The sequence below is a fragment of the Ahaetulla prasina genome, chromosome 9, assembly GCF_028640845.1.
Source record: "Ahaetulla prasina isolate Xishuangbanna chromosome 9, ASM2864084v1, whole genome shotgun sequence".
In the NCBI taxonomy this organism is placed as follows: Eukaryota; Metazoa; Chordata; class Lepidosauria; order Squamata; family Colubridae; genus Ahaetulla; species Ahaetulla prasina.
In genome coordinates, this window is record NC_080547.1 from 19639102 (window position 1) to 19783280 (window position 144179).

At 43.2% G+C, this 144179-nt stretch overlaps 1 protein-coding gene across 1 annotated transcript; it reads right to left on the reverse strand.

The window, feature by feature from the left end:
* Positions 1-8026: 8026 nt before the first annotated feature.
* On the reverse strand, positions 8027-71927 carry BARX2 (BARX homeobox 2). The gene is made up of 4 exons (XM_058194910.1): positions 71482-71927; positions 22211-22508; positions 12582-12666; positions 8027-11184 (listed from the first exon to the last, which is right to left on the reverse strand). Exons 1-4 carry the CDS (start codon positions 71669-71671, stop codon positions 10936-10938), a joined length of 822 nt encoding a protein of 273 aa, XP_058050893.1. The 5' UTR covers positions 71672-71927; the 3' UTR covers positions 8027-10935.
* Positions 71928-144179: the final 72252 nt, after the last annotated feature.

Sequence of the window (144179 nt, forward strand, 5' to 3'; positions counted from 1 at the left end):
GGTGCTTAAAGACAAGCCAACAGCTGAATTATATACTGTATGGAATTTATTTAAGAACAGAATGAAGATGAGCATTAGTTAACGTGCCTGAACTGTGGAGCACAGAATTTATTTATTTATTTATTTATTTTATTTGACTCAGGGCGGCTTACACTATGTTAAGCAATAGTCTTCATCCATTTGTATATTATATACAAAGTCAACTTTTATTGTCCCCAACAATCTGGGTCCTCATTTTACCTACCTTATAAAGGATGGAAGGCTGAGTCAACCTTGGGCCTGGTGGGACTTGAACTTGCAGTAATTGCAAGCAGCTGTGTTAATAACAGACAGACTTAGTCTGCTGAGCCACCAGAGGCCCTATTTGACTATCCAATCGATGGGTGTTGGTTTTAAGAAATGTAAAATAGATGCCTTATGATTTAAAGGATAAAGATCAGAAAATATTACTTCGTGTCTAAAACAATGGTTGCTTTAAAAAGGTTGGATGTCAAATTTGTGTACGTGTGTTGGCATTTAAAGACGTTTTAGAGCTCTTTATATGATTTAGAGGGATGCAGTGGCTCAGTGGCTAAGATGCTGAGCTTGTGGATGGAAAGGTCGGCAGTTCAGCGGTTCGAATCCCTAGTGCTGTGTAACGGGGTGAGCTCCAGTTACTTGTCCCAGCTTTTACCAACCTAGCAGTTCGAAAACACACAAAAAATGCAAGTAGAAAAATAGGGACCACCTTTGGTGGGAAGGTAACAGCGTTCCATGCGCCTTTGGCCTTCAGTCATGCCGGCCACATGACCACGGAGATGTCTTCGGACAGCGCTGGCTCTTCAGCTTTGAAATGGAGATGAGCACCGCCCCCTAGAGTTGGGAACGATTAGCACATATGTGTGAGAGGAACCTTTACGTTTACCTTATATGATTTAGTCTTGTCCTGTCATAGCTATGGATGGATGGAAGGATAGATGGATGGATCGACCATCCTACATATCATTCTCAAATTTATTCTACTTCAGCCTTCTCAATCCTGGTGTTTTTCAAATATAGGGAATTAATTCCCCATAGTAACCAGTTAAAGAATGAGATACTGAACAGCAGTGCCCATAGCATGCCACAAGAACACGTTCTTGTGTTAGCACATGTGCAATATTTTGATGTTAATCTTAATCCTATATACCATTTGAAATGTCAAGTGGTCTAGGATTTATTGCGTTTCTTATAATAATGCAATTTCAAAATGATGTGTTCGTGTGTCATGATTTTTAACTCTTACAGCCATTCTCATTTTGAAGGTTTAACACGATGAATAGTTGTTAGAATTATTGTTGAAGTTCCTGTCTGATTTAGATTAATTTTTATTAAATTGTTGCTGCTGTAAACTACCTGGAGCGATGCATAATAAGAGCAATTAATAAATTATGGTTTATAAATCCTAAAGCAGCGGTTCTCAACCTGTGGGTTGGGACCCCATTGGGGGTCGAATGACGATTTGCCAGGGGTCGCCTAAGACCATCAGAAATATGGGAAGTATACTTGCGAGTCGAAGAATCGCACTCCAATGGTTGACTCCACAAGCCAGCTGCAGGCTCTTCAAATCGCTAGCCGAATTCCGCTTCAGGTGCGATGAATCAAAAAAGAGAGAAATCTTTGCTCTGATGTCTCCCTCTCAAGCCAGCTGCAATCACTCCCAATTGCTAGCCTAATCTGGCGTCAGGCGCGATAAACTTAATAGGAGAGGAGTCTCCGCTTTAATGCCTCCGTCCTCAAGGCAATCGCAAGCAGTTCAGATCGCTAGCCAATACAGCTTCAGGTGCGATAAATTCAAAATGAAAATAATTTTACGGTTGGGGTCGCCACATCGTGGGGAATTGTATTAAAGGGGTCACAGCACTATAAAGGTTGAGAACCACTGTCCTAAAGGTTGAGTTCACACAAGATTGTCCTAAAGCAGAGCGAATAATTGTGTCTCCAGAGCCACGGGTAGCACCCACATTTTCTTTCTTGGAGTCTTTAGCTTCAACTTGATAGTCACAACTACGGTAATTGAGATGAAGTATCTTTGCACATGGATAGATGGAAGGAACAAACAGACAATGGTGAAAAAGCCAAACCCAGTTTAATAATATAAGTGTTAGCGCTCCACCTACTTTTGCCTTGTAGCTGTTGAAGCCATCAGCATACCCCTCGCCCCCTACATAATGAAGGCACCATAAAGTTGTTCACCTGTGTACTAAGGCAATAAGGTAAAGGTAAAAGTTCCCTCGCACATATGTGCTAGTCATTCCCGACTCTAGGAGGCAGTGCTCATCTCCATTTCAAAGCCTAAGAGCCAGCTGTGTCCGAAGACGTCTCCATGGTCATGTAGCCGGCATAACTAAAAGCCAAAGGTGCATAAAACGTTGTTACCTTCCCACCAAAGGTGGTCCCTATTTTTCTACTTGCATTTCTTAACATGCTTTCGAACTGCTAGGTTGGCAGAAGCTGGGACAAGTAACGGGAGCTCACACCGCTACGCGGCGCTAGGGATTCTAACCGCTGAACTGCCGACCTTTTTGATTGACAAGCTCAGCATCTTAGCCACTGAGCCACCACGTCCCTTTTGCTAAGGCAATAAGTAGACCCCAAAATACATTCAGATCCCTTCTTCTATTTTGTCTGCTAGGGGTTGTTTTCTTTGGAATTATGCAAATACATGCATACATGCTACCGGCTTGCCCTTGAAAAGAACACCTTCCCTATGAGGGAATGTCTTTTCCTAATGGGTTGTTTTTGTTTTTTTTAACTAAATCTGGCAAAGAAGGTGAGACTACCGTAATGCCCCCTTGAGCCTGGGAGGAACCTACAAATGCCTACCGAGGAACGTTGGGTAGGAACGCCTCCTCTCCAAGACCGTTCTTGGAAACAATAGCTTCAGTGTTTCCACCAGATAATGGACATGTTAGAACAGATGGAAGGGGTTAGCTCACCTTGTTTGTCTGCCAGCTTCTGGAGCGCACACCTTTCTCTTTTGGCATCATTGACAGATTTCATGAGCCAAGGCAAGCCTGAATTCACCCCGAGTGCTATGGAACAAAAATGTAATTACTTTTGTCATTCAGTTAAGTGGTGAATAGTTGGCGTAGTGGGTTGTGACTGAGAGTTAATTCAAATCCATCATACTCACAGGCTCAACTTCTTCTGCCTCAGATGGGATGATTTTTTTTTAAAAAAAAGGAGGTTTGGAGCCAAATACACACACACACACACACACACACACACACACACATATACACCCGTTCACCCACACCCACGCATAGGCACATGATGTACACATTTTTCCCATCGTGTTTGTCTGAACAGTCAACGAGAATGTGGATTATCAATTACTAGATGATGGTGATGATAGAGCAGGGGTGAAATCTAAAAATTTTCCCTACCGGTTCTGTGGGTGTGGCTTAATTGGGGGTATAGCTTGGTGGGCATGGCTTGGTGGTCAGATGGCTGGGTGGGCGTGACCAATAACAATAAATAATAAAAATAATAAACAAAGTATAAAAAAACAATAAGAGGTACCAAAAACCAACTTTCACACTTTACACACACACAACACAACACAACACAACTGACTCACACACAGTGTAAAAGCAGCTGCACTTCACACTTCACACAGCCACAAAAAACTCAAAAACCAACTTTCACACTTTACACACACACAACACAACACAAATGACACACACACACACACAAAATACCACACACAGCTTTCTGAGGTTTTGTGTGTTTGTGTAGTTAGAGTGAAACACTACAGAAACACACCAAATCTCAGAAAGCTGCACAAATATTTTATTTTATTATTAAGGTTTGTGGACTTCAGTTCCCAGAGTTCCTCAGCCAGCAAAGCCAGCCAGCATTAATCACTCAGTGATGAAATAGATTAGCTAAATTAGATTAGTTCTGTTTGGTGCTGAAAATGAAACTGGTGCTTTCCGGCTGGGAAAAAAAGCCATGAGGTCAATCAGTAATCAGGTAAGTGTCTTAGACTCTCTTAAAAGGAGGTTTTCTACATGTTTTCTACAGCAAACATGTTTTTTAAGGTTCTGCTGATGAGGAACTCAGGTGAGATCCCCAGAGTAGCCTTTAATTATTTTTTTTAAGTTTGAAGGCTCTGCCGATCTCAGCTGAGGGGCAGGATCCTCAAAGGCTTTTTTTTTTACTTTTAAAGGCATGCTGAAGCAAAACCTTCTTTTAAAAGTAAAAAAAACAACCCTCTGCTGATGGTGGGGCTCAGCAGAGGCAGGGGGCGGGGCCAGGGATTTTTGCTACTGGTCCTCCGAACCAGCAGCCGCCATCGCTACCGGATCGCATGAGCCGGTCCGATCCGGGAGCATTTCACCCCTGTGATAGAGATGTTCCTTTTTTTTTTCCAGGAAGTACCAGTAAATAAGAATTATGAGGCCACACCTGCCAAACTCTTTCAATTTTGAGATGATTTGGAGAGAAGTGGGATCGGAACCAATGTCTATAGAGATTCTCTTGTCCCAAAGGTACTTTTTCAACAGGCAACTGGATTTCAACTCGGAGCTGAAGAAGCTTCTTGGATGAAAAGCGAAATGTTTTCAAAGAAAAACCAGAAAGTCCAGTTGAAAAAGCACCTTTGGGACGACCTGAACCAATGATTAATATCAGAGTTAAAGGAGAAGAACTAAGCTTCCTTTAGTAACATACGGTATTTGAGAAAAGAACCATCATTAACAATTTAACAAAAAAAGTTGTTTCATAAAGAACCCAACTCATAGGCAGGAATTTTAGCACCAAGACGACCAGATTAGAAATGACAAGATGACAGCAAATGTATATGTCCTATGTCCTACTTAAAGGTAGCCCCCATTGAATTCAATGGGGATTACTTCTAGGTTGATTAAGATTGTAGTCTTAATGTCTGTATGATCCATGATTATAACCTTCCATGCAGATGTGTCTTCTAGTATAAAACACGGTCTAAGATTCTTCTCCATGTCGACGTATACTTTGTGCAACTCTATGCTAGCCAAGGCTTTATGTGATACCATCATCATCGTCTGGAGTTATCTAGCAAGCTGTAGTATGCTTTTCAGGTACATGGGAATTGCAGGATATTAGTTATCTTCTGTCTCACTATAACTATAAGTCATAGAATTATAAGACTGGAAAGGACATAAAGTAAATACATAAGAACAAACTACTCAAAACTCATGTGCTGAATGAGACCTCTGCCCCATCTAGTCTACCAGTTTGTTCTCATAGTGTTGTGGTCCTCCAGCAGCCAGCGGAGCTAGCAGTAGAGTTGGACATTGAGGAGGCTAGGAAGGACCATGGGCCAGTCCTGGACTCTGGGGAAGGCCCAGACGAGGGCTCTACATCGGAGGCAGAGATGGGAGTGATGCACAGACTCCAGAGCCTCCAGAGGCGGCCAGCAGAGAGGCAGAGGAACAGGAGGCACCTGTTCCTAGCACATGCATGCAAAGAGCTGCCAGAAGGCAAGAGCAGCTAAAGCAAAAAGGACGACTCAGGAGTTAGGCCAGGAGATTATTCGCCCCTCCCATAAGGCTTAAAAGAGCAGCAACAGCTTTTGGGCTCTTTGTAGGAAAGCAACAATTATTTCTAGTCGGCCTCTCTTGTTTCTGAACTTTGTGGGACTTTGCCAAGAAAAGCCTTTGGCAGGGTGCCAAGGAAGACAAAGGTTTGTGATAAGGCCAAAGGACTTTTTCTGAAGGACTTTGTTTTGGACTTAATTTGGACTAAACTGAGAATGAAGTAATTCTCAGCTGTTCTAATGTGTTTGTTTAAGACTGATTGTGTCTGGTAATAACTACTTGGGCCTAGGTCATCACACATAGTGCCAACCAACTGTACAAGGAAGCTGACAACAGATGACCTTCGAAGGCAGTCCACTGCCATCAAAGCCAATAGTTATTGATCCCTAGGACCTTCAGGATATGGTCCAACCTGTTTTTAAAGCTAGTTAAGTTGATAGCCATCACCACATATCTAAGTAATATACAAAGGGACTTCTGCTCCCTGGAAGCTTTGGATGTTAAGGAAGAAAGGGGGAGAAGAGAGGAGAGAGAAAGAGAAGATTCCATTGACTCCTTTATTTACACATTTTATTTTTTAATTAAAAAATAAAGGTTATCTTGATACAGTTCTTTGCAGCATCTGGGCAAAAAAAAAAAAAAAAAAAAGAAATGCATCCTTTAACAAGATTGTAGGAAACAAGACAGTTATCTAAACTTTGGCACACAGGGCTGGAAAATAAAATGCAATGCCTCTCCTGCAAATTTTTCTCCACAGGTTCGTGACTTGTTTTCCTTGCAGATACCAAGGATGGATGGTTAAATTTCAGTGGTGAAATGTAAAATTTGTTACTACCGGTTCTGTGGGCGTGGCTTGGTGGGGGCGGTAATGTGAATGGGTGGCGTGGCCAACTTTTTTTTTAACTTTTAAAAGCATTTTTTTATAATCTCTTCAGCTGAAGAGGTTGTAAAAAATGCTTTTAAAAGGCTCTGGCAATCAGGCAACTCAGCTGGGATCGCCAGAGCCTTTTAAAAGCATTTTTACAACCCCTTTGGCCGAAGAGGTTGTAGAAAAAATGCTTTTAAAAGGCTCTGGGGATCCCAGCTGAGCCGCGCGATCATCAGAGGCTTTTTTTTAAACTTTTAAAAGCATTTCTTCGGCTGAAGAAAAAATGCTTTTAAAAGTAAAAAAAAACACCCTCTGATGATCGCGCAGCTCAGCTGGGCATGGGCGGGGGGCAGAGATTTTTGCTACCGGTTCTCTGAATCATTCGCTGCTATCGCTACCGGATCAGGCGATCCGGTTCAAACCGGAAGCATTTCACCCCGGTTCAGTGCTCCTCACCTGCATTGCTAAACAGGAGAAACTTGCCTTACACAATGTAAGCCGCCCTGAGTCTTCGGAGAAGGGCGGGATATAAATTCAAATAAAAAAAAAATAAAAAACAGCTCCAAGGTGGGAAGTGGCAACAACAAATGGAACCTTCCAAAGTTGATGGAAAGAGATGGGCACAAAAAGACTCTTCCTGAACTGATCTGGAGTAGAAGATTCTGGGAGTTGAAGTTCCATAGGTCTTAATGTTGCTGAAATTGGACACCCCTGATCTATATTGTTATAATTGCTTTGAATGTGGCTCCAGGGCCATCCACCGAAGGGGTGAAGGACATCAGTCCCAATGACTGCATCAAAGCCCTTTCCTTTTGTGTATCAGACGTGCAACCTGATAAAATAAGGCCATCACTGAGAGCATAGGCACCAAGACAAATTCCTTGTGTGTCCAGTCACACTTGGCCAATAAAAAATTCTATTCTATTCTATTCTATTCTATTCTATTCTATTCTATTCTATTCTATTCTATTCTATTCTATTCTATTCTATTCTATTCTATTCTACCAGTCAGACAGTTGTGGGAGCCCTCTTGATTCTTCTGACAGTCCCAAGAATCCGTTTGCAGGTATTTTGTCTTTAAAAACTAGATTGCATTACAATATGGTAACTATTTGCTGGAACTCATTACACAGAAGAATATAGTTAATTGAATAAGGCATGACGTTTTCCAACATGCGAGCAAGCCTGATTCTTATGCAAAGAGAGGCATTGTGTGACTGAGCTTTTTCCAGTAACCACTACACCAGAGGTCTTCAAACTTCAAGCTATGCTGGCTGGAGAATTCTGGGAGTTGAAGTCCACAAGTCTTAAAGCTGCCAAGTTTGAATTCTGGGAGTTGAATTCCACAAATCTTAAAGCTGCCAAGATTGAAGACCTCTGCACTACACCAACAAATTTCAGATCCAGTGAACTGACCTGATCTTTGTTCCATCCCTTTTGCAAATAGATACATTAAAAAAAAACAATAACCAGTAACTCTGGAGCTCCTGCCCTCACCAAAATTTTAATATAATTCTTGGCACAAAGGCATCAAAAATAGTTGCAAACCCTTACCTTGAGGAAAAACAATCATTTAAAAATACAAACGGAGTGTAGGAACAAATAACATTTAAAAAAAACCACAAGCTTTCCAATGCCATTTTGATGCACGCTTTGGATGCGTTGTGTGTAGGAGCAAATAACATTCTTTTTTTAAAAAAACAAGCTTTCCAATGCCATTTTGATATATGCTTTGGATGCATTGTTGAAAACAATGGTTTCGTGTGTGTTTTTTTTTACAAGTGGAAGAAATGTACAAAGGAGATAGCAACGGAGGCTAGAGGAAACTCCTAGATGCTGCTCCTTAATATAAACTGGCCAGAGGCGAACACACAAAGGTAAACTGGCTTTTTGATTATGGCAGCTTAAATTCCTAACAATTCATTGCACAGATACCCTTGGGGGAAATACTGTATGCTAGTGTGTTTTGCTTGCTCTCCTATTAACTTCCACTTCATTTCCAGGGTAACACTATTCCTGATTGGAGGAAAGACTTGCTTTAAGTGTCCAATAATATTCTCTGTATTGAAAGAAGCCATTAAATGGCCTGCAGTGGCATTCTGCTGTATACATGGACTCTTCACCAGAAGAAATGTGTCAGCCTGAAAATGATCCAGGTGTGGAAGACTCTTGTGCAAGATCTTTTCAGGGCACACTTATGACCAAGTGGTTCCCTTTTCAGCCTCTAGCACCCCCACACAAGCCTTCTTCTGCTAAGTTAAACCCGGATCACAGTCTAGACTAGGGGTCTCCAACCTTGGCAACTTTAAGCCTGGCGGACTTCAACTCCCAGAATTCTGGCAGTTGAAGTCCGCCAGGTTTAAAGTTGCCAAGGTTGGAGACCCCTGGTCTAGATCTGGGGTGTCTAACTCAAGGCCTGCGGGCCAGGTCTGGCCCGTGATATGATCGGATCTGTTTCACAGGGCCATCCCGGTTTACCCAGTGCAAAGAGGAAAGGTCGGGCCAGCATAGCATCGTCCTGGTCTACCCAATGCAAAAAGGAAACATGCCAGCAGTTTGGGGAGTGGTGTCAAGATGGCCAAGGCAGTGGTGGGTTTCAATTTTTTTTTACTACCAGTTCTGTGGGCGTGGCTTGGTGGGCATGGCATGGCTTAATGGGCATGGCAGGAGAAGGATACTGTAAAATCTCCATTCCTCCCGATCAGCTGGGACTTGGGAGGCAGAGAATAGATGGGGGCGGGGCCAGTCAGAATTTTTACTACCGGTTCTCCGAACTACTCAAAATTTCCACTACTGGTTCCCCAGAACTGCTCAGAACCTGCTGAAACTCGCCGCTGGGCCACACCCAGTGGTGGGATTCAAGTAATTTAACAACCGGTTCTCTGCCCTAATGATTTCTTCCAACAATCAGTTTGCCAAACTGCTCAGAAAGTTAAAACAGCCGGTTTTCCCGAAATGGTGAAAGCTGGCTGAATCCCACCATTGGCCATACCCATCCAGTTGGCCATGCCCACACAGCTCCCCCCCCCCCGGCGAGGTCAACCACAGCCCTGATGCGGCCCTCAATGAAATTGAGTTGGACACCCCTGGTCTAGATAGAGAGTACAAAGGGACTGGAGATTGCTAGTATGTCACCCTCCACACACACTTCCAAAAAGCAAGTTGAGTAAATAGCAGAGTTGGGCTGGCAGCATCCATTCAGATTTGCCACTGATCATCCCCAGAGAACTTAGGGCAGAGATGGCAAACCTTTGATGTGCCCGCGTTGCCAGCCTGCGTGCCAGAAGTGGCACGCAAAACCATCCTGCAAGGTATGCATGGCCCTGCTGGCCTTCGGGAGCGCCAATACCCAGAAGAGTGGTGGTCCATCGTGCATGCGCGAGCCAGCACCTGAACACCCGATACCGGCAAACAGCTGGCGCCCGACAAACAGCTGGCCATCGCACATGCGCGCAACGTCAACCCAGAAGGTCGGGTGCCGGCTTACGCATGTGTGACAGGATGCTGCTCTTCCGGGTTCCGCATTTCCGCGTGCACGACGGCCAGCTGACCCGCATGCATGTGATCACAGGAATGCGGAATAGGAGCCAGCAAGGCCGCACATTCTTTGTGGGATGGTTTTGCATGCTGCTTCTGGCACGCGTGCCATAGGTTCACCAACACTGACTTAGGGCCTTGATGTGCTCCTCAACATTCCAACCTCTGATGTTGATTCTGGTATGTTACAATATAGTTTGCTTACAATTCAATGGGGACAAACAGTAGCCGGTATGGAGCTAGGCGTATCAGCCATTGTTCTGGATTGCAACGTCAGCCTACTGAGTGACTACAACCAGCCCCTGGTCACTGTTGGCCAAACCATATATTTGCTGTCAAGGCAGCTCTTTCTAGGACATGTGCGTCTTCTTCATTTCCTGGTGGCTTAAATGGTCTTTTGGGAAATTAGCTCACCAGAGGCTCACAATTCAAGAATATCATTAATATTTCTCTTGACTGCCACCAAAATCACTCTCTGGCCAGCATAATGGGAGACCACCGACATCCCCTTAGTTTGAATGACCCATGAAAAATGCTTTGCATGGGCACTTTTACAAAATGCAACAGTAGGAATCCTATTCCCCCTGTCTTTGGTAGTTGCCGCTTAGAATCCATTTTAAAGCATTCTGAATAATAATTATAACAACAACAACAACAACAACAGTTATGGCAAAATAAAGAACCAGTATCTTCAGCATGCTGAAGTCCCTAAAACGCTTCTTCTCGTGGAAACATGAGGAGTTGAGTCGCTTGTGCTGTTTTGGAAGCGCCAATCTCTTTAGCATGCGGTTTTTGGGAGAATTACTCAGATTCCAGGATATGTGTAGGGAAAGTGTGTACTTGACACTGGGAGTCAAGAAACCATCCTGGTTAACATTGGATCTCCTCATTCAGCCGTCACCCATCACACCAATCGATTTCTTAAGGCACAAAGTGCAGGGAGATCCAGTTTATGCATTGTCCCCTGGGAAAGCTTTGAGGTGGCTCTTAACTTGAGGTTGTCAGCCCTGGAGATGCCTCTGCTATGTGTTTAAGAGATCCATCGGTATCTGAAGAGGAGCTCAACGGCTCCTTGGTCGACCCACAGTCATCTTCTGCTTGGCTTTCCTTCGAGACCTCTGGCTGAGCTTGGTTGTTCAACTTTTCTTCTGCTTCGATTTCCTCTGAGGTGGGAATGGAATTTTTCTTTGGGCGGCCCTTGGGTTTCGTGGGGGCCTCCTGTCCCCCTTTCAGGACCTAGAATAAAAATAAACGAAGCTGTTATGGCTATATTGAATAAACAGAGTAACAGAGGAGTTGGAAGGGACCTTGGAGGTCATCTAGTCCAGGGGTCTCCAACCTTGGACCCTTTAAGACTTGTGGACTTCAATTCCCAGAGTTCCTCAGCCAGCTTTGCTGGCTGAGGGACTTCGGGAGTTGAAGTCCACAAGTCTTAAAGGGACCAAGGTTGGAGACCCCTGATCTAGTCCAACCCCTTGCTCACACAGGAGACCTATACTAGGGATTTGAACTGCCAAACTGCCGACCTTTCTGATCGACAAGCTCAGCATCTTAGCCACTGAGCCACCTAGCCAGATCCTCCACCGAAGCTGCGCGGAATCAAAGCCGGCGAAGGAGCGCCGGTCACAGCACGAACTGATTTTTGCTTCTTTGTCGACATCTTAAGTTTATTTTGCTCTATGCCCTACATTGGTTGGCATTAAGAACCACCTACCCACACCCCATTGTTAGCATTTTGTGCATTTTTGCCTAATTTACACATTTGCCAAGCAATTTCCCCTAATTTATTACATGCTCGCCTGTTATTTTCACGGATTCCTAAATTTTTATGCATAATAATAAATCTTTTATTGCAACTCGTGGCAAAATTTGGAGAAGGGTTTTAATATATGCAGTGTTTGAGAGATGAGTCAGATATGCAATTAAAAGCAAGTAGAAAACATTCTTCCCATATCATGAACACTAGTCATTATTGCTCCAGGCAAACATGTTGCTATTTTCCATTTATTGATTTATTCATCCATCACATTTCTATACTTCCCATCTCCATCCCATCATGCCATCCCATCAAAATTTTATCATTGTGCAAATTTTGGAGGCAACAAACAAAAACTAGAGTAAAAATCATTAGCTATTTAAAAACTAGAGAAAAAAAATCAAATCAGCGCACAAGACAAAACTTCATATGTACCTGGCATAAATTGAGTGGTATTGTTTTATGTTGTGAACAAAATAAAGATTTTTTTGGTCAAATATTAAACATCCTTAGGCCACAATGATTAAACACTGTAAAAATAGTCCTTGCCAAAACCAAAAACTGATGAACAAATATTTGCAATACTCAGGTTATGGTTATAAAATTGTCACTCAGAAACTCAATCCATTTTTATGTGTGTTTTACCAACAGAACTTTGATTGCGCCATTTTAAAGTTGTAGCCATTGTTTGACCATACCTTGTAAAGAATCCTGGATGTACTTATTTTTTGTGGGGTGGATAGGCTTAATTATGGTTTTAGAGTCACCCTGAAATCAACTGATATGTTCCTCAGGGTCAGATTCATTCCTGCTGAAGTCACTCAACTGACACTTAATTTAACCGTTAGTGCTTTCTCCGAATTCATTAAATGCTTACCATTTTTTTCCATTTCATCCTGCGATTTTGGTACCAGGTTTTCACTTGGAGTTGAGTGAGGCCCAGCGACTGAGCAAGATCCAGCCTAGGAGAGAAACTATCCAGATTAATGAACAAGAAGAATGTGACATATTATTCATGAGACCTGATTACACTGCCTCTGACTGAAAGTCAGCAAATGGTTCATGCACTATTGTGTGGATCAAGAGACCAGCTGCTTAATCGGACATGACTAATGATTAGAGAAGACCGATGACTAGTGATCAAACAAGAGCAATGACCACAGTATTGGGCATTGTAGGGTTTCTAAACGAGTCACACCAAACGCAATAGGAAGTCGGTCTAAGAAAGCAAACAAAGGCCTGTGCTCTATATTTGCTTTTTAAAAGCAAACATTTTAGTTTGCTTAGGACTGTATGAACTAAACCAGGGGTCAGCAACCCGCGGCTCTGGAGCTGCATGTGGCTCTTTCATCCTTCTGCTGCAGTTCCCTGTTGCTAGTTAGCTCCACAATTGATAGGGCTTTCGGTTAGGACAGGAAAAAGAATGCCGCGCTAGGAGACTCTATGGTGGGGAAACCGATCCCCAGTCGGCAAAGGAAAAAGGACGCCGTGCTAGGAGGAGACTCTATGGTGGGGGAACCGGAGTTCCGGTTGGCTCCAGAATTGAATGGGGGCTTCCGGTTAGGACCTTTGTGGCTCTTTGAGTATTTAAGGTTGCCGACCCCTGAACTAAACAATTCTTAGCACTGGGTTTACTTCTCAGCAGGGATACCTTGCACCTTTTCTACAAGTTCTCCTTTCAGATTACACAACGTGAATTGTGTCGTGCTGGTTCAGAATTATTTTTTTAAAAAATGGTTACATTTAGAATGTAAAAAATGGAATAATTCCTCTGGTTCAGAAGCTGCACTGGGTGTTATGCTGAGAATCGCACTGCAGAACTGGATGAAGCCAGAATCCACCCTGAAGTGGACATCAGGAGTTTGAAATGGTATTTGAAGCAACTGAAAGATATTCGCCACCTATTTTTCCCCTTAGTTCTTCTCAAACTTCAAAATTGTCAAAGACGGTGTCAGCATTCCAGAAAACCCCAGCTCCAATTAAAAATTCCAAGACAGGCATTTTCTCAAAGTTCCCATTTATTAGAGTAGGTATACTGGCACATCTGGGAAAACCCGAATCTGAGAGTTCCGGGTTTTCCCTGAGTAAATCAAACCCCCAAATCCAGCCCCTGCATCACTTGGTCCAATCACCATCCGTCCCATCGTGAGACACCACTCCAACCACTCCTTCTCCAGATGCATGACCTTGACCAAAAAGAAGAATGCTATTTTGTCTAACTACATTCCCTCTACTAAATCCCCCCCCCTCCTAATTTCCCACGCACAAGAAGGTGGCAGCGTGGAAGCTTCCGGTGTTAATATGGCTTCCAAAGCTGACACATGGTCCTACTTTTCAGTTCCAGCTGTTCTACTGGCTTCTCGGGAAAGGGCATTGACTTCTGAATTTTGTTTTGTTTTGTTGTTGTTGTTGTTGTTGTTATTTGCTCCAAGAAGCCATAAAATCTGGTAGGTGAGCTTGCCGTCTTAAACATGTTTATCTCAATTATAAAAGCCTTAAGGTAAAAATAACGAAAAAATGTTTTCCTGCTGGACAAACTGCAGTATTACATGATATTATGAGCCGTGGTGGCACAGCGGTGGTTAGAGTGCAGTACTGCAGGCTACTTCTGCTGACTGCTGGCTGTCTGCAATGTGGCAGATTGAATCTCATCAGGCTCAAGGTTGACTCAGCCTTCCAAGGTGGGTAAAAATGAAGACCCAGATTGGGGGCAAGAGGCTGACTCTGTAAACCACTTAGAGAAGGCTGTAAAGCACTATAAAGCGGTATATAAGTCTAAGTGCTATTGCTATCCATGACAGAAGAAAAAAAAGCTGGACAGTACCGACCAAATTAAACGTAAAATTGGTAGACAAAGTAAAGTTCTCCATTGCACATTCACAACTTAGATGAGTTGCCTAAACAGGGACAATGTTCGTCACAGTTGTGAGAAACTGGGGATTAAAACATTTGATCCTCTTTATTAAGAAAATTTTATTTGAATATTTTGAATTGTTTATGATAAGAAAATGTAAATACTCTGTTCATGAATTGTGGTTGTGTGGAAGGGGGGGAAATTAAAAAACAATAAAAACTTGTTCAAAAAAAGCCCCCCATTTGATCTACTGTCTCTCGGAGATCTGGCTAAGGGCAACCAAATGAGACTTCCTGTTTAGAGATAAGAAACTAGTGTGGCTGAGAAATGTTAAAGCGAGAATAGTTATGGCAGAAGATTTTTTTATTTCACTTTGCCAAAGTAAAACTATTGGAGTTGGACATCCTGGTCCATTGATGGTTGTAAAGAACAAGACGATCTTGTTCTACTTTCTGCCTTTCCTTGCTTTTGATTGATTTTAAGCCCGACATGGTCTTCTCTAACACAGCAGGTAGCAGCGGGTATTCCCCTAATATCAGAACTGTGTTTACCTAATCAATCTTCAGAGCCAGAATGTCAGAGTCAAGCTCATGAAACTCACTGAACAAAGGCACTTGAATGAAACTTGCTGGTGCTGCTCATGAGTTATGCCTTTTCCATGATTAATATTAGTGAACCGGAACACAAATGGTGCGGAGGCAACATCAACAAACATGATGCACCTTGTCTTCTTTCACGCACCAGCAGTTGCGTAACGAATGGTTGTGATTTAGTCTTAAAATTTCCCAACCAGTTTTCTCTCGAGATGCCCTTCCCAGCGTAAACAATACGTTCTCTTCCTTGGTTTGCAGTTGTGGAAGAGTGGCGACGGCATTTGTACTTTGTTTGGAAACAAAGTGACGACGTAGATAGGCTGAGTTCATACGATTTAGCATACCGGGTTAACAAAACACAGTGTAGGGTTCCCCACTTAACAGGCTACATCCAAACAAAGGCATCGTATTATAGCTTAGCATGTTCATACAACATGCTAAGACAATGGTGGGCTCCAGCGGTAAGCTGCTGCAGGTTTGAAAGGGTTCGGGAGAACTTGTAGCTATGCAGTTTGGAGAACCCCCAAATCCCACTTCTGGCTGGCCCCACCCACCCCGCCCCTCCTAGGAGTCCCCACACAGCCTGTTTTGGATGCAGGTAAGGGCAGGACATGCACAGAGGCTCAAGGTGGGCGAAAAACGGGCCTACCGGAAGTTCGGGAAGGCCGGAAATGGGTCCATTTCTGGCCTCCAGAGGGCCTCTGGAGCCTGGGGTGGCCATTTTCACTCTCCCGGAGGCTCAAGGAAAGCCTCCAGAGCCCAGGGAGGGCAAAAACATCCCCCTCCGCCATGATGCAGGAGGCTGACTAGGCCACGCCCACCATGGCCACACCCATCCAGCAACCAGGCAGAAGCCCTGACTCCAAACCATAAACACTGCCCAGAAAATATTCTGAGTAATTGGATAGCACAATGTATTCGCCCTTTTACTGTGGAAGGGAGAGACCTGCTGAGAAAGCGCATGTGTCCCTCCCTTCCTTATCAAATAAATAAATCAATTGATTCCCAAAGTATCACATATTAAGGGCGAATTGTCCCATTCCATTGGGCAAAGGGAAATGTGTCAGCTCAATCTTCTTGGGCCAGAATAACGCATGCCTATCATGGCTAAATTACCTGTAATCCCTTTCGGATTGGTTGCTTACTCGTGGAAGACTACTGATGGTTGCCTAGGAAACGGAAGCACAAACACCAGGTTTGAGGCCAAAATTGCCCTTCCTCATCTGGCTTAAATCATGAAGAATGCTGAGCAATATTAACAGCGCCCAATTCAGAGAGCAGCAATGGCCTGAGAATATGATCAAGGGGACCATGGCTGATAGGCTCTTGGGAATTATAGGCTCTTGAGAATTATAGGGAACTTGGGAATTACAGTTCAGCAAGATCTGAAAAGAGTGGGCTTCTTCACCTATAACAAGGGTGTCAAACTCTCGCCACATCATCATCACATGACGTATTTGAGGCTAAAAGATATGAAGAACGGTTGCAGGAACTGGGTATGTCGAGTTTGATGAAAAGATGGATTAGGGGAGACATGATAGCAGTGTTCCAATATCTCAGGGGCTGCCCCAAAGAAGAGGGAGTCAAGCTATTCTCCAAAACACCTGAGGGTAGAGCAAGAAGCAATGGGTGGAAACTAATCAAGGAGAGAAGCAACTTAGAACTAAGGAGAAATTTCCTGACAATTAGAACAATTAATCAGTGGAACGACTTGCCTGCAGAAGTTGTGAATGCTCCAACACTGGTAATTTTTAAGAAGATGTTGGATAACCATCTGTCTGAGATGGTGTAGGGTTTCCTGCCTGGGCAGGGGGTTGGACTAGAAGGCCTCCAATGTCCCTTCCAACTCTGATATTATTGTTGTTGTTGCTGCTGTTGTTGTTGTTGTTGTTATTATTATTATTATTATTATTATTATTATTATTATTATTATTATTATTTTCCCCCTTCGCTAAACTGGGGGTGGGGATGGCCACCGTATGACGCATCTGGTCCACAGGCTCAAGTTTGACATCCCTGACCTATAATGTTTAAGGCAGTGGTGAAATGTAAAATTTGTTACTACTGGTTCTGTGGACATGACTTGGTGGTGGTGGGGTAATGTGACTGGGTGGGCGTGGCCAAACTTTTAAAAAAAAATCTTTTAAAAGCATTTTTTCTACAACCTGTTTTTTCGACAACCTCTTCAATCGGCTGAAGAGGTTGTAGAAAAAAATGCTTTTAAAAAGCTCCTCTGATGATCAGGCAACTCAGCTGGGATCGCCAGAGACTTTTAAAAGAATTTTTTTCTACAACCTCTACGGCCAAAGACGTTTTCAAAGCCTCTGACGATCCCAGCTGAGCTGCGCGATCATCAGAGGCTTTTTTTAACTTTTAAAGCATTTTTTCAGCTTTTAAAAGTAAAAAAAACCAACCAAAAACCTCTGATGATAGCGCAGCTCAGCTGGGCATATGGGGTGGGCAGGGATTTTTGCTACTGGTTTTCTGAACCACCTGCCACCATCGCTACTGGATCGGGTGATCCAATCCAAACCGGGAGCATTTCACCCCCGATTTAAGGCCAGACAAAGATAGAATAGAATAGAATAGAATAGAATTTTATTGGCCAAGTGTGATTGGACACACAAGGAATTTGTCTTGGTGCATATGCTCTCAGTGTACATAAAAGAAAAGATACGTTCATCAAGGTACAACATTTACAACACAATTGATGATCAATATATCAATATAAATCATAAGGATTGCCAGCAACAAGTTATAGTCATACAGTCATAAGTGGAAAGAGATTGGTGATGGGAACTATGAAACGATTGATAGTAGTGCAGATTCAGTAAATAGTCTGACAGTGTTGAGGGAATTATTTGTTTAGCAGAGTGATGGCCTTCGGGGAAAAACTGTTCTTGTGTCTAGTTGTTCTGATGTCAGAGATAGTTAAGATATTGTCAAGTGCCTGCAACCACACCCACAATGGAAAGACTCCAATTGACTATTTTATTGTAGTCTACCTATAGTACAAGAATCTCCCAAGACTGCTTGTCTTTCCTTGGGAACGAACAGATCAGGTTCCTGGCACTTCAGCGGACGATCAGGCTCTTGTGACTGTGCAAGGTTAGTTTCCAGTTAATAGCAATAGCATTTAAACTTATACACTGCCCCGTTGCACTTTTACAGTGCTCTGTGGGTGGTTTACAATGTCAGCATATTGCCCCCAACAATCTGTGTGCTCGTGTTACCGACCTTAGAAGGACGAAAGCCTGAGAAAACCTTGAGCCCCTTCAGGACTGAACTCCTGGCTGTGGAGTGAGTTAGCCTGCAGAGTTGCAGTTTAACCACTGAGACACCAGGCTAGTGGTGGGTTGCTACCGGTTTGCCCCGAATCAGCAGCAGCGGTGGGAGGCTCCACCCATCCACGCCGGACACTTCTGCGCATGCGCAGAAGCATTGCGTATGTGCAGAAGTGGCATGCGTGCCTACAAGTGCGGAAGTGCCCTCGAGCGAACCGGTACCGATGAATTTTGAAACCCACCCCTGCACTAGGCCTCTTGTTCCCTCCATCTTGCTGGCTGGGAGTTTCCCAACGGATATAAGGTCAAACTATGGCATAACTATTGTCTGTACAAACTGGATGAATGTGCCTTCCTTCTTTGATACAGTTGATTCTTCTTTAAAACGAATTAAAATTATGCTCTGTTCAGAGCAGGGGTCTCCAACCTTAGGAAATTTAAGCCTGGAGGACTTCAACTCCCAGAATTCCCCACCCAGCTGGCTGGGGATTTCTGGGAGTTGAAGTCCTCCAGGCTTAAAGTTGCTAAGGTTGGAGACCCCTGGTTCAGAGGCCTCTCCTTCACCACGGGCAATGGGTTAAACCCTTCCGATTCTGAATTTCAGCACCCAGAACCCAATCTAGAACAAAACTCCCACACTTTTAATTCCATTGTTGAGTCCATTCATTCGGTCATTCATTTCCCGAAGGCCATCACTCTGCTAAACAAATAATTCCCTCAACACTGTCAGACTATTTACTGAATCTGCACTACTATTAATCTTCTCATAGTTCCCATCACCAATCTCTTTCCACTTATGACTGTATGACTGTAACTTGTTGCTGGCAATCCTTATGATTTATATTGATATATTGATCATCAATTGTGTTGTAAATGTTGTACCTTGATGAACGTATCTTTTCTTTTATGTACACTGAGAGCATATGCACCAAGACAAATTCCTTGTGTGTCCAATCACACTTGGCCAATAAAAATTCTATTCTATTCTATTCTATTCCCGTGGTTCTTATTATGTGATGAATATTAAAACAATTGCCAGGCAGAGTTGGTTTCCTTCTCAAGCAACTCCGATTTGCTCTTAGCACTGACTTCATATTTGCTCTCAGCTAGTGGAGATAATCTGATTCTCCATTTCATAGGAAGCAAGCTTCTAAGTATCACTGCCCATAAATCCATCCTGGCAAGTATGCGGGTATCTAGCACGCTCACAGCCTGGTATGTATTTTCCACTGATATGATCTATTCATGTAGCCTTTGATTCTAAGGGAAGGGTGCTTTGAAATCTGATCCGGTTATGTGTCCAAGCCTTTAGACAAGAGCAGCAGACTCATCTTCACATGCTTAGAAGGCATCATGGTCCACTCAGCACCTGAACAGCTGAGAGCAGCAGGGCTAAGGGACCCCCACTCTGTTGTGGCTGGAAAGATCTTCAATGCTTATTGGAGAAACAGACTTAAACCCTGCAGAGGATTTCCTTTCTGAAGTGGTGATACGATGAGGCTCAAAGGTTACCGGCTCTTAGAAAATTAAAACTAGGTCTTTTGTATTTTAAAGCATCTGCCTGGTTAGTCTTTTCTCCTCTCTATAGCATGTAGGTAAAAGGAAAAGGTTCCCCTTACACATATGTGCTAGTCGTTCCCGACTCTAGGGGGCGGTGCTCATCTCCATTTCAAAGCTGAAGAGCCAGCGCTGTCTGAAGATGTCTCCATGGTCATGTGGCCGGCATGACTCAACGCCAAAGGCACATGGAACGCTGCTACTTTCCCACCAAAGGTGATCCCTATTTTTCTACTTGCATTTTTTAACCTGCTTTCAAACTGCTAGGTTGGCAGAAGCTGGGACAAGTCACGGGAGCTCACCCCGTTACACGGCACTAGGGATTCGAACCGCTAAACTGCCGACCTTTCGATTGACAAGCTCAGCGTTTAAGCCACTGAGCCACCACGTCCCTCCTTTATGTATTTATGTATTTATGCTTTATGTAGCCGATAAAGCAGCCCAACTCTGTCTTTTAAGGCTGCTAAATGTTGTTGTTGTTAGGAGATAATTTTGTGTGGCTCGTTTTTATTTGGTCATTTTTACTGGTTTTATTTATTGGTCAATTTTATTGATTGCATTCTTATTGGTCGAGGAGTGGAATTAAGTTCTGTCTCTCTGTCCTTCAAGCGCATATCAGTATTCCTGCCAGTATATATTGCTCCACTTAAATTAATCTAAATCTAGAACTTCTGAATGTCTTCTTTTCAAATGGTAAATGTAGAAGATATTTTGTCCCCCCTCCTTTAAACCTGTTAAAAATATAACTGACTTCTATGTTAGTTGTTCACTAATTGTTCACACACATGTCATGTAGCTGGCTCTACCCATTAGGCATTTGGGGCAATCATCAATGATAACAGAAATTAAAGGTTTCAGGGTCAGCTGCTTATCCAATCTCCTGCCTTTGAGATCACAGCTATATATGCAACTGGAATAAGAAAGATAGGATCCTAATCTGTTCATAGGAATTTTTAGGACATCAACGGCCATTGTTTTGAACAGCCCCATAATTTGCAGATTACATGAGTATACAAGAAAGTTAAACATAATTCTTATTTTGCAAACTCTGGCTCATCTTGGCTATATGAGACTTTGAGGCGTAACTTACTCAATATCTTCAGTCAAGTACTGCTAATACTCCTACTCCCAGAGAGCTACTTCTAGAGACAAAAGGGGTAAATCCCTAGGAATATTTGTTTCTAAGTGATTCTCCACTTCCTTTTCCTCCAATTGTCTTAGATTTTGTAGAGGGATTAAGGGATCTTTCATTTCTACAATCGCACCCAGCCATTATGTTGAATGATGTATCATAGAGCAGTAGTCAAAGCTCCATATTATAATAACAACTTGGCTCATGCAGGATTTCTGCTGCCTTCTTAAAGGCCACTAAGTCTCATTTCATAAAGAGAAAACTGATATGGCCTCTTCTAATATTGGTATCCAATGTAACCATACCTGCTAGTCCTCAGGGTATTACTCAGCCTTGAGTTCAATCCACTTTCAAAGATTTTCCAAAGCTGGAGTATTCACAGGACAATTTTACCATGCTAAGATTGCATAAGTGATTAGTGGTGAATTCCTAACGTGGAATCTGATGCAGACATATCATTCTCAATAGCAACTTGCTCTTAGAACCATGCGTAATGCAGAAATCAACCCCTAAATGACCTCCAAATGCTTTAGATGTTAAGTCCCATGCTCCCTTGCCATTGGTGAAATTCAAATTTTTTTACTACCGGTTCTTTGGGCATGGCTTGTTGGGCGTGGCTGGGAAGGATACTGCAAAATCTTCATTCCCACCCCACTCCAGGGGAAGGATACTGCAAAATACCCATTCCTTCCTCACTCCTAGGGGAAGGATATTGCAAAATCTCCATTCCCACCCCACTCTGGGGCCAGCCAGAGATGGTATTTGCCCATTCTCTGAACTGCTCAAAATTTCCGCTACCTGTTCTCTGAACTGCTCAAAATTTCCGCTACTTATTCTCTGAACTGCTCAAAATTTCCGCTACCAGTTCTTCAGAACCTATCAGAACCTGCTGGATTTCACCCCTGTTCCTTGCCACTACCCATGCTGGCTGAGGCTGATGGGAGTTAGAAATCCAAGATACCTTAAAAGCACCAGGTTGCCCATCAAAGCATCAGTGTCTTCTCTAACCAGTTGGTTTGTTCTTTCACCCACCCACCCAACTCAACCCAACCCAACCCAACCCAACCCAATCTCTCCTCAACCAACCTGTCTGGGGTGGACAGATATTTCTGCTTTTGGAATTTCTTCTCTAGTCCCATCAGCTGCAACTCTGTGAAGATGGTCCGGCTGCGACGAGGCTTTTTCAAGGGGAGGGTGGGGTGCTCTGTCTCGGATTCACTGCTTCCATGAGTTTCGTTGGCTTGGCTCTCTGAACAGGTGCTTCCCGAAGGTGGGAGCGGGGAGAGAACGCGAGAGGTGCTCACTGCAGGAATGAAGCGAGAGACCGCTGAAGGCTGTCGGGTGATGACAGAGATAAGTGGATAAGCCCGGAGAGAAGAGGATCCTGGGAAATAAGCATCAGAGAAGGAAAGGCATTACCAAGAGAGGTTGGCTAGACAGATTGCTTCATCTTTAAGGTCTGAGCTCTACTTCGATCAAGATTTGATTAACACAGAGTACATAGTGGATAAGATACTGTAAGGTCTGTACATCAGTTGGGGCCACCAAAAGCAGGGTAGAGGCAATCAGTGGTGAAATTCAAATTTTTTTACTACCGGTTCTGTGGGTGTGGCTTGGTGGGCGTGGTGTGGCTTGGTGGATGTGGCTTGGTGGGCATGGCAGGGGAAGGATATTGCAAAATCTCCATATCCACCGCACTCCAGGGGAAAGACACTGCAAAATCCCCATTCCCTCCCCACTCCAGGGAAAGGATACTGCAAAATCCCCAATCCCTCCCCACTCCAGGGAAAGGATACTGCAAAATCCCTATTCCCTCCCCACTCCTGGGGAAAGGACATTGCAAAATCTCTATTCCCACTTCACTCTGGGAGCAGCCAGAGGTGGTATCTGCCGGTTCTCCGAACTACTCAAAATTTCCGCTACCGGTTCTCCAGAACCTGTCAGAACCTGCTGGATTTCACCCTTGGAGGCAACCTTTCTTTTTAGTGCCTTAATTTTCCTTCTTTCATTTAAAAAAAAAAAACATGTTCCAAACAACAGCAGCAAGCTTTAAGTAATTACCTACAGGCACTGATCGATTGTGGGGTAGGTGTTGGAAAAGAGAGGATTTTATTAGTACAAGAAAGGTGACTTCTCCTCCCTCTCCAAGGCCCTCAGTCTTGAATGGACCCACCATGTGTTTGCAATTAAATATACAAAATCATAAAACTGAGGCGGAAAACATGTAGATTGCATGTGATCTAGTTAAGGCCTAGGCAGCTGATTTAGCCTCCGACATGTCATATGTGCTCTGATTTTCATCCTTCAACTCCTTAGGAATTAGCACTGGAAGGTCCAACCAGCAGAAGATCAAGGCATGGCTGGCCGCCACCTTCTTACAAGCTGGGAAGAAGCATTTATGGACTTTAGGATATAACCCTGAAGGTTACAGGAGTTTCATTGGAGAGATTATAAAACCCATTTCATTTTCTTCCTTTTTAAAAAGAAACTTAACAGTTTATTGGCAAACATAGTCAGCTTCACAGATCAACGTTCTAGAGGCTATTATGAAATAAATATAATATACCTTACAGTAGTAGAAAAAAAAGCTGCAATTGTTTATAGAAGTGCTTGCCTCCACTGGTCATTGGACAGATCAATTTATTGGTCATTGGACAGATCAATTTACTGGTCATTGGACAGATCAATTTATTGGTCATTGGACAGATCAATTTATTTTATGTCTGGACTTGTTTGGCATGTGTTTGCTGAAAAATTCAGCCTTTCTAAAGCATGATAACTAAAGGGCATTATTGTTGTTTGCACTTCTCACATTTTATACATTTGATACCCGAAATAATTTTGAAATTTGGAGTGCTCTTTATTCTAGATTGAATATCTACCTTTAATGACCTTGGTATGTTTTTTTGAATAAGAGGAGAATAAAAACCCATGACAGAAGGGTTTTTGGCCGAGGTACTTAAAGCCACGAGTGTGAACCAAGTCAATGTGTTTAAAAACACAAGCCGAATAAATTCACAAGTGTGTGTTTGTTGTGCATATGTATGGTGGTACACTTTCCACTTTTCCTGAGCACAGATGCCGGTAAATGAGTAAAACATTTCCGTTGAAGGAGAAAACGTGGTAGCAAAATCATTTTTCTGCAAACAACATAGCAGAAAAACAGCATAGCTTACTTAAAAATGGTTTTGCTATCATGATTCTTCCATAGTTTTCTGCTGAGGCACCAAGGAAACCACAAAACCCATTAAAAAGTAATAAATCAATGACACTCAAAAACTATATGCAAATACACACACACACACACACACACACACACAAAACTTGGAAGATTAAAATCATTACAGGGAAGCATTTCTTTTTTAGCAAGGTCTTTCTTCTTAGTACATTAAAGTTGTTGGGTTAATGGTGCTTTCCTTATTTGGGTAGAGTTCAAGGACAAGAATGCCATGGGTGACTGAAGTTTGGGAAAGTCAACACAACTTTAAGGGAAGGTGGTGGAAACATCATCATCAGCTCAACAGGGAAATGAAAAAATATGAAATAACATTTAGCCGACACAGGTAAAAAGTTATGCCGGATCAAAAAAAAAATAATAAATCTGGTTTTTCCTAACCTTCGTCTTTCAATTTCATGAAAAAGGAAGTGCTTCTACTTTTTTTTGCGGGGGGTGGGGGGGGGAGAGGGGCTTTCAAGGAGAAGAACCATTTTGCTGAAGTTGTCACATGTGGGGTGCTCAATTCAACTGGCTGCCAGTTACCATGAAATCTGAACACTCCTCCTCCTTGCTTCCGATCTCTCCCAAACATCGTGGTTTTTAATCAAGCAGTTTCAGGTAGGCCATCACTCTGCTAAACAAATAATTCCCTCAACACTGTCAAACTACTTACTAAATCTGCACTACTATTAATCTTCTCATCGTTCCCATCACCCACCTTCTTCCACTTATGACTGTATGACTGTAACTTTGTTGCTGGCAATCCTTATGATTTATATTGATATATTGATCATCATTTGCATTGTAAATGTTGTACCTTGATGAAGGTATCTTTTCTTTTATGTACACTGACAGCATATGCACCAAGACAAATTTCTTGTGTGTCCAATCACACTTGGCCAATAAAAAATCCTATCCTATCCTATCCTATCCTATCCTATCCTATCCTATCCTATCCTATCCTATCCTATCCTATCCTATCCTATCCTATCCTATCCTATTCTATTCTATTCTATTCTATATTGTCTCCATGACTTTGAAGATTATGGTTTCCACAACTGCATTCTTCTGCTTTGGTTGTAAATCTGGAGAGCTCAGCTGATAGTAAGGAGGAATTCGTTTGCGTCTCATCCTTTAGGGTGGGGAGTGTAACTGAAACCGCAGGAGGGCTGGGGAGGGTGGAGAAGAAACTTCTGAAGATGTTTGCAGTGCTATGGCAACAAGGAAAAGATGGTGCGCTGTCAGTGGCATGACGAGTGACGAAGTGATTGGCAGAGCGGTACGTAGGGCATATCCTTGTCCTATCATTGCCTTGGTAGCCATGAATGAGAAGACTCTTCTTCAGCTACATTTCTCTTTAGAACATAATCATGAAGCTAGAAGGGACCTTTGAGGTCTTCTATCTAGTCCAGGGGTCTGCAACCTTAAATACTCAAAGAGCCATTTGGACCCGTTTCCTACAGAAAAGAAAACACCAGAAGCCACAAAACCTGGGTGGGCGAGGCCAACTCGATTTCACTCATTTCCACCAGTCAAATGAAACCCTTCTAGCCACGCCTACCCAGCTGGTCATTAGGGCAGAACCAGTTGTTAAAAAACACCAGGAACCACAAAATCCTTTTGACATCTCTCTCTCTCCCCTCCCTCCTCCATCTCTCTCCCTCTCTCTCCACCCTCTCTCTCTGTATCTGCCCTGGCACTTCTCCATCCCCTGCCGTTGCCCTTACCTTCTCAGGCCAGGCAAGGAGTGACTGGGAGGGAAAGTTGAGGGGCGGGGCCAGCCAGTGGGGAAATAACCCAACAGGGAGCCACAGCAGAGGGCCCAAAGAGCTGCATGCGGCTCTGGAGCCACAGGTTGCTGACCCCTGATCTACTCCAATTCCCTGTCAAGGCAGGAAATCTTATAACTATCCCGGTCAAATGTTTGTTTGGCTTATTTTCAAAAACCTCCAGTGATGAACACCCAAATTCTGGGAGGCAAGCTATTTCATTGATTAATTGTTTTGACTGTCACAAAATTTCTCCTTACTTCTAAGTTGGATCGCTCTTTAACAAGTTTCCACCCATTGCTTCTTATCCTGCCCTCAGGTGCTTTGGAGAATATTTATTTATTTTATTTATTTTATTTTTTCGCATTTTTATACCGCCCTATCTCCCTAGGGACTCAGGGCGGTTTACAGCCAGATAAAACATACATATAAATACCGAATAAAACCACAGTTAAAAAATTTATTAAATAAGGCCGAATATTTAAAATAAAAATGCAAATAATAAAACCCCATTAAAAACCAAATTCAAAATTTAAAAATTCTAGTCCAGTCCTGCGCAAATAAATAGATGTGTCTTAAGCTCGCGGCGGAAGGTTCGAAGGTCAGGAAGTTGGTGAAGTCCTGGGGGAAGTTCGTTCCAGAGGATGGGAGCCCCCACAGAAAAGGCCCTTCCCCTGGGTGTCGCCAGTCGGCACTGCCTGGCCGACGGCACCCTGAGGAGTCTCTCCCTGTGAGAGCGCACGGGTCGGTGGGAGGCAATTGGTGGCAGCAGACGGTCCCGTAAGTAACCCGGCCCTATGCCATGGAGCGCTTTGAAGATAATTACCAAAACCTTGAACTTTTGAATAAATCTTTTGAATAAATCAAAACCCTCTTCCTTATGATATCCCCTCAAATACTGGAAGACAGCTATGATGTCCCCCACCCCAAATCCTTCTGTATGATTAGCTAAACATACCAAGTTCTCTTAACTGTTCACGGTACACTCTAGCCTCCATACCTCTTTCCTTTGTTGCTCTTTTCTGCACACTTCCTTATTTTTTCATTTTTATTATTTCCTTCTTTAGGAGGAGGTCACATTCTCAGAACCACTTCTGATCAGATGGCATTTGTTCCAGGGGTGGGCTTCAAAAATTTTAGCAAGGGGTTCTTTGCCCAGTTGCTGGGTGGGCATGGCTATGGTGGGCGTGGCCTAGTCTGCCTCCTGCACCACAATGGGGGGGGGGGCATTTTTGCCCTCCCTGGGCTCTGGAGGATTTTGTCGAGCCTCCGGGAAGGTGAAAACAGCCTCCCCAGGCTCTGGAGGCCTTCTGGAGGCCAGAAATGGGCCTGTTTCCGGCCTTCCCGAACTTCTGATAGGCCCATTTTTCACCCTCCCTGAGCCTCCGTGCGTGCCCTGCATTTACCCGCATCCAAAATAGGTCGTGTGGTGACTCCTGGGAGGGGTGGGATGGGGTGAGTGGGCCAGCCAGAAGCGGGATTTGGGGGTTCTTCGAACTGCAGAGAATCTTAGCTAGAGGTTCTCCCGAACCCCCAGCAGCCCACCACTGATTTGTTCATAAGTTTCCTCCTCACTGAATCGGTTCTAGACTGAAAGTCAGCATATTTAGCGGACAACCATCTGTAGAATGGATGTTCTTCATTCAGCGCTTCCCAGAATCTCCAAAGAACCCCCAGATTGAAAATCCAGCTAGCTGTTTACCAAACCTGAGTTAGACGGACTCATGTTTCTAAGCGATGTAAAGTCATTTAACTTTTTCTGTGTTTTTAAACTGAAAAACAAACAAAAAAAAGTGGAAAAACCTTAGGGCTGCCTTTCACGTTAAAAGGAAAACAGGATGATGGTTGTTTTTTTTTTAAAAAAAAGCTAAACAATTAACCAAGCTCGGCAGATAAGATGTTGGCCATAAACTCAGATGACCCAAGCTCTATTCTGAGTTCTGACTCATGGCGTGACCTTTAACAAGTCACTTTCCTTCTCCATCTCCATTTCATTTTCATTGGCATCCCACTCCTCAAAATGCTGTCTTGCAATTAAATCCCATTAATTGGAAAAATCGTCGTTGTCATCAAATGTCCATCACTGTACAGATAGTCCTCAATTTATTACCATATTTGAGAACAGAATTGCTGGTGCTGAGCAAGGCCGTTATTAAGTGAGCCCCACCCAATTTTATGGCCTCTTTGGCCACGGTTGTGAATGAATCACACGGTTGTTAAATGAATCTGGTTCCCTGGTTGACTTTGCCTTTCAGAATCCAGTTGGGAAGGTCACAAATGGTGATCTCATGACTCCGGGACCCTGCAATGGTCATAAATACTTGTTGTTTCTCAAGCACCCAGATTTTGACCATTGCAAGGATACTGTGAGGGTCCTAAGTGCAAGAATTGGTGGTAACCCACTTTTTCAGTGCCATTGTGACTTTGAACGATCGCTACATGAATGGTTGTAAGTTAAAGATTACCTGTAGACCAGGGGTGAAATCCAGCAGGTTCTGAACCGGTAGCGGAAATTTTGAGCAGTTCGGAGAACCGGCAAATACCACATCTGGCTTGCCCCAGAGTGGGGTGGGAATGGGGATTTTGCAGTATCCTTCCTCCAGGAGTGGGGAAGGAATGGAGATTTTGCAGGATCCTTCCCCCAGGAGTGGGGAAGGAATGGGGATTTTGCAGTATCCTTCCCCTGGAGTGGGGTGGGTATGGAGATTTTGCAATATCCTTCTTCCAGGAGTGGGGAAGGAATGGAGATTTTGCAGGATCCTTCCCCCAGGAGTGGGGAAGGAATGGGGATTTTGCAGTATCCTTCCCCTGGAGTGGGGTGGGAATGGAGATTTTGCAATATCCTTCCTCCAGGAGTGGGGAAGGAATGGAGATTTTGCAGGATCCTTCCCCCAGGATTGGGGAGGGAAAGGAGAGTCTTTAATATCCTTCCTCCAGGAGTGGAGAGGGAATGGGAATTTTTCAGTATCCTTCCCCTACTACGCCCACCAAGCCCCACCCACCAAGCCCCGCCCCACCCACAGAACTGGTAGTAAAAAAAAACGCTGCCATCCTATCAGGGGGAATTTTAATTCTCTCTTTCAACATGAGGACTTTTGGTAGGAAGAACTTTTTTCATATGATGAAAGAAACAGCTAAATGTTTTCTTTAAGGAATGGGGGGACAGTGCCTTGCAGCTTTCCCCTTCCAGATTCAGATCTCTCTGTGCAGTTATAGGGGGAGCCTTGTAGGAAAACGCCATCGTATTTCTTGAACTGGGTGAAGAATGATTTATAGGAGCAGAAGCTCTGCATAACCAAAGGAAGCTCATGTGAGTCATAATGTTTTTCACTGAACCGAAGGTAATCAGATCTGTTCCATCAACAGGACAAGACTGGAGGGGGAAAGGACAAGATTTACAAGGATCTCCAATTCCTTCCATCAGTAGCTTTCTTGAATGTCTCCAAGGAGAATAAATGAATTGATTGGCCAAAGCCCACTTAAGTGAGTTAAGATGAGATGTGAAAGATAAACTTCCTGGTAGAAGAGTCCACCATTAACACTACCTGGGCGTAACACAGGGGGTGAAATCCAGCAGGTTCTGACAGGCTCTGGAGAACCGGTAGTGGAAAATTTGGATAACCGGCAAATACCACCTCTGGCTGGACCCAGAGTGGGGTGGGAATGGGGATTTTGCAGTATCCTTCCCCTGGAGTGGGGTGGAGTGGGAATGGGGATTTTGCAATATCCTTCTCCCAGAAGTGGGGAAGGAATGGGGAATTTGCAGTATTCTTCCCCTGGAGTGGGGAAGGAATGGAAATTTTGCAGTATCTTTCCCCTGGAGTGGGGTGGGAATGGAAATTTTGCAGTATCCTTCCCCTGGAGTGGGGTGGAGTGGGAATGGAGATTTTGCAATATCCTTCTCCCAGAAGTGGGGAGGGAATGGGGAATTTGCAGTATCCTTCCCCTGGAGTGGGGTGGAGTAGGAATGGGAATTTTGCAGTATCCTTCCCCTGGAGAGGAGAGGGAATGGAGATTTTGCAGTATTCTTCCCCTGCCACGCCCAACAAGTCACGCCCACAGAACCTATAGTAAAAACATTTGGATTTTACCACTGGCGTAACACAATGTGCTAAAGATTAATATGAGTAGGTAGGATCATACAGATGGCCAGTATGAGTGCCAATGAGAAACTGTTTTGTTGAGAACAGTCGAAATAATTTTCAGAAACTGGAAAAGTAATAATATTAACAATTGGATTCAAGAGACACGTGACTCATCTGTGGTTGAAAAAGCAATGCTATCTGAGAATCCAAAATGACCCAACATGTTTTCCTGTAGCAGAGATTTTATAATGTTAGAGAGTCATTAATTCCCCCCCCCAAGATAAATTTAGAAATCTGTTTGACATTTGATATGTTTGGTGGGGGGGTGAAGAGTTGTTTATTCTTCTGCTGTAACTTTATTTTTAGATGATAGATACTGTGTTTCCCCGAAAATAAGACCCTGTCTTATATTTTTGAACCCCAAAATAAGAGCTTGGCCTTATTTTCGGGGAGGTCTTATTATTTTGGGGCAGGTAGAGCAAGATTACCCCCACCCTGTCAAAGACCTTGGAGTTTTCATATCTAATGATCTAAGTGCCAAAGCCCACTGCAACTACATAGCAAAAACCTAAACTTACGTAGCTTCTTTTCCAAAAACATCACACTACTGACCAGAGCATATAAAACTTTTGCTAGGCCAATTCTTGATTACAGCTCGCCTGTCTGGAACCCATACCACATTTCTGACATCAATACAGTTGAGCGTGTCCAGAGGTATTTTACGCGAAGAGTTCTCCACTCCTCCATAACCAACAAAATACCTTATCCCACCAGACTTGAAATCCTGGGTTTAGAAAACTTGGAACTCCGTCGCCTTCGACAGGACCTGGGTTTAGCTCATAGAATCATCTATTGTAATGTCATTCCTGTTAAAGACTACTTCAGTTTCAACTGCAATAATACAAGAGCTACCAATAGATTTAAACTTAATGTCAACCGCTCCAGTTTGGGTTGCAGAAAATATGATTTCTGTAACAGAATTATCTGTGCTTGGAATGCATTACCTGACTCTGTGGTCTCTTCTCATAACCCCAGAAGCTTTAACCAAAATCTATCCACTGTTGACCTCACCCCATTCCTAAGAGGACTTTAAGGGGCATGCATAAGAGCACAAACGTGCCTATCGTTCCTGTCCTATTGTATCTTTTCCTATATATATATATATATGCTTATACTCAGTGCTGGGATTCAGCCAGTTCGCACCACTTCGGGAAAACCGGTTGTTAACTTTCTGAGCAGTTTGGCAAATGGGTTGTTGGAAGAAATCATTAGGGCAGAGAACCGGTTGTTAAATTACTTGAATCCCACCACTGCTTATACTTCCTTGTTTCTCCCCATATATATGTTTATACATTATATAATCTTTTTGTGTGATGCTTGTGTATATTGTTATGACAAAATAAAATAAAATAAATAAATAAATAAATAAAGATGGGGCTCCTCTTGCCATCTTACCTGATTTCCAGCTCTGTGGTTAAATATTTTTAGGGAGGGCTTATTTTTGGGAGGGAGGCTTATTTTAGCATATGCGCTCAAAAGCCCCATTGGTCTTACCATCAGGGGATTCTTATTTTTGGGGAAACAGGATAGATAGATAGATAGATAGATAGATAGATAGATAGATAGGCAGGCAGGCAGGCAGGCAGGCAGGCAGGCAGGCAGGCAGGCAGGCAGGCAGGCAGGCAGGCAGGCAGGCAGGCAGGCAGGCAGGCAGGCAGGCAGACAGACAGACAGACAGACAGACAGACAGACAGACAGATAGATAGATAGATAGATAGGCAGGCAGGCAGGCAGGCAGGCAGGCAGGCAGGCAGGCAGGCAGGCAGGCAGGCAGGCAGGCAGGCAGGCAGACAGACAGACAGACAGACAGACAGATAGATAGATAGATAGATAGATAGATAGATAGATAGATAATATCAAGATAGACAGATACAATTAGCCATGTCAGGCCAAGTTTTTGTTCCAGGCAAAACTTGGCTAAATCTTTTTTTGGAACAAAAGTAAAAGGGAAGGAAAGATTTATGGATTGGAGGCTTGCTGGCACGTCAGCTTCGCTGGGAGGCAGAAATGAGATCTTGGCTGAGTGAACCCTGTCTAAGATGATGGAGGAAGAAAAATAAAAAATAAATGAACTGGCAATGGAAGAGCTCTTCTCCGCTGGCTGGAGACAGTCAAAACAAAACAAAAAGAAACAACTTTTTTCTCTCCATTTCTGGCTGCAGGTATGCAGAGATTCCTAATTCCTGATTGCCACCGCCTCTGCCCACCTCCCCTTCGTTCTAGAAAATGGATCCTTCACTCAATCCAGAACTAATGGACAAATTGTATGTGCATTTGCTTTTTTTAATGCTATAGAGCACTGCACACCAGAACAACTGGACACAAGAACAGTTTTTTCCCAAACGCCATCACTCAGCTAAAGAAATAATTCCCTCAACACTGTCAAACTATTCACTAAGGCTGCATTACTGTTACTATTAATCTTCTCATCGTTCCTATCACCCATCTCCTCCCACTTATGACTGCATGACTGTAACCTTACTGCTTGTATCCTTATGATTTATATTGATTGTTTCCTAGTATGATTCGATTGCTTATTTGTACCCTGTGACTATCATTAAGTGTTGTACCTTATGATTCTTGACGGATGTATCTTATCTTTTTATGTACACTGAGAGCTTATGCACTGAAGACAAATTCCTTGTGTGTCCAATCACACTTGGCCAATAAAAAATTCTATTCTATTCTGTTCTGTTCTGTTCTGTTCATGCTATGCTATGCTATGCTATGCTATGCTATGCTATGCTATGCTATGCTATGCTATGCTATGCTATGCTATGCTATTCTATGCTATCCTATCCTATCCTGTTCCGTTCCCTTCCCTTCCCTTCCCTTCTCTTCTCTTCTCTTCTCTTCTCTTCTCTTCTCTTCTCTTCTCTTCTCTTCTCTTCTCTTCTCTTCTCTTCTCTTCTATTGAAATAGTCGTTCTTTTAAAAAATTAATCTGCTGTTCAAAATGCATTATGAATTCTGCTCAACACTGAAAATTAGATTTAGGTAATTTATGGCAACTGCACAGGGATGGTCTTATTAAACTCCCTATTCTCTGTTTAAAAAAGGGGTTGTAATGAAAGGGACATCGTGTCTCGCATTCAATCTATGGATCATATGATTTGGTGTGGTATCCAAGCCGGACTGAGAGTGCATTGTACCACAAACACCTGTTCATTGCATTATCCGAGTGCAATTTGGAAACTTGTGCTGCGAGATGATAGCTTACCGTTCACTCTTATGTTACAAGTCAATGGAGAGAGTAAATCTGGCTTGGATTTCTGAGTCAACAACTCCACCATAACCCAAAGTCAGTGCATTTAAATCAGCGGTGGGTTCTAACCAGTGTTACCACCGGTTTACGTTGCGCAAGCGTGTTGAATTGCTGAACAACTGAGGCGTGGCAATCCACTCTGCTGTGCCTTTCAGCTGAGCTAAAAACTAAGGAATAAAGGTAGATATAGCACAGGAGCAGATGGGAGGGCCCAGCTGATAGTCAGAGCGAACCAGTTCATTCTCACATCAACATTTCCTCTACTGACTCTCCCGAACCGGGGAGAACCGGTAGCAACTTGCCACTGATTTAAATGTAGGCATGCAGGAGAGAAATGAATAAGTGACAATCTCCAATCCATGGAGAAAATAATGTAAACACTCTACATATTTTACCTTTCTACCACTGATGCTACTCCAGAGTAAGAGCAACTACTCATAGTGTCCTTTCTTTTCCTATTCTTTTCCAGAAGAGCTCATATTCTGGCCTAGTTCATGCATGTTAAGACATTGGTTGAGTGGTTCCAAAAACACACTGAACCTAATTGACCCTAACAATTATTAGTTAGTCTAATTGTTCAGAACAATCTAATTGTTCCGGTAGTTAGAACAATTAATCAGTGGAACGACTTGCCTCCAGAAGTTGTGGGTGCTCCATCATGGGAGGTTTTTAAGAAGAGACTGGACAGCCATTTGTCTGGAATGGTGTAGGGTTTCTTGCTTGAGCAGAGGGTTGGACTAGTAGACCTCTAGGGTCCTTTCCAACTCTGTTATTTGGTTAAAGTCATGCTGTCTATAGGGAAGGTATTTTATGCCACTGCTTTGAACCTTCAGTCTTCCAAGAAAAACTTCAGTTGCAATGAAGAATGCAATTACATTCAAATCTGACAAATTAATTAACTAATTAGCCAAACTTCTGCTAAAAAGGGAACATCAAGGATTTCTTCGTTGTGTTTTTAAAAACGTCTAAGATCAGTACACAAGCTACGTTCTGTTCCTCCTTCTTTAACTCTCAGATTCCCATTCATTTCAAACCTTCCCGTTTGATTTACGGTACTTCTACCGCAAAAGTGGTATTTGCAGAGCCCGTTCTTACTTTTTCAAAGCAACTTTTCAACTCCGCTTTGCTGTTTAATTGGGCATAATAATGGTAATGAATGAATCTGACTGCAGTCTGCACTTAAAGCTTTCGTGCCTTAAGGTGTTTGGAGGTTAGAGGGAAAGAAAGAAAAAAACACAACAAAAAAACAAACAAAAAATCCAGTTTCTAATCAGGGAAGATAATTAACACTCTAAGATGACAGTTTAAAAATACTACTATATACATCTTCAAGGCAAATGCTCTGACAGTAACTAATTAGCTCTAAAATATTTGACAATCTGCAACTTTTGGAAAAGCCAGAAGAAGTTAATGAAGGCAGTCCTGAAAAGTAATGTTTAAACCTAATTTAACATGTATTATAACAACTCCACCCATAGGTTGTCAGATTCATTTATCAGCCATAATCATATACTTGTCTGACAGCTAGACTGAAGGGAATTTGTAGGGCAGAGACCTGGAGCTAAATCATGGTTTGTTTAGTCCTGGTTGGCTGAATCAGCTATCGTTGGCTGGATTTGTACAAGATGCTACATTGATTACAGTTCTCTGCAATCTTGCACGCAGCCAAAATATGGCTTATCTGCCTTCAGATTTATTTCTCTTCCAGTTCTTCAGTGAAGCAATTTTATAACTGCGCCAAGATATTTAAATACCCACTGAATTTATGCTTTTCACACAGGCTGCAGATTGAAGGATGTGTAATGCAGATTCTTTATCTGTCTCCTTCCTTCTGCAGTAAATACAGGGCTAGCCTGTTAGAGTAGCAATTCAAAACTTGGCTGGCACATGCACACACCCTCTTTGGCTTTTCGATTGTCTCTTCTTGAATGTAAACAGAGTGCAAACCCCACTCCCTTCTACCATGGATGATGTTATTCAGTTGGGTAACGAAACACCTGCAAGAAAACGACCAAGCTCAGAGAGCACCATTCAACCTGCGCTACGAATATTCTAGTTCAAAAGCTGTTCTTTCTTTATTTGAGCTAGTGTTTTTAATCTATTTTTGATCAGCATTTTATGTATAAGACTGATGCAAATTGGGGGGAGGTTTGCTCATCAAGGCACAAAGAATCAAGCTATTCATCGTAACCTGCTAGTTTTAGAAAGTAAAATGACTTGTTGTGTTCTCTTCAGTTGTTGGCATGTTTTCTACCACACAAGCGAGGAGATGGCTCAGGTCTCCTTCGTTAGTCTTGACTGCTTCCCACTCACACGGACTTTCTCCAGGTGACATTAAAAATTGATTCATCAAGTAGAGTGGATCCCATTTTTGACAGGTTAAATACAAAGGGCCCAGGCGGTGGCTGCAAACATAAACATGCTTAGCCCCATTGAACTAAAACATGTACGAGATCCGGTTGCAGATCCACCTCTGTATTCAAAAGGCACATTATTAACTTAGCATATCGGCATTTGAATGAAGGCATGCCTAAATATAAATCAATTGGCTGCTGGCTTCCTCCTTTATTAATTAATGCAATATCCATAAGCGAGCATGAATTATGGCTGCTGACTCACGCAGGTCACAAAGGATGCCTCGGGTTTCACAAGCCCATCCTTCTTCTGGCTGCCAAGAAAGCAGTGGCTATAAATGCCACCGTCTTTTCCTGCTTCCAACATGCAAAACAATTTGATGAATGACAGAGGAGGGGAAAGAGGGAACTTAATTATTTGCAAAATAAGACCTGCTTTAATTCAGGGTTGTGCCAACTTTTGGGAAATACATTTCTCACCAAGTAATATTTCTTAGGTGAATGACATGTCAGGCACAGAGAAGAGGTAGAATAGAACAGAATAACAGAGTTGGAAGGGACCTTGGAGATCTTCTAGTCCAACCCCCTGCTTAGGCAGGAAACCAGGGGTGAAATTCAAATTTTTTTCCCTACCAGTTCTGTGGATGTGGCTTGGTGGGCATGGCAGAGGAAGGATATTGCAAAACCTCCATACCCACCACACTCTGGGGCCAGCCAGAGGCGGTATTTGCCGGTACTCCGAACTACTCAAAATTTCCCCTACCAGTTCTCTAGAACCTGTCAGAACCGGCTGGATTTCACCCCTGCAGGAAACCCTTCAGACAAATGGTTATCCAATCTCTTCTTAAAAACCTCCAGTGTTTATATGGGTTGTGTGAAGACAAATGCATTTTATTCTGGAGAGATTATCCCGCAAGCTGGGATAGCTCAGGCAATAGAGAAGCCTGTTATTAAAAACACAGAGCCTGCAATTACTGCAGGTTCGAGCCCGGCCCAAGGTTGACTCAGCCTTCCACCCTTTATAAGGTAGGTAAAATGAGGACCCAGATTGTTGGGGGGGCAATAAGTTGACTTTGTAAAAAAATATACAAATAGAATGAGACTATTGCCTTATACATTGTAAGCCGCCCTGAGTCTTCGGAGAAGGGCGGGGTATAAATGTAAACAAACAAAAAAAAAAGCCCTAATCCTTACTTGAATTGCCAAAAATCCAGAAATCTAAAACTCAGTAGGGTTCTGTGTATAGCCATGGATGTTTGAAATCACATTCTGGGTTTCTTTCTAGTATTTCCCCCTCTGGTTGGTTGCTTGTTTTGGATAGGTGGGTTCTGAATTTGGGAGCTTCTCTGGGTGGCTGGAGACTGGTCAATCCAGTATGAGCTGCAGCAACATTGTGGGATGGAGCAGGCTAAGATGCAAATCTCGTAATCCTCTTGTCTAATATCATGTTCTTTTTGAAAGATCTAAGGAAAGCTGGGCAGAGCTGTGCTAACGATCTGCATTGCTTTGATTGATTGATTATATGTCATCATGTCCTTGTTGACTCTTAGCAGTCAAAAAGATAGATCTTCTCCAAGTCAATCTGTCTTCAATAGGACGTTTTAGCTTTCCCAGTAATATAGTCATCATCGCTGTAATTGAATCCATCCAACTTACTGCTGGTCTCCCTCTTCTTCTCTTTCCTTCCACTTTCCCCAGCATTACAGCCTTTTCCAGAGAACTAGACCTTGGCATAAGGTGTCTCAAGTAGGATAATTTGTGACTGGTCATTTGTGCCTCTGAATTCATTTGAGCTCCATTTTGATGATCCATGGGATTCTCAGGAGTTTTCTTCCAAATCAAATTTCAAAAGTCCAACTGTTGTTTTCTTAAATGCAGGGGTCTTCAACCTTAAACACTCAAAGAGTCATTTGGACCCGTTTCCCACAGAAAAGAAAACACCGGGAGCCACAAAACCCGTTCAGTGCCTGACTATTTCTTGAGCAGCCACAAAACTAGGATATGTAGTTGAATTAAATTTTCTGTTTTCTTCTGAAGCTTTTCTTTTCTTGGATTTATCCATGGTTGGCCTACTAGGGGTTGAAAAGCTCAATAAATCATGTGCCAGCGGGTGTCACAAATTGGCGGTTGTGACACATATTTTGAGTGACAGGGAGCCGCAGCAGAGGGGTGAAAGAGCCACATGCGGCGTTGCCTGCATGGTTGCCTGCATGGTTCAGATCTTGGTAGGCGTTGATAGCTTTTGAAATCTGAATATCTTCCCACAAGGCTTCCATTGCTACCCAACCAAGTGCTAGTCTGTAGGATATTTCTTGATGATGTTTCCTGTACTGTTGATAGTCAATCCTGAAAATCAGAAGCTACCCACTAGTATTTTTCTTGTCATTTCTAAGGCTGGTTGCTGCACCTGCTGTCATTAGTTTGGTCTATTTGGTATTTAATCTTAACCACAATCTCTCAATTTGATCCATATCCTTCATTATGGAGGTTGTCTTCATTTACGACATTTATAAAAAAAGAAACATTATAATTGCCTTTTTCTTTCTTTTTGTTCTGACCAAGGCTTCCTGCAAAGGCTCATGTCCCTTTGCTTCACCTTTATGTCTTATGGGAAGGGGCCAATCATCTCCAAGCTTTACTCCCAAGTCGCCCCTTTTGTCTTAACTGTTTTTACCTTCTGGCAGCTCTGCACACGCGCGCACTGGGAACAGGCTCCCCCTGTTCCTCTGCCTTGCTAATGTCAAACTCTGGATAGTCCGTGTCAGCACATAACTCCCAGATGGCCCTGGCCCCATCTTTGTCTCCGACACAGAGCCCTCGTCCGAGCCTTCCCCAGACTCCAGGACTGGCCCATGTTCCTCCCCAGCCTCCTCACTGTCCGACTCTGCTGCCAGCCCCGCAGGCCACCGGCGGACCACACTTTCTTTCAATAATGCAACTGTACTATTCCTCCGGCACATGTACTAACCATGGACTGACATTTCAGTTGTGTTCTCCTATTATTCAAATTGTCCCAAATCTTTCCCTACCTCTGGACTTTTGTCGCAAGAAGACTTCTGCAGGAAGCTTCCTTAGATCTCCTGAGCTCTGTTATTTTCATTCTTTGGTATCATTCATGTCACAATCGAAAGAACACCCTTGCCTTGCCCCCCCGCCCCCCCTCCTCAATGGGCCAAAAATAAACCATGGAGCCAGCTCTAAAGAACAGCTGCACAAACAATGCCATTTAGAAGAATGCATCACGACACATGATCGAGTTTTCTGTCTGCCTGCGGAACCTTTGTTTTTCATCAATTAGCCCTCCTGGGTGGGTAACAGGCAGAGAAGCGGCCCAGACAAATTAAGAATGTTAGACACTCTTTTTTCCAAGAAATTCTGGAAAAAGAAACATTGAAAAGACTCAGATATACAACGGCACAGCAAGAAATGGAGGAAGATGTCCCTTTGGCTGCAAAGGTGCTTGGTTTTTTTTTTTAAAAAAAATTATTTATCCCGTCGTCTCATTTCCAACAGAGATTATGATAGGACCAAGTAGTGTTATTTGATTAATGATCAGCTTTTAATAGACACAGGGAGATAACTTATTACTGTAAAATATATTAGCATCTTTGAAACCCAAACACTTTATATAGCATTAGCAGATAGCGTTGGGCTAAGATGCAGGGTTTTATTTCCACCCAACCGTATAGTTTTTGCGGCTAGTCGTTACCTCTCAACCTAACCTTACCTTCCAGGATTGAAGCAAAATGAAAACGTCAGAATCACAAGATGCAAACTGGACAATAAATGTAGCAAACAACCAAATAAAATACAAGCCTGTGCAATGTCGATGGAGATTCTCAGTCATCCAGGTCATGGTTGTAGCAAAGGTGCTTTTTTCAAGTGGCAACTAGACCAGAGGTCATCAATCTTTCGGACCTTGGGGACCACTAAATTCATAATTTTAAATCCCACGAACCACTAATATGGTCTGCCTAATGACCGCCTGGGTGGGGGTGGCTAGGTGGTCATGTGACTGGGTGGGCATGGCTAACTAGTTGTCACTCATGTCAAGAGGTGCCCTTACCAGTCTCTACTCGCCCCTCCCCTCCCAGCTACTCCTCGCCTCCCCAGGCTCCTTAGGGCCCTAACAGGAAGCAGTTGTTGGAGCCAAGCAGCCACCACGTGAAAGAGTTAGCAAAACAGCTTAGTTCAAATTGGATCTGACCGAAAAGGAGGCTCAGTAGAAGCATCTCACTGAGGACTATGAGCATAGGCTTTCCAAGAAGAGGGAAGACCTGCAGAAGTGCAAGGCACCTGGAGCCTCAGTGGGCTGACATGGCCAGCCAGTTCCAGGCCATGATACAAGATCCTCCGGCTCTTTGCTTCCCTCCAGCCTTCACCCAAAGCCCTGCACCAGGAGGCCGAAGCAGACCCCAAGTCAGAATTTCTGTCCCCCTCCGACCCGCACAAAAAGACCCCGAAGGGGGAGACTCTCTGCAGTAACACAAACATTCATTGCATATATCTGTCCCAGGGGTCGTAGTTTGAGGACCCCTGATTTAGTGCAATATAAAAACTTCAAATAATTTTTCTGCGGACCACCAAAATTTTCTCACAAACTACCGGTAGTCCACGGGTAACCGCTGAAATAGACTTTCTGTTTTCAGCTTCTGAGCTGAGCTGAGCTGAAGAAGCTTTTGGATGAGAAGCAAAACGTTTTCAAAGAAAAACCAAAAAGCCCAACTGTCTCTTGAACAAAAAGCACCTTTGGTACAAGCCAAGGGCCTCTGGTGGCTCAGACTGCTAAGACAGTCTGTTATTAACACAGCTGCTTGCAATTACTGCAGGTTCAAGTCCCACCAGGCCCAGGGTTGACTCAGCCTTCCATCCTTTATAAAGTAGGTAAAATGAGGACTCAGATTGTTGGGGGCAATAAAAGTTGACTTTGTATATAATATACAAATAGGATGAAGACTATTGCTGACATAGTGTAAGCCGCCCTGAGTCTTCGGAGAAGGGCGGGATATAAATGCAAATAAAAAAATTAAAAAAAGCCAATGCAATATTCATTTAACAAACAAAAATTACACGTAGAGGTTGAGCGATGTCTTAATACCAACATCTGAGGACTTAAAGAGCAATGGAGAGGTTGAAGTTGGGGTGAACTGCGATGGACCCACTAAAAGCTACATTGTGCCAGACATTGGTGCCTGGCTCTCTTTCTAAGGAAGGAGGGATCTTTTTCGATGTGTCCTTTATCCTGGCCATTATGGAAGTATGTTGGAAGGAAATGTTTTCCGCAAATAAATAAGTACACCATATGTCAGTGTTGGCACCGAGTGCCGAAACAGGAGTGCACTGGGGAGCGCTAGAAGCCGGAAGAGCAGCTTGTGCTGGTGCGCATGCGTGGGAGCACTGAAAACCAGAAGAGCCATTCCCCGGCGTGCATGTGCACACCGGGAAGCTGAGCTTCTGGTTTCCGGCGTGCGCAAGCGTGCCGGTCACCTGGTCTTCTGGTTTCTGGCACGCATGCGCACACAAAGACCAGCTGGACCGCTCAGCTTCCCGATGAATACATGTGTGATGGGGAGCTGCTGTACCAGTTTCCAGCACGACCGCGTGCGTGAAGACCAGTTGGCCAGCATACATGGAACCCAGAAGAGTAACGGGTGATGGCTGGCGTGCCCAGAGAGATGGCTCTGTGTGCCACTTCCGGCATGTGTGCCAGAGGTGGGTTTCAGCAGGTTCTGACCAGTTCTGGAGAACCAGTAGTGGAAATTTTGAGTAGTTCGGAGAACCGGTAGTAAAAATTCTGACTGGCTCCGCCCCCATCTGTTCTCTGCCTCCCAAGTCCCAGCTGATCGGGAGGAAATGGGGATTTTGCAATATCCTTCCCCTGGATTGGGGAGGGAATGGAGATTTTACAGTATCCTTCCCATGCCACGCCCACCAAACCATGCCATGCCCACCAAGCCAGAACCGGTAGTAAAAAAAGTTAAAACCCAGCACTGATGCGTGCCATAAGGAGTTCAGAATAGGCCTTGTGGGAAGGGTGAGAAAGAGAGACAGAAGGTGGATCAAAGATAGAATGGAATATCCAACAGAAGAGCACGGCTGAATGAGTTGAACGATGAACAAAAAAAACCCCCTCCCCATTGCAACATTTTGTTCTGGGCCCTTTTTAGAAAAGAATCATTCAAATATCTGTCGAGGGGGGGGAAAAAGAATAAAAATAAAACAAGCGAGAGAAATGATCGTATGATAACGAATCAGGATGCTGGCAGAGGTCAGTTTACAGGTGCACCGCTCCATCTGCCTAACCAGTTAAGGCGAAGCATATCTTAAAGGCAAGCCTGGGGAATTAATTGTAACTAAATTTGTTCCAGCGCAAACAACGGAGCTTAACTGATTTGTGGATCAGGATGATTTACATTCTTTGCTTAGTGAACTGCCTCCAAATTTGTTTCTCCTAGCATAGGAGCTAAAGACAGTAGGTATAACTTCCCTGGCAAGTGAAAAGCAACAGAATAGAATAGAATAGAATAGAATAGAATAGAATAGAATAGAATAGAATAGAATAGAATAGAATAGAATAGAATAGAATAGAATAGAATAGAATTTTATTGGCCAAGTGTGATCGGACACACAAGGAATTTGTCTTTGGTGCATATGCTCTCAGAGTACATAAAACAAAAGATACGTTCATCAAGGTACAACACTTACAACACAATTGATGGTCAATATATCAATATAAATCATAAGGATTGCCAGCAACAAGTTATAGTCATACAGTCATAAGTGGAAAGAGATTGGTGATGGGAACTATGAGAAGATTAATAGTAGTGCAGATTCAGTAAATAGTTTGACAGTGTTGAGGGAATTATTTGTTTAGCAGAGTGATGGCCTTCGGGGAAAAAACTGTTCTTGTGTCTAGTTGTTCTGGTGTGCAGTGCTCTATAGCGTCGTTTTGAGGGTAGGAGTTGAAACAGTTTATGTCCAGGATGTGAGGGATCTGTAAATATTTTCACGGCCCTCTTCTTGATTCGTGCAGTATACAGGTCCTCAATGGAAGGCAGGTTGGTAGCAATTATTTTTTCTGCAGTTCTAATTATCCTCTGAAGTCTGTGTCTTTCTTGTTGGGTTGCAGAACCAAACCAGACAGTTTTAGAGGTGCAAATGACAGACTCAATAATTCCTCTGTAGAACTGAATCAGCAGCTCCTTGGGCAGTTTGAGCTTACTGAGTTTGCACAGAAAGAACATTCTTTGTTGTCCTTTTTTGATGATGTTTTTGATGTTAGCTGTCCATTTTAGGTCTTGCGATATGATAGAACCTAGAAATTTAAAGGTTTCTACTGTTGATACTGTGTTGTCTAGTATTGTGAGAGGTGGAAGTATGGAAGCTTTCTCCTAAAGTCTACCACCATTTCTACAGTTTTGAGTGTGTTCAGTTCCAGATTGTTTTGGTTGCACCACAAGGCTAGTCGAATGACATGGCACAAATACCTCCTATTTGTGAGAAAGTTCTCTGTTGTTTTTGGATTTGAGTTGCGAATTATATTAATGAAGCAACATGGAATATGTAATTGCCGCCCAGCTGCTTAGAAACCAAACAATGGCAATACTGCAATACTACACAGGCAATTTGCAACTAAGACACAGCTATAATGAAACGTCTTCCTTCACCGCTGAGATAGAGATGAACAAAAGGAAGGACTTACTTAATCTATAGCTAAACTGCAGGAGTTGCTGCTGTCGGTTGTAGAGATTTTATCAATATAGGCACTTTTAAAACAAAATTGGGCCAGCTCCTAAAGACTAAGCTATTCATGGCCACGAGTCTCCATGTCTGCTATTTTGGTTTATTTTATTTATTTTTCATATAACCACCTATTTTCCTCAAAGAGAGACCCCTAAATTCCTAAACTCTTATGGGGAGCCCTTAACACACTTGGAGTTCCAGGCCTGGACACAGAACCAGATCTTCAAGGCCTTAGAAAAGGCCAACAGAATTGGGACTAAAGTTTTCCCCTTTTTTATGTGAGTCACAGTTGCAGCTCAGGAACGTTTACCCTTTCTGATACAATTAGTTAGTTGGAAAAGGTGCCACTAATCTCCTGGTTTTTGCTTATCGTAGACTTAACACTGGTTTCGTCCTTCAATGAATTTATCTCTCTTTAAAAAAGAGATTCCCTCTTGGAATTCAGACAGACAAACTGAGATCACAACTATTTTATCTGATGAGATGTCTTACAGTAGTGGTCAAAATTGTGGAAACCTTTTGGGAAAAGTGTATTTTCTAAAAACTAGCTAATAACACCACTTCTTTTTTTGGAAGGAAGTGGTACCATAAAATTATGTATCAATGGAAAGATAATTTAATCAAGAATGTAATGCAATAACTTTTATGAAGGATTTGCTATAACTGCTGTCTGGTTCGGTTCTGCAGCCCAACAAGAAAGACACAGACTTCAGAGGATAATTAGAACTGCAGAAAAAATAATTGCTACCAACCTGCCTTCCATTGAGGACCTGTATACTGCACGAATCAAGAAGAGGGCTGTGAAAATATTTACAGATCCCTCACATCCTGGACATAAAATGTTTCAACTCCTACCATCAAAACGACGCTATAGAGCACTGCACACCAGAACAACTAGACACAAGAACAGTTTTTCCCCCGAAGGCCATCACTCTGCTAAACAAATAATTCCCTCAACACTGTCAGACTATTTACTAAATCTGCACTACTATTAATCTTCTCATCATTCCCATCACCAATCTCTTTCCACTTATGACTGTATGACTGTAACTTAGTTGCTGGCAATCCTTATGATTTATATTGATATATTGACCATCATTTGTGTTGTAAATGTTGTACCTTGATGAAGGTATCTTTTCTGAGAGCATATGCACCAAGACAAATTCCTTGTGTGTCCAATCACACTTGGCCAATAAAAAATTCTATTCTATTCTATTCTATTCTATTCTATTCTATTCTATTCTATTCTATTCTATTCTATTCTATTCTATTCTATTCTATTCTATTCTATTCTATTCTATTAGAATAGCAGTTACAGTTTAAAGAAGAAAAATGAAAATAATGCAAGATACACGGGAAAGAGGAGGATTAAAATGCCTAATTTAAAACTGTATTATGAAGCAGTTGTTCTTTCGGTAATAAGTGATTGGTTTAATTTGACGGAGGAAAGGATTTTGAATATAGAAGGTTATGATTTATTATATGGTTGGCATGCATATTTATTGTATGATAAGAAAGTAGATAAAGCTTTTAAGAATCATGTGTTGAGAATTTCTCTTCTGCGTGTCTGGAAAAAATATTATTATAAGTTAAATTAGAAAATTCCTATATGGGTATGTCCTCGCACGCAGTAGAGAATATAAATATAGAACAGGAACAAGAAATGATTACTTATAAAGATCTTTTATACAATGAGAGAGGAAATTTACAACTAAAATCTTTGGATACATTAAAAGAAGAAGGGAGGAATTATACTTGGTTTCAATATGGACAGTTAAAGGCTAGATGGAAAGAAGATCAGAAAATTGGTATCATTCAAAATGAAGAAAATCTGGTTAAACAAATTAGAAATCAAACTCAGGGGCATATAAAGAGATTGTATACTGTGTTGATAGAAATAGATTCTGAAAGAGATTTAATAAAGGATTGTATGATAAAATGGGCACAGAATATTCAAGAACCAATAATGTTGGAAACATGGGAAAAAATTTGGTTAGAAATGTTAAATTTGCAAGCGCAGAATTTAAGGGAAAATTTTTATACCGCCCTTCTCCCGAAGGACTCAGGGTGGTGTACAGCCAAGATAAAACACGAAATATATACAAGTTAAAACATTTAAAACCTAGCAAATTACAAAAAGGCTGAATATTAAAATTTAGTTTTAAAATCTTAAAAATATTAATAAAACCCCAAATTAAAATTTGACACTATTATGCCAGTCCCGCTTGAATAAATAGGTGTGTTTTGAGCTCACGACGGAAGGTCCAAAGATCAGGCACTTGAAGTAAGCCAGGGGGAAGTTCGTTCCAGAGCGTCGATGCCCCCACAGAGAAGGCCCTGCTCCTGGGGGCCGCCAGCCGACACTGTTTGGCGGACGGCACCCTGAGGAGACCCTCTCTGTGAGAGCGTACGGGTCGGTGGGAGGCATAAGGTAACAGCAGGCGGTCTCGTAAATACCCGGGTCCTAAGCCATGGAGCGCTTTAAAGGTGGTAACCAAAATCTTGAAGCGCACCCGGAAAACCACAGGAAGCCAGTGCAGGCTACGGAGTAGTGGTGTTACGTGGGAGCCACGAGCGGCTCCCGTTACCACTCGCGCAGCCGCATTCTGGACTAACTGTAGCCTCCGGGTGCACCTCAAGGGCAGCCCCATGTAGAGAGCATTGCAGTAATCCAACCTAGATGTAACCAGAGCGTGAGTGACTGTGCATAAGGCATCCCGGTCAAGGAAGGGACGCAACTGGCGGACCAAGCGAACTTGGTAAAAAGCCCTCCTGGAGACGGCCGCCAGATGTTCATCAAAGGACAGCCGACCATCCAGGAGGACACCCAAGTTGCGAACCACCTCCAATTGGGTTAAGGTCTGGGCTATTCCCAGGCCATTCCAGCAGTGGAATATGATTATCTTGAAACTCCCCCCCAAAATTGGTGTTATTAGCCATAAAACCTCAAAAATTCACTTTTCCCAAAAGGTTTCCATAATTTTGGCCACTACTGTATATGCAGGGATGTCGCATTTCCACAAACCCTTCTTTCAAATGAATTTGTTAGAAATGTAAGAAATCATATGGGACATATTCAGGGGTGGAATCTACTTACCTTCCTTCCTGGTTCGGAAATGTGCGCACACACTCCTCTGTGCATACACAAAAGCTTTCTGTGCATGCGCAGAGGGTACAAAACACATTACTTCCTGGTTAAAACCAGGAAGTAACAATGGTCGTGTGGCAGGCATGACTCAATGCCAAAAGCGCACGGAACGCTGTTACCTTCCCACCAAAGGTGGTCCCTATTTTTTCTACTTGCATTTTTTACGTGCTTTCGAACTGCTAGGTTGGCAGAAGCTGGGACAAGGAACGGGAGCTCATCCCGTTATGCAGCACTAGGGATTCGAACCACTGAACGGCCGACCTTTCGATTGACAAGCTCAGCGTCTTAGCCCCTGAGCCACCACGTCCCTCATATAAGGAATAAGGGAATCACAAAAATAAATATGTGAATATGTAGGGGGGGGGGGAAACATAAACTGTGGATATACACCGATACTGGGGGTGAGGGAGGGGAGAGAAAAGAAAAGGCCAACAGAGCTGGGACTAAAGTTTTCCCCTTTTTTATGTGGGTCACAGTTGCAGCTCAGGAAAGTTTACCCTTTTTAATACAATTAGTTGGAAAAACTGCCATCTAACCTCCTGGTTTTTGCTATCGTAGACTTACACTGCTTTCTTCCTACAATGGATTTATCTCTCTTTAAAAAACAGACTCTCTACTCTCTTGGAATTCAGACAGACTAACTGAGATCACATCTATTTTATCTGATGAACTGTCTTACAGTAGTGGCCAAAATTGTGGAAACCTTTTGGAAAAAGTGTATTTTCTAAAAACTAGCTAATAACATCACTTTTTTTTTTGGAGGGAGTAGTACCATAAAATTATAAATCAATGGAAAGATAATTTAATCAAGAATGTAATGCAGTAACTTTTATGAAGGATTTGCTATTAGAATAGCAGTTACAGTTTAAAGAAGAAAAGTGAAACACGTAGAAAAAACAAAACATACAAAAATGATTACCATAGAAAAAACGAAATATCACAAAAATGATCACCATGTCAGTTAACACTTAGTTTGGTAACCTTTAGCATGAATTACCCTAACGTCTTCCCATGGAGTGAACCAAGTCTTTTAATCCTGTTATCATGTGAAACCAAGATTGAATGATGGCTTCTATTATTTTATTTATTTTATTTATTTATTTGATTTTTATACCGCCCTTCTCCCGAAGGACTCAGGGCGGTGTACAGGCAAGATAAAACAATACAATATACAAATTAAAATACCATTTAAAAAACTTATTTAAATTAGCCTAACATTAAAAAATTTCCATACTAAAAACCCCGTTTAAAAATTGATAAAAGATAAAATTCAAGACAGCCCCGCGCAAATAAAAAGATGCGTCTTCAGTTCGCGACGGAATGTCCGAAGGTCAGGTATTTGGCGTAAACCCGGGGGAAGTTCGTTCCAGAGTGTGGGAGCCCCCACAGAGAAGGACCTTCCCCTGGGGGCCGCCAGCCGACATTGCTTGGCGGACGGCACCCTGAGAAGTCCCTCTCTGTGAGAGCGTACGGGTCGGTGGGAGGCATGTGGTAACAGCAGGCGGTCCCGTAAGTACCCAGGCCCTAAGCCATGGAGCGCTTTAAAGGTCGTAACCAACACCTTAAAGTGCACTCGAAAGGCCACAGGCAGCCAGTGCAGTCTGCACAGGAGCGGTGTTATATGGGAGCTACGCGGAGCTCCCTCTATCACCCGCGCAGCTGCATTCTGGACTAACTGAAGCCTCCGAGTGCACTTCAAGGGGAGCCCCATGTAGAGAGCATTACAATAATCCAGGCGAGAGGTAACGAGCGCATGAGTGACCGTGCACAAGGCATCCCGATCAAGGAAGGGGCGCAACTGCCGAACCAGGCGGACCTGGTGGAAGGCCCCCCTGGAGACGGCCGTCAAATGATCTTCAAACGACAGCCGTTCATCCAGGAGGACACCTAAGTTGCGCACCCTATCCTTTGGGGCCAATAACTCGCCTCCAACAGTCAGCCGCGGCTGCAGCTGACTGAATCGGGGTGCCGGCATCCACAGCCACTCCGTCTTGGAGGGATTAAGCTTGAGCCTGTTTCTCCCATCCAGACCCCTACGGCATCCACGCACGGGACAGCACTTCAACAGCTTCATTGGGGTGGCCTGGGGTGGAAAAGTACAGCTGGGTGTCATCAGCGACAGCTGGTATCTCACCCCAAAGCCACTGATGATCTCACCCAACGGCTTCATATAGATGTTGAACAGAAGGCGAGAGATCGACCCCGCGGCACCCCACAAGTGAGGTCCCTCGCGGTCGACCTCTGCCCCCCTGTCAACACCGTCTGCGACCGGTCAGAGAGATAGGAGGAGAACCACCGATATACGGTGCCTCCCACTCCCAATCCCCCCAACCGCGCAGCAGGATACCATGGTCGATGGTATCAAAAGCCGCTGAGAGGTCTAATAGGACCAGGGCAGAGGAATAACCCCTGTCCCTGGCCCTCCAGAGATCATCCACCAATGCGACCAAAGCTGTCTCCGTGCTGTACCGGGTCGGAAGCCGGACTGGAACGGGTCTAGATAGACGGCTTCATCCAGGTATTGGGGTAGCTGTCGCGCCACAGCACTCTCTACAACCTTCGCAACAAAGCGAAGGTTGGAGACTGGACGATAATTACCCAAAATAGCTGGGTCCAGGGAGGGCTTCTTGAGGAGGGGTCTCACCACCGCCTCTTTCAAGGCGGCAGGGAAAACCCCTTCCAACAAAGAAGCGTTGATAATCTCCTGGAGCCAGCCTCGTGTCACCTCCTGAGTGGCCAGTACCAGCCAGGAAGGACACGGGTCCAGTAAACATGTAGTGGCGTGAAGCCTCCCCAACAACCTGTCCACGTCCTCGGGAGCCACAGGGTCAAACTCATCCCAAATGGACTCAACAAGACGTGTCTCCTCTCCCTCGCCTGGATCATCCCAATTTCGGTCCAGACCATCCCGGAGCTGAGCGATTTTATCGTATAGATAACCACTAAACTCCTCAGCACGTCCCTGCAACGGGTCATCCCGCACCTCCTGATGAAGGAGGGAGCGGGTCACCCGAAACAGGGCGGCCAGGCGGTTATCTGCCGACGCAATGAGGGTGGAGGTATAGCGCCTCGCCCCCCTCATTGCCACTAGGTAGGTCCTAGAATAGGACCTAACTAGTGTCCGATCAGCTTCGGAACGGCTGGACCTCCAGGTGCTCTCTAGACGTCTTCTCCGGCGTTTCATCTCCCTCAGCCCCTCGGAGAACCAAGGGGCCAAACGAGATCTGCGCCGGGTCAGAGGTCGCAAAGGCACGACACGGTCCAAGGCCCCAGCTGCGCCCGTTCCCAGGCCGCAACTAGTTCCTCAGTCGTGCGTGGGCCAGATCCTCAGGAATGGCCCAAGCTCCGCCAGGAACCTCTCGGGTCCATCAGGCGCCTGGGACGGAACCACCATATAGGTTCCGTCTCCCTGGCGGTGGATGGCGGTTCGAAGTCTAGTCGAAGGAGGAAATGATCGGACCATGACATTGGTTCTGTTACTAAATCATCTAATTCCAGATCATTTAACCACTGTCCAGAGATATAAATCAGGTCCAGTATGCCTCCCCCATGTGCGAGGGCCATCATTTACCGAATCAGGTCCAAGGCCGTCATGGAAGCCTGGAACTCCCGAGCTGCAGTCGATAACAAGCCAGCCAATGGCAGTTGAAATCCCCATGACTATAAGTCTGGGGTCTCAACCGCCACAGGCAAGCACCTCCAACAGCTCGGGCAGGGCTGTGGTCACGCAGCAAGGAGCCAGGTACGCGATCAACAAGCCCAACTGATTCCTATGGCCCCACCTCACATAGAGGATTCACAACCGCAATCTGAGGAACAGTGGCCTCCTCGGCTCTAGATCTTCCTTAATGACAACCGCCACCCCACCCCTACCTTGGGCCTCGGCTGATGAAATGCTCGAAACCTGGAGGGCACAGCTCAACGAGGGGAACCCTCCGGACCCAACCAGGTCTCCGTAATGCCCATAAGGTCCGGACTCCCCTGAATAAGATCACAAATCAGGGGCTTTATTAGCCACGGACCGGCATTACATAACATCAACCAAGATCCAGGCTCTGAGGATCATGGCGCCTGAGGAACGGGTAGGGACTGAGGGCCGGAGCACGTGATCGCCAAACATCGAGCACGTGCCCCAACACTCGATACGCACCCCCCCTCCGCCATATCTGCCTCTCCCACTTACCGTACAGATTGAACAACCCTTTAGTCCTGGAACAGAACCCTCCCCCCCTGCCTTCGGACCAGATGTAATAGTGTCGCGAACTAGCACAGGGGCTGGATCCCTCCCCGACGTCGAATCCCTCCCCCCCCTCCCAACCCTTAAAATCCCCATTAAAACTCCCCTTAAAAAATCTCTTAAAACAGCTAATTAAAAACCCCCTAAGCCTCCTATTTTTAACTGGGTTTTATTGCTGGGTCGCTTCTGACTAACAAGTTTCTTTAGTCAGCTCCATAGATTTATTTATTTTTAATTTGCATTTATATCCCGCCCTTCTCCGAAGACTCAGGGTGGCTTACACTATGTTAGCAATAGTCTTCATCCTATTTGTATATTTATATACTAAGTCAGCTTATTGCCCCCAACAATCTGGGTCCTCAATTTAACCCAATTTTTCAATTGGGTTAAGGTCTGGGCTATTCCCAGGCCATCCCAGAAGTGGAATGTGATTATCTTGAAACTCCCCCCCCCAAAATTGGTGTTATTAGCCATAAAACCTCCAAAATTCACTTTTTCCAAAAGGTTTCCATAATTTTGGCCAGGGATGTCACATTTCCACAAACCCTTCTTTCAAATGAATTTCTGAGGATGATGGCAATCAATATAAAATTGTTTTCTGAGGTTTTCGTGTGTTGAGCAACAAATGAGACTTTGTCGAAACGTCGCCAAGGCACTTCCAATTTTACGCGGGAGAAAACCCGAATAACCAAAGACCAATATAAAATTATATCTACAAAGAGTCTTCCCAACTCTTTCTTCACTCCTAACCGAAATCCATTCTACTTCTACATTACATAGAATGATGCAAACAGTTTAAACTTCATGCATGCTTTTGGATGCACTCATAGGAAATACAATCCTATTTGTAATGAATTTTTAAAAACTGAAAGGAATTTAATAGGTGAAAGTCCATTTGACACCTATAGGTTCACTGGAGACATAAATCTAATCTGTGGTAAATTGAGCATAATTATCAACAGTGATGCATACACAGGTTACAAATGAACTTTGATAACAGAGAATGCGCCAATTGTCTCCCAATGTGACAGACGATGTTACAAAGAAAAGGAAATAAAATAAAATAATGAGTCTTCCCTAAAAGTATTTGAACCAACATAGCTAAAATAGATTCCAGTATAATAGATTCCATCTCCTGGGCACTTGCTCTGGAAGTAGAAGATGCTGTCTCAAGGATTCTGGGCATGGATTACAAAATCTTCATTTTTCATGTGGACATCACGCTCCAGAAGAACAGGGCCTCCATCTTGCTTTTAGCTATTGAAAGTTGACTTTTATATCCATTTTCATGGGCTATGGATCCCCTCAGCCCAGGGAGTCAAATTGTAAGATTTGCCGTTCAAACTGGATCATGCACATAGAGTATCCCCACCCACCCCCAACCCCGTTTTTTTTAAGGGAGATGGCAGATATTGCAGAGGGGATGCAGTGGATCAGTGGCTAAGAGATTGTCGATCAAAAGGTCGGCGGTTCAGTGGTTCGAATCCCTAGTGCCGCGTAACGGGGTGAGCTCCCGTTCCTTGTCCCAGCTTCTGCCAACCTAGCAGTTCGAAAGCACGTAAAAAATGCAAGTAGAAAAATAGAGACCACTTTTGGCGGGAAGGTAACAGTGTTCCGTGCGCCTTTGGTGTTGAGTCATGCCGGTCATATGACCACAGAGACATCTTTGGACAGCGCTGGCTCTTTGGCTATAAAACAGAGATGAGCACCGCCCCCTAGAGTCAGGAATGACTAGGACATATGTGCGAGGGGAGCCTTTACCTTTACCTTAGATATTGCAACCTTCTGTGTTTCTTTAAGTGTATAAATCGTGGAACAGAACCAACCCAACAATATTATTTCAACGCAGAAAAGAGTCAGAAGAAACCCCCCCTGCCTGAAGTAGTCCTGAAGTTTGCAGCATGGCCAAAGGTGACTCTGGGGTTGCAAAAGAACAATTGAGATGAAGTTGGCCTCAGAGATCTAGGTTACACATCTCTGGATGAGACAAACGATTAGTCTTGCCTGTATAAGGTTTCCTATTAAAAACATGCCATTCCCCAAATGGATGTAAGATATGTCTGACTTGAAAAAATGCAGGCGGCTTAAATGACAAACACTGAACCAAAGCAAGACAAAGGCCATCTTCACGACTATAATCACTCGGAATTTGTGTGCCATTTTTCATAGAGTTGCAATACTCGAATTGAAGGTGGAAGGCATGCTGGACCTAGGTCAGTATGTTACTGTTTGGCCAATTCTACTCCAGGCACATAAGCCGATGGCCAGCATGTTTCTATTTTAATACTATCTGGTACAATATTTAGACCCCAGGTGCTCCGATACCAACTGTCAACTATAGATTTCCAACTCCTGCTTGCTGTGCAATGATGCCTGTTCTCTTTGGCTATGGGTTGTTTTCTTTCAGTTGAATTCCATTCCCGTTGACTTCCCTGGATGTATTTATTGAAACACCTATGGAGATTCTCAATCATCCAGGTCATGGTTGTCCCAAAGGTGCTTTTTCAAGAGGCAACTGGACTTTCTGATTTTGATTTGAAGACGTTTCACTTCTCGTCCAAGAACCTTCTTCAGCTCTAGAAGTGTTGTGGTCCTCCAGCAGCCTGCGGAGCTGGCAACGGAGTCAGACAGCGATGAGGCTGTGGTGAGGCCAGGGTCATCGGGAAGTGAGGAGCGGACTCCAGAGCCTCCAGAGACTGATAGTAGTGAGGCAGAGGAACAGGAGGAGCCTGTTCCTAATGCACACATGAGAAGAGCTGCCAGAAGGCAAGAGCAGCTCAAGCAAAAAGGACAACTCAGGAGTAGGGCCAAGAGATGATTGTCCCCTCCCATAAGGCTTAAAACAGACCAGCAACGATGTTTTGGTTTTGCCGGAAAACAACATTGGTAGCTGCGTCTTCTGCTTCATCTACGTCTTGCATTTATTTTTGTGACTTCTGAACATTTGCCAAGAAAGGCCTTTGGCAGTTTGCCTAATTGGACCAAGGTTTGCGATAGGACTGAGGAATTTGTGTTGGGAGGAATTTGTTTTCATTTGAGTTGAACGACACTGGGAATGAAGTAATTCTCAGCTGTTCGGATAAAGTTTGTTTGTTTTTTCACAGACTGAGTTTCCTACTATCTACTTGGGCCTGGGTCACAACAAGAAGCTTCTTGGATGAGAAGCAAAATGTCTTAAAAAAAAAACAAAACACCCCACACCAGAAAGTCCAGTTGCCTCTTGAAAAACACCTTTGGGTGCTTTATTGAAATGTGTTTATTAAAATAAATGGATAAGACTGCCCCAATTTATAAGACAGCATATAATGGAATTAATATCTGAATGCAAGACACCAAAGACTCCTGAACAAGAAGCTATTCTAAATAATAGAAAAGACAGAACTTGACAAATAATTAAAAAAACAGAGCTTGCTTGCCTTAACTCAAGTTTTTAAGGTTCAGGGTACAGACAGATAAACCCAGAAGAGATGACATCCCAGAAAGTAGGTAGTCTGACAGAGAAGGCACGCTCATCTTTCTGGATATCAAAAGATTTAAGATGTTAGTCACAATCACACAACAAAAGTCCCACCTCTTTATCAGTGTACGTTTGACATAAAGTGGTAAGTGTGTCAACTCTGCCCAGTTGAAAGGCTGGGAAAAACTACGGAAGACACATAATCACTTAAATAACTAGCGCTACGCCACGTTGTGTTCTTCACAGCTCTGCTGTACTAGATTGTTTTCTTGTACTCTGTACATTCCAATCTCCCATCCAAAGATTAACCAGATCTAAACCTGTTTAGCTTGTCAAGAACACCATGATCAGCCAAGAATTACAACTGCCGTGATTAACAGAACTACTTAGCACAACTCTTAAAAAAAAATGCAGAAATGCTACAACCTAAAAAAAAAAATCCCACAAGAAACCTTATGGATTTACTGTTGGTACGAGGAAATGCCCTGATTTGTCTAGAGCAGGGGTCTGCAAACTTGGCTCTTTTAAGACTTGTGGACTTCAACTCCCAGAGTTCCTCAGCCAGCTGGCTGAGGAACTCTGAGAGTTGAAGTCCACAAGTCTTAAAAGAGCCAAATTTGCAGACCCCTGCTCTAGACAAATCAAGAACGTAGCCTTGGACTTTTTCCCCTGGCAGGAAGTTTGAGGTCCAGACGAAGCCTCCATTACATCACATAAGACTTGGGAATCCTTCACTAGGACTGCTGAAAATATTTATTTTTATATATTTTATTTTATTAGATTTTTATACAATGGTTTGGAACCAGTGGTGGGATTCAGCCAGTTTGCACCACTTCGGGAGAACTGGTTGTTACCTTTCTGAGCACTTTGGTGAACTGGTTGTTGGAAGAAATCATTAGGGCAGAGAACCGGTTGTTAAATTATTTGAATCCCACCACTGTTTGGAACATAATATTTAGGTAGATTTGGCAAAGCAAAATATTGAGCTAGAAGAATGCTAATATCTGCACTGTGCAATCTGTAACACTATCTGCATCGTTTAGGTTCATACATTGTGCTGTGTTGCGTATTTTATTCCTCTGTTGTTTATCAAAGCTTGGTCTCGTGGTTAAGGCATTAGGCTAGAAACCAGGAGACGGGGAGTTCTAGTCCCGCCTTAGGCATGAAAGCCAGCTGGCTGATCTTAGTCTAGTCACTCTCTCTCTCAGCCCCACCCACTTCACAGAGTTGTGGTTGTGGGGAAAATAGGAGGAGGAAAGAGGATTAGGTATGTTTTGCTGCCTTGGGATATGGATACAAATAATAAAAGTGAGATAAAAGTAAATAAATTCAATCCCATCAAACTAGCATTTAATGGGTCTGCCATGGTTTAAAAACCTCTTCCCGAATGCCATCACTCTGCTAAACAAATAATTCCCTCAACACTGTCAAACTATTTACTAAATCTGCATTACTATTAATCTTCTCATCGTTCCCATCATCCATCTCCTTCCTCTTATGACTGTATGACTGTAACGTTGTTGCTTGTATCCCTACGATTTATAGTGATATTGATTGTTTCCTGATTGCTTATTTGTACCCGATGACTATCATTAAGTGTTGTACCTTATGATTCTTATAATATATAACAACAGAGTTGGAAGGGACCTTGGAGGCCTTCTAGTCCAACCCCCTGCCCAGGCAGGAAACCCTACACCATCTCAGTCAGATGGTTATCCAACATTTTCTTAAAAATTTCCAGTGTTGGAGCATTCACAACTTCTGCAGGCAAGTCGTTCCACTGATTAATTGTTCTAACTGTCAGGAAATTTCTCCTTAGTTCTAAGTTGCTTCTTTCCTTGATTAGTTTCCACCCATTGCTTCTTGTTCTACCCTCAGGTTGTTTGGAGAAGAGCCCAACTCCCTCTTCTTTGTGGCAGCCCCTGAGATATTGGAACACTGCTATCATGTCTCCCCTAGTCCTTCTTTTTATTAAACTAGACATAGCGAGTTCCTGCAACCATGATGCAGGATGAAGGTATCTTTTCTTATCCTTTTTTTTTTCTTATCCTTTTTTATCCTTGATGAAGGTATCTTTTCTTTGATGTACACCGAGAGCGTACGCACCAAGACAAATTCCTTGTGTGTCCAATCACACTTGGCCAATAAAGAATTCTATTCTATTCAATTCTATGCTCAGCAGAACCCAAGAAAATGATGGTTTACAGCAGCATGTGAGCCCAACTGCTGTCAGGAATCTGAGCAATCATGAGTGTTATTTTAAGAAACTTAGTATTCCACCCCCTCTGAGACAACTAACCAGAGACATGTACCCTATATAGCGTGTGTGTGTGTGTGTGTGTGTGTGTGTGTGTGTGTGTGTGTGTTTGTGTGTGTGTATGTCAAATGCATTGACATTTCCTTGTTGTATTCATTCTCTTTTCAGATGCTGGCTGTAAATGGACTTAGGATCTAAAGACTGTTTTAATACATGCCATGCTAGGTGAACTTAGCAGCAGCCCAAACCTCTCAGCACCTTTTGAAAGCATTGTGAATCAACTTTTGTGAATCATTTTGTTGTGAATCAACAAAATGCACAGGTACCGTATATGTGGTACCTTGCTCAATAGTAGTACCTGTGAGAGGGATCTTGGAGTCCTAGTGGACAATCATTTAGATATGAGCCAGCAGTGTGCAGCAGCTGCTAAAAAAGCCAACACAGTTCTGGGCTGCATAAACAGAGAGATAGAATCAAGATTACGTGAAGTGTTAGTGCCACTTTAAAATGCCTTGGTAAGACCACACTTGGAATATTGCATTCAGTTTTGGTCGCCACGATGTAAAAAAGATGTTGAGACTCTAGAAAGAGTGAAGAGAAGTGCAACAAAGATGATTAGGGGACTGGAGGTTAAAACATATGAAGAACGGTTGCAGGAACTGGGTATGTCTAGTTTAACGAAAAGTAGGACTAGGGGAGACATGATAGCAGTGTTCCAATATCTCAGGGGCTGCCACAAAGAAGAGGGAGTCGGACTGTTCTCCAAAGCACCTGAGGGTAGAACAAGAAGCAATGGGTGGAAACTAATCCAAGGAGAGAAGCAACTTGGAACTAAGGAGAAATTTCCTGACAGTTAGAACAATTAATAAATGGAACGACTTGCCTGCAGAAGTTGTGAATGCTCCAACACTGGAAATTTTTAAGAAAATGTTGGATAACCATCTAACTGAGATTGTGTAGGGTTTCCTGCCTGGGCAGGAGGTTAGACTAGAAGGCCTCCAAGGTCCCTTCCAACTCTGTTGTTATATTATATTAACTCATCCAGGCCATTTAATTTTCACTGCAATTGTTTTAGCGATTTGAAGGGTGGAGGAGGTGGGGTGGGGTGGGGAAAAGCCCTAATCACTAAGCATTTATGCTGGATTTTTCACAACACAGGTGAAACAACTGTTATTCACCTCTAGTAAAGTAATAGGAGGCTTAACCGTCCTAAACCACAATCGTAATGCGCTGGTTCTTCTCAATTCTTTTGTAAGAAATCCTGTAATCCTCAGAGTGGATGGATTCCTTGACTTTGTGAAGATTGAGAAATAAAGCAGGCATTGTGCACCAGGGGATTAATGTCAAAAAAAAAAAAGAAGAAGGAGAAGAAGAAGAAGTAAAAAAAGAAAGAAAAAGAAATCGGATAAAGGCAAAGGAAGAAGGTTAAGACAATTGCTACGAGGAAAAGGAGCAAGATGGAATAATACAGCCATTCAAGCAATTCTGGATTAGCATCTGTTTAGGGACTTTGCAAAAATCAGTGTTGTGGGCTATCATTAAGGGCTAAGTTTAGTTCAGAATAGGCCAGTGAAGCTGTTGGTGGCATTGACTGCAAGGGTGTATGGAAAATACCAGATAACACAATTCTAATAGCAAGATGTTTGTTTGGCCCCTGTGAAGAAACCCTGTTTACAACAGGGTTCTTTACCAAAACTGCCACTACCCGAGCACGGTTAGAACGTTTTTCCAGAATTTTTTTGGTCTGTATTTTGCTGATTCAGTGGCCATTTATATGTGTTATTTCTATTTGTTTGCTTCTAGGCTACTTTGCCACCAGATCAGATTTTTGGACCAGTTTGTTTATAAGAAATAAGCATCACTGCAAAACTCAATTCACAAAGAAATTCTCCGCTCCATTCTTCTTCTTTTATATATTTGTATCCCATTGTTATTATTTTTACAAATAACTCAAGGAGGTGAATAAATTCAGCACCCGCTTCCTCCTCCCATAACAATAACCCTGTGAGAAGGACGGGCCCAAAGTCACCCAGCCAGTTTGCATGCTTAAAGTGGAAACTAGAATTCACAGTCACCCGGTTTCCAGCCTGGTTATGAAAATACTCAGGCAAAACAGACGGTCTTGTCTCATCTTCATTTAAGTTAGAAACTAAGTCCACATTTCAAAGCTTGCTAAAGGATATGTTGCTGTTCCCAAGGAGAACAAAATGCAGCTTGTCAGATGTGGAAGAAGTATGACAGCCAGCATCCTTCAGTATCAAATCCTGACAGCTGGGATGCTGAGAATTCTTCAACAGCATCTGGAGAGCCCTGGGTCCTGCATTCATACCTTTTCTACAGCTGCACCAATCCTCTTTGACAAAGAGTTATCACAATTGCATAACAGCAGATACTTTGGGCTGGCTTATAGAATAGAATAGAATAGAATTTTTTATTGGCCAAGTGTGATTGGACACACAAGGAATTTGTCTTGGTGCATATGCTCTCAGTGTACATAAAAGAAAAGATATCTTCATCAAGGTACAACATTTACAACACAAATGATGGTCAATATATCAATATAAATCATAAGGATTGCCAGCAACTAAGTTACAGTCATACAGTCATAAATGGAAAGAGATTGGTGATGGGAACTATGAGAAGATTAATAGTAGTGCAGATTTAGTAAACAGTTTGACAGTGTTGAGGGAATTATTTGTTTAGCAGAGTAATGGCCTTCAGGGAAAAAACTGTTCTTGTGTCTAGTTGTTCTGGTGTGCAGTGCTCTATAGCGTCGTTTTGAGGGTAGGAGTTGAAACAGTTTATGTCCAGGATGTGAGGGGTCTGTAAATATTTTCACGGCCCTCTTCTTGATTCGTGCAGTATACAGGTCCCCAATGGAAGGCAGGTTGGTAGCAATTATTTTTTCTGCCATTCAAATTATCCTCTGAAGTCTGTGTTTTTCTTGTTGGGTTGCAGAACCGAACCAGACAGTTATAGAGGTGCAAATGACAGACTCAATAATTATTTTATGTTCCTCATCATAGTCGTCCCTGGGAATCTGATAATTATTTTTGGTTGCCTTGCATGTTCCATCCGGCAAATTGTGATGGTCTGTGGCAAACCATAAAGGACATTGATTGCAGTTAGCCTAAACGAAGGTTAGAATATTTATGAGCGTTCGGGGCATGGCCTCAGTCAACCTATAATCCTTCTAGAATGGAAATATTTCTGCCAATAAGGGATCGTATCCCATTCCTGAGGCCTATATCATTGCCAGAATGCAAACTCCCTCCAGCTAGGTGTAAATGAGATTGATAAACAGTATTACCTACTATGTGGTGTTTGTTTTATTTAAGCGAATTAATACAGCTGTTACGGGGCCGATAATAAGGTTTAGGGTGAAAAAGAATCCGCACACACTGTCCTCGTCCAGTCTTCTTCCCTTTCCCACAGCTCTCTCCCATCCCTCAGGAATGCCGTAACACTATCCGTTCAATTAAACGGGGGTGGGGGGGGAGAGAGTGGGTCTCAGCAGAAACAGTTTCCATGCGGATTTTGAAGTGTGTCCCAGATCAAATTTAAAACAATTCCACACTGGGACTTTTGCTGACCTTCTCCACACACACACACACAAAAATACCATCGCAAGTTTCTGGGGTCACCGATATAACAACTGGATTGTTTTATAATAGATCATAAATCTTCTGCTCCTCTGGGCTTCCAGAGTTGATAAGGTTGGCTACGAAGCTCCCGACTGAGCCTTCGGATTTCCATGGTACAGCTTCATAATTTCTAAAAGGCTTGTCTGGTTCCTCCAAAGGCTATGCGGTTTGCACGTGGAATGTTAAAGGTAAAGATTCCCCTCGCACATACGTGCTAGTAGTTCCTGACCCTAGGGGGCGGTCCTCATCTCCGTTTCAGAGCCGAAGAGCCAGCACTGTTGAACACGACTCCGTGGTCATGTAGCCGGCATGACTCAACGTCAAAGACGCACGGAACGCTGTTACCTTCCCACCAAAAGTGGTCCCTATTTTTTCTACTTGCATTTTTTACGTGTTTTCAAACTGCTCGGTTGACAGAAGCTGGGACAAGTAATGGGAGCTCACCCTGTTACACGGCAGCACCAGGGATTCGAACCGCTGAACGGCCGACCTTTCGATTGACAAGCTCAGCGTCCTAGCCCCTTGAGCTGCCGCGTCCCTTATGAAATGTTAAAACATTGCATCTTTTGGATGCAATCCTGGCCATCGGAAATCTTTTAAATGGGCTGTTTATTCCCTGCCTAGTTCAGAAGAGCTTCATGTGAAGTGCAGACATTTCACCGTGTAGGAAATTAGATGGATGGAAATGACATGGGTGCACCTCCAGCTTCAGGTTTGGAGACGGATATTCTTGATTTTCCAACAACCACAGAGAGGAGTTCCCTGAGGATGGGCTCCAGCACAAACCCAAAAACTCAGAAGACTATAACTTTGATTTCAGGAATGGCTGACAAGTATTACGTAGCGGTGGTTTTCACATATTCTAACCACCGGTTCGCTGTGCCCAGCCTTCTGGATATGCGCTTTGCTCATGCATGTGCCTTCCACACCTGTGCCGGCGTCGAAAACATGACTAAATAGGATGGAATTAAGCTGGGGCAGGGGGGTGGAGGAGGCGGGGGACGGGCCCACTTGCAGTCACCGCTACCGGTTCACCCGAACTGGTCTGCACCAGCTGAATACCATCTCTGGTATTATGGGAATGCATCACTGAACTTCAGTCAACACATGTGCCATACAGAAAACAGCTTTCATGCATGCACAGAAGCTCCTGCCGTTGTAACTTTGAATGGTTGTTAAACAAATGGTCATAAGTCAAGGACCACCCGCACTATGGCGATTGACAATACGCCATTGATCATTCCCTTCTTCTATTTCCTTCCACCTTCTCCACCCTTACACAACATTAACGGTTTGCCTAGCCCAGGGGTCTGCAAACTTGGCTCTTTTAAGACTTGTGGACTTCAACTCTGGGAGTTGAAGTCCACAAGTCTTAAAAGAGCCAAGTTTGGAGACCGCTGGCCTAGCCCTAATGAAAAATACACTGACCTTTCTTAGTATGAGGCTCCGTTTGACAAAGTGACCCCGATCGTTGCAAACTTAATACGAAAGAATGCCTAATTAATTTATATGAGATTTGAGTCACCTAAGGGTTATCTTCTCCCTGTACACGAACAAGCATTGCACCTGAGTTGCCCAATGCAGTGATTTCACTCAATCACCTCTCCAGATCCAAGATTACAGGGCAATTTGTAGCCGATAGGAGAGATAGCGTTAAAGTGTCGATCCTATTATTACATCTGGAGTGTGCAACTTTTCTGAGGGCCTGAGATAATCTGAGAACCGACCTGCCAAAAAGTGGGTGTGTCCAGGAAGAACTGTGATTTTAAATGGTTTAAGTGACATGTAATTAAAGTGGCAATAAATACAGTGCAGGAAGTAAAATTACTTCCCAGGCATTTATTAAATTGTTAAAAGTTATTAAAATTCTCCTTCTGTGTGGCAATTTGGGGTGCGGCCTTGGGGGGCACCTTCAATGCTTTCAGGGTCAACAGGTAGCTCTGAGAAACTTCTGGTTCTGTACTTCGGATATACCTTTCCCCGAAAATAAGACCCTGTCTTATATTTTTGGAACCCCAAAATAAGCGCTTGGCCTTATTTTTGAGGAGGTCTTATTATTATGGGGCGTGTGTAGCAAGACGGGGCTCTTCTTCCCATCTTACCTGATTTCCAGCTCTGTCTCCCTAACCCTAACCAGAGGAAATGGTGGGGACCAACTGCGCATGCATTTCAATATTTTCTGGGAGGGTTTATTTTCGGGGGGGGGGGGTTGTCTTATTTTAGTGCATGCGCTCAAAAGCCTGATTGGGTTTATTATCTGGGGCGGTCTTATTTTCAGGGAAACAGGTTTGATTGTGTTACAGTTTTGCGGTAATTAGTTCTTTATTTATAATTTTCATGGGTATTTCATGTGTAAACTACATCTCCCAACATCCCTTGCCATTGGCAATTGCAAGCAAGGGCTGCTTAAGTTGAGAAACAGCGTGGTAGATTTTGGGTTACACAAAACAAAGGGATACTCTAAGCTTTGCTAACATATGCATGCTAGAGGTTTTTTTAAAAAAATTGTAACAGTTGCACATTCTAGTCACGCCACAACGCCATGTGTGTGCAACAGGAGGACCAGCAGACAGAACGGCGAATTCACTATAAGGTGTTCAAAAACGGTGCCTCTTGGATTGTGGGAATTGCTGACCTATATTAATCATTACTGTACCTTCCCAGGTCAGTTTGTACAGAGAGAACAGTTGTCGCAATTAGGGAAATGTCTTGAGCCTGTTCCTGGTGAGATTAATTAATCTAAGCCCCATGACGTCTGGTTTTAAATATTAAATGTGTGTGTGTGTGTGTGTATATGTATGGATGTATGGATGTATGGATGTGTATATATATACATATATATTTTCTGAGGTTTTCGCGGGTGTTTGTATGTAGGTCTTTGGTTATTCGGGTTTTCTTCCGCGTAAAATTGGAAGTGTCTTGGCGATGTTTCGACGAAGTCTCATTCGTCATCTTCAGGCTTCAGCTTCGTGCTTCTGGGAGCAATGTGTGATTGCAGCTGTTTCTTCCTTTTTAACTGCTAGTTGGGGTTTGAACTGATTGGGTTCTGCAATCACACATTGCTCCCAGAAGCACGAAGCTGAAGCCCGAAGATGACGAATGAGACTTCGTCGAAACGTCGCCAAGACACTTCCAATTTTACGCGGGAGAAAACCCGAATAACCAAAGACCTACATATACATATATATGTATACACTGCTCAAAAAACTAAAGGGAACACAAAAATACTGTAAGACATCCTAGATCTGAAGGAATGAAATATTCTTATTAAATACAGTACATTGTATTGTTTAGATGTTCCCTTTATTTTTTGAGCAGTATGTGTGTGTAGATATAGATATAGATATAGAGATAGAGATGATAGAGATAGAGATAGAGATAGAGATAGAGATAGAGATAGATAGATAGATGATAGATAGATAGATAGATAGATAGATAGATAGATAGATAGATAGATATGTAGGTCTTGGCATTTTCGGGTCTTTTCCCTTGTAAGGTTGAGAGTATCTTGGCAATGTTTCAACGAGGTCTCACTCGTCATCTTCAGGCTGGTGCTTTCGGCTTCGTGCTTGTGTGATATATATATGGACATTTAAATCAGTAACTCTATCAGTACAGTTCAAAAACATATTGTGTTTTCAGTGAACTGCCCCAGGGGTGAAATCTACTTACCTTCCTTACCGGTTCGGAAATGCATGCACCGCGTGTGCTCACTTTGCTCGCATGCACACATGCACATGCATCACATGTATGCACAGACCTTCTGCGCACGCGCAGAAGGTAAAAATCACATGTAATGACACCCGGGTGGGTGGGCGGAGCGTCACTCCACCGTCGTTACCGGATCGCCGAACTACCAGTCACGATTGCTACCGGATCGACAGATCTGGCCAGAACCGGGAGCATTTCATCCCTGAACTACCCTCCTTTGTTGAAAGGTTTAGTTTAGTTTAGTTTAGTTTAGTTTAGTTTAGTGTTTATTGTGCCAAAATCTATGATGAAAAGGCTGTTTCACAAAACCAGCATCAAATTAATAGCAAAAGGAAGCCGAAATTATGAAAGTACAATGTTAAATCAGTTGGCTTTTAACAAAGTGACAACAATTCGGATCCATACGGTTCCAAAGGTAATATTCAGAGATAGAAACCTAACCTGGTGGTGATGAATTTGGTTAGTACAATCTCTTTTAGAAGGATATTCTAATTAAGCTATAAGGTGCAAATCGGGAAATCTTGCTCTTGCTATTTGGATCTCATAAATTCAGAAAGATTCCACTGTTTTGAATGAACTTGTCTCAACAGCTCTAACTTTGCTATATTGTTCTAGTAAAAACAATGCAAAAAACAACCCACCCCACTAAAAAAATAAATAAAATAAATAAATAAAAAAGAACTTCTTGGTTGGATTAAGGATTATCTATCATGTGGCTCAAGAAAACTCATGCAATTCTTACATAATCAACCATTTTTTAAAGTTGGTTGTCACAACATCTGGCATTCTAAAAATCAATTTCCTAGAAGAATGAATTGTTGATAGACGCAATTGTGCACTTCGTACATTACAATCTGCTACCAACATGTTGGAAAAGCTAAAATATTGGACAAAGGGAGAAAATTATTTATTATCTGAAATCTCCTACTATAAGTTCATTCCAGTGCCTTTCTTTCTTGTACATGCAAGCCTTCAAAACCGATAAAACACTCTTTTAGGTAAGCATGCATATCATTATGAATAATTCATTTGATATTTATACATTTCCTCTCCTTGTTTTTCATCATTAAGACAATCTCAGAGTGGTTTATAATTATTTTTTTGGAGGGGAGGGGAAATAAACCGGTTACAATCACCTAACTCAGGCCTTCTATAGATTGATTTCAAGAAAAAAAAAAGTCTGAGGTAACCTATCTCTTACATGTATTTTTAGAATCCCCCAAAATGGCCACTTCTTAGCTAATAACGTGTGCATTTCTCCTTCAACCAAAAGCAATCGAGTTGCCCATTCTCTTGATTAACCAACTTTCTTCGATCAGATCATTGGAACTTTTCAATGGCTGAGTTAGAACTGCGTTTGTCACTGATAAATTCAAAATCGGAAGAGACCAACCAATTCACTTCCAGAATTTGTTCCCAGCGTGCTTAATGGACGCACCCACGACGATGGTGCATTTCTGTCTGTTTTTGTAATGGGCTATTGAATTAAATCATAAAAGACAAGTTACCCTATTTTTGACCTTTCCGTGAATTCCCCACCCCTCTTCCTTTGACTCCAAGAGTCTGCATTTGTTTTGCCCGGTTTAGTCTCTCTTTAAGCTAGAAGCATGAGCAGAACAGTATTTATTACAGTCAATTTAACTGTGAGGTTGATGGCATTCCTTTATCAACAATGAACGTTGACGAGAAAGCATGAGAACGGGAAGAATCCATTGTGGGGGTGAAATTGTCTGACTTGGTCATCTGGTATTCAGTTGAGTCAGAAAAGGACATTGCTGGGCTGTTCTGTATCTTAGAGGTAAAGTCTGTAAAGATCCGATAGTTTTTGTTGGAAAAGTCATATTTTGCTTTACCAAACCATGTGCTCAAAGATGAAACAAAGATTGTTAGCAAGTTCCAGCCAACACAAATACTAAGAGATTTGACTGCCAACATGAGAAAAGCCTGTCCTTTAGGACAGCTGTGAAGATGAAGCAATTCATCATGAAGATTATTATTCCAAGGATTTTAGAAACTGCCTTGGGTATAATATCTGGGTAAATTTTACATGGTTTCAATTAAGACCGGTCATGCTTAGAGAGTAATACAGCACTGTCTTCCTTTGCTTTGCTCACTTCACAAATGAAAGATTTTAAAAGAAGTAGGTCCAATTAGAAGCTGGGAAACCATTATAAGTTGTTTGTCTTAAAGAGAGTATTGTTTTTAATGTCATGTATTACTATTATTAATATTTACCTTCCTGCTGAATTTCTCAATGCACCCTGCTTCTCACTGGGGCATTGAGTTTGGAAAGACTGAAACAAGGCAATGTTTAAATCGGCAACTTGGCTGTCGTTACAGAAGGTCGTATATATTTCACTCATATTTATATATCAATTTCATGTTCTTAATCAGTAGCCGGCTTTCCTTCCATGAGTAATTGTGCGCCTGAAGTTTCAACTATTAAATTCAGGGCAAGGGAAGAAAACCACTTTATATCTATGTTCCTATTTTGATTTTTTTTTTAAAAAAATATGACCCCTAAACACAGAAATAATTATATTCCCACCATGAGTCAATCTATTATCGCAATCCAGAGTAACTTTCTGGATTGAAATAATTGAGATCATAGGAGCAACTCTTGAGGAATTCTGATTTAGCCCTGTGAGTAAATATTGTATACAAGTTTTTGCAACTGAATGATCTATGAATAGCCACTGAATCACCCACATTTGGTTATGAGCCATTCGAAAAATTAAAGAGAACAGCCTGCAGCTATTTGTTAATATTTTTTTCCAACACAGGAGTTAATAGTAATCAAGATAAGCCTTTGAAATAGGAAAATACCTTTTAAAATTAATTTCACATTCCCGTATCATTCTGCTGTTAAATATGCTGATTCACTGGAAGTTTAGAAGGAAAGTAGCAGCAAATTAAAATAGCTGTCATTTTTTTTAATTTACTAGATATATAGGCTCCTCCAACTGATTCTGAGAAAATTCTTATTTCCTTTTGAAAAAACATTTCTTTGTATGTACTGAACTTTCATACAATACTGAATGAGAGGTATTTCCATAGTGCAGTTTACTCAAAAATAAATATTTCTGTGTTCAGTAGTCATTCCCAACAAACAATCTGAAGAATTACAACTTTCAAAGAGCTTTGAATTCTCGTTAGTTTTAATTACTTGCATGCAAGGCAGCTTGAGACTGATAAATGCGATTTTAACTTGTAACGTCTAACAGATTACTGATCTATTTTAATGGGGCTTTTATTTTATATCCAACTGTCTTTCATTTTATGGCATCTCTCAAAGATCAGGATGTGAGCAAATGCAAATGAATAGGAAGACTTGCCTGTGGGTTTCTTAATAAGCAATTCTTGGATGAAAAATGAGGGGGAAATTGATATAAAATATGAATGACAATATAATATTGTAATAAGGCAATTGTACAGAGGAATTTGTCAGTGCCTTTAAGCACTTCCCTAACATTTCAATTAATTGTACATTGTGTTCCTACATGGCATGTTTGTTTCCAGACTGAGTTATAGGGGATCCAATTATTTTTTAGGGAATGGAATTGGTGATTCCCAAAAGATAGGAATCTGGCAGAGGGCAGCTGGAAATCTTTTAGACAAATTTTACACTAGCTGTCTTAGACATAACCCTTAGATATATCACCATGAATTTGGTGAAACTTACCTCTTTTTAATATATGTGACTGAAATCTAGGAGTATTTTATAAACAAAACTTCCTTATCAGATGACAATAGATAGATTAAAATTAAAGCCCAAAGAGATACGCCTTCCAAAAGAATCCCTGCCCAGTAACTTGCTGCTTAATAAACATTATTTGTCATGAAAATGTTTTGCCACTCATTTTATGATCAATGCAGTTTTTTAAGATCTGCATTAACGATAACTTACTTAATCTACACACACAGGGTCCTTGATGAAGTAACCACACCCGATTTCCAATTCTTGGCTTTCCCCCCCACACCCCGAGACAAATTTAATGATTTTGGTTTTTAGCACAAGTAACAGCCTCAAAGTAAAAAAAAGCCTGAAACTGTCACAATTTTCTTTTAAATGTGATACTTAAAAGCGACCTACACACCATTAAATGTCAGTGCAATTTTTTTGTTTTGGAGACAGGAGAACACCTGTTTTATTAAAATGGGGTTTTAAAATATTAATTTTACTGATCGGAGTTACACTGCCAGGAGTTTTGCAGTTGGTTTTACAGGAGTAGAACAGGTGAGAGTAAGACTTTAGATATTCAAAGCAAACAGGGCTTATTTCAAAACGTTACAGTCACTGTGCCAATATGTTGCACTTGATTGGCTAAATATATTATATAACTTTTCCCCAGCCTAAAATATTGATTACACAATTTATACAATTATTAGGGGGACTCTGTACAAAAACCTTTTGCGTAAGCCACAGTCAATGTTAAATTATTTCTAAACACAAACTTAGTGGGCTAAAAATTGAAAAAAAAAATTCTCTTTTGATCAAATTGGGATTAGTATGATTTTTGGTTCCATTAAAATCAATACACTTTTTGAACACATTCTCATTTCTTGTCCCAAAAGGAGAAAAAAATGGATTAAAAGATTTTCTGATTCTCCGATTACACACTCACTGATTTTCAGGGACAGAATATTTCCTAATGAATTATTTTAGAAAAGTGTGGAGAAATTGGCCTGGCTTCATGATAAAAGAAATATATTTGTCCCCAAAAGATTTAAGCGAACTGGGTCTTGTTTGATACTTGAATAAAGTATTAGTGAGTTTACTTCATATTTAAATCACAGGCATGTCAACTGATCAATCTTTACACCCAATGTTTGCAAGATCATTGTAACTAATCAGTTTCTATTTCAGTTAATCTTATTTCCTAACAAGGAAATAAGTTGCAATCGACTTGGAATTGGATTACATCCTAGAAGACAATGGGACACTTTATTTATTATATAGAAATCCCACGCGTCTTTCAAAGCAACAAAGCATTTCTTTATATTTTAACCTGATGTTAACTCTCCAAATTAAATTAAGCCGGGCAAAAGGTTGAATTCACACATTATGTTAAGATTTTGGATGTTTTCCTTGAAGTTTGACTTGGAGGGATATGTGAAGCCAACCCTCGTGATTTATAAATTTCAGTTTATGTAAACCCAGCAATTTGGGGTTGGTTTAGCAAAATGGCTTAGTAGGATACCTGAACTCGAGTGTTATTGATTTGTCATTCTAATAAGCTTCAGAGGGATGGGTGGGAAGCGTTTCAGCATGGCTCAGCTGTGAACAAAATCCAGCCACTATGCAATATTAATATGAGGGCAAGAAATGGAATTTGAGCATCGACTTTTGAAGCAAGATAAGCGACTCTTTGCAAACATCTGCATGAGGACCATGCTAGAGGTCATACTTCTGAACCACACATAAGAAGATCTAGTTTTTGCTTAGGAATGGAAAAGCGAAGATTTCATGAAAGAAAATCTGTCTACAAAGGACTACGCTAAGCCAAAGCTCGAACTGATTCCTGCCTCTTCCGGCCCAGTCCAACGCTGTCTCATCTCTCTTGCCAAGTTCTGTAAATGTTTAAAAAATACTGGGAAAGCTGACTATTTTATGGGAAGGAAATGAAAACAAAATCATTCTCCCAAAGGTGCTTTTTCAAAAGGCAACTGGACCTTCCTTGGTTTATTGCTTGGAGACGTTTTTTTTGCTCCTCACCCAATTATAAGCTCCTTCACTTCTTCAGTTCAGAACCTAAGAAGCTTCTTGGATGAGAAGCAAAACATCTTCAAGGGGGAAAAAAATGGAAAAAAGTCCAGTTGCCTTTTGGAAAAGCACCTTTGGGACAAACACAACCTGGATGACTGAGACAAAGTCCAGAGACAAAACAATTCTCCCTATTTTAGTCCCAAGCTCACAAAATGCACAACTTACAATCAATCCTATCTGCTCTTCTGTGTATTATCACAAAGCAGGGTGACTTTATCTTGGACTCTTGGGTTGCCTGGCTCAGCATAGGAACTCTACTTTAGAAGACAAGTGTGCATGTAGTAAGTACTAACTATGGTGTATTGTAAGCAGCCCCATCTGAAGATCTGAGCTCCTAACAGCACTTGGAAGGGTTTATCCAATTCACCTTCCTTCCCTTATTTAATACTCTTCGCCTGAGTATTATTTCTGGGTCCTGGGTATTATTTCTGGGTCGTTTTTTGGATCCGGAGGACAGTTGCCTGCCTGTCAACACGGGAAGACAAATGCAAGAGAAGATACACTTCTATTGTCTGTGTGGGCACCAACGGTTGGCACTTTCTGCCTTTGAAGTCATAAGAGGTATAACAGGGTAAGTGACAATTGGGAAAACATTTGCTTGCCAAGCGTTTGAGAAACAGACGTATTGGGAATTATTTGCTTGATTGATCTGCCCTTGTTAGAGGGGCTGGTTTCTAAAATTCCTTCTCACACTCGGGGATCTTAGTTTCGGGATTGGGATGGGGGTGGAGAGCAACGGAGACTTTCTCTGAAACACAGATAATCTCTCCAGTTGCTGATCTCAAATCCTTGGCAATAATCTTAAACCCGAGAGATTACCCTTAATATTGTGTGTGTGTGAAACTCTCTTTGCCCCCTGGTAAAATTCAAAGTGGGATGCCTGCGACCAACCGACTGAATATTAGTTTCAGGTAAATCTGTGTGTGTCCCCACACAAACACCCGGTTTGGTTCTCAGAGATTTACAGCTGGACAAGTAATATGACAAGTACTGTGTATGCCACCTTCCATTAAAAGCCTCCGTTGCTTTAAAGACCGCAAAGGTTGACGTTCAATAGCGACAGCGCCCCTAAAAAAAACGTATGTCTGTCTAAGGGAAGAGTTTTGCGGCTTCTTCGGCAAACGATTTGCAGAGAGAGAGAGAGAAAGGAAGGAACAAAAGGAAGGAAGGAAGGAGAAAGGAGAAAGGGAAGGAAGGAGAAAGGGAAAGAAATTGAGAGAAAGGAAAAGAAGGGAAAAGAAAAGAAGAAAGGAAATGAGGAGAGAAGAGGAGAGGAGAGGGAAGGAAGGAAGGGGACAGGAGAAAGAAGGGAGAGGAGAGGAGAAGAGAGGGAAGGAAGGGGACAGGGAAAAAAGGGAGAGGAGAGGAAGGAAGGGAGGAGAGGAGAGGAAGGGAGAGGAGAGGAGAGGAAGGAAGGAAGGAAGGAAGGAAGGAAGGAAGGAAGGAAGGAAGGAAGGAAGGAAGGAGACAGGAAAAGAAAGGGAGAGGAAAAGTACCCATCCATCTTTAAGCTTCCTTTGCCTGGACCTCGAGGCATGATCAAAGCCCCGCAGCCGGGTTGTCTCCCACCCACTCCCCCTTCCCCAAACCTTCATCCTTCTCGCGAGGGGAGAAAGCGAAGGGCTCCCTCCGCGGGCCTCTTACCGGTGCAGGAGTGCAAAGCTTTGGGCCGGACGACCAGAGAAGGGCAGACGGAGTAGAGCGAGAGCTTCTCGAAGTAATCGCAGGTCTCCTTGGAGAGGATCTCGTCGATCATGAAGGTCTTGTAGCGCCGCCTGGCTGCTTTCAGCTGCTGCCCGGGAGAAGGCAGCCGGAGCCCGCCCTGGCAGTGCATGGCGGGGAGGGGGGTATCAGCCCGGAGGGACCGCCGAACCTCGGGAGGTGAGCGAAGGAGAAGAAAAGCCCAGCAAAAGGCGGCGAGGAGCGGGCGGACGGCCGCCCGCGGGGATCAGCAACAGGCGGTTGCCGGGATCCAGGGATCCTGCCTGCTTCTCTCGTAGGGTTCACTGTCTGTCTGCCTTCCTTGCCTGCCCGCCGCGCTCTCCTCCTGCCTTCCCCACCTCCAGCCTCTATATAAGCCTCGGAGAGGGAGCCGCGCACCCAGCCCTTGCTCAGAACACCCCAGCTGTCAATCAACCGCGCCTATCATCCGCAGCGACCCCATTGTTCGACCGCGGGCTGTGCGGGAGAACGAGTCATCTCTCTATTTTAAGAATCCGAGGTGTGGATTGGCTTCGCTTCCCTCTTCCAGCTGGAAGGAGGCCCAGGGGTTGGGGTTAAGGCTTGGCTGCGCCAGTGTGTGTGTGTGTGTGTGCGCGCCTGTGCGTCTATGTGTAAGGGAGGATTCACTTCCCCGCCTCTTCTTTGCATCCTCCCTCTGGCTTTTGCAGCAGAAGTTGGAAGAAAGAGAAACGAACCTCTAAGTCTCCTTTTTGGAGACTTCAAGGGGTCCCCCGGGAAGCCCTGCTGGACTTTGGGACTTGGTCCCAAAAGAAAGCAGAATCCGAATTATGCCAAGCCACAAATGAGAAGAGAAGAGAAGAGAAGAGAAGAGAATTTTTTATTGGCCAAGTGTGACTGGACACAAGGAATTTGTCTTTGGTGCATAGGCTCTCAGTGCACATAAAAGATACGTTCATCAAGAATCATAAGGTACAAACCTTAATGCTAGTCATCGGGTACAAATAAGCAATCAGGAAACAATCAATACCAATATAAACGGTAAGGATACAAGCAACAAATTTACAGTCATAGAACAGAATAGAATAGAATAGAATAGAATAGAATAGAATTTTTTATTGGCCAAGTGTGATTGGACACACAAGGAATTTGTCTTGATGCATATGCTCTCAGTGTACATAAAACAAAAGATCATCAAGAATTCTAAGGTACAACACTTAAGGATAGTCATAGGGTACAAATAAGCAATCGGGAAACAATCAATGTCAATATAAATCGTAAGGATACAAGCAACAAAGTTACCGTCAAACAGTCATAAGGAGGAGAAGATGGGTGATGGGTTATCTAAATAGTCTCAAGTCCATAGCGCTGATATACCCCCGTTCTGCCTTCTGGCGGAACATCCCTTCTCTAAGGGAAAAGCAAAGGAACCCTACCCTCAGGTGAAGTTCAACAGGGGGTCCTAGCCTAACCGAGATCACTATAGCGCCCAGGGCCTTAACAGGTGCCCTGATTGTGTTCCGGGTCCTGTTTCAGTGCTTTTTGGATGGTATTTGCTTCCCAGCAAACCTGCGCAAGTCGCCAAGGGATGGAACGCTTGCAGGAATCGTTGGGAACGGCGTTCTGGCGGAGGTCTTCGGGGCCGAGTCCGCTAAAAGAAGTTAACCTTGACCGGAGCATCAGATGGTCTCTGAGTATATGGAAGTTGTGTTTATAATGGACAAAACCATTCTTTGTTCTTAAGGATATCCTACCAAATAACTATATTTGTAACATTGTACACATACAAGCGCGCGCGCGCGCTCACACACACACACACAAACTGTGATTCTAAAACAGGCCGATTAGCCACAATGAGTTCTACGGGTCAATAGGCTTCGGTATGAAATTATCTCGAGGGAGGCCAACAAGGCTGAAGATGCGCCTAGGCGCGATCCTGCATCTGCCTGCTAAGTCTTAATTGAGCTTGGAGGGGCCGACTTCCTAGACTTGGACGTCTAAAAGAAACGAGAAACGATCCAACTCTCTGCAGATTCAGGATACTGAATGTGTAACTCCAATCAGCCGCGATCAAGAGAGACTCAACGTCCGAAAATTTGCAAAACCAGCTCTTGGATTTTATTCGGCTTCCTGGGATTTCCTTCCCACTACTAGCTCGAGGGTCGCAACCGGAATTCTATTCTATTCTATTCTATTCTATTCTATTCTATTCTATTCTATTCTATTCTATTCTATTCTATTCTCTTTCTTTTCCTTCCTATCATCTCTCTCTCTCTCTCTCTCTCTCTCTCTCTCTCTCTCTCCCCCTTCCTTCCTCTGTGTCTGTCTGTCTGTCTGTCTGTCTGTCTGTCTGTCTGTCTGTCTGTCTGTCTGTCTGTCTGTCTGTCTATCTATCTATCTATCTATCTATCTATCTATCTATCTATCTATCTATCTATCTATCTATCTATCTATCTATCTATCTATCTATCTATCTATGCTGGCTTTATCGGTTTTAGGCTTATGTACATTGTCAGCGCTCTGCTCCTGGATTTTCGATATCTACGCGGGAGCTGCGAGGTGCAAAAGCGGCGTGAAAAATGAACCTCGCTCGCTCCCGCGCAGACACAGCTCCCGCAAAACAAGCGCCCTTCCTTTGTGGGGAAATAGCCCCCCAGTAGCCGATTCAGTCAATACCAAACCTTCTTCTCCACTTCAAGAGCTGCAGGCAGAGGAAGCAAAATCTTTAACAGCCTTTGGTTTTCGTTCCTTTTCTCGGCTCTCGGCTGGCTTGTACGGAATTGACTTTTGACAACGCGCCTCGGGGAGCGCGTCTCTTCCCTCCTGCAAGGGCTTCGGCTTCGAGACTTTTGCAAACGTCCCCAAATCCTGGGACGGAAGGTTCTTTAAGGGTGCATCTCCCTCACGTAGCACCCCGGGACCAGGAACACTTCCCCCACTCCCCTAATATATGACATGCAAGGTAAATAGTCCGATAAACGCGAACCTGGGAGGAAAACCTAATCACTCTTCCCAAGTTATTCCCGGGCTGTTTTACCAGTGAAATTGCACTTGTATTGGATGAAGTCAGGCTCGCGAGTTGAACTTATGGGATCCGCTTTGGACGGGACCCCCCATCAGATGCAGTCAGGGACAATTTTAATCCCTCTTCGAGAAGAGCCTGGAATTTTATGGACGGAGCGATTCCTCCTCTATCTCTCCTCCGAGTAGAAGCCACCGGACTTCCCCGCAACTTGCACCCCACCACCTCCCCACCACCACGGAGAAAACCCTACATCCCAGATTTCTCGCGCTCTGCTCGAAATTCCCGTTCCAGTCGTGGCACTAGCGCGTTGCAGTATTTCCCCAAAACTATTTTGCACCAGAGGACGGGCCTTTTCCAGCCATTCCCCTCGTCTTGAATGTTTCCCCCCCACCTCCCACCCCCTTCTTCCGCACCCATTCAAAGAACACGTTGCTTTCTCTTCTTTGATCCTTTACTCTGTTCTCTCGCTTAAGCAGCCTCCAGGCTTGGCCGCCTTTCCTTCCTGTCTCATTTTTCTCTCGAAAACTTTCTAAAAAACACCTCCCCGTCAGAAAAAAAATGGCCCTCTGCTCTCTAGCAGGACTAAAAAACCAAGCAAACTAATAATAATAATAATAATAATAATAATAATAATAATAATAATAATAATAATAATAATAATAATAATAATAATAATAATAATAATGATGATGATGATGATGATGATGATGTTATTTTAAATGTCTCCTTCCAGGGTGGATAGGTGGCTGGGTGAATAGTATTTTATTCCGTGCGGATAAAAAACAACAACAAAAAATTAAACTTCCCTATCTTATAAAATCTCCAGCAGGTCTGCCTATTTCCGTAGCTACCGTAGATATCTCTACCTGTATCTATCTATCGTTCATTTGATTTCCCCGCGGTAGATCCTGCAGTAACCCACGTTTAGGGAGCAACTCCGTGTCGTTCGCGATGGAGTCACTATAATAGTGCAATTGGGCGAAGAAGGGCAAGGAAGCCGTGCCCCTCCCCACTCCTTTTCTTACTTTCTTGCTGAACCGGAGGGATATCTGCCTGTTCGTTTCTTATTTTATCACTTCTGTAATTCTGCTCCTCTCAGTCCAGCCCTGCCTTTGTTTACTTAACTTGGAATCGGGGCATGAAGGGATTTAAGTTTGTAAACTTTCATACACTTAAATCAGAAGGGGAGAGATACAACATGAAATAATAACTTTCCGACCCAAACAGACAGACATCTGGCCCACAACAACATGCCTGACGTGACTATTGTGGGAAAGAACAAAGGGGGGGGGGAATCAGGTTCGTTGACATTGCAATATCAGATGATGCAGGAATTGAAGAGAACCAGCTGAAAAAATAACAACAAAATATTGTGATTTACAAATAGAAGAGCAATTGTGGAGGAAGAAATCAATGGTTGTACCAATAGTAATTGGAGCCCTCGGAGCAATACCCAAAGGGTTGCCTACATACATGGAAATTTTGAATTTGTCAGACCTGAATATTCTGACTTTGCAAAGAGATACCTTACTCGGAAATGCGTATATACTCAGACGTTACCTTGACAACTCTTAGGTCCTTGGTTAGGACTTGAACTGTTAATTTTTTAACAGTCCCAGAATGTGAATTGAATTGAATATTAAATTATTATTTAATTTATAATAATAATAATAATAATACATAGGATGCTGGCAGCAAGTAGTATCAACCATCAGCGTCAGTCAATGATATTTGTGATACATTTTTAAATGTTCAGTTGACTGAGTTTCATGTTTAATGAATAAAAGAGACGACTGCTACTACTATTGCTGCTGCTGCTACTACTACTACTACTACTACTACTACTACTACTAATAATAATAATAATAATAATAATAATAATAATAATAATAATAATAATAATAATAATAATGATACAAAGGATGCTGGCAGCAGGCCGTATCAACCATCAGCGTCAGTCAATAATATTTGTGATACATTTTTCAATGTTCAGTTAACTGAGTTTCATGTTTAATGAATAAAAGAGAATAATAAATAAATAAACGGACAAACAAACGAATAAACAAAGTCATCTAAGGCAGTTAGGAATAACGTCTGAAGTCGATTCAATAAATCGGGAAGAAGTGCCAAAGAGGGACAATCAGTTGGATCTTGTTTCTCCCAAGGTTGTGTGTGTGTCTGTGTGCGTGTACTTACAGTGTGTACTTTAAGACAAGCCAAACGACCTCCCCCCCCCCAATGAATATCAGAAAGAGAGGAAAAGGCGCAAACCTTCGAGGCGCATATTCACCAACCCAAAGCCACACAGCGGGGAGACCGAGCGGCCCCTGTGTGTATTTTGTGTCCGATTTGCCGGTGTGCAAAATTCAGCAACGCCGGCGCAGAAGACCCAACACAGCCGAGAAAAGCCGCAGCGCGCAGAGGGTAAAAAGAATTGCACAATTCTTCGAGGGTAACTCCCATTGACCTCAATGGGATGGATTCCTGGGAAAGGGAAGCGCGCGCACCCCTTGCTTCAGAAGCAGACGCTGGGTACTCCCCCTCTCCCCCTTCCCCTCCCCCCGTTGGCCTCTTCATTTCAGACCGGTCAATCCGCGGCTCAGTCAGTCGGATTCGCTTTAAAAGAACCTCTTGCCTTCAAACCTGCAGTTTAAGTTAACAAAGTTAAGTCACCGTTTGCGTATAAAAAAAACCCAGCTCCTCTTTGAACCGCATATTCTTTGAAATCAGCGCTGTTGAATGAAGGGTACATCCTGAAAGCCGCAATAAGATGCTCGAGAGAGAAATGGATAAGATCCTATGTAGGTTAAGGATCCAGCGCCAGGCTGCAATGAACATTTTTCTCCAGCCAGTTCCTATTTTTTTCCTGATTCTTCTCCATGGAAACCTCCACGGATTTTCCAATAAAAGGGAAGAGCAGAAAATATTGTTTTTTCTGCTTGCTCTTCCTCCCGGCTCAACATAAACAAAGGAGAATTAGACAGGACACACGGATGACAGTGAATCCTGGTTGGGATCCTGGCTTCTTTCGAAGAAGGGAAATAAAAGGAGACTGAACTTCAGACGCTGATCCAGCCAAACGGGGATCTCCCATAAACTTGGGGTGGGGGGGAACCGAACGGGAAAATTAGAATTTCTGCAAGAAGAATACTTAAAAGAGACCGAAAGGACGCTGGTATTTTCTGGAGTGACAGCTGAGATCCTTGAGATTGAGATTCCGTGAAACGGAGCAAGACTTGAGAAACCAGGCGCGGGGAAGTTTGTTCAACGGAATTATTTTTCTTCTTCTTCTCCGTCTTCTTCTTGGAATTGTGCTGAAAGTTTCCTTCGCCCTGCGGGCAATTTGATCAAAGCTCCGGAGGACGACAAAGGCTCAGCGCCAACTCCTTCTCGCGTTCACCGGGGTCATTCATTCCCCAACTTCATTCTCCTGAAACAGGGCGCGTTAAATCCCAATTCCTTTTTAGCAAACTTTTTCCGACTTGGGGAGCGGATGGTGGGGGGCGGGAAGGCTGATTTTGTGCTTGCTCGGAAGGCACGTTCAGCCGATATCGTCGGTTTTAATTTTTTTTTAATTAAAAATTATTTATCTATTTATTTGTTTTAATCAGAGACGCGAGAAGAACAAACGATCAAGCCACCCTTCCATTTGGCCAGAGTTTGATGAAGATTGTTTCACATCCATTATTTTTCCTGCCTGCATACAAACGGTCTTTTGTCGGACTAATTCCTCCTCTGAATACAATAAAGCTGTTGAGCACAGAGACCACTAGAGATTGGGGTGGAAAACCAATATTATCAGACAGAAGGAGAATGGAGTTGGAAGGATTTCTGCATAAATCTCCCCTTCCTTTTAATGGTTTTTAAATAAAGTTGTTTTATGCATATGCACCAAGACAAATTCCTTGTGTGTCCAATCACACCTGGCCAATAAAAATTTCTATTCTATTCTATTCTATTCTATTCTATTCTATTCTATTCTATTCTTTCAAACCATCGATCTATCTAAAAGGTTCATTGGAGTATTCCATCACTTGCTTTAATGAGTCCAATTTTCAGCCATTTATCAATGGCATTTTCTTTCTGTGTGATCAAAACAACTGGAATAAAGTCACAAATCTTATTGTTCACTTGTTCTTTTCATGTGATTTGGTGTTCGTGTGCATCTATGTATATGTCTCCCAGCAACTGTTCAGATATTTTTTTTAAAGTATTCCCCAATCAAAAGTGAACCAATTACAGTGCAATCTTACTGGCACAAACAAACATAAATATTTTGCTACTGGGAAACACTTGCGGATTCAGATTGAGGGTAGAAAACATATCCAAATGCATGTCTGCACTTTTAAATTTAATTTTTAGTTTCAGGAAAATTAAGAGCAAACATTCTACACTTTATAAAATACCCTTTAAAACATGCAATCAGTATAAAACTGTTACAAATCTTGACTCCTTTATTCAATTCATAAATTCTACTTATCTTTTTTTAAAAAAAAAAAAATTATACAAAGTGACTTGGGACAATCTAACACATCTTTGTTTCTGATAATTTTACACATCGCTGGAATTATTAGTATCCTGCATGGCTCTCACAGATCTGCAATACAGTAGCTGCAACTGCATTGATTCAGTATTGATAAAAGATAGTAATAATTATTTTAAACCACATTGTACACCTGTCGGGTACAAGTTAATAGTACAAAAGTTTGAAAGGATGAAGTGGAACTTTTAACCTTTATTTCTCTCTTGTGGTTTCTTTTCTCTCTCTCTCTCTCTCTCCCTCTCCCTCTCTCTTTCTCTCTCCCTCTCCCTCTCCCTCTCTCCCTCCCTGTCTCTCTCTTCCCCCACTCCTCCCCTCTCCCTCTGAAAATAAGGAGCTATGCCAGTTAGGCAAACCAAAATTCACACTCCCTTATGTTGTGTTTTTCAAGGGGCTGCATTTAAGCATGGTCTGAAAACTCTGGCTGGTTTTTCCCAAGAGTAGCTTATTTGATTGATTGGTATTAGGTCAGTTCTGTCATCTGCAGTGGTTGCCAGGTGGTTTCCAGACCTCAACTGCTGGCATTAAACTCTAAAGTCGGGATGGGTGAACTTTTTCCAGCCAAGAATCGCATCCAATCCTCCAGTTGCTTGCTAAGGCGCCTTGCACCAAAACACAATGGACAGGACTTGGGCCAAAAAATAGCTTTCATTTTGCACTCAGATGCGATGCAATAGATTTCAGTTACACTCAGATGCGATGCAATTATGTAGGCAATACTGGCATGCTCCATTCAGATATTTAACTCATTGCTTGGTGTTGTATTCGAAATTATAACTTGGTAACAACGTCTGACAGCTTGTAGGGATTGCATACAATCCTGGGAAGGGAGAAAGTGATAAGCCAGACCAAAGCCTCACAGCTGCTTGTTTGCCTGAGACATTCTGGGGCCATTGTAGCTCTTCCTGCCTTTGGGCGGCCAGTTAGTTAGCTGGATCCCATGTGAGTTTGGCTGAAGTTATAATAAAGTGTGTTTTTACTGTGACTATCTTTAACTAATGTTGATTAGCAATAGCAATGGCACTTAGAATAGAATAGAATAGAATTTTTATTGGCCAAGTGTGATTGGACACACAAGGAATTTGTCTTGGTGCATATGCTCTCAGTGTACATAAAAGAAAAGATACGTTCATCAAGGTACAACATTTACAACACAATTGATGATCAATATATCAATATAAATCATAAGGATTGCCAGCAACAAGTTATAGTCATATAGTCATAAGTGGAAAGAGATTGGCGATGGGAACTATGAAACGATTAATAGTAGTGCAGATTCAGTAAATAGTCTGACAGTGTTGAGGGAATTATTTGTTTAGCAGAGTGATGGCCTTCGGGAAAAAACTGTTCTTGTGTCTAGTTGTTCTGGTGTGCAGTGCTCTATAGCGTCGTTTTGAGGGTAGGAGTTGAAACAGTTTATGTCCAGGATGCGAGGGATCTGCAAATATTTTCACGGCCCTCTTCTTGATTCGTGCAGTATACAGGTCCTCAATGGAAGGCAGGTAACTTAAACTTAACTTAAACTTTATATACCGCTTCACAGTGCTTTACAGCCCTCTCTAAGCGCTTTATAGACAACAATCCGGGTCCTCATTTTACCGACCTCAGAAGGATGGAAGGCTGAGTCAACCTTGAACTGGTCAACATCGAACTGCTGGCAGTCGGCAGAATTAGCCTGCAATACTGCATTCTAACCACATGGAGGGAGGGAGGGAAGGAGGGAGGGAAGGAAGGAAGATAGCAATAGCACTTAGACTTATATATCACTTCATAGTGCTTTACAGCCCTTTCTAAGTGGTTTACAGAATCAACATCTAGCCCCCAACAATCCGGATCCTCATTTTATCGACCTTGGAAGGATGGAAGGCTGAGTAGGGGTGGGACACAACATCAAGTCAGTCTTGAGCTGGTGAGAATCGAACTGCTGGCAGTCAGCAGAAATAGCCTGCAATACTGTATACATTAGATATGTATTTGGATTATATTTTTATGTCTAGGGACTGGGTGGCTTGAAGGGCTGTTACTCCCCAGTGGTCTCTACACATCTCATGAGATCAGGCAGGAGAAGCATGTTCTGGGTCCCACTGATCTGCAAATCAGTGTCATCTTTTATGACGCAAAAGGGAGCCTTTTCTATCATGGTGTCCACTGGAAAATCACTCCTTGTTGTGGTCTGCCAGCAGCCTGTGGACTTGGCAGTGGAGTCAGACAGTGAGGAGGCTGGGGAGGACAATGGGCCAGTCCTGGAATCAGGAGAAGACCTGGATGAGGGCTCTGAATCGGAGGTAGAGGTGGGGCCACAGCCATCTGGGAGTGATGTGCAGACTCCAGAGCCTCCAGAGGCAGATAGCAGAGAGGCAGAGGAACAGGAGGAGCCTGTTCCTAGTGTATGCATGCGAAGAGCTGCCAGAAGGCAAGAGCAGCTGAAGAAAAAAGGACAACTTGGGAGTAAGGCCAGAAGATGATTGGCCACTCCCATAAGGCTTAAAAGAGCAGCAACGAGCTGTTGGGTTCTCTGTAGGAAAGCAATGTTGATTTCCATGTTTCTTGTCAGCGTCTCTTGAACTTTGTGGGGTTTTTGCCAAGAAAAGCCTTTGGCAGGTTGCCAAAGACATCAAAGGTTGGTGATAAGGGGACTGGTTATGAAGAATTTTGTTTTGTTTTGTTTTAATAAAATAAGTTTGTTGAGGACTGAATTGTGTTTAGTAATCACTACTTGGGCCTTGGTCACAACACTTCCTCCCTTCCCCAAAATTGGACTTGCACCAGCTCTGCTGGACTTTGACAGGTTTAAAAACCCAGCTTTGCCATCAAGCATTGGGGTAACCTGATAGAATAGATGAACCCATATCATGGTTAGCTGCAGGGGTGGGGCTGCTGGGGGTTCGCAGAGGTTTGGGAGAACCTCTAGCTGAGATTCTGTGCAGTTCAGAGAACCCCCAAATCCCACTCCTGGTTAGCTCCGCCCACCCCACCCCACCCTTCCCAGGAGTCCTCGCACAGCCTATTTTGGATCCATGTAATTGCAGGGCGCGCATGGAGGCTCAGGGAGAGCGAAAAACAGACCTACCAGAAGTTCGGGAAGGTCAGAAATGGGCCCATTTTGCACCTCCAGAGCCTGGTGAGGGCAAAAATCCACATTTTTCAAGGGGGGCGTGAAAATATTTACAGACCCCTCGCATCCTGGACATAAACTGTTTCAACTTCTATCCTCAAAACGATGCTATAGAGCATGCACACCAGAACAACAAGACACAAGAACAGTTTTTTCCCGAAGGCCATCACTCTGCTAAACAAATAATTCCCTCAACACTGTCAAACTATTTACTAAATCTGCACTACTATTAATCTTCTCATCGTTCCCATCACCAATCTCTTTCCACTTATGACTGTACGACTGTAACTTTGTTGGTGGCAATCCTTATGATTCATACTGATATATTGACCATCAATTGTGTTGTAAATGTTGTACCTTGATGAAGGTATCTTTTCTTTTATGTACACTGAGAGCATATGCACCAAGACCAATTCCTTGTGTGTCCAATCACACTTGGCCAATAAAAAATTCTGTTCTATTCTATTCTATTCTATTCTATTCTATTCTATGTTGCAGGAGGCCAACTAGGCCACACCCACCATGGCCACGCCCACCCAGTAACCGGGCAGAGAATCCCTTGCTAAAATTTTTGAAGCCCTCCCGTGGTTACCTGGACTAGATTGTGAGTCTTCTTGGCTGCTATGTTTAATAGTATTATTTTTTTATTTTTTAAAAAAAACCAACTCTTGTACTGGTTTTATTCTACTTGTGGGCTGCCCAGAATCATGTCTATGAGATGGGCATATTATAAATTTATTAAATCAATCAACCAACCAACCTGTTGTTAGCTATCCAGAGAGTTGAGCGTATAACTCAAACAAATAAAGTAAATAAGCAACTTTTCCAAAATTTAGTTACCTGGACTTTTCTTCTCGAGAAACCCTCACTCTAAGGAAGTCAGATGAGTGGCCATAAATTTTTTTTTTAAAAGCGTTTTAGAGTTGGATTCTATGAAACTCCCTCACCAGAAATTTTTTTCCTAGAGCCTACATTGGAGTCCCTTCAAAATCGGGTGAGGATATTTTTATTCTTTGCAATCTAATAGGATTTTTAAAGGAAGGCACACAAAACGGCTCAGAACATCTGTTGGATTAACAATCCCTGCGATGACACATTCAGAACTGAACAGAAGAGGATGGCATTTGGTGTGGCGGGAGCAGAGGTGGGTTTCAGCAGGTTCTGACCAGTTCTGGAGAACTGACAGCGGAAATTTTGAGTAGTTCGGAGAACCAAAAAATTATTCAGACTGTGAATAAGCGCACACAGATACAACACAAAAAGAAAACACACAAACATGCATCATATTTTTTTTACACAGAAGTAAATGCAAACACCTCCGAAGGCCACTACTAAAGAGCCTGGACAATTTTCAAAAGCCATGGTCTGTCTGTCTGTCTTTCTTTCTTTCTTTCTTTCTTTCTTTCTATCTCTCTCTCTCTCCCTCCCTCCCTCCCTCCCTCCCTCCATCCCTCCCTCCCTCTTTTCTCTTTCTCTCCCTCCCTCCCACTCTTCTTTCTTTCTTTCTTTCTTTCTTTCTTTCTCCCTCTTTCTTTCTTTTTTCTTTCTTTCTTTCTCTCCCTCCCTTCCTCCCTCCCTTTTTCTTTTTCTTTCTTTCTCCCTCCCTCTCTCCTTCTTTCTTTCTTTCTTTCTTTCTCTCTCCCTCCCTCCCTTCTTTCTCTTTCTCTCCCTCCCTCCCAGTCCCCTTCCTTCCTTCCTTCCTTCCTTCCTTCCTTCCTTCCTTCCTTCCTTCCTTCCTTCCTTCCTTCCTTTCTTTCTTTTTTCTCTTTTCTCTGCCCACTCACTCTCAGTGACTCTGGGCAACTTACAAACAATAAAAACCCAATATAAAAGAATAAAAAACCATAACCCTCCATCCACCCCCTTCCTCTTCTTTGTTGCTTTTCTAAGCCATTAAAGAAACAATTGTTTTTAGACTCTGACTGTTCTAGAACTATTTATGCTTTTTGTTCATTCTGTGGTTGCTGTTTAATGACTTTCCTACTGCGGCTGTATTAAATGTTAGGGTTTGATTGATTGTGCCATCAAATCTTTATGCCATTGCCTAGATCAGTTTTCTCCACGATTATCTATGCCTTATATTGTTGTATGTTTAAGCAAAGTGATTTAAATGATTTGTACCCTACCCAAAATTGCAGTTATTGGGCACTTTAAGAGGCCATCAATCAGTCTGCGGAACTAAAGGCTGTGAAGGATAACAGCTTGTAAATTTAAGCAAAGCTTCCTTTATCCTTTTCCTCCATAATTCAAGCACTGTGAAGTGTGTTTCTTATCAATCCTTGCCCATCTGGAGTCAGGGATTGGGTGAGCCTCCCATCCATCCATCAGATGTGATGTTGTGAACTTTTCAGAAATTAAACCAAGAGAAAGAGGCTGATGGGGAAGAAAGACACATGTTAATCTTTCAATCGGGTGCTGCTCCCTACAGTTGGTCTGAAGTCTATTCCAGCATGTCAAAAAGGGAAAGATAAATGGACGAACAAAATACACAGCTGGGCAGACATGACTGCAAGCATGTTTAATGTTTCATAAAAAATAAAAGAAAATCCAAGGAAACATTTCATTAAAGAGTTGGATTCTTTTAAAAAAAAAAAAGAGAAGAGAGAGAGAAAGGGAGGGAAGGAGGGAGGGAGAGGGAAATGTAATGTCAGAGTAGTTATCATATGAAGCACACACTAGCTGTCAATCAAAGGTCAGGAAGAATCAAGAGTTTTGTTTCTAACTCAGTAATGAAGTGGCTTCAATAGCAAACATCTGCTGTATGGGCTCAACCCCCTCCTCTTACAGCTGTCAGGATCACCCAATGCCCCCACCCACACTTCCAGGGTCTGGTTAAAAAAAAGAATTCACTCCATTGCTGCATTTATTCAGAAACATCAAATCTGGGGGGGACCATAAAAGTGAAGATGCTTAGCAAGGGAGGAAGTGAAACACTAACTTTCAGCCAGATCAAACTCCCCTCCAAATTTGCCAGTTTGGTGGTCTAATGGTGAAGATGCTCACCAGGAGATGGTGAGTTCTAGTTCCACCTTAGGCATGAAAGCCGGCTGGGCCACTCACTCTCTCTCTCAGTCCAATCCGCCTCACGGGGTTGCTGTTGTTGTTGTGGAGAAAAGGAGGAAGGAGTATTGTGTATGTTTGCCACTTTGAGTTACTTATAAACTAATAAAGATGGGTGGGACAAAAATCAAATGAGTAAAAATCGTAATAACAGATTTAATTTAACAGTAGCAGAGTTGGAAGGGACCTTGGAGGTCATCTAGTCCGGAGGACACCAACCTTTCGGACCTCAGGGACCACTAAATTCATAATTTTAAATCCTGCGGTCTACTAAGATGATCTGCCTAATGACTGGCTGGGTGGGCGTGGCTAGGTGGTCATGTGACTGGGTGGGTGTGACCAACTCGATGTCACTCACGTTGAGGGGTGCCTCACCAGCCTCTATTCGCCCCTCCCCTCCCAGCTACTTCTTGCCTGCCCACCCGGGCTCCTTAGGGCCCCAACAGGAAGCAGTTGTTGGAGCTAAGCAGCCACCATGAGAAAGAGTTGGCAAAACAGCTGCTCAGTTCAAATTGGATCTGACAGAGAAGGAGGCTCAGTAGAAGCACCTCACTGAGGACTAGCAGCATAGGCTTTCCAAGCAGAGGGAAGACCTGTGGGAGTGCAAGGCCAGGTACTGGTGCCTGGAGGCTCAGTGGGCTGAGATGGTCAGCCAGTTCCAGGCCATGATGCAGTCCCACTGGAACAAGGTCCTCTGGCTCTTTGCCACCAGCGGCACTTCCCTCCAGCCTTCACCCAAAGCCCTGCACCAGGAGGCTGAAGCAGACCCCAAGTCGGAATTTCTGTCCTCCTCCAACCCACACAAAAAGACCCCGAAGGGGAAGACTCTTTGCAGCAACACAAACTTCCATTGCACATATCCGGCCCAGGGGCCGTAGTTCGAGGACTCCTGATTTAGTGCAATATAAAAAAATGCAAATTATTTTTCTGCAGACCACCAGAATTGTTTCACAGACCATCAGTGGTCCATGGACCACCGGTTGGTGACTGCTGATCTAGTCCAACCCCCTGCTCACACAGGAGAGCTGTACTAGGGATTCGAACCGCCGAACTGCCGACCTTTCGGATCGACAAGCTCAACGTCTTAGCCACTGAGCCACCTAGTCCGGCTAAATAAAATAGTTCCTGTCTCAGACAAAGAATAAGAAGTCATAGGACCTCAAAAAAATTTTTCTCATTTTATTACAGTGGGATGAAATCCCACCCAAAGGTTGCTTGGGTGCATGGCAGATCCATCTCTTTTTTCCAAAGAGAGGCAGAATTAGAATAACAGAGTTGGAAGGGACCTTGGAGGTCTTCTAGTCCAACCCCCTCCCCAGACAGGAAACCCTACACCACTTCAGACAAATGGCTATCCAACATCTTAAAAACTTCCAGTGTTGCAGCATTTGCAACTTCTGCAGGCAAGTTGTTCCACTGATTAATTGTTCTAACTGTCAGGAAATTCATCCTTAGTTCCAAGTTGCTTCTCTCCTTGATGAGTTTCCACCTATTGCTTCTTGTTCTGCCTTCGGGTGCTTTGGAGAATAGCTTGACTCCCTCTTATTTGTGGCAGCCCCTGAGATTCTGAAACACTGCTCTCATGTCTCCCCTAGTCCTTCTTTTCATTCAATTCCCAGGCACTATATTGTCTGCCAGAATTTGCTGCATGAGGCGTGGGGAAAAATCATATTCAAGTATTGCTTTAGCCCTGGAAGCTACCTGGGAATATTCAAGTATCGCTTTAGCCCTGGAAGCTACCTGGGTGCCCCTGATTTCATCAACATGTCACATCCCATGTGACACCACTCCTGCGCAGGCTGCACTGGCTACCTGTGGTCTTTAGGGTGCACTTCAAGGTGCTGGTTACTACCTTTAAAGCGCTCCATGGCTTAGGGCCTGGTTATCTGCGGGACCGCCTACTGTTACCGGTTGCCTCCCACCGACCCGTGCGCTCTCACAGAGAGGGACTCCTCAGGGTGCCGTCTGCCAAACAATGTCGGCTGGCGGCCCCCAGGGGGAGGGCCTTCTCTGTGGGGGCTTCTACCCTCTGGAATGAACTTCCCACAGGACTACAACAACTGCCTGACCTTCGAACCTTTCGCCGCGAGCTGAAAACATACTTGTTCATTCGTGCAGGACTGGCATAGGATTTTAGATTTTATAGTTTTAATTTTAAGGGGTTTTATTGTTTTAATTTATTTTAATTCGAGCCAAATTGAATAAGTTTTTTAAACAGTATTTTATCTTGTATTTATATTGCTGCTTGTTTTTATCTGGCTGTAAACCTCCCTGAGTCCCTTGGGAGAAGGGCGGTATAAAAATCTAATTAAATAAATAAAATAAAATAAAATAAATAAACATGCCAGCTTGATGAGATGGAATGAATTGGAAGAGGGAATGCTGTATTCCTCGAGTTCTTGGCAGGATAAAAATGTAATCTAAGGTACGAACAAACCACATCTAAGGATAAACAATCATTTTGGGTTGGCAACTATGTTTGACTTCAGCGAGTCTTTCTCCAGAAGACAAACCAGCACGATGATTTCCGCCAACTTTCCAACAGCTTCTGAATGTTCTCCGCCATCCCAAGTTTGCTATTGTGCTCGATGGGCAGGTGGACATATTCCTAAGCATGTCCTGGATGGTAGCCTGTAATATTTTGAATTGGAAGCAGTCTACGGCAGGGGTCTCCAACCTTGGCAATTTTAAGACTTGTGAACTTCAGCTCCTAGAGTTCCTCTGAGAGTTGAAGTCCACAAGTCTTAAAGTTGCCAAGGTTGGAGGGCCCTGGTCTACGGTATCTTAGTGCAGGGGTCTCCAACCTTGGCAACTTTAAGACTTGTGGACTTCAACTCCCAGATTTCCTAAGACAGCGAAGGTGGCTGAGGAACTCTGGGAGTTGAAGTCCACAAGTCTTAAAGTTGCTGAGGTTGGAGACCCCTGTCTTAGTGCACATGTGATGGGTGGGATTCAGTCTCAGCATCATGGCCCCCCCAGACCCATGGAGGACAAAATTGGAAACCCTCTTGAATTAAAATAAAGATGATGCTACTGAGCAGGATTTTGCATATTGGTTGTGGGTTTGTTTGTTTGTTTTTCATTTTTTCCAAATAGCATCTTTTAAAAATGTTGAAGTCACAGGCCAAGAAATTGTCAAAGACTGTAGTGTTGCCTATTCTTAAGCTGTGCATATCCATAGGGTGTGATCAGAAGATACTGACAGATTAACAGAGTTAGAAGGGACCTTGTAGGTCATCCAATCCAACCCCCTACACCAGGGGTCTCCAACCTTGGCAACTTTAAGACTTGTGGACTTCAACTCCCAGAGTTCCTAAGACAGTGAAGGTACCTGAGGAACTCTGGGAGTTGAAGTCCACAAGTCTTAAAGTTGCCAAGGTTGGAGACCCCTGCCTTATACCATATTCTGACAGATGGCAGTCCAGTCTCTTCTTGAAAGCTTCCAGTGATGAAGCTCCCATATATTCATTGTTGTTGTTGTTAGTTGCGAAGTCGTGTCTGACCCATCGCGACCCCATGGACAATGTTCCTCCAGGCCTTCCTGTCCTCTACCATCTTCTGGAGTCCATTTAAACTCATGCCTACTGCTTCAGTGACTCTATCCAGCCACCTCATTCTCTGTCGTCCCCTTCTTCTTTTGCCCTCAATCGTTCCCAGCATTCGGCTCTTCTCCAGTGAGTCCTTCCTTCTCATTCGGTGGCCAAAGTATTTGAGTTTCCTCTTCAGGATCTGGTCTTCTAAAGAGCAGTCAGGGTTGATCTCCTCTAGGACTGTCTTGTTTGTTTGCCTTGCAGTCCAAGGGACTCGCAGGTGTCTTCTCCAGCACCAGAGTTCATAGACAGGTTCAAAAGGTATCAATAAACTGCACACTAACTCTCCAGATTGCTCTCAACTGAAAGCAAAGACAGATGTAACACCTCCAAGGGATGGGGAAAGTGCTTCGCTGCAGTGGTTTCTCTCAAAACTAAACTCCCCAAAACTGGTTATGCAACTTTCCCTGCTTAGCCAGATCCAGAGAAGATCCTGCTGTAGAAGGCACAAAATGACAAGAACGTACCAACAATTACCTCCCTTTCTGGAAGGCTTCATTCCTTTGAAAAGATCTATGCTTATTTGCGCTCTGGTTGGTGTATGACGTTCAAACAAATAAACGTATGTCAGCCTGGGCTACGATAAGAAGGCACATGAAGCAGCAACCTCAGGGAGACAAAGTATATCTAAGTCAAGAGACTTCCAAGATGGAACCTTTGGGCAGAAGCAGAGGGAGGGAGGGAGGAAGGAAGGAAGAAGGAGTGAGGGAGGGAGGGAGGGGGGTTTATCCTGTGGTAAGATGGGCAGCCAATAAATTTGATTAGGAAGGGAGGGAGGGAGGGAGGGAGGAGGAGGAAGAAAGGAAGGAAGGAGGGAGGGAGGAGGAGGAGGAAGAAAGGAAGGAAGGAGGAAGGAGGGAGGGAGGAAGAAAGGAAGGAAGGAGGAGGGAGGGAGGAGGAGGAAGAAGGAAGGAAGGAGGGAGGGAGGAAGAGGAAGGAAGGAAGGAAGGAGGAAGAAGGAGGAGGAGGGGGTTTATCTTGTGGTAAGATGGGCAGCCAATAAATTTGATTAGGAAGGAGGGAGGAGGAGGAGGAAGGAAGGAAGGAAGGAAGGAAGGAAGGAAGAAGGAGGGATGGAGGAGGGGAGGAAGGAAGGAAGAAGGAGAGGGAGGGAGGAGGGTTTATTCTGTGGTAAGATGGGCAGCCAATAAATTTGATTAGGAAGGAAGAAGGAGAGGGAGGGAGGGAGGGAGGAGGGAGGAAGAAAGGAAGGAAGGAAGGAGGGAGGGAGGAAGAAAGGAAGGAAGGAAGGAAGGAGGAAGAAGGAGGAGGGGTTTATCTTGTGGTAAGATGGGCAGCCAATATATTTGATTAGGAAGGAAGAAGGGAGGGAGGGAGGGAGGAGGGAGGAAGAAAGGAAGGAGGGAGGGAGGGAGGGAGGGAGGGAGGGAGGAAGAAAGGAAGGAAGGGAGGGAGGGAGGGAGGAGGGAGATTTATCCTGTGGTAAGATGGGCAGCCAATAAATTTGATTAGGGATGGAGGAATGGAGGAAGGAAGGAAGGAAGGAAGGAAGGAAGGAAGGAAGGAAGGAGGAGGGAGGGAGGTTTATCCTGCAGTAAGACGGGCAGCCAATAAATTTGATTAGGAAGGAAGGAAGAAAGACCTCAACACGAAATCACCTTTAATTTTCATTTGCTTATTCCAGATTAAAATCTAAAGGTGAAAGGTGGATTTACGCATGTGTATTACAGAATCAAAACCTCATACTTGAACATTTGGGGGCCAAGGGGGCAGATAGCAAAAATGTCTTACATTTTACACAATGGCAACTACTCAAGAGTGAGGTGGTGCTTATGTTTAGCTCAAATAACAAATCCCTTTTATGTACCCTAATTCCTAAATCTCTACGAAAGTATTTGCTTTCGTGTTTGTTTTTCTAGCTATAACTCCTCACCTCCGCACCTTGTGAGAAAAAAAAAAGTCTTAATTTGCACTTGCCAAAAGGAAATTGGCTTTTCCTGGCAAAGAGTCAAAAATATGTTGGGTGTCTTTGCAGTACTCAGCAGAGAAGGTGTGTCACTCCAGAAGCGTCTCTCCAAATCTTCTCAGGTCTGCTTGGGTCTCCTTTCTGCTCAAGGTATAATTCTGGTTGATCTCTCATTGGCGGGTGTCTTCAAAAAGATTCAGTGGGATACAGAGAGCAAAACTGAACTGGTTGATGCAATCTGGTCATGACACGCTAATTACCTAGGAAGGCAGTAAGAAGATGGTGGAAAACAGAATAACCAGGGGTGGTTATTCACTTACCTTCGCTACTGGTTCACAAATGCGAGCACACAAACGCGTTTGCTCGCTCCACTCATATACGCCACCTCCAAGCATGCGCAGGGCCTCCCGCGCATGCTCAGAGCGTCAAAAATGAGACATGATGACGTCTGGGTGGATGGAGCCTCCCGCAACCGCTGCTACCAGTTTGTCGTGTCCCACTCCTCTGCTGATGGCTGGGTCAGGGAAATCCGAATCAGGCGTGCCTCTGCAGCTCTGCCAAAGTCCTAGCAAAGTCCTCAAGGCAGGCAGGAGACCAGAAAGTGACTTCAGCAAGATATGTTCGACTTTGCCTGACTCAGAGAATGCCAGAAAGCAGATCCTTTATATAGGCCATGGGGTGTGGCTCCATGACTCAGCACTTATCCAGGCCTGCCCCTCCCTTCCTTCTGACGACGACGCCTATCAATTCTTCTGAAGTGAGGGTCACTCCAGTCGGCAGCTGTTGGTAATTGACCTTCCTCAGGCTCACATGCTGTGGGGGAGGGGAGGGGTCTAGTTGCTCCATTTGCCTGGGCATGGAGCCAGGGCTGGGGCCGGGAGGCATACTAGGACATTCTTCAGTGTTCGGAAGCAGATAAGCAGGCCCCGGCTGTGGTGAGATTGGGCGAGACACAACACAGTTCTCCCAAACCGGATAGAACTGGCTGAATACCACCACTGGATTAAACTTTATAGAGCACCTAGGTGTTGTGACTCGTCCTCCCTCCTCTCCTCAGCCGGGCCCCTCCCATCTCCAACCAGGCCTGTTATCAGACTCCGAGTCTGATAATGAAGATGAATGGCCTGTCATGCCTCCAGCCCCCGGCCCTGGCCCCATGCCCAGAGAGGATTCCTGGAGTGAACAAACAAGCCCGATAAACCTCACTCATACGGCATGTGTTCCTTTGACTCAGTTGTCAGAGGAAGCCAGCCAGGTATTGGAATTGCTTGGGCCTACTCCTTCTGACCCCTCCCTTTCCCAAACAGCAGAAGACAATTCAAAGTGGGAGGATCCTCGCTTCCGGAGATCTGAGAGGCGACACCAGCAGAAGGAAGGGAGGGACAGGCCTGGATAAATGCTGAGTCATGGAGCCACACCCTACAGCCTATATAAAGGACCTGCTTGTGGCATTCCAACCTTGAGTCAAGCAAAGTCTTATCGAGTCCTATCGCTGAAGTCACAACTTGGACTCCTGCCTGCCCTGATAAACCTCGAAGGGACTTGGCAAGCTGCAGAGGCTTTGTTGCCAAGTTTGCCACGGACTTCCTTGACTCATTCGTCGGAGTGGGGGGGTGGGACACGACACTAGGTTTAATTGTCCTCCATGGCTCAACTCAGAACCAGTCGAAGAGGCATCCTCCTTGACCTGGTGACATTCAGCTTTTAAACTTGTAGGCAACGTGGGTGCCCCACACATCTTCCAAATCCACATTTGCATCTTCGGTAAGCATCCCAGGTTCACACACCATTCATTGTTTTTGGTGGAGTTTTTTCTTCCTTTAAAAAAAAGAAGAGGATACATCAAGACCTCTAATAATCCTCCTCTCATACAACTTCATGTCTTCTTTACTTTGAGCAAATGTTCTAACTTCTCACAGCAATAACTTAAAAAGGCCAACATTCTCGATATGCGATATTTAATACTTCAGTTATTAACAGCAGCAAGGATCGCTGTAGCATATTTATGGAAACAAAATAATGTTCCAGGAGAGGAAATCCGAAAAATTTTACAGTGTGCAGAAATGGACAGGATGACGCTAGAAATTAAGGAAAGGGAAGAGTTGGAATATTACAAAGTGTGGAATAAATTATATGATTGGTTGGAAAAAAGAAATCAAAATTATAAATTGGATTGTTAATCTAACTAAATTAAAATTAGGAAATGTATACTACTGGATTGTTAAATAGAAACCAATGTAAATATAAGTATATATAGGATTGAGTAAAAAAGAACAGAAAATATATACTCTGTTATATTCTATTTACAATAGAATATGTAAAATATGTAACTCTATGTTTGTTAAAGGGACACGGTGGCTCAGGGGCTAAGACGTTGAGCTTATCGATCGAAAGGTCGGCAGATCAGTGGTTCGAATCCCTAGCGCTGCCGTGTAACGGGGTGAGCTCCCATTACTTGTCCCAGCTTCTGCCAACCTAGCAGTTTCGAAAGCACGTAAAAATGCGAGTAGAAAAATTAGGGACCACCTTTGGTGTGAAGGTAACAGCGTTCCGTGCACCTTTGGTGTTGAGTCATGCCGGTCACATGACCATGGAGACGTCTTTGGACAGCGCTGGCTCTTTAGCTTTGAAACAGAGATGAGCACCGCCCCCTAGAGTCGGCAATGACTAGCACATATGTGCGAGGGAAACCTTTATCTTTACCTATGTTTGTTATGTGTTTTTAATGTGTTCTTTTGTTTTTTGTTTTTTTTGTTGTTGTGTTTTTTTCTTCATTTTGTTTTTAAGGGTAAAAAGCTTAATAAAAAATATATTTTTTTAAAAAAAGGCCAACATTCTCGATTTAGCTCTCCTCCAATGATGGTAGTAAATTACTGCTATATCCCCTGCAGCCCCTGAAAATATCATCCCTAAAACATTGATACAGAGCACTTAGCTAAAGGTAAGTTGTTCAGCCTCTGCTTTAAGTAGCATGACTTGAGATCCATTTCCTTTTAGTTTTCTATAGACTAATGCAGGAGACTTTTGGAGAAGATCCTGTTCTGTCCCCCCTCGCCTCCGTCCGAGCGATGACTTAATTAGCCGGCACTATCAGCTCTGGCAGCAAACTAGCGAGCGTCTGCCAAATGACTCTGTTATCTCCCTTGATGCCAATGAGTCACTCAGGAACAAATAGTACTTCAGCTCTAGTCAAGCAGTTGATTTGTCTGCTATGAAGAGGCATAGCAGCCCTTGCTGCTTTTATATCCTGTGGGGTGTGGCTCCATGACTCAGCACTTCCTAGGCTTGCCCCACCCCTGCTTCTGTTGTTCCCGCCTCTCCTGCCTATGAAACCTAGGGTCCAGCCAGGCCTGATTGCCATCAGCTGGGTCTGAAGGCGTGGCCTGGGGGGGGAAAGAGTCAGGGGACGGAGGCCTCGTTATCTCCTCCACCTGGCCTGCCTCTGGCTCCTGGAGCTGAGCCAGGGAAGCCGGTGCTCACGAGGTAAGTCCTGATGGCCCTTCCCCCTCACTTTCCAAGTCACTTTCTGGCAGGGGGCCCAGCTCGGGGGGGGGGGGGAGGCGTGCAGACATAACAGATCCGCAAAGAAGTTCCATTCCCAAATACCTAGCAATTACAAGAGGCCTTCGCAAGAAAACCTCTCTCAGCTGCCTCTGAAATGACCTGACAATAAAAAGATAGGGAAACCATGCGGAATAACCATCTTCATGAGTTCATTGGTTTGGTAATTTGAACACACACAAACGGTTAAGTGGGTAGTAGCTGTGATCGAAGATGCTTTAACGCCTACAGGACATCACTTGTCTGCTTCATTTATTAGATTTATATTCCACATTTTCTTCAGAAGTTGAATGCAACCAAAGTTTTTCTGAGGAGGGGCAAAGAGAGAGAGATGGAGAGAGAAAGATGGAGAGAGAGATGGAGAGAGAGAGAAAGATGGAGAGAGAGATGGAGAGAGAGAGAAAGATGGAGAGAGAGATGGAGAGAAAGACAGATAGAGAGAGAAAGAGAGATGGAGAGAGAGAGATGGACAGAGAGAAAGAGATGGAGAGAGAGGGATGGGGAGAGAGAGAGATATGGACAGAGAGATGGAGAGAGGGGGGAGGGAGAGGGAGAGAGAGATAAAGAGAGACATGAACAACGAGAGATGGAGAGAGAGAGATGGAGAGAGAGACAGAGATGGAGAGAGAGAGATGGAGAAAGAGAGATAGAGATGGAGAGAGATATGGAGAGAGAGAGAGATATGGAGAGAGAGAGAGAAATGGAGAGAGAGAAAGAGATGGAGATAGAGGGATGGGGAGAGAGAGAGAGATGGACAGAGAGATGGAGAGAGGGGGGAGGGAGAGGGAGAGAGAGATAAAGAGAGGCATGAACAGCAAGAGATGGAGAGAGAGATGGAGACAGAGACAGAGATGGAGAGACAGAGATGGAGAAAGAGAGATAGAGATGGAGAGAGATATGGAGAGAGAGAGAGATATGGAGAGAGAGAGAGAAATGGAGAGAGAGAGAGAAATGGAGAGATAGAAAGAGATGGAGAGAGGGATGGGGAGAGAGAGAGAGATGGACAGAGAGATGGAGAGAGGGGAGGGAGAGGAGAGAGATAAAGAGAGGCATGAACAGCAAGAGATGGAGAGAGAGAGAGAGATGGATAGAGAGAGAGATGGAGAAAGAGAGATGGAGAAAGAGAGATAGAGATGGAGAGAGAGATGGAGAGAGAGATGGAGAGAGAGAGAGAGAGAGATGGAGAAAGAGAGATAGAGATGAGAGATATGGAGAGGGAGAGAGATGGAGAGAGAGAGAGAAATGGAGAGAGAGAAATGGAGAGAGAGAGAGAGTGTGGGAGAGGGAGAGAGAGAGAGTGATTGAATCAAGTCACCCCATGAACTTCTGTGGTTGAAAAGAGACTACAAGCTGTGTTTCACTAGAGCTAGTTGACCAGCATAAGCATTATCCTACATTAGCTCTAAGGACAGCATGATTGAAGCTATGGCAGCTGGAAGGAAGACAGAGCCCACAGATTGGAGCAAAGCAACCGTTTGTTTCCCTTTTGGATTGAGTAAAGTTTGCAATTCATTTTGAAATCAGCTCATAGATACTGCCGGCAGGTTGCCCATACTGACCACCATACAATTTCTTTGGTTTCTCAACATGAGACAAAGTCTCTGGCTTTGCAAGTTTTATTTCTCATCATGTCAGAAAGTGGAAACGAGAGACGCATGGCCACATGGAAGCCGATTTGTGCAATCTCATTAGGCTAATTAATGCTTTGCAATCGTACAACTTCCTATGAAGTTACGAATAATCTCTTTATCATTTTGGAGGCAGGAGTAAATTAAGCTCATTCTCCATGTACGTGGATATATATGCTCTAGCTCTATTTGTAAATTGCTGATATGACATGGGAAAGTTATGAATCTCAGCACACAAAATTAGCAATTAGAGAAGAGGAGGTTGGATACAACATGTGAATAAATACTTGACAGGATGGCGAAAGAAAAGTTGGTGTCTACTGAAGGATCTGTTATTAGTCCAAGGTTTTAAACACCTGGGCTGGTTTTCCTATTATTTTAGCACTGATATGTACAATATGTGATACTCCCAAGTCAACAGTTTGTCAGGGTTCCATATAACATACCCATAGCAAACAAAACTCTGAGGCAGGGAAAATTCCTCAAAGAATAGGTTTATTGGATATGTCATTATTGGCACAGGGTAGTGAAAACCGGCTTTGATTCTTCCCGCTGTTTACACCTAGTTAAAAGTTCTTTACTTTCTCAGAACAACCAGTCACATGGCCCAAACAGGATACAGTCCAGTCGCTAGGTAACATCAGTTCCCTCCTTCCGAGCACCCGCAGGAATGACCTTGGTTCTCAAGAGAAAGCATTTTGTTTTGACTACAACACCCCAACTATCTCTATCCCCCCCCTCCCTGTCCCTCTCCTTCAGTGTTATCACCTGTATCCAAATGTGTTCTCATGTCCTTTCGGGTAGTTAAGCCCCCAAAGGAACCGAACAGTGGTAGACTTTTATGGTAGATTTCTGGATAGTTAAGAAGTTGTAGTGACCTTGCCTAGATACACCTCAGTGGAGATGGCCTTGCAGAGCCAAACAAACTCATTTAAGGAATGATGTCATCCTGCTTTTGGGGAAAAAAAAGAAAGAAAGAAAGTGAGAAGGTGATACGATAGCAGTGTTCCAATATCTGAGGGGCTCCTGCAAAGAAGAGGGGGGTCAACCTATTTTCCAAAGCATCAGAAGGCAGGATGAGAAGCAATGGATGGAGACTAATCAAGGGGAGAAGCAACCTGGAGTTAAGGAGAAATTTCCTAACAGTGAGGACAATTAACCAGTGGAACAGCTTTGCCTTCAGAAGTTATGAGTGCTCTATCACTGGAGGCTTTTAAGAAGAGAGTGAATTGCCACTTATTTGGAATGATATAGGGCCGTGATGGCACAGGTGCCAGAGGTGGCACGCAAGCCCTTTTTTATTGTGACTCTGGCCCTCGAGCCTGTTCCCATGGAGGAGAGTGACTCGGAAAGTGAGGGAGAGGAGCCAGCAAGGCCTCCCTCGCCAGGACCTTCCTTGCTGGCACCGCCCCAATTTCCAGCTTCAGGCCAGGAGGAGGAACTGACTGTTGTGCCTTGTCTGCTTTCCCAGCAGCCGGGGCCTTCTTATCTGCTTCCGAACGCTGAGGAATGTCCTAGCATGCCTCCCGGCCCCAGCCCTGGCTCCATGCCCAGACAGGCTGAGGAAGAAGAAGTGCCTCCAGCCCCCAGCCCTGGCTCCATGCCCAGGCAAACGGAGCAATTAGACCCCGACCCCTCCCCCACAGCATGTGAGCCTGAGGAAGGTCAATTACCAACACCTGCAGACTGGAGTGATCCTCGCTTCAGGAGAATTGATAAATGGCGTCAACAGAAGGAAGGGAGGGGCAGGCCAGGATAAGTGCTGAGATGGAGCCACACCCCATGGCCTATATAAAGGATCTGCTTTCTGGCATTCTCTGAGTCAGGCAAAGTCTACCTTATCTTGCTGAAATCACTTTCTGGTCTCCTGCCTGCCTTGAGAACTTTGCTAGGACTTTGGCAGAGCTGCAGAGGCACGCCTGATTCGGATTTCCCTGACCTGGCTGTCAGCGGAGGAGTGGGACACGACACTGACAAGGCCTCCCTCTCCCGCACTCTCCTCCTCCTCCCTGGCAACACCTCAAGTCCCAGCTGCTGACGATCAATCCTGGATTGATCCGAGGCAGCGACGAAAAGATAAGCGTGCATAGCAGAGGAAAAGGTGTGGCAGGCTCAGAGATTGCTGAGTCACTGAGCCACACCCCACAGGGTAAAAAAAGTGGATGGAGCTGCCACGTGGCCCTTGTGACGGACAAAAAAGCTACCAAGGGTGCACTGCAGCTCGGTTGTTGGAGGGTTAAAGGACTTTGTCAGTGAGTTTTGGCAACGGATCTTGGACACGAGTTAACGGACTCAGAACTTGGCAGGACTTTGCACAGTCACTGCCAAGTATTTCCTCAGCTGAAGAAAATCAGGTCTGTAGCAAATAAAAAGACTGGGAGACACGCATCTTGAGTTTGCTCTGTGAAGTGGGGAGGGGGAACAGAACACTTCTCTGTGGGCATATGTGCTGTCGCCAGCTGCTCTTCTGGTTTCCAGAGTGCACATGCCAGCTGGTCTTCAAGGGTGCCGGAGCACCAGAAAATGGCCTAAAAATGGCCCAAAAAACAGCCATAAAAACAGGCTGTTTTATGGGCTGTTTTTCGGGACAAAAATGGCCCTGAAAACAGCCCGAAAAATGGCCAAAACCAGCCAAAAAAACATGCATGTGCATGTCAGCCAGTTGGTCTTTGGGTTTCAAGTGCTTCGGCGCATGCACCTTAATGCACATGCACACACATTCCTGTTTGGGCACTCGGGGCTGAAAAGGTTCATCATGACTGGTGTAGGTTTTCCTGCTTGAGTAGGGGGTTGGATTAGAAGACCTCTAAGGTCCCTTTCAATTCTGTTATTCTGAAAGCCTATTCTACTTTGACCATCGCAGCTTTCATTCTGACAGATAAGTAACGTTACTTTCAAAGGGAATAAAACAACAGAGCGTGGATGAAAAGATGGGGAATAGTTAGCTTCCTGATGTTGCCTTGTTCATCACCTACCTTAATTTTCTTACTGTTTTGAGAGATTCAAAACCTAGATATTTCCATGCTTAATAACAGGCCAGATCAGGGGTGAAATGCTCCCAGTTCGGACCGGATCTGCTGATCCGGTAACAATGGTGGTCGGTGGTTCAGAGAACCAGTAGCAAAAATCCCTGTCCCACCCCCACATGCCCACCCAATGCCCAGTTGCCCACTTCCCCACTTGCCGCTTCTTTTAAAAAATGCTTTTAAAAGGTAAAAATAAAAGGCTCTGGCAATCCCAGATGAGCTGCCTGATCGTCAGAGCCTTTTTTTTTTTACTTTTAAAAGAATTTTTTTAACAACCTATTCGGCTGAAAAGTGCGTATAGTCAAGGCTATGGTTTTCCCAGTTGCGATGTATGGCTGTGAAAGTTGGACCATAAGAAAGGCTGAGCGCCAAAGAATTGAGGCCTTTGAACTCTGGTGCTGGAGAAGACTCCTGCGAGTCCCTTGGACTGCAAGGCAATCAAACCAGTCAGTCCTAGAGGAGATCAACCCTGACTGCTCTTTAAAAGGCCAGATCCTGAAAATGAAACTGAAATACTTTGGCCACCTAATGAGAAAGAAGGACTCACTGGAGAAGAGCCTAATGCTGGGAACGATTGAGGGCAAAAGAAGAAGGGGACGACAGAGAACGAGGTGGCTGGATGGAGTCACTGAAGCAGTCGGCATGAGCTTAAATGGACTCCAGAGGATGGTAGAGGACAGGAAGGCCTGGAGGAACGTTGTCCGGGGGGCCGCGATGGGTCAGACGTGACTTCGCAACTAACAACAAGAAGTGTGTTATGGATGTCTCTCTAGATGTAGAGGCAAATTAATTGAGGAAGCTTGCTCTAACCACGTAATTTTCTGCTTTATTTTTATGCATGGGATTTGGGGAACTTCCATAGGGATCACTTCAAGCACAATAGCACACCAAAGAGGTCGTTCTTACTTCATTGTTTGGTGGGGGGGAAGATAAGAAAAGTGATGGAAAAACACCAAAGAGATACAGGTGAAATATGTTGGCATCCAGATCTCTAATGAAAGTTCTCAAATGTGAGTGGATACCTGCACAAGAGAAGTCTTGGACGGACAACTTATTTCTCTCCTCCTGCATGGCACATGGCTAAAATCTGAAATGTGCCACCAGAAGATCTTGGTGGCAGTCACCAATGAAGATAAGATGTATAAGGCTACTGAAGACTTCTGGTTGTGAAGTCCATGAACTACTGGCATACTCTAAGCTTAATTCCTTTGGTGGAAGAGGACAATTGTTTTCATGACTTGTACATAACGACTGGTTGTTGCTTCTGAGCTCTTAAAGTAGAGGAACAGAAAGGAAAGGAAGGGCAGTAAAGTTGGCTGAGGAACTCTGGGAGTTGAAGTCCACAAGTCTTAAAGTTGCCAAGGTTGGAGACCCCTGATCTAAAACATTTGTTGGGGATCAAACCTGAAGTCCTGCTCAGCCCTAGTTGGAAGTATAAGGATAAGTACTACATAGCCACCTTCATCTCATATTCTTCCTACTACTTCAGACTTCTCAAATATTTTAGGTAATATTTTAGATATTTTAGACACAGGGAATCCTCGACTTAGGACCACAATTGAGTCCAGTGTTTCTGTTGTGAAGTGAGAGTTCATTAAGTGAGCTTTGCTTTGTTTTCCAACCTTCCTTGCCACAACTGTAGGTGAATCCCTGAGGTTGATAAATTAGTAACCCGGTTGTAATGTGAATATGGATTCCCCCATTTCGCTTGTCAAAAGATTGCAAAAGGTGATCACATGACCTTGGGACACAGCAAGAGTCATAGGTATGAACCAGTTGCCAAATATTTGAATTTTGATCACAATTTTCGGGATGCTACAAAGGTCGTAACTGTGAACAATAGTCAACAGTCACTTTTTTCAGGGACTTATGACCATTGAATGGTCACTAAGTGAATTGTTTTAAGTCAAAAGACTACCTGTAGATCCAGGGCTCTGCACACCAGAACAACTAGACACAAGGACATTTTTCCCCCCGAATGCCATCATTCTGCTAAACAATTAATTCCCATAATTCTGTCAAATTAACTACTAAGACTGTATTACTGTTCTTCTTCTCATCCTTAATAGTACCTGTCTCTTTCCACCTATGGCTATATCCATGTTGCTTGTATCTTTACAGTTTATATTGTTTTTATTTGTTTCCTAGTATGATTTGATTGCTCATTAGTATCCTATGACTATCACTAAGTGTTATATCTTGTGATTCTTGATGAATATATTTTATTTTTTTCTTTATATACACTGAAAGCATGTGCACCAAAGACAAATTCCTTGTGTGTCTAATCACACTTGGCCAATAAAAAATTCTTTTCTCTTCTCTACTCTACTCTACTCTACTCTACTCTACTCTACTCTACTCTACTCTACTCTACTCTACTCTACTCTACTCTACTCTACTCTACTCTACTCTACCTTGATGAACGTATCTTTTCTTTATGTATACTGAGAGCATATGCACCAAGACAAATTCCTTGTGTGTCCAATCACACTTGGCCAATAAAAATTCTATTCTATTCTATTCTATTCTATTCTATTCTATTCTATTCTATTCTATTCTATTCTATTCTATTCTATTCTATTCTATTCTATTCTATTCTACTGTCTAGTCTAGTCTAGTCTAGTCTAGTCTTCTATTCTTGCTGAATTTCCCTCTGATTAAATCTCTTCCGGATGCTTCCAATTTGCACTGCCTGTTAAAAGTTTCATACTGCTTTCACTCTGGATTCCTGCCATTCTCAGCCATTATTTTAGTCTTCAAGTCTTCCCCCAGTAGATGGTCACTCAATTACTTCTGCTTAGCTCTGTCCCGACAAATAGTGAAGTTATCAACCATCTGACCTCTGACTATTTCATTTCTTAGAATGTCAATTTGAAACCTCCCTCCATGACTTTCCCTGTCTCACTCGCTCCATGATCTTTCAGAACAGGAATGTTCATTATCGGAGAGGGAGGGAGGGAGGGGGGAAAAGGAATTAAATTAACCCTGCGAATAATTAGGAAACCAAAAACACATGGAGATGTAAAGACTCTGATTTGAGCTCTGGTGCCAACGGTTAAGCCTGGAAGCTTCTGCTGCATAACTCTGGGCTAACCCCTCAGAATTGCTTTCAACAACTGTCTAAGCTCTTTTTAAGGAACATCCTTGGTTTCTTCTCCGTTCAGTCTCAGTCCTTGATTGTCTTCTTGAGAATGTAGAATGGGCCAAAAAAAAAAAAAACACCACAACACGACAATATTTTCTAAGCTGCAAAAGATGCAGTGCTAATGAAATGATTTTCAAGTCTTTGCACATCTGCCTAGCAAAGAAGCAGACTCATTAGTTTCCCAGCTCATACATATTGCAGAGGGTTGGCACCGAATGGGCACAGCTGGAACCATTATGGGGTGTGGTTTTTTTTGCTGTAGCGACTTTCAATTTCTCTTGAATTTACAACCTAATGTTTACCCAGATGTAAAACTCCATAGAAATGCACTTCTTCTCTTGAATTTGAAAAGGATCGTTATTATAAAGCATTGAAAACAGCCAATGTTTGTATATGAATCAATTTTAGAGTCAACCCTCAGATAAAGTTTGGATGCTCATCAACTACTAGACAATGGATTGGTGCAATATTTTTTTTTAAAAAAATCACCTTATACCCATACGTACATACACACTTCATGATATCCTGAACCGCTGTTAATAACTACAGAGTCTGAAGGTTATGCCTTTATCAAATCAACTAACTGTAGCAAGCAGCTCTAGAAAACAGGCAGATATTAGAAAGTTGGAAGTTAGCACCCACCCCTCTCCTAGAAAAATAAATATTTTAGGAAATATTAAAAGGGCAGAATATTTCCACTAAAAGAGAGGTAGAAACTCAGAGAAGCAGAAACTCAGCCCCCCACCTTTGTCAATGGGCCATTAAGGCCCAGTCTATTCCTCCTCCTCTCTTCTTCTTCTTCTTCTTCTTCTTCTTCTCCTTCTCCTCCTCCTCCTCCTCCTCCTCCTCTCTTCTTCTTCTCCTTCTCCTTCTCCTTCTCCTTCTCCTTCTCCTTCTCCTTCTCCTTCTCCTTCTTCTCCTTCTCCTTCTCCTTCTCCTTCTCCTTCTCCTTCTCCTCCTCCTCCTCTTCCTCCTCCTCCTCCTCCTCCTGCTCTCTTCTTCTCCTTCTCCTTCTCCTTCTCCTTCTCCTTCTCCTTCTCCTTCTCCTTCTCCTTCTTCTCCTTCTTCTTCTCAACAAGTACAAGAAAACAAGTAACAGAATAGACATAGACATGGACACATGAAAAAAAATTGGCCCCAAAAAAGAATATAAATAGTCAAAGCATAGCCATAAACATATAGAATGATTACATATAATGGGGGACAGTAGGACAGGGACTGTAGGCACACTGGTGCACTTATGCACGCCCCCTTAGCGCCCTCTTAAGAAACATGAAAGGTCACGGTAGACAGTTTAGGATGAAAGGTATGGGGATTAGAGAGGCTAACAACAAGATCAGGTAGAGTGTTCTAGACATTTACTACTCTATTGCAGAAGTCATATTTCCTACAATTAAGATTAGAGCGAATTACATTGAGTTTAAATCTATTAATAGCCCTTGTGTTATTAAGGTTGAAATTAAAGTACTCATTTACAGGTAGAACAGTTTGGTAAATAATCTTATGAACTAAGCATAGGTCAGAACGTAGACGGCATAGTTCAAGGCTATCTAGACTAAAATTTCAAGCCTGGTAGTATAGGGAATTTTATTCTAGCAGAAGATTTGAGTATTCTTCTAGTAAAATATTCTACATAACAAAGATCTACCTCCTTCAGGCAGAGCCATTTAATTGCCCTTCATTGCATCACCCAGCAAGATTCAACCAAACACAAAACACAGACAACCTACAAAGCTAGCCATGACCTCTGACAGCAACCAATCAGGATGCTCTTCCTGTGCCCCAGGAAGTTCAAAGCCGGAGAGGGTATAAAACCCAGGGATTCTCAGCAACTCCTCCCTTTTTCTTCATCACCTAACATCTTCAAGGCATGTGATCCATTAAAACAGCGGTTCTCAACCTGTGGGTCGCGATCCCGTTGGGGGTCGAATGACGATTTGCCAGGGGTCGCCGAAGACCATCAGAAATATGGGAAGTATACTTGCGAGTCGAAGAATTGTGCTCCAATGGTTGACTCCACAAGTCAGCTGTAGGCTCTTCAAATCGCTAGCCGAATTCGGCTTCAGGCGCGATGAGTTAAAAAAGAGAGAAATCTTTGCTCTGATGTCTCCCTCTCAAGCCAGCTGCAATCACTCCCAATCGCTAGCCTAATCTGGCTTCAGGCGCGATAAACTTAATAGGGGAGGAGTCTCTGCTTTAATGCCTCCGTCCTCAAGGCAATCGCAAGCAGTTCAGATTGCTAGCCAATACGGCTTCAGGCGCGATAAATTCAAAACGAAAATAATTTTACGGTTGGGGTCGCCACATTGTGGGGAATTGTATTAAAGGGGTTGCAGCACTATAAAGGTTGAGAACTACTGCATTAAAACCATCTTTCCAAATAGCCACCATGTTTCCAGTGTCCTTTCCCCCACTTGGAAGTGAACCCAGAAGGATATTTCTTTCAACAAGAAGGAAGCAACGTTTGGAAGAACCATTCTCCTTTAACCCTGCATATATTTTAGTCTCACAGTTTAAGAGTAAAAGGAATGGGAAGAAATGCAGGTGAACTGCTGGCCCAGAGAACAATCCTTTCCCCCCACCCAAAAAAATAAAATAAAAATGGAATTCAAGCAGAGGAAAAGAGGAGCAGAAGGCTTCTTCTGATGTTAAATAACCCACTTTAACCTGGAAAAATGTTTTTATTTTGGCTGCCCTTCTGAGCTTTGGGTTGCTAAGTAACCGCTATCCCTTCTCCCTTGGATGGTCTGATTGGAAGGCCTACCTTCCTGAGGTCAAAATGACACCACAGTAGATTTAATTCCCATGCCCAAGCACATATCCATTCATACACATCAAATGCCCACCACCGAATGCTTTCAGCCAGTAGTTCCAGAGTAATTTCTACAAGTAACTCTTACACAAAAGGAAAGAGATTTTGGCAGACCTATCACAAATCTACCTGCGTAACATAGAGTAGCTTCTGGTAATATAGGGTATCCGATCGGGAAAAACTTTTGTTTTTTTTTCTCGTGGCTTTTGTCCTGCAAAATAGCACTAAGTTTAACTACCTGGGAAGATTTGGGGTTTATTGAAAATTCTTATAAAAAGAATTCAATCTCAACTGATATGGTTTTTCTAGATTTATTTTCTTAGACAGTTCTTAGTTGGAACTACAAGCAAACACCATTTACAGGATACATGTTTTAAATAGTTACATTTTTAATGACTCCTTTACAAAGATTCTATTCTATTCTATTCTATTCTATTCTATTATTCTATTCTATTCTATTCTATTCTATTCTATTCTATTCCATTGTCTAGTCTAGTCCAGTCCGGTTCGATATACTGAATCAGGAAAAAGACATTTAAAATGATGAATTTGTTGAATACTTTTTAAAATAAAAATTACAATCCCACTATTATTTAAGCAATAAAGCTGTATATATCTGCACAAGCATTGACCACATTCTGTTTGATGAGCCAGGAAATCTGCCTTACTCCTGGTTTTTCCTATCCCTTAATACTCCTCACAGCCCCAAATTAAAATATTTCAAAGGGCATCCTGTGCTTTCATTTCCAGCTGACTCCCCTGCCCCATTTGTTAAATTGGGGAGTGCCAAATTTTCATTACTGAGAGACAGGCAGCAAAAACTGTTGCCTAAAAATCCAGCAGACAGATGCATTAATGCCGGTAATCCTTTCCCGTGGTTTAGGAGACGCCACCCAGATTTATTAATTAAACCCAGTTATCTGATGGCTACTGTGAATTAAGCATTTCCTTGTAATGGTTGTAATGAAGGCTCATTCATTAGTAAATGTTTCCATTACAGTTGAGCTGAAGTGCTGCTGCTAGGATCAGAGGCTGTGATAGAAGGAAGAGGCAGATACCAAACATACAAATGAGTTAGGGAGTGAGTAAAAACCTTGATCCTACTGCGAATCAGGTCTCTGCTGTGACTCTCAGCTTCTCCACGAACCTCCTACATGGCTTTAATATCTCCTGGTTGGTTCCCTTGTGCAACGGGCAGAAAGTAATACCGGTTAATCGTAAACTCTTGCTTTGGGGATCAAAATAAAATCATTCATCGAGCAAAAATGTAATAATTATAATTATAATTTTTTTATTTTTTATTTTGTCACAATAATATATATAAGTATCATACAAAAAAAAGATTATATAGTGTATAAACATATATATGAGTAAATATTAGGAGGAATAAGCATATATATATATATATATAGGAAGAAGAAAAAGAAAAACAATAGGACAGGAACGGTAGGCACATTTGTGCTCTTATGCATGCCTCTTATGGTCCTCTTAGGAATGGGGTGAGGTCAATATTAGAAAGTTTTTGGTTAAAGCTTTTGGGATTATGGGAAGAGACCACAGAGTCAGGTAAAGTATTCCAAGCACTGATGATTCTGTTACAGAAGTCATATTTTCTGCAATCTAGATTAAAGCGGTTAACATTAAGTTTAAATCTATTGGTTGCTCTTGTATTATTGCAATTAAAGCTGAAGTAGTCTTTAACAGGAAGGACATTACAATAGATGATTCTGTGAGTTAAACTTAGGTCTTGTCGAAGGCGACGGAGTTCCAAGTTTTCTAAGCCTAGGATTTCAAGTCTGGTGGGATAAGGTATTTTGTTGTTTTCAGAGGAGTGGAGAACTCTTCTTGTAAAATATTTCTGGACACGCTCAACTGTATTGATGTCAGAGATGTGGTGAGGGTTCCAGACAGGCGAGCTGTAATCAAGAATTGGTCTAGCAAATGTTTTATATGCTCTGGTTAGTAGTGTAGTGTTTTTGGAAAAGAAGCTACGCAAGATTAGGTTTACAACTCTTAAAGCCTTTTTTGCTATGTAGTTGCAGTGGGCTTTGGCACTTAGATCATTGGATATGAAAACTCCAACGTCTTTAACTGGGTGGGGGTCATCTGCAAGGTAATGAGTGATAGTGATAGATAGATAGTGATAGATAGATAGATAGATAGATAGATAGATAGATAGATAGATAGATAGTGATAGATAGGTAACTACCCTCACTATTGTCAATTCACAAATGCTGGGTTCATGGTAATCCACAACGTAGGTTGTTTTGCCTTTGTGTCAGCAGTGGGTTTCTCATTATGTTACTACCAGTTCGCTGTGCGCGCCTGGTTCATGCGCGCCTGCTTTCCATGCATGCATCCGGACTCAAAAACATGCCTAAATAGGATGGCATACAGCCGGGGTGGGTGGACGGGCCCACTGACAATTTCTGCTATTGATTCGGGCGAACCGGTCTGAACCAACTGAATAGCACCTTTGCTTCGTATGTTGTACAAGCCCTTTCACTATGCTTTGTAGTCCCTGGTTTGTGACTTAGCAGAGTTCAGGAATGAGGGACAACCCCATCATTTGCCCCAAGGGGACATGTATTCCCCTCAGGGCCACAACTCTGGGTATATATTTTTTCATGTATTTCATTGCAAAAATTCTTCAATGAATCGGAAAGGATTTCAGGAAAGGTTTTGTTCGCTTGCTTGTTTGTTTGTTCAAACGTATGACTCCATAAATAAAAAAAACAAGATATAAACATCGCAACAAAATAATATGGTCTATGACTAAACATAAACGGGATTAAATGGTTTTGTTTTATTGTGATTGAGAATTGCTTGCAAAAACAGAGCCACAAAGCTCCGCTTCACTTTGAACTTGAAGGGAAATGAAAGTGTTTTCATTCATCAGAACACCAATATTTGGTTTACTGTTGGCAGGGGTGGTATTCACTTATTTTCCCTACCGGTTTGCAAATGGGAGCACACGTGCCCTGTCCATGCATGCGCCCGGCATTCCATGGATGTGCTTTGCTGGCATGCGTGCCTTCCGCGCATGCGCATGGCCTCAAAATGTGCCTATATAGGATGGCATAGAGCTGGAGCTGGTGGGCTGGTGGCCCACCACAATTTCCACTACCGGTTCGGGTGAACCAGTCGGAACTAGCTGAATACCATTTCTGGTTGATAGGATATATATATAATGGTATAGATATTAAGATCCTACTCAAAAGTATATACCCGTAATCTACTAAAGCAGGGGCCACCAATCTTTCGGACTTCAGGGACCACTAAATTCATAATTTTAAATCCCGCGGACCACTAAGATGATCTGCCTAATGACCGGCTGGGTGGGCGTGGCTAGGTGGTCATGTGACTGGGTGGGCGTGGCTAACTAGTTGTCACTCATGTCAAGAGGTGCCTCACCAGCCTCTACTCGCTCCTCCCCTGCCAGCTAATCCTCACCTCCCCAAGGTTCCTTAGGGCCCCAACAGGAAGTAGTTGTTGGAGCTAACCAGCTACCACATGAAAAGAGTTGGCAAAACAGTTCAGTTCAAAATGGATCTGACCGAAAAAGAGGCTCAGTAGAAGCACCTCACTGAGGACTAGGAGCATAGGCTTTCCAAGCAGAGGGAAGACCTGTGGGAGTGACAGGCCAAGTACAGGCGCCTGGAGGCTCAGCGGGCTGAGATGGCCAGCCAGTTCCAGGCCATTATGCAGTCCCACTGGAATGAGGCCCTCTGGCTCTCCGCCACCAGCAGCGCTTCCCTCCAGCCTTCGGCCAAAGCCCCACACCAGGAGGCTGAAGTAGACTCCAAGTCAGAATTTCTGTCTCCCTCCAACCCACGCAAAAAAAACCCCGAAGGATACTCTCTGCAGTAACACAAACATTCATTGCAGGTATCCAGCCCAGGGGCCTTAGTTTGAGGACCCCTGATTTAGTGCAATATAAAAAATGCAAATAATTTTTCTGTGGATCACCAAAATTTTGTCATGGACCACCGGTTGGTGACCGCTGTACTAAAGCCCTTAAGAACTGCCCAAACTCGGCTTTTCATTCCTCTCCTGACTAATCAGAAAGGTCCTTGTCCTTTTCTCTCCTCTGCTGTCCCCTCTCCTTTCTCCCTCCCCTCTCCTCTCCTCCCCTCCCCTCTCCTCTCCTCCCTACCCCCATCCCTCTCTCCCCTCCCCTTCCTATTTCTCTCCATTCTTAGTTCTTCCCAAAGTTAAATATGTCAGAGAAGCAGATTATTTTAACATTTCAACTTATATAATTGTATACAGGAAGGAATGAGGGAGGGAATATATTTTACATGCAATAAATAATATTTTATAGGCTTCCCTTTGGTTGGCAGAGAAAGATCAGAATTGTTGAAGGTTTGGTCAAAGCAACGCAAATCCTTGGAGGATTTGCAGCCATCTAATTTCTTGTGGAGGTAGGAAAACTACTTTGTAAACAATTGCATTGATGCCTGCTTTATCTCACTTAAAAATATTTTAAGTTTTTTAAATAGAGTGCCATTAAACTCATTATCTTACAAGCGGATTTTCATCGCCTAACTGCTGATGAAGTTTGGAGAAAGTTAGCTAAGAATGACAATTATACTAAATGTCAGAAATGAGCCCCAGATGTCATTTCAATTCTGTGCAGCCTTGGTCCAACACATTGTATAAACCAAGATGTGATCTAATCCTGGTTTGTTGAATAAGCCACAATAGTTAGGATTCTAAAAGACGCTAAGCTGTAAATCTTGGTTTTCAGAGACTTGGTTGACCCCCACATGTTAAGCGACACCTTTAAAAAGCAGTTGATGCTCTAATGGATTAATCCATACTCTGTTCAGACTCTCTTCTGTAGCTCTCGGGAGTGTTTTTTTTTTAATCTGCCATGCACTGATATAAATAAGCATGAAATGTATCTTCATTTGTGTATTAAGGGTGTGCAAGCAAGATATAATTTGAATTTGCAAACCAGACTGAAATTGTTGCTTGGATTTGACTTTGCAATTCGGTTTCAAGAGGCAAGTCAAATGTTTAATCCATTCCATTGGTTTGACAAAAGCGTGCTCTGGTATGTGCCAGCCAAAACCACCCGACAGGGCAGGTTTGATTCTGTTTGAAGATTCTGTTTCAAACAGAAAAAGCCATTACCGTAATTCACCTTTAACTCGAAGCTTTGAATCCGAGTTCCACAGGGCAGTAGAACATCTAAGAAATGCCGACTCACAAAGGTTGCGAGAACAGCTGGAACAGCCTTGTTCACAGATATGCACACACATTCATGTGAAAGTGGAAAGTGCCCTGACGGATATTAAGTGAAAAACAGCCGTTCCATTCTGCAATTGAAGTAGAGTCATGGCTCCCTCTGCTGATTTAATGGTTAAACAGCCGCACCGTGTTCTGAAAAAAAAATGTCATAGAAACTTTAATTTACAAAACGTGCATCTCCAAATAGTCAAGTCCGATCCAGGGGTGAAATCCAGCAGGTTCTGACAGGTTCTGGAGAACCGGTAGCAGAAATTTTGAGTAGTTTGGAGAACTGGTAAATACCACTTCTGGCTGGCCCCAGAGTGGGGTGGGAATAGAGATTTTGCAGTATCCTTCACCCAGGAGTGGGGAGGGAATGGGGATTTTGCAGTATCCTTTCCCTGGAGTGGGTTGGGAATGGCGATTTTGCAGTATCCTTCCCCTGGAGTGGGGTGGGAATGGAGATTATGCAATATCCTTCACCCAGGAGAGGGGAGGAAATGGGGATTTTGCAGTATCCTTTCCCTGGAGTGCGGTGGGAATGGAGATTTTGCAGTATCCTTCCCCTGCCAGGCCCACCAAGCCACGCCCACAGAATTGGAAGTTAAAAAAAAATTGGATTTCACCACTGGTCCAATCTCATTTCTGTTTGATTTCTTCATTGATTTCATAACATTAATTTCATGGAGTTGGGAGGGAAATTGAAATAAAATTCAAACAAATTGTTTTCCTCAGGCAGAAAACAGAATGCATCCAGCTTCAATTGTGTGTGTGTGTGTGTGTGTGTGTGTGTGTGTAATCTCTCTCTCTCACACACACATATATACATATGATTTATTTACTTATTAAATTCATATGCCACCTATCTCACTACCCAAAGTGACTTTACATAGATAAAAGATAAATGCAAACAATATATTTAAAAAGTTAGAGGAAGAAAAAAGATAAAAGAAAAACTGCAGAAAGCAAATTAAAAAATGAAAGATAATTAAAGAAGCAACCCCCTGATCCTATAAGAGAAGGGATGTACTGTTTAAAATAACGGTATAGAAGTTCCTTCTACCCCATATTTAATCTTTTTCTCAGTCAACCCATCCAGAAATCATCATGTGGCTTTTTCAGCCAAAAGCCCATAAAAAGCTTGCCAGTCTTTTAGAAAAATACCTTTTGCGTTAACCAGAAAAGGTCAGTTTTATCAGTTTTGCTAATGCTGCCATCTTTACAACCTCTTCCTCTATTGTGGTTATTCCAATGTTTCTCCATCATTGCGTAATTAATACTCCTGCTGCACACCCAGCCTCAGTTCTGTGTATGGAAGCCAACTGAATTAGCAGCCAGTTTGTCATGAGTTGCCCAGTTGTTTAGATGAGATGGGTGATGATGATGATGATGATGATGATGATGATAATAATAATAATAATAATAATAATAATAATAATAATAATAATAATAACAACAACAACAACAACAGAGTTGGAAGGGACCTTGGAGGTCTTCTAGTCCAACCCTCTGCTTAGGCAGGAAACCCTACACCACTTCAGACAGATGGTTACCCAACTCTTCTTAAAAACTTCCAGTGTTGGAGCGTTCACAACTTCTGCAGGCAAGAATTAATTGATTAATTGTTTTAATTAATTAATTAATTGTTTTAATTAATTAATTAACAATTAATTAATTGTTCTAACTGTCAGGAAACTTCTCCTTAGTTCTAAGTTTAAGGGGCCGTGGTAGCTCAGGCTGGTAAGAAGCCTGTTATTAGAACACAGCTGCCTGCAATTACTGCAGGTTCAAGCCCGGCCCAAGGTTGACTCAGCCTTCCATCCTTTATAAGGTAGGTAAAATGAGGACCCAGATTGTTGGGGGGGCAATAAGTTGACTTTGTAAATATACAAATAGAATGAGACTATTGCCTTACACACTGTAAGCCGCCCTGAGTCTTCGGATAAGGGCGGGATATAAATGTAAATAAATAATAAATAAATAAATAAATAAATAAATAAATAAGTTGCTTCTCTCCTTGATTAGTTGATGATGATGATAGGAATAGACTAAGAAGAACCAAATCTTCTACTCATACCAGTGGTGAGTTGCCCCCGCTTCGGACCGGTTCTATAGAACTGGTAGTAAAACTAGTGGGAGGCTCCGCCCACCGACCCAGATGTCGTCATAGGTAATCTGCGCATGCGCAGGAGCTCAGCGTGTGTGCAGGCAAAGCAAGCGCACACACTTGATCCCGTTGCGAACCAGTAGTAAAGGTAAATAGAACTCATACCCTATAACTGTGATGGCGAACCTATGGCATGTGTGCCAGTGGTGGCAGGGAGAGCCCTCTCTATGGGCACGTGCGCCATCGCCAGCTGCTCTTCTGATTTCAGGCGCGCATATGTGTGCTGGCCAGCTGGTCTTCGTGGAGCTGAAGCACCAGAAAACAGCCTGAATACAGCCAAAAAACTGCCAAAAAACAGCCTGTTTTCTAGGCTGTTTTCTGGGCCATTTTCTGGCTGTTTTTAATCGTTTCATAGTTCCCATCACCAATCTCTTTCCACTTATGACTGTATGACTATAACTTGTTGCTGGCAATCCTTATGATTTATATTGATATATTGATCATCAATTGTGTTGTAAATGTTGTACCTTGATGAACGTATCTTTTCTTTTATGTACACTGAGAGCATATGCACCAAGACAAATTCCTTGTGTGTCCAATCACACTTGGCCAATAAAATTCTATTCTATTCTATTCTATTCTATTCTATTCTAAAAACAGCCCAAAAAATGGCTTGAAAATGACCCCAAAACAGCCTGAAAACAACCCGAAAAATGGCCTGAAAACGGCCCAAAAACAGCTAAAAAAACAAGCATGGACATGCTGGCCAGCTGGTCTTTGGGTTTCTGGTGCTCCGGCGTGCGTGAAGACCAGCTGGCCAGCGCGCATGTGTGCGCACCAAAGCGGCAGAAACTTGAAGACCAGCATGGGGTGCCAGCCAGCTGGTCTTTGGGTTTTTGGTGCAGCACTCATGCCGAAAAGTTTAGCCATCATTGCTCTATAATCCTCAGTAGCAACACAGAGCTAGAAATTGCTCAGAATGGCTGCTTTGTATGCTCAGAGGCAGGAGTTATGGAAGCTACCTCTGGCCTTTCTGAGGACGTCCGGAAATGCCCATTTTGCGTGGGGGACACATTACATCTTCTTCCTGTCTTCCTAAGTTGAGTCTATATTACCTTTCTTCCCCCTGCAGGAACAATTCTTTCTTTCTCAGAAATGCTGCACCCTGTGAAGTTGTTTTCCAAGCACCAGATGGCAATCTAACAATGGAAGAATTTTGGAGCCTGGCAAAGGACAGACATGCTGGCCAATAACAAAAAGACCGCATCCTCAAAGAGAGCTAAGAAAGCCGCTACGAAGGCTTGAGTTGCTGAAGTCAAAATGTCCTCCGGCTATAATTACGAGGACTAGATAGTTGATTTAAGGCTTTATGATGATAATCACGAGAAGCGGGAGGGGTGGAAGTGGGGATTAGAATATAGAGTAGAACCGAAAAAAGTTAGCTCGTCTCATCTCGTTGGAGGAAAGCGGAGGTAGATATGTTGACCTCATGTTACTTGTACTTGCATGCCGACTAGCAACCAGAATTTGGAATCTGCCACCCATTTGCAGATTGGGCTGGATATCTCTAAAGCTACGAGAGAATAAGAAAATAAGAGGGTTTCTTTAACTGGATGCAACATACATGGCAAAAATCTGGATCTTTCAACAGTGGGAATTGGAATAGCCAACTGGCTGAGGCGGCTTATTCTTCTTCTTCTCCTCCTCTTCCTCCTCCTCCTCCTCCTCTTCCTCCTTCTTTTCCTCCTTCTCCCCCTTCTTCTTCCTCCTTCTCCTCCTCTTCCTCTTCCTCCTCTTCCTCCTCCTCCTCCTCCTCTTTCTTTTCCTCCTTCTCCCCCTTCTTCTTCCTCCTTCTCCTCCTCCTCTTCCTCCTCCTCCTCCTTCTTACTCTTCTTCCTCTTCCTCTTTCTGCCATATCCATCATCGGACATTGGCGATCCTATTTTTATCAACAGCCGTACGAAAAAGTGCGGCTGAGTTTTATGCAAACCAGTCCCTTAGATCTTGAAGCCACGATGTTGTTCTTCTTCTTCTGCCTGGACCTCGTTTGCCTTCAATCTTTCCCTGGAGGATGAAGTGAAATATGCCGTATTTTTCCGGGTGTCGCATCACATGTCCAGAATATTCTGACTTTTGCTTTTTAATGGTTTTGATGATTTCGCTTGGCTTTCCCAGGCGGCTTATCACCTCCTCATTTCTAATTCTGGCCACCCAACTTATATGTAACAGCCGCCTGTAAATCCAGATTTCAAATGCTTCTAGTCTCTTCAAGTGGCTTTCTGTCAGAGATCAACTCTCCACTCCGTAGAGCAGGATAGAGAAAAGATTTAATATCTGACAAGCCCGATTTTCAATCTTAGGCTTATGTCATGACTGCAGGAAGACCTTTTTCATTTTGATGAATGCTGTTCGTCTTTACTTCAGCCTTGTCTTTACTTCAGTGGTCATGTCCCAGCTTTCATGTAAATTAGAACTAAGATACAGTTCAACTTTTTCTAGTGGTATTCCTTCCAAATTTATCGGTGTTAAAATAATGGTGTTTTTTTTAAAAAAATTTGCATTTATATCCTGCCCTTCTCCGAAGACTCAGGGCGGTTTACACTATGTCAAGCAATAGTCTTCATCCATTTGTATATTATATACAAAGTCAACTTATTGCCCCCAACAATCTGGGTCCTCATTTAACCTACCTTACAAAGGATGGACAGCTGAGTCAGCCTTGGGCCTGGTGGGAGTTGAACCTGCAGTAATTGCAAGCAGCTGCTGTTAATAACAGACTGCATTAGTCTGTTGAGCTACCAGAGGCCCTGAGGGTTGTTTGCTGAGGCTAAATTTCGAAAATGGGTGGAGAGAGAATCCATTAGACATAAGAGCCATTGACCCAGGAGTGAAGGCAGGTGACATTTTGCTTCCATAGACCCTGCAATCAGCATTCATGATTGACCAGTTGTCTACTTATATTTGATTGAAACAGAATAGACTAGAATATAAATTTTTATCGACCAAGTGTGATTCGACACACAAGGAATTTGTCTTGGTGCATATGCTCTCAGTGTACATAAAAGAAAAGATACCTTCATCAAGGTACAACTTTTACAACGCAAATGATGGTCAATATATCAGTATAAATCATAAGGATTACCAGTAACAAAATTACAGTCATACAGTCATAAGTGGAAAGAGATGGGTGATGGGAACGATGAGAAGATTAATAGTAGTGCAGATTTAGTAAATAGTTTGACAGTGTTGATGGAATTATTTGTTTAGCAGAGTGATGGCCTTCGGGAAAAAACTGTTCTTGTGTCTAGTTGTTCTGGTGTGCAGTGATCTATAGCGTCTATAGATGAAGTCTCTATAGATGAAGATAGGAAGCAAAGAGTCTGTTTTTCATAACTTTCCCAGAATTACCTGGTCAAAATTGTCAACGTTGGTGGTAGCGTTCTTGGTGGTTTCTTGATTAGGCAGGGGAAGCCACTAATAAAAAAGCAAAATACCATTCACGCATCATCACAAAATCTCCAGACCTGTAAAGCCTACAAACTTGAAATTTGCCAGGTATGTTCCTCTTGGCTTCTAGGTGCTCACTAAGAAAGGATTTTTCGAAATGACCATCAGATCATTAGTATTTCTTATATTATTATTGTTAAGACGCTCTGAGACTAAGGAGTTAGACATTCTACTCCCCCTCCCCACCTGAGAAGAAATCTGTTCCAACTACCACTTTGGCGTGGGCGTGGCCAGCAGGCCTGCAGGTTGGGAGTTTAGACATTCTACTGTCCCTCCCCACCTGAAAAACACTCTGATGCTAAAAAGTTAGACGGTGGGAGAGAAGGGGATAAGATAGGAGAGGATCAATGGGGCAAGCCTGAGGAACAGAAGGGGAGCAAAGAGGCCTATCATAACTACTCATTTATTTTCAAGCTGTGTCGATTTATCAAGCCCCATCACATAGTTTCCTAGCAGAGCACGTGTATCCAGCTAGTGTGTGTGTGTGTATGTGTATATGTGTGTAGGTCTTTGGTTATTCGGGTTTTCTCCCACGTAAAATTGGAAGTGTCTTGGCGACATTTCAACGGTCTCATTCGTCATCTTCAGGCTAGGTGTTTACAGTTTTGTGCTTCTAGGAGCACGAAGCTGTAAACACCTAGCCTGAAGATGAGGAATGAGACTTCGTCGAAACGCCGCCAAGACACTTCCAATTTTACGCGGGAGAAAACCCGAATAACCAAAGACCTACATACAAACACCCGCAAAAACCTCAGAAAACATATATATATATATATATATATATATATATATATATATATATATATATATATATATATATATATATATATATATATATATATATATATATATATATATATATATATGGAAAACCCCACTACCTTCTGCCACTGATGAGGTTACCTAGTTGGGCCCTGAAATGTCTGTAAGAAAACAGCCACACTAGGAGAGCCTCAAGGACACCACAATTCAACCCCGTGCTCCAAATAATCTAAGTTTAGTTGCTGCTAATCCTGGTGTACATCTATGGAATTGGTCCAACCATCTGTCTGTATCTATCTATCTTCCTTCCTTCCTTCCTTCCTTCCTTCCTCCCTCCTCCCCATCCTCCTTGCCTCCTTCCTCCTCCCTCCCTTCACTCCCCTCCCTCCTCCCTGCCTCCCTTCCTCTCTCTCCTTCTCCCCTCCTCCCACTCCCGTCCTCCTTGCCTCCTCCCTCCTCCTCTCCTTCTCCCCTCTCCTCCCACACTCCCGTCCTCCTTGCCTCCCTTCCTCCTCTCCTTCTCCCCTCTCCTCCCACTCCCGTCCTCCTTGCCTCCCTTCCTCCTCTCTCCTTCTCCCCTCTCCTCCCACACTCCCGTCCTCCTTGCCTCCTTCCTCCTCTCTCTCCTTCTCCCTCCTCCCTCCCACTCCCGTCCTCCTTGCCTCCCTTCCTCCTCTCCTCCTCCTCCCTCCTCCCACACTCCGTCCTCCTTGCCTCCCTTCCTCCTCTCTCCTTCTCCCCCCTCTCCCCTCCCACACTCCCGTCCTCCTTGCCTCCCCTTCCTCCTCTCTCCTTCTCCCCCCTCTCCCTTCCCACACTCCCGTCCTCCTTGCCTCCCCTTCCTCCTCTCTCCTTCTCCCCTCTCCTCCCACACTCCCGTCCTCCCTGCCTCCCTTCCTCCTCTCCTCCCTGCCTCCTCCCTCCCTCCTCCCTTCTTCCCTCCCTTTCTTCCTCCCTCCCTCTCTCCCCATCCTCCTCCCTCCTTCCCTTCCTTTTGAAATGAAGTCGAAGCCGAAGGCCGCCAACCTAGCTTGTCAGTCCTTCTCCCTCCCCCCCATTCATCTTTTCTAAGCCAGTGCAGACAGAGCTATTGAGTCATTGGGAGGGTAGTTGAGAGTGACTCAGCTTTTTCTTTTCTGCAAGGTGAGAGCAGGATTGGCATTTATTTTTTTTTACCTTTTCTTTCAGGCAGAAAAAGAAGCAAGCTGGGCTGCCAAAGAAGCTGTTTAGTAGGCTGGTCCACGTCCTTTGGACCTGGAGGGCTGTCACCAGAGAAATAAGCAATGCAAGTCCATGGCTTGGTTCATAAAGCAGGACTAATTCCCTCTGTTCTTCCCCCTTCATATACTCGCTCACCCTTGTGAGTGTGTGTGTGTGTGTGTTGTGTCTCTCTCCCCCATCACTCAAGGCTCCTTCTTAAAGGACCTCACCCTGTGATACAATTCTCAACAAACAAGTTAGAAGAAGGAGGAGGAGGAGAGCTTTTTATTCGTCAATTAAAAAGCCCAGGGCTTTTTGGTTGCATGAATTCCAGGAGCAAGATTATCTGGGGCCTTGATTCAATTTTCCTGAAGTTATAATAAAATAAAATTTTAAAAAATTCACATGAAATTCTTTGTTTAGCTACCTATGATGTGTCAGTATATATGTATGTGTGTGTATGTGTATATATATATATATATCCCCTGCATACACTTCTATTTTATTAAAAAGATTTTGCCTTTTAATTTTTTTTTTTTTATTCAAAAAGTTTTACAAAAAATTTTTCCCCCCTTTCCCCCCAACCCCTTTCCCTTCACAAACCCCCTCCCCCTCCCCCCCTGGCTTCCCGGAACAAACACAAGGTATAGTTAAAAATAAAACAAACATATGCTAAAAAAAATTTTTTTTCCCCAAAACTATTATACCAATTCTCCCTCTCTAGCTCTGACTTCCTCCTTACATAACCAAATCCTTCAAAAAATTAACAATAAACAATAATAAAATATATAAATCAGTAGAACAAATTAATCCTAAAATATTTAAAACCAGCTAAAACGTAAAAATCCAATCCAATTCAGAGAATATCTCCTTATAGCTTCTATAACCATATAACCATATAATTCTTTCGGGACACAAATATTTTTGTCTATTAATATTTTAAAAACCTTGTTTCAAAAATAATACTATTGTCTCTTGCCATTTTTTGGTGCATTAATCTCTGTCTTTCCTTCGTTGCTCCTTTTAAAAGTCAATCACAATATTTCCTAGTAATTCCTTATGTCCAGAAATCCAAAAATTACTGCCGATATTCCATCAGTCCAAAAGAGAACTCTTGGGAAACATTAAGCTTGTGAGTCTTTTCCATTTGAGGACAATCTCCTGTAGCACAAATTCAGGCAGCTCATCCAAACTATTTAAAGAAAACTTCTTTAGATCACCTTGTTTCTTCACGATCAAATCTTCATATTTATCCACTTTTATTTGTATATCCTCCATTCCATTTTCCGAATAATTGCACTGGTTAATTTGCTCCAAACTCTCATCCAAAACGTCCCCATTTTTTATCAATTTGTATTTTTAATAATTAAATACATTCTTTCTGTGTAGTCCTGTATAACATCCCGAACCCATTCTTCTGAAAGAACCTCCATAACAAAATTCCTGCTGAGAATCCCCTTGTAACGTACTTAAACAGCGTAATATAATCCAACAGTCCACAGTCAAACACAATAAGATAAAATCTCCATTCAGTTTCGATTCAACAGCAAAGCTCCCTTTGATGTATCGCTCTTCTTTCAGTTTCTCTAAAACGAAACTGAAGGGGGGGAGGAAGTCAGAAAATCAAAAATACTTGCAAACCAATAATTGCTCCTCACATTTGTTCCGCCTGCTTTTCGTATCCACAAAAAAAATCAATTGCTAGCAGAAGTGGACATCTTCCTCTTTTCCTGCTTTTTCAGGAGCGCAGAGAATACTGGAGGTGGGGGAGGGGTAAATAAGGGGATTCACCGTTCAGGACTTTGTATTACAAAAACAAAGCCCCTAGGGGAATCTACCCAATTCCTCCCCCTTGCTCTGTCTCTCTCTTTCAACCAGAGAGAGAAATGAAGCCGGGATCAGTTGTTAAATCCGGCTTTTACGGTATTCAATGCGGAGTGCCATAAATTGGCACCCAGCGAGAAAGATGGCGCCACCCGGAAAGATGATTTTGCCTTTTAATAAAAGGGGCTACCAGACTTCTGATTTTTTTTTTTTTGCTTCCATAGACAAATACAGTTCTCCTTCTATAATGTTTCTCTCCCTCCCTCCCTCCCTCCCTCCCTCCCTCTCTCTCTCTCTCTCTCTGTGTTTGCTTATTGGCCTACAATCCTTAACTTAAATTGAAATAGGAGGCAATATGATGCAGATGAAAAATAAGATGTTTCACAGAGAGTTGGGGAATATCAAAGTTACATTTCTTATTATGAATAGAATAGAATAACAGAGTTGGAAGGGACCTTGGAGGTCTTCTAGTCCAACCCTCTGCTCAGGCAGGAAACCCTACACTGCTTCAGACAAATGATTATCCAACATCTTAAAAACTTCCAGTGTTGGAGCATTCACAATTTCTGGAGGCAAGTTGTTCCACATATTAATTGTTCTAACTGCCAGGAAATTTCTCCTTAATTCCAGGTTGCTTCCCTCCTTGATTAGCTTCCACCCATTATGATATTAACCAATGTTTGTTTGTTTTTCCAGGCAGGGCCAAAAAGAACCAACGTTTGTAAAGGAGCAAAACTTCTTCGTTTTAAACAGATGATGTTTGTGTAGGTTTCTGCCTATCCGTTAAACCAGATGGGAATTCTTCCCCGTTTCAAAAAACAGACACCCCAAATTTCCCAAAGACCCGTCAACATGTGCAAGTCCTTTTCTACGCAGCCGGCAGGCTTTCGAAAGGATTCTCGGAGGAGGTTGTCTCTTGCTTCAGTGCTTGACTGGCTGCGAAGCTAAAATGTGTCCCCGTTTTTATTGCTGGTGATCATTTGTGTGTGTCTTTATTAGTTTTATAGGGATGCGGTGGCTCAGGGGCTAAGACGTTGAGCTTGTCGATCGAAAGGTCGGCAGCTCAGCGGTTCCAATCCCTAGCGCTGCCATGTAACGGGGTGAGCTCCCGTTACTTGTCCCAGCTTCTGCCAACCTAGCAGTTTCAAAAGCACGTAAAAAATGCAAGTAGAAAAATAGGGACCACCTTTGGTGGGAAGGTAACAGTGTTCCGTGCACCTTTGGTGTTGAGTCATGCCGGCCACATGACCATGGAGACGTCTTCAGAAAGCGCTGGCTCTTCGGCTTTGAAACGGAGATGAGCACTGCCCCCTAGAGTCAGCAACGACTAGCACATATGTGCGAGGGGAACCTTTACCTTTACCTTATTATTTTTATTCATAGTTGCTTCGGTAAAAAAAAAAAAAAAAAACAGCAGCAGCAACAGCAGTTGCTTTTTAAAACACCTTGTTTAACTAGTCCTTCATTTGGAATTCTTCCTGCCTCCTCGAGCAGGTCAAGACTGGTTGGGATCGGGATACGGAAAGCAAAGGTGAATGGGCGGTCACACACAGAGAATCAGTTTCCTTTTGGGCAGGATGCTTTCTGGGACAGTGTGTAATGTTAAGGAGGATGGCACCACTCATGGGGCCAAGCCGAAAGTTCTTCTTTAGGGATCGGTTCAGTTCACTTATGTAGGTCATCTAAAGCAGCGGTTGTTGTGACCCAGGCCCAAGTAGGTAGTAGTAGATGCACTCAGTTCAAAAACAAACAGACTTTAATAGTACAGCTGAGAATTAACTCATTCTCAGCGTCGTCCAAACTAAATCAAAGCATATTCTTCATAACACAAGTATTCAGTCTTATCACCAACCTTGGTCTAATTAGGCAAACTGCCAAAGGCTTTTATTGGCAAAAGTTCAAAAGCAGAAGATGCCGACAAGAAATAAATGAAGCAAGACAAAGAGCCAGGCTATCTATGTTGTTTTCCGACAACGAGCCCAAACGCTGTTGCTGGTCTTTTAAGCCTTATGGGAGGGGCCAATCATCTCTTGGCCCTATTCCCGAGTTGCCCTCTTTGCTACAGCTGCTCTTGCGTTCTGGCAGCTCTTCTCATGTGTGCATTAGGAACAGACTCCTCCTTTCCTCTGCCTCACTAGTGTCAGCCTCTGGAGGCTCTGGAGTCCACACATTACTCCCAGATGGCCCTGGCCCCACCTCTGCCTCTGACTCGGAGCCCTCATCCAGGCCTTCCCCAACCTCCAGGATTGGCCCATGTTCTTTCTCAGCCTCATTGCTGTCCACCTCCATTGCCAGCTCTGCAGGCTGCTGGCGGGCCACATTCTAAATCATCCTGGCTGGGGAATTCTGGGAGTTGAAGCCCACAGATTGTAAAGTTGCTGAGCTTGGAGATCCTTGATTTAAAGCATGTTGGCTGGGGGAATTCTGGGAGTTGAAGTCCATAGTTGTAAAGTTGCCAAGATTGGAGATGCCTGATCTAAACTATACTGGCTGGGGAATTCTGGGAGTGGAAGTCCACACAGCTTAGAATGGTTAAGGTGATTTAGAGCTTATGGAAAGCGTTCCTAAAGGGTTTTCTACTTCATTTGCTAATTTTAATCATCATCATCATCATCATCATCCACATTTTAGCTACAATCAGACCATTTTCCACAGTGGACTGCAAAGGACTTTGTCAAGCATTTTTGCTTTCCTTTTGAGGCCAACCAGTAGCCTAGTTTTCAGTAAAACGTTTCATCAGTAAACAAGCCTTTAAATAAGTCACAGTTAATCAGTGGAACCACTTGCCTCCAGAAGTTGTGAATGTTCAGACATTGGAAGTTTTTAGAATAGAACAAAATAGAATTTTTTATTGGCCAAGTGTGATTGGACACACAAGGAATTTGTCTTGGTGCATATGCTCTCAGTGTACATAAAAGAAAAGATACCTTCATCAAGGTACAACATTTACAACGCAAATGATGGTCAATATATCAATATAAATCATAAGGATTGCCAGCAACAAAGTTACAGTCATACAGTCATAAGTGGAAGGAGATTGGTGATGGGAACGATGAGAAGATTAATAGTAGAGGTTAGACAACCATTTGTCTGAAATGATGTACAGTTTCCTGCCTGAGCAGGGGGTTGGACTAGAAGATCTCCGAGGTCCCTTCCAACTCTCCGTTATTCTGTCATTTCTTTTCAAAAGCCTAAAGAGAAGGAGGCACTGAATGCAAGGATTGTTGGAAGACCTTAAGTGACTCAGCCAATGGGGGTTTTTCCTCCCCCAAAATTGCTTGCTGGGGAGGGGTTCTGGCTTCATCAATCAAAAATCACTTCCTCCTCCCCTCTTTCTTGGAATGGCATGCTCAAGTAGCTACAATCACTAGTTATTTCCATCAAGCTCGGGAATCAATACTGCCCAGGGTCTGCATCATTATCAGGGTGAGAAACTCCTTCCTAGCAAGAGTCAATTCTATTGAAAGTCTATTGAATCTGACAGTTGCTGACGATTGTCAGCTGAAAAACAGCCCACTGGCTACTTTTTACAGCAGGGGTCTCCAACCTTGGCAACTTGAAGACTTGTGGACTCCAACTCCCAGAATTCCTCAGGCAGCTTTGGAGTTGAAATCCACAAGTCTTCAAGTTGCCAAGGTTGGAGACCCCAGTTTTACAGCATTGCACAAATCCAACTCTCTTCTCGAAGCAGTACCAAAGCAAATATTCTGAAATATTTGGGTATAGGGCGAATTAGTACAAATGAAGATCCCACCAAGCCATCGAAGAGAATCCCAAAGATGCTTTTTTTCAGGAAGCAACTGGACTTTCTTGGTTTTTTTTTTCTTTTGAAGACATTTCACTTCTCATCCAAGAAGCTTCTTCAGCTCTGACAGGATAATGAGGAATGGAAGGATTTATATTCCTTGCAGACAGTTGGTCATTTGAATCCTTTTAGAGCAAGGGTCTCCAAACTTGGTCCCCCCCTTTTTTTAATTTGCATTTATATCCCGCCCTTCTCTGAAGACTCAGGGCGGCTTACACTATGTCAAGCAATAGCCTTCATCCATTTGTATATTATATACAAAGACAAACTTATTGCCCCCAACAATCTGGGTCCTCATTTTACCTACCTTATAAAGGATGGAAGGCTGAGTCAACCTTGGGCCTGGTGGGGCTTGAACCTGCAGTAATTGCAAGCAGCTGCTGTTAATAAAAGACTGTCTTACCAGTCTGAGCCACCAGAGGCCCTTTGGCTTGTGGATTTCAACTCCCAGAGTTCCTCAGCCAGCAACTCTGGGAGTTGAAGTCCACAAGTCTTAAAGGGACCAAGGTTGGAGACCCATCTTTTAGAGGGTCGTTGAAGCACTTGGAGGTTTATCTTCGTCCTCAGGGTCACTTGAGTGGTGCTCCTGGTTCCTTAGCCTGCAATTTTTTTCCTCTGGAAATCCATTCCTATTCCCATACCATTCAAAGGGTGTTCATCAGTCGTGAAATCTGAACTAATTTACTACCAATTTGCTGGTTGCGCATGCAAGCTGTGCGCGCATGCACAGTGCGCATCAAAAGGAGGCATGGAGTAAGTAGAACAGCGCACGAGGGTGGGTCATCAGCTGTGGCGTGCAATCTTTTTTTTTACTTTTAAAAGCACTTTTTTTTACAACCTATTCGGCCGCATTGGTTGTTAAAAAATGCTTTTAAAAGTAAAAAAAAAAAAGGCTCTGAGGATCCTGCGCTGCAGCTCAGCTGTGATTGTCAGAGCCTTTTTTAAAACTTTTAAAAGCATTTTTAAAAGAAGGGGCAAAGGGGCAAGCAGGTGACCGGGCGATTGGGTGGGCATGGGGAGGGGAGGGGGCAGGGATTTTTGTTACCAGTTCTCCGAACCACCACTGCCATTGCTACCGGATTTTATTTATTTTATTTATTTATTTTTTTGTCGTAACAATATATACAAGCATTACATAAAGGATTATATAATATATAAACATATATATGAGGAGAAACAAGGTAATATAAACATATATATATATAGGGGAAGAAACAATAGGACAGGAACGGTAGGCACGCACGCCCCTTAGAGTCCTCTTAGGAATGTGGTGAGGTCAACCGTGGATAGATTTTGAATAAAGCTTTTGGGGTTATGAGAAGAGACCACAGAGTCAGGTATTCCAAGCATAGATAATTCTGTTATAGAAATCATGTTTTCTGCAATCTAAACTGAGGCGGTTGACATTGAGTTTAAATCTGTTGGTAGCTCTTGTGTTATTGTTATTGAAACTGAAGAAATCATTGACAGGAAGGACATTACAATGGATGATTCTATGAGCTAAACCCAGTTCCTGTCGAAGGCGATGAAGTTCCAAGTTTTCTAGACCCAGGTTATCAAGTCTGGTGGAATAAGGTATTTTATTGGTTACGGAGGAGTGGATTGGCCAATACGGTCCGAACCGGGAGTATTTCACCCCTGGTGTTCATCCCAAATTGTATAGCTAAAAGTCTGTAGAGATTCCCAGTCATCCAGGTCATGGTTGTTCCCACGTTGCTTTTTCAGAAGGCAACTGGACTTTCTTGTTATTTTCTTTTGAAGAGGTTTCACTTCTCATCCAAGAAGCTTCTTCGGCTCTGACAGGATAGTGGGGAATGGAAGGATGCAAATGGCCAGCTGTCTGCAAGGAATATAAATCCTTCTGTTCCCCACTAGCCTGTCAGAGCTGAAGAAGCTTCCTGGATGGGAAGCGAAACGTCCCGCAAAGAAAAAAACAAGGAAGTCCAGTTGCCTCCTGAAAAAAGCACCTTTGGGACAACCATGACCTGGATAACTAAGAATCTCTACAGACTTTTACCAAAGAGAATAAATTCTCTTGTCAGACTAGCTCATTTCTAAGATGTTTAAAAAAAAACCCACGAAGTTCAGGAATATTGAAAGATACAGGTAAGTTAGTCCTGAGTTTGCAAAAAAACAAAAAAACTTCATCCCAGTTGTTTCCACCATACATACAGGGGAGAATGGAAAACCGGCTGGGGAGGAAGTGGGGGGGTTGTCAGGGATAAATAGCCACATAACAATCCCACCATGCCTGAATAGTTCATGTTAGGACGCAGAGAAGTTTATGGATACTGCAGCTGCAGCAGGAAATATTAGAACCTTGTGGGTGGCAGCCAGGAGCAAGAGAGAAGTCTATTTCCAAATGGCCCAAGCCAACAAAAATGTAGGGATAAAAAGACCATTATATTGATACGAGCAATGCTGGGAAGATGGAAAGAGATCGTCATGCATTCTGTGCCATGCCCTGGTGATGAATGGCCGTATAGATCAGTGGTCACCAACTGGTGGTCTGTGGACCACTGGTGGTCCGTGAGAAAATTTTGGTGGTCCCCAGAGAAATTATTTGCATTTTTTTATATTGCACTAAATCAGGGGTCCTCACACTAAGGCCCCTGGGCCGGATACGTGCAGTGAAAATTTGGGTTGCTGCAAAGAGTCTCTCACTTTGGGGTCTTTTTGTGTGGGTCTGAGGGGGGCAGAAATTCCGACTTGGGGTCTGATTCAGCCTCCTGGTGCGGGGCTTTGGGCAGAGGCTGGAGGGAAGCACTGCTGGTGGCGAAGAGCCAGAGGGCCTTGTTTCAATGGGACTGCATCATGGCCAGGAACTGGCTGACCATCTCAGCCCCCTGAACCGCCAGGCACCAGTACCTGGCCTTGCGCTCTCAAAAGTCTTCCCTCTGCTTGGAAAGCCTATGCTCCTAGTCCTCAGTGAGGTGCTTCTGCTGAGCCTCCTTCTCAGTCAGATCAAATTTGTACTGAGCTGTTTTGCCAACTCTTTCACATGGTGGCTGCTTAGCTCCAACAACTGCTTCCTGTTGGGGCCCTAAGGAGCCCAGGCGGGGAGGCGAGGAGTGGCTGGGAGGGGAGGGGTGAGTAGAAGCCCGTGAGGCACCCCTCAATGTGAGTGACATTGAGTTGGCCACACTCACCCAGTCACATGATCACCTAGCCACGCCCACCCAACCAGTCCTTAGGCAGATCATATTAGTGGTCCACAGGATTTAAAATGATGAATTTAGTGGTCCCTGAGATCCGAAAGTTTGGGGACCCCTGATATAGATGGATAAACTAACCCCAATTTAATAAACATTTAAGAGAGCAGCCCGTGGAACATCTTGAGATCTTTGCTATCCAGAAGGCAGAAATTTATTTGGTTTTCCACAGCAACTGACCAGGATGATACCCCCATACCAGTGTTGGACAAGATGTAAGGAGGCTACCCTCACCCATGGATGTTCAAAGTGAGACTACATATTCTTAACCCAACCTACAACACAGAATGGTGGTTGAGGGACATTTGGAAGAGGGAAACCTAGGTACACTGCATTGGACTTTTGGAAGGAGGGTGGGACAGAAACCTAGCAATAAATTAGATGGTGGAATACAGTTGTCTTCTGTAACAATCCTGATGTGGTAGAATTTTGGTGATGAAATGCAGGAAGGAAGGCCCCCTTTCTCAAGGAGCTAAAAGGCAGATCAGCATTGAGTTTCTGCTTTGGAGAAAGTGGCCTAGAAGCAATAGCACTTAAACTTATGTTCCATTTCACAGTGCTTTCCAGCCCTCTCTAAGCAGTTTACAGAGACAGCATATTGCCCCCAACAATCTGGATCTTCATTTTATCCACCTCAGAAGGATGGAAGGTTGAGTCAACCTTGAGCCGGTCAGAATCAAACTCCTGGAGTGAGCAGTGAGTTAGTCCTGCAGTATTGCATCCACTGTGCCACCAACATGGCTGTTAGGATCCTTCCTAAACCTTCACAAGATTTATCTGATGCTTATATCTGATGCCTTCCATTGAGGACCTGTATACTGCACGAGTCAAAAAGAGTGCTGTGGAAATATTTACAGACCCCTCGCATCCTGGACATAAACTGTTTCAACTCCTACCCTCAAAACGATGCTATAGAGCACTGCACACCAGAACAACTAGACACAAGAACAGTTTTTTCCCCGACACAAGAACAGTTTTTCCCCTCAACACTGTCAAACTATTTACTAAGTCTGCACTACTATTATCTTCTCATCGTTCCCACCACCCATCTCCTTCCACTTATGACTGTAACTTTGTTGCTTGTATCCTTACGATTTATATTGATTTTGTCTCCTGGTTGCTTATTTGTAACCGATGACTATCATTAAGTGTTGTACCTTATGATTCTTGAGGAACGTATCTTTTCTTTTATGTACACAGAGAGCATATGCACCAAAGACAAATTCCTTGTGTGTCCAATCACACTTGGCCAATAAAGAATTCTATTCTATTCTATTCTATTCTATTCTATTCTATTCTATTCTATTCTATTCTATTCTATTCTATTCTATTTGGCAGGATTCCTGTCTATGGGCAAACAGCAATGAAGAAACAACTCTGGGTAATTTGTAGTGTTGCTCTTGATTCCTTTCGCCTGACACCTGTCTTCTGAGTCAGCAGGAAGCCAGTCAAGGCACGGCACCTCCATTTTGTAAGTGGATGGGAAGTAGACTTTATTCTAGAGGCGTCTGCGGTGGGGGGATGAAAAAGTCAAGGCAGGGTCCCCAAGAGCGGGATTGAAATTTCCCCTTTATTTTTATGGGCCTCGTGATACACAGTGCGCATAAAAAAGCAAGTGGGGTTTTCATCGCACGCTTTGGCCATCGCTTTGTGACACCCTTGCTTTATTCAATCCATTTCTCTCATTGTTTCTATTCAGAGGAGTTTTATTTTTCACCTCTCCTTTTTTTTTCTTGCTTTCTTTCGTTTAAAGCTGGCTTAGTTCTCAGAGGCAGAGGAAGAAAGGGAAACTGGGGCCGCAGGGGAGGCGCTCAATACTTGGAGGAATTTTTTTACCCTTATCTTACAGGACAAGCTCTTTGTCCAATCTGCCTGAAATTTGGCAGATCTGAAGTGCGGGAGGGGAAAGAGAACGCCTGTGAATTTCAATCCATGTTGGACAGAAAGATAAAAGGCAACAATAGGAGACTGGCTGGGTCAACCATTGAAATAAATTTTAAAATACCCCTCCCCCAAAATCATGATTACAGCTGAAAACGAGATATTTTAGGAAATATTAAAAGGGCAGAATGGTTCCCCTAAAAGGGAGACAGAAACTCAGCCCCCTCCACCTTTGTCAATGGGCCATTAAGGCCTGGGCCAGTCTATTCTACATAACAAAGATCTACCTCCTGCAAGCAGAGCCATAGTAGGAATTGCCCTCACCCAAGATCCAACAAAGGTAGGATTAGCCCTCTACCCATCTAGTAAAAGAACTCATCCCATGGCACCTGGGGAGATTACATCACCCAGCAAGGCTCAACCAAGCTTGGCACTGAGGACAGACTACAGAGTTGCCCCTGCATGGCCCCATGGGAGCCTGACAACCAATCAGAATACAAGCTCAAATTCAAAGCACAATGGAGGGCATAAAACCAACACACTCTCAGCATCTCTTTCCTTTTTTCCTGCTCAGGTACTCAAGCCGCGCGATCCTTTTCAGGAGCTCAAGCCGCGCGATCCTGCTCAGGAACTCAAGCCGTGCGATCCTGTTCAGGAACTCAAGCCACCGATCCTGCTCAGGAACTCAAGCCACACGATCCTGCTCAGGAACTCAAGCCACACGATCCTGTTCAGGAACTCAAGCCACCGATCCTGCTCAGGAACTCAAGCCACACGATCCTGCTCAGGAACTCAAGCCACGTGATCCTGTTCAGGAACTCAAGCCGCGCGATCCTGCTCAGGAACTCAAGCTGTGCGATCCTGCTCAGGAACTCAAGCCGTGCGATCCTGTTCAGGAACTCAAGCCACACGATCCTGCTCAGGAACTCAAGCCACACGATCCTGCTCAGGAACTCAAGCCACACGATCCTGCTCAGGAACTCAAGCCACGCGATCCTGTTCAGGAACTCAAGCCGCGTGATCCTGTTCAGGAACTCAAGCCGCGCGAGCCTGTTCAGGAACTCAAGCTATGTGACCCTGTTCATCAATAAACCTCCTTTCCAAGCAACGTCCATGTTTCCAGTATTTTTTTCCCCCACATGGAACTGAACCCAGGAGGATATTTTTTCTTCCAACAATTATTTCCAGAAGCCTGCACAGAATGAGCAAGGAAAAAAAAAATCAGTACTCTGTGGTTTCTTTGAATTGCGAATCTTACTAGTAGATCCCATTAAGATTGCATGGGGGGGAAAATATGTACCAGGAACATTTTCTCAGCTGAAGAGATGTTCCTGTTGACTGAACTGTTCTTTGACGAAGAGTCTGAAAGGGCAGGGTGTTTTTTTTTTAAAAAAAAATAAAACAATAAAACCGGATGTTTCTATCATGGGCATTAGACATGGAGGATAATACGATCCAATCTATTGTTAAAATGGGTCCAAAGTATTCTACTCAAATATTTTCCAGTGGATGGAAAAAATCCTTGGTTGGCTAAACATCGGGAACTCGGTCTTCCAAAAAAGACTTGGAAACAGCTGTTTGGAATCAGGCACTTGGCTCTGAGCGATGAGAAAAAAGGGCCCATCATCACGTGAAGACGCTGAGTTTGGGCTACGCTGCAGTTGGATGTGAATGTATATGTGAACCTATAGAAATGTTTACTTTGGGAAGATCACCAGTGCAGAAGGTTTGCCAAGTGATGATCACTCCAAGGCATACATTTCTAGAGGTATTAACTCACTGGGGGTACCGGGGTCTTAATCACAAACAAAACTTTTTAAATGCTTTTGTTTTTCAACATTTATTTATTTATTTATTTATTTTGTCACAACATCATACAAAAAGATTATATAGTATATACACATATAAACATATATAGGAAGAAGAAAAGAAAAACAATAGGACAGGAACGGTAGGCACGTTTGTGCGCTTATGCATGCCCCTTATGGTCCTCTTAGGAATGGGGTGAGGTCAATAGTAGAAAGTTTTTGGTTAAAGCACGGAGTGAAGTTCCCTGTTGTAGAAAGTTTAGCACCCAGCCCATCTCCTAGAACAGGGGTCAGCAACCTGTGGCTCTGGAGCCGCATGTGGCTCTGGAGCCGCATGTGGCTCTTTCACCCCGCTGCTGTGGCTCCCTGTCACTCAAAATATGTATCACAACCACCAATGTGCGACACCTGCCAGCACGCAATTTATTGAGCTTTTCAACTCCCGGTAGGCCAACCATGGATAAATCCAAGAAAAGAACAGCTTCAGAAGAAAACAGAACATTTAATTCAACTACATATGCTAGTTTTGTGGCCACTCAGGAAATAGTCAGGCACGGGAAGGGTTTTGTGGCTCCCGGTGTTTTCTTTTCTGTGGGAAACGGGTCCAAATGACTCTTTGAGTGTTTAAGGTTGAAGACCCCTGAAATATTGTGAAAAATATTAAAAAGGCTCTGCTCTGCTTTGCTCATTCGTTCCTAATTCTATTCTATCCTATCCTATTCTATTCTATTCTTCATTCCAATATTCTATTCTATTCTATTCTATTCTATTCTATTCTATTCTATTCTATTCTATTCTTCATTCCAATATTCTATTCTATTCTATTCTATTCTATTCTATTCTATTCTATTCTATTCTATTCTATTCTATTCTATTCTTCATTCCAATATTCTATTTTATTCTACTCTATTCTATTTTTCATTCCAATATTCTATTCTATTCTATTTTATTCTATTCTATTCCATTCCATTCCATTCCTTTCCGTTCCATTCCATTCCATTCCATTCCATTCTATTCTTCATTCCAATATTCTATTCTATTCTATTCTATTCTATTCTATTCTATTCTATTCTATTCTATTCTATTTTTCATTCCAATATTCTATTCTATTCTATTCTATTCCATTCTATTCCATTCCATTCTATTCTATTCTATTCTATTCTATTCTATTCTATTCTATTCTATTCTATTCTATTCTTCATTCCAATATTCTATTTTATTCTACTCTATTCTATTTTTCATTCCAATATTCTATTCTATTCTATTTTATTCTATTCTATTCCATTCCATTCCATTCCATTCCTTTCCATTCCATTCCATTCCATTCCATTCTATTCTTCATTCCAATATTCTATTCTATTCTATTCTATTCTATTCTATTCTATTCTATTCTATTCTATTCTATTCTATTCTATTCTATTCTATTCTATTCTATTTTTCATTCCAATATTCTATTCTATTCTATTCTATTCTATTCCATTCTATTCCATTCCATTCCTTTCCTTTCCATTCCATTCCATTCCATTCCATTCCATTCCATTCCATTCCATTCCATTCCATATCAAGCAGATGTTGTAAATGTTTTTATCTCCTGTCCAAAAGGAATCTGGAAATGAATTTGAAACGGTAAGAAGAAAAAAGGGAATACAGCCACGGAGTTTCCATTTCCTCTTCAGCTCCTCCAGACAATAGGCCCCATTATGCCAATTCGATGTGGAATTATTTATTAACTCCGTCTTTCTTAATGGCCCCGGTTATGCACTCCTTCTGATCGCTCATGCAGAAAGCTGCTGCGTTCTTTCAGCGTTAGGGCTGCGTTAGCTATTTTCTCAGAGTTTCTCCGGCATGACAGAACCACACAGCGAGCTTCCCTCTGTCATTGCGGTGCTTCCCTGCAACATCAGGGGAAGAGAAAGGGAGAATATGTGTCTTTAATGGTCTTTCAACAAATCTGGCTGCCGACGGCAGTCCCGTAAATTAAAATAGTTTCTGACATCCTGAAAGGTGCAGGACTGAAGGATTTGTACAGTTTCCTTTTATCTCGTGACTATTACACTCCGTGGCTGCTCCTTCTTGTAGATTAGGAGAATTATCTCAGTTTGCCAGAGGGGGGTTGGGAACAGAGAGAAAAGGCCTTTCTTTCCTCTTTGGAATTAAGGAAAAAAGGTCTTTTCAGAACAAGCTTTTTCTGGAATGGGGGGGGCAGTGGAAAAATGACACTCCGGAGACCAGAATAAGTCAGAAAGCAAGTCAATTCATAACCGCTGGTTTTTTGAAATGCATTTGACATTAGTAGCAGAAAATGAATACAGGTAATCCTTGTCAGTGTAGGATTCATGAATTGGAATAGACACGGTAACAGGTCAGCCAATGGGGGTTGTTTGGTGACCCAGACGGCTCGGAGCCTGGGCATAGCTTAGGTTTTACAATATATATATATATATATGAGTGCTTCTGTGTATATATATATATGAGTGCATATATATATGAGTGCTTCTGTGATTCTATAGCTTCTGTGATTATTGATTTTGTGCCTCTGGATTCTGAGTTCTAGTTCTGGCTTCTGCTGCATGGGCATTGTCTACAAAGAAGTTTCTTATATAAATGAATCCTGCTGAATTGTTTACTTGTGTGCTGGTTGGATTGCTGCAAACTCTAATAGTCCTTGACTTACAACAGTTGATATTATTATTATTATTATTATTTACTTTATTCATTAAAAATGAAACTCAGTCAACTGAACATTCAAAAATGCATCACAAATAGCATTGACTGGTGCTGATGGTTGATACGGGTTGCTGCCATCAACCCATATTAGTATTAGTATTAGTATTAGTATTAGTATTAGTATTAGTATTAGTATTAGTATTAGTAATATTATTTGAATTTATATTGCTGCCTATACGCCCATGACAACTCAAGGCGGCTTAAAGAACAGAAAACCACATTTAAAACAATAAAAACTAACAAAAAGAATCAAATAAATTAATATAGTACAATATAACAAAATCACCCCCTACCTCCCGCTCAACCCCCGGCCCCAGCAACAGCAAATCACACAAGCCATTTAATGAGCTCCATCCCGCTCTGGGTTCCCCAGGCCCGCTGGCAGAACCAGGTCTTCAGCGCCTTCCGGAAGAGTGTCAAGAGTGGGAGCCATTTTAATCTCTGGGGGAATGATATCCAAGAGAGAGGAACCACCACGGAGAAGGCCTTTCCGCTGGGTCCCACCAGGCGTATCTCTATCAGCTGTGGGACCCTCAACATTCCTTGTCTTCCCGCTCTAGTGGGTTGGGTAGATGTGACCGGCAAGAGACAGTCCCTCAAATAACCTGGTCCCAAGCCATTAAGGGTGACCGTTCAAAGTCACAATGCCACCGAAGAAAGTGGCTCATGATCATTTTTCACACTTACAACCATTGCCGCATCTCCAAGCTCACCTGATCAAAATTCAGACGCTTGGCAACGGACTCCTATATATGACGGTTGCAGTGTCCCGGAGTGATGTAAATGAGACCTTCTGAGAAGCAAAGTCAATGTGGGAGCCAGATTTTATTTATTTATTTATTTATTTATTTAATCAAATTTGTATACCGCCCTATCTCCCAAGGGACTCAGGGCGGTTCACAGGCAAATAAAAACATATAAATACAAATTAAGATCACAATTAAAAAACTTATTCTAAAGCCAAATTAATTAAAAATGATATAAATACTAAAACCAATTAAAATCAATATAAATTTAAAATCTAGTCCAGTCCTGCGCAAATGAATAAATGTGTTTTAAGCTCACGACGGAAGGTTCGGAGGTCCGGAAGTTGACGAAGTCCTGGGGGGAGTTCGTTCCAGAGGGTGGGAGCCCCCACAGAGAAGGCCCTTCCCCTGGGTGTCGCCAGATGACACTGCCTAGCTGACGGCACCCTGAGGAGTCCCTCTCTGTGAGAGCGCACGGGTCGGTGAGAGGTATTCGGTAGCAGCAGGCGGTCCCGTAAGTAACCCGGCCCTATGCCATGGAGCACTTTAAAGATGGTTACCAAAACCTTGAAGCGCACCCGGAAGGCCACAGGTAGCCAGTGCAGTCTGCGCAGGATAGGTGTCACACGGGAGTCACGGGGGGCTCCCTCTATCACCCGCGCAGCCGCATTCTGAACTAACTGCAGTCTCCGGATGCCCTTCAAGGGGAGCCCCATGTAGAGAGCATTGCAGTAATCCAGGCGAGACATCACGAGGGCGTGAGTGACCGTGCATAGGGCATCCCGGTCTAGAAAGGGGCGCAACTGGCGCACCAGGCAAACCTGGTAAAAAGCTCTCCTGGAGACGGCCGTCAAATGATCTTCAAAAGACAGCCATTCATCCAGGAGGACGCCCAAGTTGCGCCCAAGATTCACTTCACATCTCTGTTACTAACTTAAAAACTGTAAGGTCGTAAGATGGAACAAAATCCACTTAACAAATGTTTCACCTCGTGGCATAAATTTTGGGTGCAATTGTGGTCGTAAGTCGAGGACCACCTGGAGAATGGTGTAGACACCGTGCATAAATAGCACGCAATTAGTATCCTATCCCAAAGGTGCTTTTTCAACAGGCAACTGGACTTTCTGGTTTTTCTTTGAAGACGTTTCACTTCTCATCCAGGTTCTGACTGGATGGTGGGGAACGGAAGGACTTACACTCCTTGCAGAAAGCTGGTCATTTGCATCCTTTTAGAGGGTCCTTGAGGTCACTTGGAGGTTTATCTGTGTCCTCAGGGTCACCTGAGTAGTGCAAATGGATGTTGAACCACTCAGGTGACCTGATGACACAGATAAACCTCCAAGTGGCCTCCATGACTCACCAAAAGGATGCAAATGACCAGCTGTCTGCAAGGAGCATAAATCTTTCCATCCCCCACCATCCAGTCAGAGCTGAAGAAGCTTCTTGGATGAGAAACGAAACGTCTTCAAAGAAAAATCAGAAAGTCCAATTGCCTCTTCAAAAAGCACCTTTGGGACAACCATGACCTGGATGACTGAGAATCTCCATAGATGATTAGTATCATAACACACATAAGGTAAAGGTAAAGGTCCCCCTCGAACATACGTGCTAGTCGTTCCTGACTCTAGGGGGCGGTACTCATCTCCGTTTCAAAGTCGAAGAGCCAGCGCTGTCCAAAGACGTCTCCGTGGTCATGTGACCGGCATGACTAAAGCCAAAGGCGCACGGAACGCTGTTACCTTCCCACCAAAGGTGGTCCCTATTTTTTCTACTTGCTTTTTTAATGTGCTTTCAAACTGCTAGGTTGGCAGAAGCTGGGACAAGTCACGGGAGCTCACCCCGTTACACGGCAGCACTAGAGATTTGAACCGCTGAACTGCCGACCTTTCGATTGGCAAGCTCAGCGTCCTAGCCCCTGAGCCACCGTGTCCCTATAACACACATAAACGCCATTATATCTGTATTCTGTGAGCCTTTAAAACACAGAACTAAGAATCATTTATCACCTATGATAGGTGCCTGAACCAGACATGGTATTTAGCAGGTTCTGAACAGTTTTGGAGAACCGATAGTGGAAATTTTGAGTAGTTTGGAGAACTGGTAATTACCACCTCTGACTGGCCCCGCCCCCATCTATTCTCTGCCTCCTGAGTCCCAGCTGATTGGGAGGAAATGGGGATTTTACAGTATCCTACCACACCAAGCCATGCTCACCAAGCCACGCCCACAGAACCAGTAGTAAAAAATTTTGAATCCCACCACTGGCCTGAACTACTACAGGTAGTCCTTGATGTAGAATAATTCATTTAGCGTCCATCTGAAGCACTGAAGAAACACAGATTTAGGCCTGAACTTCTTACTTGTGATTTTCGTAGCGTCCCCCCCTTTGATCATAGGATCAAAATTCGGGTGCTTAGCAACAGGCATGGATTGACATTGGTTTCTGCATCCCAGGGTCACGTGATCCCCATTTGCGACCTTCCCAGCTGGTTTCCGACAAGCAAATTCAAGATGGAAGATGGATTCGCCAAATGACCACGTGATTCACTTCATGGGTCTCCAACCTTGGCAACTTTAAGACTTGTGGACTTCAACTCCCAGAATTCCTCAGCCGGCTGGCTCAGGAATTCTGGGAATTGAAGTCCACAAATCTTAAAATTGCCAAGGTTGGAGACCCCTGATTCATTTTACAATTGCAGTGGTTCGCTTAATAACCAGAGGGGGGAAAAAAAAGGTCGTAAGATTGGATGCAACTCACTGAACAACCATTTTGCTTAGAAATGGAGAGTCTGGTCCCAGTTGTGCTGCTAAGCTGAATACATTTTTCCCCCTACTCGTTTTATTATTCAATATTGTTTTCACATGAAGAGCATGAAGACAGGAAAAGAGGCAAAGAGCTTGTACTTATTATTTGATTTATTAGGCCGTTTGTTAGATGTTTTCAACCATCAAGGATGTTTAGCTTTCCTTGACCTTGAGATGTTTCAATCAGAATAGAGCTGGAAGGGGACCTTGGTGGATTTCTAGCCCAGCCCCCTACTCAAGCAGGAGACTGTATACCATTTTAGACAAGTGGCTGTCCAGTCTCTTCTTAAAAGCCTCCTGTTCTGTTTCCCTCCCCCCAATACTCCCAGCAAAGAGTCAGTCAGAGGCCTTCTTTTCTCCTTTTATTTACATAGATATATGTCCTGGCCACGTCTACCCATGGGCCTGCCAAGTTTCTGGAGATAACGAGGAAATTATAGATAAGGCCAGAATTACTCACGAATATATTCTTCCCTCCATTGATACAGTTTGCCCGCGCCAATTCATTGCTTTGTCCAAGACAAAAAACCAGGAAGTCCCGCCTCCTATTTATAGTCTCTGCAGATGTCACTGCATGACAATTATGACTTGGCTTTATCCCAACACTGCTTCTGCTGCGCACGCCAGTCACGCCTGCGCAGCCTTGCATCACTCCAAAACTGTTCTTGGGGCGTTGCCAAATCAGAAGGGAATCAGGTCTTGCCGGCCCCTCCTCCTCCCTTTGAGTGGGTGCCAGGGAGGGAAAGGGCTCAAGAGAAGCAGGTCTTGCCAGGTCTTCTCCCTCACTTTCTGAATCATCCGAGTCCAGGAGTCCGGGTCCAGGAACCTCCTCCACTGATGGAGCACCCACAACTTCTAGCAGCAAGCTGTTCCACTGGTTAATTATCCTCACTGTTAGGAAGTTTCTCCTTAATTCGATCGATGCCAAGATGGCGCTGCCAACCGCAGCCTTGGTGAAATGCTCTCTGATAGTTTTGCTGGTTTTTTTTATTATTATTATTCTCTGTGATTCACTACAGATTTCATACTCAAGAGACCAACTGCTAAGCATCAAGCAATGTTTCTTTAATGGGCAGCTTTCTGTGACTTCACCCCCACCCCATCCTTAGAAATGCAAACGAGATTCTAACTTATTTAGTACCCTATGACTAACACTGTTACATCTTATGATTCTTGATGAATGTTTTTTTTAATGTACACTGAGAGCAGATGCACCAAAGACAAATTCCTTGTGCGTCCAATCACACTTTTTTTAAAATTTGCATTTATATCCCGCCCTTCTCCGAAGACTCAGGGCGGCTTACACTGTGTCAAGCAATAGTCTTCATCCATTTGTATATTATATACAAAGTCAACTTATTGCCCCCAACAATCTGGGTCCTCATTTTACCAACCTTATAAAGGATGGAAGGCTGAGTCAACCTTGGGCCTGGTGGGGCTTGAACCTGCCGTAATTGCAAGCAGACTGTCTTACCAGTCTGAGCCACAGAGGCCAATAAATAATTCTATTCTATTCTATTCTACTCTACTGTACTCTACTTTACTCTACTCTACTCTACTCTATTCTTTCCAGGTTGCTTCTCTCCTTGATTAGTTTTCATCCATTCTTTCTTTTTTTAAAAAAAATTTTTTTTTTATTTTTTAACAAAAAAACATAAAACCAACAAGACATAACAAACATTAACACAAAACATATACTCTTTCTTTACATCAGCTTCATTTCACTATTCTTCTAATATTTACATTCTCTCCCCCCCCCTTTCGTTTAATTATACTTATCTTTTTTGTCCCATTATCCCTTGTTTCTATATATCTGCTATCCTACCTATCCTTTTGACAATTCATTTTCTTTTATACATTACCATTTTTTTGTATGTGTGTTTGTGAGCTTTTCACCTTTTTCATCATTCCATCCATTCTTTCTTGTTTGGCTATTTGGGTGCTTTGGAAAATAGGTTGACCTCCTCTTCTTTGTGGCAGCCTCTCAAATATTGGAATACTGCTATCATGTCACCCCTAGTCCTTCTTTTTTGGAAGATGCATGCATAAGGGTTGTCTGAATGGATGAGACCAAAGACCGGTATTCTGCATCCTTAAGCATGATGTTAAGGGCAGGGCTACTCAGGTTGTGATGGGAGGCACATATCACAAGTGACATCCCTCATGCTTTACAAAAGCTTCATTTTATTTTACGTGTCCACACATTTATTTTACACCAGTGTGTCAGCCTCACGCCTCCAATTATTGCAGTCCACCTGGTTTGCATGCCTTGCCATCTGATAAGACAAGCAGCTACATCTGGGAAAGAAGATACGATAGCCATAAATCACTTGGTCTTTCAAGCCCGTGCAAGCTTCGGCAGCTATTATTTGGAAGGAACATCTGGAATGTGTAAATGCCTGGCGGATTTTTTTTCTACTCATAAACAAAATAAACTTGCAGAAGAGAAAAAGAATCAGACCTTGCTCTCAAAACAGGCTTTTAAAAAATGCAGCCCATCTTACAGATGGTTGAATGAAAGCAGAACCTCTGGTAAGGCCAAGGCAGTGGTGGGATTCAGCTAGTTCGCACCACTTCGGGAGAACTGGTTGTTAGCTTTCTGAGCAATCTGGCAAACTGGTTGTTGGAAGAAATCATTAGGGCAGAGAACCGGTTGTTAAATTACTTGAATCCCACCACTGGGCCAAGGAATTTATCTAGTCCAGAATTCTGGGTCCTTTCAATGGCTGGTGAGATGCAATCAGGGAATTCACAAGCAATCACACTCTTTCACTATCAGTCCCCAGTAATTGGGACTTAAGATACACCGCCTGTGAATCCGCAGGTAATAAACAGTTGTTATGATTAAAAGCCACTGATTGCTCGATCATCTGCCATCGACAGAATCCTGTTTTCAAGTCTAAATTGGTGGCCATTATTAAATTTGATGACAGCAGCAGAAATCTTCCTGGTTGTGGAACGAGCAAACGGAAGGAGCATTAAAAAAAAAAAAACCTTTAGAGAGGCGCACATTCCTACCCTCCACCGTTTGCTTTGAATATTAAGTGACCTGGTAGCAATGCATCAACAGATAAAATATGTTTCCAATCAAAGCTTTTCAATACAACTAAGTTGGCTCTGAGCATTGCCAACAAACCCAGTCAGCAGTTCTATCTGTTTTGGCTTGGAACAGTTATTAAGAAAGGAATTGAAAGTTTCTGATTGTTATTGAGAGGGACACTCAGCCAGGCACTTAAAGCCTCTGTTTAAAGATGCCCACGTCTCACTTAAATTTATCTGACAGCTCCATAAGTGTGAAAGGACACTTGATAAAAGGAGAGCCAAGGGCTTTTGAGATCCAGGTTGCAGGGAGAGAATAAAGATCTTCAAACCGACGACAAAATATTGTCAGCATTCCTTAACTGCGCACACCGAAGGAGGCTCTGCCTAAAATCCTTGATTTATGACCACAATGGGGAGCAGAATTCCGTGGCCAAGCCAGGTGGTTATTAACTGACCCATGCTTGATATTATAACCCCCCCCCTCTTTTTTTTTTTTTGCTGCCATGGCTGTTAAATGAATCACTGCAGTTGTTAAACCAATCTGGCTTTGCCCATTGATTTGTTGGAAGCCAGTTGGGAAAAGTCACCAATGGTGATCATATGATCCCAGGAGGCTGCTGCTGTTTTAAATACATGCCAGTTGCCGAGTGACCGAATTTTGCTTAGATGACTGGGTGGGTGGGATGCTGTGAGAATTGTAAGGGCCGGGTGTAAGTCACTTTTTGTGGAGCTGTTGGAACATTGAATGAGCATTAAATGAATAGTTGTAAATTCAGGGTCCCCTGTACTTGTCAGGAGCAATCTGAGGCATGTGGAGAGATTGGATGAGTCAGTGTGAGGTACAAAAGTCCCCCTCAAATCGGAGAGTTCACCAGAGTTCTGATTCTCATCCTCCACAGCAAGCATGGGCAATGGACATGTGCAGTAGTGGGATCAGTGGTGAAATCCAATTTTTTTTATTACCGGTTCTGTGGGCGTGGCTTGTTGGGCATGGCAGGGGAAGGACATTGCAAAATCTCCATTCCCACCCCACTCCTGCGGGGAAGGATATTGCAAAATCTCCATTCCCACCCCACTCCTGGAGCCAGCCAGAGGTGGTTTTTTCCGGTTCTCTGAACTGCTCAAAATTTCCGCTACCGGTTTTCCGAACTGCTCAAAACTTCCGCTACCGGTTCTCCAGAATCTGTCAGAACCTGCTGGATTTCATCCCTGGGTGGGATTCAGATAATTGAACAACCAGTTTGCCTAGGGTCAGGTTGGCTGTCGTGGGAGGCCTGGCCCAACCTGACTCTGGGTGAACCGGTTGTTGAATAGTAGACTTAAACCCAGGTCTTCCCAAACCTAGTCCACCATTCCAACCACCACATCATACAGGTAGTTCTTGATTTATGTCCAGCTTGCTTACCTGAGGGCTACCTGTAGCGATTCATCCATGTTTGGGAATCTAGATAAGGGAAGATGAGATCTTAGAATTGAGCTATAGTCATTCAACTGGGATGATATGGACATTGGGGTTTTTTTCCCCCCAAGTCCAATACTCTATGAAAGATAATATGTTTTCCTTTTCCAATTCCCATAATTCCCAACCCCACATGTCCAGTGGTGGGATTCAGCTGGTTCGCACCGGTTTGGGCAAACCGGTTGTTAAATTAACACCACCACCCGCTATCAAAGTGGATCTAGGGCACTGCACTGGAGAAACGGGCAAGGGCGCAGCCGACATGTGGGGAGGAGGAGGAGCAGGAAGAAGAAAGAGAGAGAAAATGGCTTTCACGTCAGCTACTACATTGCCTGTTTCTCCATTGTAGCGCATGTCCAGGATTCACTTTGATAGTGGGGATGGGTGGGTGGGTAATTTAACAACCGGTTTTCCCAAACTGGTGTGAACCGGCTGAATCCCACCACTGGACATGTACATAGTACCTTTCATAGAGTATTGGACTTGGAAAAAAATAACGGTCACATCATCTCAGTTGAATGACTATAGCTCAATTCTAAGATCTCATCTTCCCCTATCTGGATTCCCAAACATGGATGAATCACTACAGGTAGTCCTCAAGTAAGCAAACTGGACGTAAGTCAAGAATTACCTGTATGATGTGGTGATTGAAACGATGGACTAGGTTTGGGAAGACCTGGGTTCAGGTCTACTTTCACCCATTGTATCTGCCTTTCTCATTCACAACTTGCCTCCAGAAGCTGTGAATGCTCCAACACTGGAAGTTTTAAAGAAGAGATTGGACAATCAACTGTCTGAAATGGTGTAGGGTTTCCTGCCTCAGCAGCGGGTTGGACTAGAAGACCTCCAAGGTCCCTTCCGATTCTGTTATTCTGCATTCTCATTTTCTTTTAGCCCGGCTTTCACCACAGGCTTATTGCTGAGAGAGAGAGAGAGAGGAATGTTCATAATCACCAGCAGCAAAACTATTCTAGTCATAGATCAAAATAAGACAGCATTACAGGGACATAAACTCTGCCTTTTTAATACAGACGCGGTTATAAATAAATCCAGATTAGTCATCTTGTCCTACGATGGTGCCTTTTTGATAGTGCGTCCTTGTTGCTAAGTAGCGTGATTTGGCGACTCAGTAGGTGAGTGTGGGATCTGGGTCTTCTCTAAAGAAAGCTAAGTGCAATTCCTTTGATTGACTAAGCATTTTTATTTTCAGAAGCAGCCAAAGCAGCTTTTGGCTCAGATAGGCCTAGCAAAAAAAACAAAAAAAACATTCAATTTCTCCTGATTCAAAGCAGCAAAGCCCCTGCAAAATAAATAAATAAATGAAATTTTTATTGAAGTTGCCTCCAAAGTTGCTGAAGGAAGAGCATTAAAATAAGCTATAGAGAAATCCATTAGGAGTGATAATAGGGACGGAAATGAAGATATTCCGCTTGAAGGAGCCTTCGTGTTTCCCTTCATAGTTCAGGGGATCTATACAGTTTGCCTCAATTGATTCTGAAGCTCAGCATTGGCGAGGCAGTGCCAAATTTTTCCTTGGCCTTATCCAGACCTGGTGTTAACAGGAACACAAAAGAAAAGCCACGTCATGCCTATGATTTTGGCTTCTGGGGCAAAGGCCGGATATAACTAAGCAAACATTATAAAAGGTAAAGGTTCCCCTCGCACATACGTGCTAGTCGTTGCCGACTCTAGGGGGCGGTGCTCATCTCCGTTTCAAAGCCGAAGAGCCAGCGCTGTCCAAAGACGTCTCCGTGGTCATGTGGCCGGCATGACTCAATGCCAAAGGCGCATGGAACACTGTTACCTTCCCACCAAAGGTGGTCCCTATTTTTTCTACGTGCTTTCGAAACTGCTAGGTTGGCAGAAGCTGGGACAAGTAATGGGAGCTCACCCCATTACACGGCAGCACTGGGATTCGAACCGCCGAGCTGCTGACCTTTTGATCAACAAGCTCAACATCCTAGCCCCTGTGCCACCACAATGAGAATAAAATATGTCTATTTCATATTTCATAATAAGTCAGTCCTAGGGAAGATCAACCCTGACTGCTCTTTAGAAGGCCAGATCCTGAAGATGAAACTCAAATACTTTGGCCACCTAATGAGAAGGAAGGACTCACTGTAGAAGAGACTAATGCTGGGAAAGACTGAGGGTAAAAGAAGAAGCAGAGAACAAGGTGGCTGGATGGAGTCACTGAAGCAGTCAGCATGAGCTTAAATGGACTCCAAAGGATGGTAGAGGATAGGAAGGCCTGGAGGAACGTTGTCCATGGGGCCATGATGGGTCGGACACGACTTTGCAACTAACAATAACAAACATATCATATTTGATATCCCGGAAATCTTGCAGGTAAGTGAGAGGGTCATATGCATTAAATGTGTGCAGATATAAGCCTGAAAAGATGCTTTTTCAAAAGGTGCCTCTTCAGCTTGGATGAGAAGTGAAACATCTTCAAAGAAAAACCAGAAAGTCCAGTTGCCTCTTGAAAAAGCATCATTGGGACAACTATGACCTGGATGACTGAGAATCTCCATAGACACACATAAGATTGGATTCATACACCATGCTGTGTCACAGTTTGCTTTAGTATTGTTTGTTCCACAATCAGCCACAATTGCTTGAGTTCACATGTCAGACTGTGCCGTGAGTGATGATGCTGTTTGGGAAAGAATTCAGTGTAGGAGTCCATCATACTTCCATTTAATAGAGGGTGGGGTTTGCCTGACATTTTTGAGCAGTTTACCTATTTATTTATCATATGGATGTAGCCATCCCTCTCATGGAATGTGAATCTGGGCGGCAAACAGTCGAAACACATCATAACAAGTCACCAAAAAGCATTTATAATTAAAAACGCCAGTCAGAGTTAACAATGACAGAGTAGCAGAGAAAGCTATCAGGATTAGCCATGCAGCCATCTCACCAGAGGTGGTATTCAGTCGGTTCGTACCGGTTCGAGTGAACCGGTAGTGGAGATCGCTGGCGGGCCCGGCTGCCCGCCCACCCATTCCAGCTCTATGCTGTCCTATTAGGCAGATTTGCAGAAGGTGCACGAACAAGCAAAGAGCATGCGTGGAAGGCTATGCGCATGTGCAGGAGGTGGCACACGAAGC

Bases quoted from the DNA above. Each gene is read 5' to 3' on its own strand.
- BARX2 (XM_058194910.1), bottom strand. From the start codon at position 71,671: ATGCACTGCCAGGGCGGGCTCCGGCTGCCTTCTCCCGGGCAGCAGCTG. The intron at 22,509-71,481 runs GTAAGAGGCCCG...CTTATTTCCCAG, and splicing joins AGCTTTGCACTCCTGCACCG to GATCCTCTTCTCTCCGGGCT. The intron at 11,185-12,581 runs GTAAGCATTTAA...TTTTTATTCTAG, and splicing joins GGATGAAATGGAAAAAAATG to GTCCTGAAAGGGGGACAGGA.